Below are 144,179 nucleotides of genomic sequence, written 5' to 3' on the forward strand. Positions count from 1 at the left end.
AAGTCAACTCAAAATTTAGGAATCATAATTTCAATCAGAATATTTGAGTTCTTAGAAGAGAAGTCATTGTAGCTTTGAAGATGAAAGAGGGTCATCAGAGAGAAAAATTACCAAAGAAAAGAATAAAATTTTTTCACCATCAGGCCATCCTGTTTACCTGAAGTTTTCATCATTGTTTTCCTAATTCATTTATGCGTATTAATTTCTGATGCTGATAGAAATCTATTCCCCTCAAAGTCTAATTACAATATGTTATCAAAGAAAACATAAGACTAAAGCTCTGAGCATACGAAATGCTCTAGCTCTTTAATGGATAGAATCCTAGTTTTGAAATTGAAAAGCTAATTTAAGTAAATAAATTTATGAACTCAAATATTCTACTCTAACTTTTATATTCTGAATCACAGTCAGTAATAGAGTTCTTAATGTCAGGGAATAGTCAGTGGATATCTAATAAATAATTCACCAAAGGATCATGACAGCCAATATATCCAGCTCTTCTTTATGTGTACTAAAAAAAATGGTGTAATGGAAAAGAACTCTGAATTATACGACTAACAAAAGCAGCATCCTACTAACATAATTTTAACATAAGCAGAATTAGCAAATACAGAAAACACACAAAAATGGCAAAGGAGATAATAATAATCTTTTTAAAATCACACAACTAGATGTCTATTGATTCCATCAACCTAGAATCCCTTTCCTCCAAGTCTGCTTTCACACTGGAGGATATAAGTTAGAGACGGGCTATGAAAACCGCTATTCGGCTGGAAACTTCCTCTGGAATGAGAGGAGGTCTCATTTAGTAACCAAACTCTGCTGTGAATTCATAAAAATTGCTCCTAAGATGTGACAAAACCTGGGGCTCTGTCACCAATATTTATTTCCATCTTAATTTCTTTGTGTTTTCACCAAATAGGGGGAGAGTGTGGTGAGAATTTAAAAACTCAAATGAGAGAAGTAATGAAGGCATTATTACTGCTGGAAATGCTTCCTACTTTAGGACAATGACCTCAGAAAGGTTGTAGAGTATGTCACTTATCTTTCACTTCTCTACATAAAATATATCTGTTGACCAACTTCCTCATGGCCGTCTTTACTTCTTTATTTCTCAAGGTGTAGATAATGGGATTAAGTAAAGGGAATATCACAGTATGGAACACAGACACAACCTTATCGAGGGAAAACGAGTCAAATGGTCGAGCATAAATGTAGATAGATGGTCCAAACATGAACACCACAATCGTGATGTGGGAATAGCAGGTGGACATGGCCCGACTGGTACTCTCACCTGAGCCTGAGTGTTTCCTCAACATGGCCAGGAGGAAGGCATAGGACATTAGGAGAGCAATGAAGCATACTACAGAGATCAGACCACTGCTAAAAATCATCACTAACTCCTCGGGGAAGGTATTGGCACAGGCAATGCGGACGACCTGCGTGATATCACAGAAGTAACTGTCTAACTCATTGGGCCCGCAGAAGGGAAGTCGGACGATGAGGACCACTTGTATTATAGAATGAATGAAGCCCCCCAACCAGGAGAGAGCCACCAGGATACAGCAGAGACGTCGATTCATGATAGTAGCATAGTGGAGAGGGCGGCAGATAGCAGCATAGCGGTCAAAGGCCATTACTGTGAGCAGGAACATCTCGGAGGCCCCAACGAAGTGCAAAAAGAAGAGCTGTGCAATGCACCCACCGAAAGAAATCCTCTTTCTTTCCACAAAGAAGTCTACGAGCATTTTAGGGGCCGTGATGGAGGAGTACCAAATGTCAAGGAAGGCCAAGTTAGCCAGCAGGAAATACATGGGTGAGGTCAGGTGAGGGTCCAGCCTGATGGTGCAAATAATAAGAACATTTCCTGGGAGGATGAACAGATAGAAGGACAGAAATATAACAAATAGGACTAGTTGTACCTCTCGAGTCTGGGATAAGCCAGTGAGAACAAATTCCGTCACCCTAGTGTAATTTGCAGGTTCCATTTCTTCGCTTGTGTAAAAGAATATGGCTATAAAAAAATAAAGAAATTACAATTATTCCAAATAGCACTTATCTAGATTTATTTTACTGCTGCTGAAATCAGCAGATTGGTCTGTATTATCATTAAGACACTGTATTAGGATACCTTTGAGCGTCCCATTTGAGGTCTGATAAGCCAAGATAGGGAAAGAGTAAGTGGTGACCCGACAATTAGAAACACTGAAACCATATGCAGCGTGGCACGTGTCTGAAACCAAAATCCCGATGTATTAATGTTATTAATTTCTACTTTTTATGAAACTCAGCAGTGCGTTAATCCTGTCCCTGTATATCTACCTTAGCAAGCAATGTGTGCAGCTACTTAGGAGAGAAACCAAATTGTACACGGGGAATGGGAGGAAAAGCAGCCTGTTCTTTCTAGATTTGTTGTTGTTGTTGAGAAATCTAGCCAACTTGGAAACACGTGATTGTGGTCTAATGGCAGTATTTTCATTTTAATCTTTAAAAAAGATGCCGGGGCTTCGAATGGAGTGAGGGGACATTTCCTCCTTCACCGAAGCCTGCACAGCAGACTCCTTGGCAGCACGCAAGCCTCCACACACGAGATGCAACAGTGCAAGGCTGTACGTGAGAACTTTTCAGGCCGTGACCAAATATCATTACCCCCCTGGCCTTGCATCTTAGCCACTGTTCCAGGAAGGTGGGGACGAGATACAGTGATTTGACGAGCGGGTGTGCTTGCCGTCCAAGCTGACCCCTCCTGCCACTTCAAGGGGACAGTGGGAATAAGGTTTTTGCGAAACTTTTACTCAAGTCCTATTAATTGAACCTACCCCAGTATTAAATAGAATAAAGCCCATCCAATAAAAATAAGATAATCACCCATTTACCACATATGTTTCCTCTGTTAATAGTATAAAACCTGCCCATGAAAATAAGCAGTTCTTACAATCAACAGCCAATATTGAAGAGTTGTTTCAATTCTCCTGATGTGCTATTTTATAATACTGCCTCTCCTGAGAAGGTCAGCATAGAGAAAAACAAAGTTACCATTCTGTAAAGCCAAACAGATGGAACAGCATCCAGGCACTAAAGCTTAGATATACTATTAACTGACGAAAGGAAATCTCTTGTTTCTTCCTTGCAACCTATGACTCAATTTGTGAATAATTTTAACAAATGTAGGCTACTTCCTGATCTAATATGTTATGAATCATTCATAAAGAAGAGATGGTTCCCTACAAACAGACACACTAAGAAAAAAACGGTCCTTGCCAGCAACCTGACACAAAAGGCAAAATATAAAAACACTCAGAAAGCTCAGCATTATGGGACTATTTAGCAAAAGGGTAAATATTCCTATGTCCATGAATAGCCCAGGGTAGGTCTCAGTGATTTAATCAATCATGTTTAGTAAGATAAAGAAATTTAAAATTCTGTTTAAAATTTTAGTCAATAGTCTTTCAAAAAAAAAAAGAAAAAAAATTTTAGTCAAGAGAAAGATAATGCTGCCAGTTTTCAATCCTCAACTTTCTTAAAAGCACACTTATCCAGATTGACATATTTCCTAGAAATCCAGAAAGCAATGGTTTTACCTTATTTACCCGAAGAAGGTTCCTAATAGCCTTCATAAAACTTTACACATGACATTGAAAGCTTTATCCCAAAGTATATAGCTTCTGCATCACTTCTATAATATTCATATATTCAACAACTATTTAGGGAACAGCTACTCTGTGCTAACTGCTAAGAACACAACAATGGACAAAGAAGACAGTTTCTGCCTCACTGAACTTTCATTTTAAAAATATAGACAGACAACAAATTAGTAAACAAACAATAAACAAATGAACTGTAAATAAGCAAAATAAATAATTACCGCTATTAACAAGAGAAAGAGAGGGAAGTAAAGAGGGAATGAAGATAGGTAATACATAGTAGAGGCATGGGGGTAGTGATGAGAAGCATCTTTGAACTGATGACATGTCAATTAACTTTGAAAGCAGGAGAAAAGCATTTTAGGAACAGAGAAGAGCAAATACAAAAGTCCCGTGATAGGGAAAAGTTTCTAGGAACTATAGAAGACCTGCAATTTCCTGAAGCACAAGAACAGAGTAGAGAGAGCTGAGGACCAAGTAATGTGATCTATAAAAACAAAATTAGGTTTTAACAGCTTCTAATATATTTTGGAACATATTGTTATATGGCTTATAATATAGCTTAACAAGACTTGTGACTGAGAAATATCACTGGCCACTTTGCAAATAAATTGAAGTAGGATTACACATAAAGCAACATTTATTAAGAGAAATGTTTTCTTTAGAAAATATTTAGGAGATGCAATTGGCATCTGCTAGATTTACTGCTGAATTGTAGTCATTGCTGTAATTGTACCAAAGCCACTTGGAATTTGAGCACCATAATGGAAAACTATTTAAAAAATGTAACTTTATATCTTCCTGGTAGGTTGGTGGGGACAGGTGACTTGGGACCCTCTCTTCCCGAACAATCCCAGTCTTTTGGTACCAGTTGAGACTGGATTTGTGACCCAGTATGTGATGTATTCTGGAGAATGTTCCATGTGCACTTGAGAAGAATTTCTATTCTTTTGCTTTAGGATGGAATGTTCTGTATATACCTGTGTAGTCTCTCTGGTCTATTGTGTCATTCAAAACCTTTGTCTCCTTGTTCATCTGCTTGGATTATCTGTTCATTGTTGTGAGTATGGTGTAAAAATCCCCTACTATTATTGTATTATTAGTAATATGTTTCTTTAATTGTTTTTTTTAATTTTATTTTATTTATGATAGTCACACAGAGAGAGAGAGAGAGGCAGAGACATAGGCAGAGGGAGAAGCAGGCTCCATGCACCGGGAGCCCGACGTGGGATTCGATCCCGGGTCTCCAGGATCGCACCCTGGGCCAAAGGCAGGCACTAAACCGCTGCGCCACCCAGGGATCCCTCTTTAATTGTTATTAATTGGCTTATATAATTGGCTACTCCCATGTTAGGGGCATAAATATTTAAAATTGTTAGATCTTCTTGTTGGATAGATCCTTTAATTATGATATAGTGTCCCTCTTCATCTCTTACTACAGTCTTTGGTTCAAATCTAATTTGTCTGATAAGGATCCACAGCAGCTTTCTTTTGATGTCCATTAGTATGATAAGTGGTTTTTCACCACCTCACTTTAAATTTTCAGGTGTCTTTGGGTCTAAAATTAGTCTCTTGCAGAAGACATATTGATGGGTCTTGTTTATTATCCAACTGATACCCTGTGTTTTGGTTGGGGCATTTAGCCCATTCACATTCAGAGTAACTATTGAAAGACATGAATTACTGCCATTGTATTACCTGTAAAGCTACTTTTCCTGTATATTGCCTATGTTCCTTTCTGATCTCTGTTACTTCTGGGCTCTCTCTTTGGTAAAAGGATCCCCTTTAGTATTTCTTTCAGAGCTGGTTTAGGGATCACAAATTCTTTTAGTTTCTGGTTTGGAAGATTTTTATCTCTCCATCTATTTTTTTAGATTTTATTTATTTATTCATGAGAGACACACCGAGGCAGTCACAGGCAGAGAGAGAAGCAGGCTGCCTATGCTGAGCCTAATGTCAGACTCGACACCCGGACACTGGGATCACAATCTGAGCCAAAGGCAGATGCCCAACCACTGAAGCACCCAGGTGCCCTTCTCCTTCTATTTTGAATGACAAGCTTGCTTGATAACGTTTTCTTGGCTGCATATTTTTCTTATATTACACCCTGAATATATGATGCCAGTCCTTTGTTGTGGCCTGCCAGGTCTCTGCTGATGTTCTGCAGGCAGTCTAATGTTTCTGCCTTTGTAGGTTATGGACCTCTAGTTCCAAGCTGCTTTCAGGATTTTCTCTTTGTCTCTGTGATTTGCAAGCTTCACTATTATATGTTGAGATGTTGACATATTTATAATTGATTTTGACGGGTTATCTATGCCTCCTGGACTTGAATGGCTGTTTCCTTCCCCAGATTAGGAAAGTTCTCTGCTATAATTTGCCACAACATACCTTCCACTCCTCCCTCTCTTTTCTCTTCTTCTGAGACCCCAAATATTCTAATATCGTTTTGCTTTATGGTATCACTTAACTCTGTAATTCTCCCCTCAAAATACAGTAGTTCTGTATCTTTATTTTTCTCAATTGCTTTATCTCCATTGATTTGTCTTCTCTATCACTAATTTTTCCTTTGCCACTTTTTTTCATAAATTTATTTTTTATTGGTGTTCAATTTGCCAACATATACCGTAACACCCAGTGCTCATCCCATCAAGTGCCGCCCTCAGTGCCTGTCACCCAGTCACCCCCAACCTCCGCCCACCTCCCCTTCCACGACCCCTAGCTCGTTTCCCAGAGCTAGGAGTCTCTCATGTTCTGTCTCACTCTCTGACATTTCCCACTCATTTTTTCTCCTTTTACCTAGCAGTTAGAGCCTCCATTTTTAAAAATCATATCTTATTAAAAGCCTCCTTGATTTCAACTTTTACTTCCTTGGCAGGCATCACTGCTTCTTGTTTCCTTTTTTGAGGTGAGTTTTTCCATCCTGTAATTCTTGCAGAAAGTGGTTGCTTTTCTATTTGTAAAATTGGAGAAATTCTTTTCTTACACTCTGGTTGTGCTTGCAGGTGTTCAAAATAGTTTGATAACTATATAGCTGAAATCCTTGGACCAGAAAAACTCAGGTCTCCTACTGCTCCAACATCTCATACTCTCCCCTTGAGCCTAAGGATTTTAAACATGAAACTGTTCTTGTAGTGATTATGAGAGCATGAGAACGTTGACTCTATGTGTGGAAGTTTGTTTATTTAAATGTTGTTACTGTGATTTAAAGCTTTTAGACATATGTTACATGGGCTCTGTTTTATCTTGCTCTGGGTCGAACAAATATTAGGGGTAAATCTGTCCCTTCTTGTCAGCTCATGTGGTCCTTTGGGGGTTACTGAAATAACTGAAAGGAGACAAAGACAAGTTGGATTCATGAAATCATGGGAGGATAATTGACTTCATATTTCCAGCATATGCAGAGAATAAGATTGCACATTTATCACTTAGCTCCAAAGTACACGTTGTGAATGGGCCAATGTGGTGAGAAAATCTGACCTCCCATTACCAAAATTCTTACTTTAAGAGCCCTAGAAATGAGGAATTTTATTGGAGAGAAGTCAGCATGCCACCACAACATTGGCTTTTAATTTAAAGGAAAGATTTCCTTGGAGATGTTCCTTTAATAAATAACTCCTGGTGATTTTTTGATCTTTTAATATTCATTCACCCATTAATTCATTTTTCATCTTTTTTAAAAAATTTTTAATAAATTTATTTTTATTGATGTTGAATTTATCAACATACAGAATAACACCCAGTGCTCATCCCGTCAAGTGCCCGCCTCAGTGACCATCACCCATTCACCCCCACACCCCACCCTCCTCCCCTTACAACACCCCTAGTTCCTTTCTCAGAGTTAGGAGTCTTTATGTTCTGTCTCCCTTTCTGATATTTCCCACACATTTCTTCTCCCTTCCCTTATATTCCCCTTCACTATATTTATATTCCCCAAATGAATGAGACCACATAATGTTTGTCCTTCTAATTGACTTACTTCACTCAGCATATACCCTCCAGTTCCATCCACGTTGAAGCAAATGGTGGGTATTTGTCATTTCTAATGGCTGAGTAATATTCCATTGTATACATAAACCACATCTTCTTTTATTTTTTAATTTTTTATTGGTGTTCAATTTACTAACATACAGAATAACCCCCAGTGCCCGTCACCCATTCACTCCCACCCCCCGCCCTCCTCCCCTTCTACCACCCCTAGTTAGTTTCCCAGAGTTAGCAGTCTTTACGTTCTGTCTCCCTTTCTGATATTTCCCACACATTTCTTCTCCCTTCCCTTATATTCCCTTTCACTATTATTTATATTCCCCAAATGAATAAGAACATATAATGTTTGTCCTTCTCCGACTGACTTACTTCACTCAGCATGATACCCTCCAGTTCCATCCACGTTGAAGCAAATGGTGGGTATTTGTCATTTCTAATAGCTGAGTAATATTCCATTGTATACATAAACCACATCTTCTTTATCCATTCATCTTTTGATGGACACCGAGGCTCCTTCCACAGTTTGGCTATCGTGGCCATTGCTGCTAGACACATCGGGGTGCAGGTGTCCCGGCGTTTCATTGCATCTGTATCTTTGGGGTAAATCCCCAACAGTGCAATTGCTGGGTCGTAGGACAGGTCTATTTTTAACTCTTTGAGGAACCTCCACACAGTTTTCCAGAGTGGCTGTACCAGTTCACATTCCCACCAACAGTGTAAGAGGGTTCACTTTTCTCCCCATCCTCTCCAACATTTGTGGTTTCCTGCCTTGTTAATTTTCCCCATTCTCCCTGGTGTGAGGTGGTATCTCATTGGGTTTTGATTTGTATTTCCCTGATGGCAAGTGATGCAGAGCATTTTCTCATGTGCATGTTGGCCATGTCTAGGTCTTCCTCTGTGAGATTTCTGTTCATGTCTTTTGCCCATTTCATGATTGGGTTGTTTGTTTCTTTGGTGTTGAGTTTAAGAAGTTCTTTATAGATCTTGGAAACTAGCCCTTTATCGGATACGTCATTTGCAAATATCCTCTCCCATTCTGTAGGTTGTCTTTGAGTTTTGTTGACTGTATCCTTTGCTGTGCAAAAGCTTCTTATCTTGATGAAGTCCCAATAGTTCATTTTTGCTTTTGTTTCTTTTGCCTTCGTGCATGTATCTTGCAAAAAGTTATTGTGGCTGAATTCAAAAAGGTTTTGCCTGTGATCTCCTCTAGGATTTTGATGGAATCTTGTCTCACATTTAGATCTTTCATGCATTTTGAGTTTATATTTGTGTATGGTGAAAGAGAGTGGTCTAGTTCCATTCTTCTGCATGTGGATGTCCAATTTTCCCAGCACCATTTATTGAAGAGACTGTCTTTCTTCCAATGGATAGTCTTTCCTCCTTTATCGAATATTAGTTGACCATAAAGTTCAGGGTTCACTACTGGGTTCTCTATTCTGTTCCATTGATCTATGTGTCTGTTTTTGTGCCAGTACCACACTGTCTTGATGAACACAGCTTTGTAGTACAACCTGAAATCTGGCATTTGATGCCCCCTGATATGGTTTTCTTTTTAAAAATTCCCCTGGCTATTCGGAGTCTTTTCTGATTCCACACAAATTTTAAAATAATTTGTTGTAACTCTCTGAAGAAAGTCCATGGTATTTTGATAGGGATTGCATTAAATGTATAAATTTCCCTGGGTAACATTGACATTTTCACAATATTAATTCTGCCAATCCATGAGCATGGAATATTTTTCCAACTCTTTGTGTCTTCCTCAATTTCTTTCAGAAGTGTTCTATAGTTTTTAGGGTATAGATCTTTTACCTCTTTGGTTAGGTTTATTCCTAGGTATCTTATGCTTTTGGGTGCAATTGTAAATGGGATTGACTCCTTAATTTCTCTTTCTTCAGTCTCATTGTTAGTGTATAGAAATGCCACTGATTTCTGGGCATTGATTTTGTATCCTGCCACGCTACCAAATTGCTGTATGAGTTCTAGCAATCTTGGGGTGGAGGCTTCTGGGTTTTCTAAGTAGAGAATCATGTCATCGGCGAAGAGGGAGAGTTTGACTTCTATGCCAATTTGAATGACTTTAATGTCTTTTTGTTGTCTGATTGCTGAGGCTAGGACTTCCAGTACCATGTTGAATAGCAGTGGTGAGAGTGGACATCCCAGTCTTGTGCCTGATCTTAGGGGAAAGGCTCCCAGTGCTTCCCCATTGAGAATGATATTTGCTGTGGGCTTTTCGTATGTGGCTTTTAAGATGTTGAGTAATATTTCCTCTATCCCTACACTCTGAAGAGTTTTGATCAGGAATGGTTGCTGTATTTTGTCAAATGCTTTCTCTACATCTAATGAGAGGATCATATGGTTCTTGGTTTTTCTCTTGCTGATATGATGAATCACATTGATTGTTTTACGTGTTGAACCAGCCTTGTGTCCCGGGGATAAATCCTACTTGGTCATGATGAATAATTTTCTTAATGTACTGTTCGGTCCTATTGGCTAGTATCTTGTTGAGAATTTTTGCATCCATGTTCATCAGGGATATTGGTCTGTAATTCTCCTTTTTGGTGGGGTCTTTGTCTAGTTTTGGAATTAAGATGATGCTGACCTCATAGAATGAATTTGGAAGTACTACATCTCTTTTATCTTTCCAAACAGTTTTAGTAGAATAGGTATGATTTCTTCCTTAAACGTTTGATAGAATTCCCCAGGGAAGCCATCTGGCCCTGGACTTTTGAGTCCTGGGAGGTTTTTGATGACTGCTTCAATTTCCTCCCTGGTTATTGGCCTGTTCAGGTTTTCTATTTCTTCCTGTTCCAGTTTTGGTAATTTGTGGCTTTCCAGGAATGCGTCCATTGCTTCTAGATTGCCTAATTTATTGGCGTATAGCTGTTCATAATATGTTTTTAAAATCGTTTGTATTTCCTTGGTGTTGGTAGTGATCTCTCCTTTCTCATTCATGATTTTATGAATTTGAGTCTCCTCTCTCTTCTTTTTAATAAGGCTGGCTAATGGTTTATCTATCTTATTAATTCTTTCAAAGAACCAATTCCTGGTTCTATTGATCTGTTTCACAGTTCTTCTGGTCTCGATTTCGTTGAGTTCTGCTTGAATCTTTATGAACTCTCTTCTTCTGCTGGGTGTAGGATCTATTTTCTGTTTTTTCTCTAGCTCCTTTATGTGTAAGGTTAGCTTCTGTATTTGACTTCTTTCCAGTTTTTTTTTAATTTATTTTTTATTGGTGTTCAATTTACTAACATACAGAATAACCCCGTGCCCGTCACCCATTCACTCCCACCCCCCACCCTCCTCCCCTTCTACCACCCCTAGTTCGTTTCCCAGAGTTAGCAGTCTTTACTTTCTGTCTCCCTTTCTGATATTTCCCACACATTTCTTCTCCCTTCCCTTATATTCCCTTTCACTATTATTTATATTCCCCAAATGAATGAGAACATATAATGTTTGTCCTTCTCCGACTGACTTACTTCACTCAGCATAATACCCTCCAGTTCCATCCACGTTGAAGCAAATGGTGGGTATTTGTCATTTCTAATAGCTGAGTAATATTCCATTGTATACATAAACCACATCTTCTTTACACATTCATCTTTCGTTGGACACCGAGGCTCCTTCCACAGTTTGGCTATCGTGGCCATTGCTGCTAGAAACATCGGGGTGCAGGTGTCCCGGCGTTTCACTGCATCTGTATCTTTGGGGTAAATCCCCAACAGTGCAATTGCTGGGTCTTAGGGCAGGTCTATTTTTAACTCTTTGAGGAACCTCCACACAGTTTTCCAGAGTGGCTGCACCAGTTCACATTCCCTCCAACAGTGTAAGAGGGTTCCCTTTTCTCCGCATCCCCTCCAACATTTGTGCTTTCCTGCCTTGTTAATTTTCCCCATTCTCCCTGGTGTGAGGTGGTATCTCATTGTGGTTTTGATTTGTATTTCCCTGATGGCAAGTGATGCAGAGCATTTTCTCATGTGCATGTTGGCCATGTCTATGTCTTCCTCTGTGAGATTTCTCTTCATGTCTTCTTTCCAGTTTTTGAATGGATGCTTGTATTGTGATGTATTTCCCCCTCAGGACTGCTTTTGCTGCATCCCAAAGATTTTGAACGGTTGTATCTTCATTCTCATTAGTTTCCATGAATCTTTTTTTTTTTAATTTTTTTTATTTATTTATGATAGTCACAGAGAGAGAGAGAGAGAGAGAGAGAGAGGGGCAGAGACACAGGCAGAGGGAGAAGCAGGCTCCATGCACCGGAAGCCCGACGTGGGATTCGATCCCGGGTCTCCGGGATCGCGCCCTGGGCCAAAGGCAGGCGCCAAACCGCTGCGCCACCCAGGGATCCCTCCATGAATCTTTTTAATTCTTCCTTAATTTCCTTGTTGTCCCTTTCATCTTTTAGCAGGATGGTCCTTAACCTCCACGTGTTTGAGGTCCTTCCAAACTTCTTGTTGTGATTTAGTTCTAATTTCAAGGCATTATGGTCTGAGAATATGCAGGGGATGATCCCAATCTTTTGCTATCGGTTCAGACCCGATTTGTGACCCAGTATGTGGTCTATTTGGGAGAAAGTTTCATGTGCACTTGAGAAAAATGTGTATTCAGTTGAGTTTGGATGTAAAGTTCTGTAGATATCTGTGAAATCCATCTGGTCCAGTGTGTCATTTAAAGCTCTCGTTTCTTTAGAGATGTTATGCTTAGAAGACCTATCGAGGGTAGAAAGAGCTAGATTGAAGTCACCAAGTATATGTGTATTATTATCTAAGTATTTCTTCACTTTGGTTATTAATTGATTTAAATATTTGGCAGTTCCCACATTCGGGGCATATGTATTGAGGATTGTTAAGTCCTCTTGTTGGATAGATCCTTTAAGTATGATATAGTGTCCCTCTTCATCTCTTACTACAGTCTTCGGGGTAAATTTTAATTTATCTGATATAAGGATGGCTACTCCTGCATTCTTTTGAGGACCATTTCAATGGTAAATGGTTCTCCAACCTTTTATTTTCAGGTTGTAGGTGTCCTTCTGTCTAAAATGAGTCTCTCATAGACAGCAAATAGATAGGTCCTGCTTTTTTATCCAGTCTGAAACCCTGCGTCTTTTGATGGGGTCATTAAAACCGTTCACATTCAGAGTTACTATTGACAGATATGAGCTTAGTGTCATCATGATATCTATTCAGTCCCTGTTTTTGTAGATTGTTGCACTGAACTTCTTCTTAAAGGGGAATTTTAAGAGTCCCCCTTAAAATTTATTGCAGAGTTGGTTTGGAGGTCACATATTCTTTCAGTTCCTGCCTGTCTTGGAAGCTCTTTATCTCTCCTTCCATTTTGAATGAGAGCTTTGCTGGATAAAGTATTCTTGGTTGCATGTTCTTCTCATTTAGGACCCTGAATATATCCTGCCAGCCCTTTCTGGCCTGCCAGGTCTCTGTGGAGATGTCTGCTGTTACACTAATACTTCTCCCCATAAAAGTCAGGGATTTCTTGTCTCTTGCTGCTTTAAGGATCTTCTCTTTATCTTTGGAATTTGCAAGCTTAACTATTAAATGTCGAGGTGTTGAACGGTTTTTATTGATTTTAGCGGGGGATCTCTCTATTTCCTGGATCTGAATGCCTGTTTCCGTTCCCAGATTAGGAAAGTTTTCAGCTAGGATTTGTTCAAATCCATATTATGGCCCTCTGGCCCTTTCGGCGCCCTCGGGAACCCCAATTAAAAGTAGGTTTTTCTTCCTCAGGCTGTCGTTTATTTCCCTTAATCTATCTTCATGGTCTTTTAATTGTTTGTCTCTTTTTTCCTCAGTTTCCCTCTTTGCCATCTACTTGTCTTCTATGTCACTGTTCTTCCACCTCATTAACCCTCGTTGTTAGGACTTCTAGTTTGGTTTGCATCTCATTCAATTGATTTTTAATTTCTGCCTGATTGGATCTAAATTCTGCAGTCATGAAGTCTCTTGAATCCTTTATGCTTTTTTCTAGAGCCACTAGTAGCTGTATAATAGTGCTTCTGAATTGGTTTTCTGACATTGAATTGTAATCCAGATTTTGTACCTCTGTGGGAGAGAAAACTGTTTCTGATTCTTTCTTTTGAGGTGAGGTTTTCCTTCTAGTCATTTTGCTCAGTGCAGAGTGGCCAGAAACAAGTTGTATTGGGAAAAGGAGAAAAAGAGAGAGAGGAGAAAAAGGAAAGAAAAGAGAAAAAGAAAAAGGAAAAAAAGAAGAGAAAAAGGAAAAAAGAAAGAAAAAGAAAGGGAAAAAAGGGGTGGGGGAAGCAAACAAATCAAAAAGAAAAAAAAAAGAAAAGAAAAAGAAAGAAAAAAACCACCGGAGAGTATCTTCTGATTCTGTATACTTTAAGTCCCTTGACTTCCCCTGGAACTTGTCCCTCTAGCTGGTCTTCTGGGGGAGGGGCCTGTTGTGCTGATTTTCAGGTGTTAGCACTTGGGGGAGCTGCTCTGCCCCCTGCCTGGTGCAGGGCTCAGTGGGGGTTGTTTACCCCGTAAGGCCCCAGGAGGAACAACCCCAGTGCCCTGGATTCAGCCCCCGCAGTAACTCCGGAGCTCTCAGTCTGCAGGGCCTGGAGGCTCCGGGGCAGGGCCGCTGATCTGCTCAGCTCAGGGCAGGAGCATCCTTGCGGTCCTGGGCCCTCCCGGCCTCTACCTGTCCCGGGGGGAGGCCGGATCCCGGGCTGTGTCCTGGCGTCCTGTGCTCCGGGGCTTGCGCTGTTGGATTCGGACTCCTGGCCGCAGCCCCCTCCGCGGAGCCGCCCCCGAGCCCCTCCGAGCTGCTCCCGCCCCGCAGCCCCCTCCGCGGAGCCGCCCCCGAGCCCCTCCGAGCTGCTCCCGCCCCGCTGCCCCCTCCGCGGAGCCGCCGCCGAGCCCCTCCGAGCTGCTCCGGGTCCCGCCGTGCGCGCTGCAGCCCTAGGAAGCTCGGCGCACTCTCCCGGGGCGCAGTTCCTCTGTTACTGTCCCAGGGAGCCCGAGAGCACCCCCGCCCTCCTGGGTCCTGCTCCAACTCCCTGCGAGCCCCTTTCCGCCCGGGAAGGTTGGTGCAGCTCCTGCTTCTCCGGACGGAGCTTTCCTGTCCTGGGGACACTCGTCCCGGCCTCAGCCCGGCTCCTCGCGGGGCCCCTCCCCCTTGGATGCCTTTTGTTTCTTTATTTCTTTTTCCCCATCTTCCTACCTTGATAGAAGCGTGAACTCTTCTCACTGTAGCATTCCAGCTGTTCTCTCTTTAAATCTCAGGCCGAATTCGTAGATTTTCAGGATAATTTGAAGGTTGTCTAGGTAATTTGGTGGGGACAGATGATTTGGGGACCCTACTCTTCCGCCATCTTGCCCCTCCTCCTGTTTTTCATTTCTTATGCATTCATTAATTTAACAACCATTTGCTGAGTGCCTATTATGTGGCTGGAAATGGGGTATACCTCTTGCCATTTGGGTGTTCCACCAAGCATCAGCAGATCACCCGAATATCTAATAATAAAATCTTTCAACAAACACCAGAAGAACATGAAAAGCATTCTAAGACAATATGTGAGCTCAGATAATTGGGGAGAGTAAGGCAAAGATATGGTCAGAAGTAGCACAGAGAGTAGGTCACCTTCATCATGCTCAGCTCACCACTTATGAGCGTGCAAGCAACGTAACCTCTTGATGCTCCTTTGAGTATACGGTGAGGACAGTAACAGCACTACACAAAAAACTACACAAAACTATTTGTACAGCTCTACTTAGCATTTCTACATAAGGTGAGACTGCTTATGTTATCACTATTATTAAATATTATGTTAAAAGGGAGATAAAGAAAAAAAAAGGGAGATAAAGGCTGAAAGAAGGCTATATGATTGCTTGATCCTAGAGAAACACAGGACAGAAAGGAGAATTAGGGTTTTTGGCTGCAGGCCTCTGCCACATGACAGTAAAATACCTAGAAACTCCTCCATTCATATTGAAAGCAGCCTTGACACAAGAACTTCATGTTTAGGTGATATGTGCATTCTCAAGACACATTTTAAGTGTTTTAAGAAATGTTCTTGTTAACATCATACTTTTGAGGCTATCATAATTCATTGCCCCAGTCTTGTGCCATTGGACTGTCGGCAGCTTCCTCATATCTCTATGCCTCTGAAGATGTTTCCTTTGCTGGAATTATGGACCTTCTCCTTGCCTTCAGTACTCAGATTAAGAGTCTTACCTTCTTGAAAGTTGTCTCTGATCCTATCCTTGTAGAGTTTTATTAATTGGTCCTCATATTAATCTCATAACATAGTGTGCTTATCTTTAATGAGCACAACACTCACCATATCTACTGCAACTCTCTCTTGTTTTAGGGGTGTCCCATTATTGGATGGCCTTTGTATCTGGAGGATCTGGCACAGTGTCCAACCAAGAATAACTGCTTGAGCAATCTTTCTTTCTTTCTTTTTTTCCAAATTGTGAAGTAATTGACACATAAAAATGTGTAAGTTTAAGGTATAAAAGATGTTAATTTGGCACTTATGTATTGCACCGTGATTACCACCATAACTGGCTAACACTTCTATCATATCATGGAATTATCATTTCTTTTGTGTGTGTGTGTGTGGTGAGAACATTTAAGATCTAGTCTGTTAGCAGTTTTGAAGTAATCATTGACTAAAATCACTAGGCTATGCCTTAGGTCCTCAGAACTTATTCATCTCCTGGTTGCAGGTTTGCACCCCTTCACAACACCTCCTGAATTTCCCCACCCATATCCCCTGATAACCACCATTCTACTCTCTGTTTCTACAAGTTCAGCTTTTTTAGATTCCACATATTAATGAAATCACACATTTGTCTTTCTCTGACTAAATGTGTTTTTGAAGAAAAGAAAGAAGGAAATGAAGAAAAAAGGAACTTAGGAAAGAGGAAAGGGAGGGAGGAAGGAAGGAAAGAATAGAAAGCTAATGAAGAGAGAGAAAGAGGCATGGACAGTTTTTCATCTCAAAAAGAATTTGAGCGGAGAATTCAGGAAAAACCACACTTTCACAGTTGGCCATTCCTTGTCTAGGCAGCTCCTTTATTTTTAACCTAGAGAGGCAAGCAATAACTATTGCAAACAACAATAAAAGGCACTTCTGTGATGCAACATGATAATCCTTTTTGCCTAAATGGGATGAATCGTATTTGAGCATTTATTGTTGTTGTGTTTGTGCCACTCAAACACAGAGAACTTTAGGCATGACCTGAAAGTTCATCCTGTAATTTAGTAACAAATGTTATAATGCATCGCAAAGGCATATTCACCAATTCAAGCCCTCTTTTTTAAAAAAAATATTTTATTATTTATTTGTAAGAGACATAGAGACATAGGAGAGTGATAAGCAGGCTCCCCACAAGGAATCTGATGTGGGACTCGACCCCAGATCCTGGGATCATGCCTTGAGCTGAAGGCAGACGCTCAACCGCTGAGCCACACAGGTGTCCTCCTGTCAAGCTTCAACACCTAATTCCCTTAAAACTCGTTTGTGCCATAATAGGACTGAAGCAGGATGTTTACTGTGCCACTAAACTAAATATTTTGCTTGTATACTTGAGCTTCTGCAAATTAAAAATGAAATTTTAAAGGAAAACAGATTAATAGTTTTATAAACTTAGTATACTTGGGCTAGTGGTCCAATATAGTGATACTGAGCATCAACTACCTTCCTTTATACCAACTTTGAGTAAATAATGTAAAGCTCTAAAAATGGCCTGCATATTTTTAACTAGTAATTTACCAAGTAGCCTTCAATAAAGTTTTAAAAGGGGATACCTAGTGGGAATTATACTTGCACTTTCTTTGTTTCACAATCCTCTCCAGATCGCTACCTGGCTAGCCATTCCCTCGGGCTGGGATGATGCATACACATTGCTGACAGTTACTCTTGCATCAGGGATATAGAAATAGAGCCTTACAATCCAGATCAGAAGCCGAGGCATAGCTATAAGATCATAGAATCTGAGAGAGAGAGAGAGAGAGATTGAGAGAGAGAACAAATAATGTAGGACCCCTTCTCAGGCTCCAGGTGTAATCCTTCTGTGAAATGCGACACAGACATAAGAGAAGCATCACTATACAGATTTTGGTCTTTTAGCGTGAATATATAACTAGAGATCCCAGTTTCATCTCAGAAAGCTTTATTGATCCAGGAAGATCTCCAGTTGCCCAAATCCATGTCGTGGGACCACACTCCAGAAGATGGCCAGAGTAAGTTTCCCATCTATAATGATCAATTAACAACCAGGGAGACAGGTGAGGGCAACTTTCATTGATTCAAATCATATTCAAGGATAAAAATGGAATGTTTAAAGTCTTCATCCACATAACAACATCTGTTCTAATAATTATAAGTAATTTAAGAAATAGTTTACTGTAGTTTAAAGTGTGTATCACTATTATTTCCATTGGAATTTAGTTCTAGCTTTACACGAACAGTGCAGCCTAGGTAATTCAGTTTCCTCTGTGCACTACTTTCACCATGGTTAGGTGAGTGGAAGGAAGTCAGGTGATCACGAAGGAATTTTCATTTATATATGTGTAGGATTTTGTATAAGTTATGGCCCAGTCTAAAGAGGATTTGAGAACGTCTCTTCAAGGTATTTCTCTAAATAAATGTTTTTACGTCAGGTATTGGGTTTGATCTACCTTTTTATGTTCACAGCACGATACCAGATGCGGAGAATGTGCTCTACAAATTTTTATCAGTTGAAAGGATAAATAAATATTGGTGCTGTGTGAAATGTAGAAGATGATAGAGATGGTACCTTAAATAGTCTGTGTTGTGTTACATCTATACATGTGCAGAATTTTTCAAGACTTTACCTACTCAATGTATTATTCCTTATCTCTCAGTTCCATAAATAGCAAGTTATTTCCTCAGTTGTGGACAATCAGAGGAACAGGATAAATTGGGACTTTAAGTGTTTCTATAAGTAAAAGTTCAAAGGGTTGACAGGTAATAAAATGATGTCAAGTAACCAGAGACATGAAAACGTGTACACGTGTCATAATGTCTCTGTGAGGAATATTGACGTCAAGGATGCTATGGCACAAAGAGTTTTCTGTGGGATGGAACTTCCTGTTAGGAAAGAGATCCAGAGTATTTGCTCTCCTCTCCTTGCATGTTGCTCACAGAGGAAATTAAGACTGAATCTGTTTCCCTGAGGATTTCAGGGAGCTTCAGTCTTGCTATTTGTTTTATTTGAAATAAGGGATCCCTGGGTGGCGCAGCGGTTTGGCGCCTGCCTTTGGCCCAGGGCGCGATCCTGGAGACCCGGGATCGAATCCCACGTCGGGCTCCCGGTGCATGGAGCCTGCTTCTCCCTCTGCCTGTGTCTCTGCCTCTCTCTCTCTCTCTCTCTCTCTGTGACTATCATGAATAAATAAATAAAATCTTTGAAATAATTTAGTGGGGCTTAAGGAGTCAAATAAGGGAGCAATCTTATTTCTTTAACACCAGTATCACTAGTATATGTTCTTTGGTGTTATCCGAGAGACCGAATTTGACCTAAAGAACCTGGACAGACCTGTGGAAATGATCCATCCCATACAGGCCCTGGCCCACAGTGTTCAGACGTTTGATAGTGATGTTTCTGAAGTTCTTTCACTGAAATGATTATGACTTAGATTGACTGGTAACTTGTTGCTTTTATGTCCATTAATTAATTTGATCCTTACATGGGGGCATTATTCTTTCCCAGGGGAGGACTCTGAAGTTAACAGAAGTGAGGAAACTTGTGTTAGGATGACACAGCCTGTAAGAGTCAGAGCTGTTGAGTCAGGCTTATTGTTCTATCTTTAAGTCCTGTGCTCTTTCTCCCAGAGAAGATAGTAGAAGATCTTGGGTCTTAGACTTTGATTAATTTTAAAGGCTCCCGAGGAGACCCCAGATAAAGTTGAGATTGTTACTATTCAGGAAGAATATAGCAGCAAAGACCCAAATATCTTTGGGTATCCTTGCCGGAACCCCTAAAGTGAGCCTTTCAAAAATCTGGACTATCTTCTGGTACTACTCTAGCCCAAGAACATATTTGAGAATGTGGGTGTCAGCACTCGATACTTTTTTTAAAAAAAAATTATTGAATTTGAATTTTCCAACATATAGCAACCCAGTGCTCCTCCTGTCAAGTGCCCCCTCAGTACCCGTCACGCAGTCACCCCAACCCCCCCCACCTCCCTTTCCACTACCCCTTGTTCATTTCCCAGAGTTAGGAGTCTCTCATGGTCTGTCGCCCTCACCGATATTTTCACTCATTTTCTCACCTTTCCCCTTTATTCCCTTTAACTATTTTGTATATTCCCCCAAATGAATGAGACCATATAATGATTGTCCTTCTCTGATTGACTTACTTCACTCAGGATAATACCCTCCAGTTCCATCCACGTTGAAGCTAATGGTGGGTATTAGTCGTTTCTAATGGCTGAGGAATATTCCACTGTATACATAGACCACATCTTCTCTATCCATCATCTGTTGATGGACACCGAGGCTCCTTCCACAGTGTGGCTATTGTGGACATTGCATCGGGATGCACGTGTCCCAGCGTTTCACTGCATCTGTATCTTTGGGGTAAATCCCTAGCAGTGCAATTGCTGGGTCATAGGACAGTTCTTTTTTAACTCCTTGAGGAACCTCCACACAATTTTTGAGAGTGGCTGCACCAGTTCACATTCCCACCAATAGTGCAAAAGACTTTTTCTAAACATGAAGCACATGGAAATACATATACATGGAAATTAGGAGATGAACATAGCAAGGATTTTGGTGTCCTAGGATGACTCCTTCCCAGACTTCTCCCTTCTTCCATTCAGCATGTTCTCCAGTCATGAAGATGGGTGATGATAATGATATATTCACTTATAGTGTGACATGTGCATAGTGCTTCACAGGTGATCCTTATACCACTTAAATGGTGTGTACTATTCTTACCCACATTTAACCCTTGAGAAAAGAATGATAAAGTGTAACAGAAAATCCAATGTGAGTCAATGATGTGGTAAGATAATTAATGGTGAGAAAAACATCCATTAACTGTGTATAAGAGATGCAAAAAGCTTCCTCTACTATATTTAGCATCCCTTAAGTATTTCCATGAGACTGCTCCTGCCCACCGTGCTTACAGTGGCTTACGATATTTATTTATTCTTGCAGAGAACCAGAGCCATCCAACCAGTATCACCTGGGTCCCCATGGAAGTGGCTAACAATGTCACTGAGTTTATATTCCTAGGCCTCTCCCAGGATCCTGGAATGCAGCTGATGTTCTTTGCCTTGTTCCTCTTCTTCTACATCGTGATCATGGTGGGAAACCTGCTCATTCTACTTACGGTCTTCTCTGATCCCCGGCTCCACACACCCATGTATTTCTTCCTCAGTAACCTGTCCTTTGTGGACATTGCCTATTCCTCAGCCACAGCACCCAAGATGATTGCAGACTTTGTTTCTGAGAAAAAGACCATTTCCTACTGGGGCTGTGTAACTCAGATGTTTACCTTCCACTTTTTTGGTTGTGCTGAGATTTTTGTCTTGACTGTTATGGCTTTTGACCGTTATGCTGCCATCTGCCAGCCTCTCCGTTATACGACCATCATGAGTGCCAATGCTTGTATCATGCTGGCATCACTGTCCTGGCTGGGAGCGCTGGGTCATTCCTTTGTTCAGACCCTCCTGACCTTTCAGCTGCCTTTCTGCCATAATCAGGTCATTGACCACTACTTCTGTGATGTCCACCCAGTCCTAAAGCTTGCCTGTGCTGATACAACCCTGGTAAATATGTTGGTGATTGCCAACAGTGGTCTCATCTCTTTAGGGTGCTTCCTCATTCTTCTGGCCTCCTACACTGTCATTCTCTTTAGTCTTCGCAAGAGGTCTTCAGAGAGCCGGCGCAAGGCTCTTTCTACCTGTGGGTCTCATTTCACTGTAGTAACGTTCTTCTTTGTCCCTTGTATCTTTATTTACCTCCGTCCATCCACTACTTTCCCCCTGGATAAGGCTGTGTCTGTGTTCTATACTACCATCACCCCAATGCTGAACCCGCTCATCTACACTCTGAGGAATGAGGATGTAAAGAATGCCATGAAACGCATATGGAATAACATGGTCTCCTTGAAGGAAAAGTAAAAGGGGTAGGTCATCAGAATTGTAAAATCTGAGAATTAGCTAATAAAATAATTTGAGTCTATTTTCTTTTTCTCTTATGAGGTGGACTAAACTTAGACCTTTCCATAATGTCAAGTCTATCTTGTCTCACTTTAGGAGAGTAAACATGTCAACTCATTAACTCTTTTAGATCCCTTCAATTCAAATTATGCTTTCTTAAGCTATAATGAATGATTTAGAATGAGGTTATGAGAGAAAGATATCTCTGAGAAATCTGTCTATTTCACTTAAAAATCAGTGATAGCTGGGTAGAAGGGAATAAATAGCTGGGCAGTGTACTTCAGAAAATGCTGTGTTATTCCAAGGAAATTTTTACTTATTTACTTACTTTTTAAGATTTTTTTAAAAGTTTTATTTCACTTATTTTGGAGAGAGAGAGCAAGTGAGTGTGTGTACATGGAAAATGGGCAGAAGGAGAGAATCTGCAAGTAGGATCCCTGCTGAGCATAGAACATGATGTGCGCTTGATTGCATGACCCTACAATCATACCCAAGCTGAAACCAGGAGTTTGACAATCACTAAGCACCCCAAGGTTTTATTTTTAAGCAGTCTCTACACCCTCTGTGGGGCTCGGTCTCACAACTCTGAGATTAAGAGTTGCGTGCTCCACTGACAGCCAGCTAGGTGCCCTCAAGGAACTTTATAGATCTTGTTTCATGACTCATATCTTTCAAGAATTCTGCCCTGATTATTTTCATCCAACATTTTCTGTATGCCTTAAGCACACTTCCATACAGTTTATAAAATAGTATCACTTATTTTTTTTCTGGTTTTCGTTACCTTAGTGGATTTTATGTCATTTCTACAACTTATTAAGGATATAAATAATGCGTTTTACCTCCTTTCCACTCCCTGTATGTGGCACATAGCTGGATGCACAATGGATACTTGTGACAGTCTGCTTGTTCTTACCCCAGTGTCCATCCTTCCTTTTTTTCTTACTAGCAGAGATGTGACATTATTCATGGTGACCCCACGGAAATATTACATTTACCAGTCTCTCTTTTTCACTGGGAGTAGATACTATAATGTAGACAGTAGCTGCTGAGGGAGACTTTTGAAAACTGTTTAAAATGGTTTCTCTGCATTCAGGCCTTCTATACATGATGACTCCTGGCATGTTGTTGCATTTCCTTTTATTTTTCATACTCCCTTTCCTCTGTAAAAAAGAATCATTCTATCCTTTAAAAATACTTATCTGGAAAAAAATACGCTGACTTTATATTTCAAATTGTGGGCTAAATCGGTTTTCCCTTTTCCTCCTAAGGTCTAAATAAGACAACAACAACAAAAACAGGGAGACAAGTTTAGATTCACAGTAACAAAGACAAGAGGACAGAAGTTAGATTCTACAGACAAAGGATTCCAACAAGTATTTGGAAAAGAGAAGGCAAAGGTGTAGTCACTGATTTGTCTACTAGAAAAAGCTAATACTAGAGTAGATTCTGAAGAGAAATAGACAGATTTATCTCCCAGAATCCTTGACGTGTTTGAGATGCCAGGACACCACATAAGGAAGATGGTGGGGTTTAGAACTAGTAATAGGAAGATGAAGAGGAAGGAATTGTTCAGTCTCCCATCTTCTCTAATCTCCCATCACTCCCAGGTGCTCACACAGGCATACTCTTCACAAAGAAAATATTGACATCTTTGCATTAAGAAATTAAATTATGTTAGAGAAAAGTCTTTCATGTTCTGCCTTTGGAGATGACAAATAGAAAGGCTGCCTCTCTGCAAGAACCCTGATCAGAAGCCTACTGATTAGTAAGCCCTGGTCTATCGATCCAGATCTTTTGGGCAAGATTTTGGTGCCAAACTCTTTAATACACATAAGGCAGTTAAAATAAAAAGTGAGACTTTAGGAAGGCCAAAGGGGATTTGGTGGAATCCTAGATAAAGCAGAAAAAAATTCACTTTGAAAACCACTGATATCTCCGTATTGACCAGAGAGAATATTTGCAATCCTGAAATGAAAACATGATACTTAAAAAACCAATAAAAAGCGTTTTTGGAAACTAAATAAAAAGAGTAATAAATAAAATTAAGTCAAATCAATAGAGGGCAATCCTGAGATGAGAACATGATATTTTCAGAAAAATAAAAAAAAATATTTTGGGGAACTAAATAAAAGAAAGAATAATGAATAAAATCAAGACAAATCAATAGAGGGTTGAAAGAGTCAAAAATCTTCAGGAGGGATCCCTGGGTGGCGCAGCGGTTTGGCGCCTGCCTTTGGCCCAGGGCGCGATCCTGGAGACTCGGGATCGAATCCCACGTCGGGCTCCCGGTGCATGGAGCCTGCTTCTCCCTCTGCCTGTGTCTCTGCCTCTCTCTCTCTCTCACTGCGTGCCTATCATAAAAAAAAAAATCTTCAGGAAAGCAGAATTTTTTTTTAAATGAAGAAATTAAAAATAGAAAAAAATATGAAAAATCAAGTCAAGAGTTAAAACATTCAACTCATATTTGTTCCAGGAGAACAGAGAAGACAGATGGGAGAATTTTTTTTTCCAGAGGGGAGAATTTAAAAGAACAATGAAAGGGAAGCTCATAGGAAGGTTTAAGTCTCCAGATACAAAACGTGTACTAAGTACCCATTCTAGTGATGAGTAAACAGTAAGTAAGGCACATTATTGTGCAATTTTATTACCCTAGAGATTGAGAAGATTTTAAAGTAATTGAGAGAGACAGAAAATATAGGCCACAGAAAGTATACAAAATCCAAAAGTCATTAGAGAATTCAATAACAACACTGGACCATTCTACATGGTAGAAAGGTGCCTGAAACCAGTTTTCAGCCTAGAACACTGTACAGAACAAAACCATCAATCAGGTATGAAAGCAGAATAAGATCTTTTCAGTCATGCCAAGATTTATAAAATTTATAAGGACGCTTTCTTTGAAAGTATGGGAGAATGTGTTCCAGCAAAAACAACAAAGGGGAAAAGAGGGTGAAGAATTCAGTGTAGGTGTGGCCTAAAGCACTTTCAGATGAGAGCTAAACAGCAGGCATAGGCGCAATAGAAATGGATGAAAGCAGAGGGTAGAAGCCCTGGAAAGGGAGACTTCAGAAAACAGAGAGAAGAGGGGGAGTTTATATTATCTAAGATGAAAATGGAGCATCTTAGTTATAAGGGCATAGAATGGACAAGTTGATGGGCTTAAGGATACATTTATAGAAAATTGTATCATTTAGGATGCTAACAGAAAACTGATGACACACACAAAATACGATAATTCACAAAGGGAAATTCACAGAGGGACCCTGTAAAACTGTAGATATGGAGGAGTCACATGGGGCAGTACTATAACCAGAGGTTAGAAGCAGTAGAGCTGTTATCACCATTATGTCTGAAGGGACTGGAGGAGAGAGTAGATAGAGGAAACAAAAGGAGGATAGATTTTTCTTTTTCCTTATTTTTTTAAATTAAGACTTAATTTTCTTAAAGCAGTCTTAGATTCACAGAAAATTAAAGGAAAAGTACAAGGATTTCCTATACACTGCCTTCCCCCACACAATCATAGCTTCCCTCATCAGCGTCCCCCAGCAGAGTGATATAGCTGTTAGGACACCTCATAATCAGCCGGCATCCATAATTTACTTTATGGTTTACTCTTGGTGTTGTATATTTTGTAGGTTTGGACATATGTATGACATGTATCCATCATTATATTATTATACAGAGTAGTTTCCCTGCACCAAAAATTCTCTGTGCTCTGCCTTTTCATCCTTCCCTATCTCCACCACCTCCCTCACCCCAAGCCCTAGCAACCACTGATCTTTTCAATGCCTTTTCCTGAATGTTATATAGTTGGAATCATATAGTATGTAGCCCTTTCAGATGGGCTTCTTTTCCTTAGTGATATGCATTTAAGTTTCCTCCATTTCCCTATCTTTTTTTAATTGATATGCAATTGACACATGTTACACTTGTTTCAGGTGTACACCATAGAGATTTCATAAGTCTATACATTATGCAACTCTTACCACTAGTGCAGCTATCAGCTGTCATCTTACATGATTACAATGCCATTGACGATATTCCCTATGCTTTATCTTTTATCCCTGTGACTTATTCATTCCATAACTGGAAGCCTATGTCTCCCAATCTCTTTAATCCATCTTGTCAAACCCCCAACTTCCTCCCTTCAGGCAACAGTCACTTTTCCCCCTGTATTTATGGGTCTGTTTCTGCTTTTTATTTATTCATGTGTTTTAGATTCCACATGTGGGTAAAATCATGTGGCATTTGTCTTTCTCTGACTTATTCCGCTCAGCATAATACCCTCCAGGTCCATCCATGTTGTTGCAAAGAGCAAGATCTCATTATTTTTATGGCTGAGTAGTATTCTATTGTAGATATATACCACATCTTTTTTAATCCAGTCATCTATCAGTGGACACTTGGGTTGCTTCCATATCTTAGCTATTGGAAATAATACTGTAAAAAACTTAAGGGTGCATATATCTTTTTGAATTAGTAGTTTCATTTTCTTTGGGTAGATAGCCAGTAGCAGAATTACTGGATCATATGGTATTTCGACTTTTAATTTTCTGAGAAACCTCCATGCTGTATTACATAGTGGCTTACCAATTTACACTCCCATCAACATCCCCATCAACAGCACAAGATTTCCTTTTTCTTCATATCTTCATCAATACTTTTTATTTCTTATCTTTTTGATTCTAGACATTCGGACAGGTGTAAGGTGATATTTCATTGTCATTTTGATTTGCATTTCTCTGATGATTGGTAATTTTGAGTATCTCTTCATGCATCTGTTGGCCAGCTGTCTTCTGAATAGAAAAATATCTATTCAGATCCTTTTGCCCATTTTTATTTTTATTTATTTATTTTTTCCTTTTACTTTATTTTATTTTTTATAATAAACTTATTTTTTATTGGTTTTCAACTTGCCAACATACAGAATAACACCCAGTGCTCATCCTGTCAAGTGCCCCCCTCAGTGACCGTCACCCATTCACCCCCACCCCCCGCCCTCCTCCCCTAACACCACCCCTACTTCATTTCCCAAAGTTAGGAGTCTTTATGTTCTGTCTCCCTTTCTTATATTTCCCATACATTTCTTCTCCCTTCCCTTATATTCCCCTTCACTATATTTATATTCCCCAAATGAATGAGAACATATAATGTTTGTCCTTCTCCGATTGACTTATTTCACTCAGCATAATACCCTTTGGTTCCATCCACGTCGAGGCAAATGGTGGGTATTGGTCATTTCTAATGGCCGAGGAATATTCCATTGTATACATACACCACATCGTCTTTATCCATTCGTCTTTCGGTGGACACTGAGGCTCCTTCCACAGTTTGGCTATTGTGGACATTGCTGCTAGAAACATCGTGGTACAGGTGTCCTGGCGTTTCATTGCATCTGTATCTTTGGGGAAAATCCCCAGCAGTGCAATTGCTGGGTCATAGGGCAGGTCTATTTTTAACTGTTTGAGGAACCTCCACACAGTTTTCCAGAGTGGCTGCACCAGTTCACATTCCCACCAACAGTGTAAGAGGGTTCCCTTTTCTCCGCATCCTCTCCAACATTTGTTGTGTCCTGCCTTGTTAATTTTCCCCATTCTCACTGGTGTGAGGTGGCATCTCATTGTGGTTTTGATTTGTATTTCCCTGATGGCAAGTGATGCAGAGCATTTTCTCATATGCATGTTGGCCATGTCTATGTCTTCCTCTGTGAGATTTCTGTTCATGTCTTTTGCCCATTTCATGATTGGATTGTTTGTTTCTTTGGTGTTGAGTTTAAGAAGTTCTTTATAGATCTTGGAAACTAGCCCTTTATCTGATATGTCATTTGCAAATATCCTCTCCCATTCTGTAGGTTGTCTTTGAGTTTTGTTGACTGTATCCTTTGCTGTGCAAAAGCTTCTTATCTTGATGAAGTCCCAATAGTTCATTTTATATATAGTATAAGAAAGTGGTCCAGTTTCATTCTTTTCCAAGGAGCTGTCCAGTCTTCTGAGCACCATTTATTGAATAGGCAGTCTTTTTCCCATTGTATATTCTTGCCTCCTTTGTCATAGATTAGTTGACCATATAAGCATGTGTTTATTTCTGGGCTCTCTATCCTGTTTCATTTATTTATGTACCTGTTTTTGTGCCAGCAAATGTTTTGATTACTACCACTTTAGTATATCTTTAAATCTAGGATTGTATGATTCCTCTATCTTTATTCTTTTTTCTTAATATTGCTTTGGCTATTTTGGGTCCTTTTTTTGGTTCCATACACATTTTAGGATTTTTTTGTTCTAGTTCTGTGAAAAATGCTGTTGGCATTTTGATAGCATTGCATCTGCAGATGTCTTTTGGGTAGTATGGCCTTTTCCACATTAGTTCTTCCAACCCATGGGTATAGAATAGTTTTCCATTTGTTTTCCATTGTCATAAATTTCTTTCATCAGTATTTTATAGTTTTCAGAGTATAGTTCTTTCACCCCTTTGGTTAAGTTCATTTCTAGGTGTTTTATTCTTTTTGATGTAATTGCAAATGGGATATTTTCTTAATTTCTCTTTCTATTTGTTATTAGTGTATATAAGTGCAACCAATTTCTGTGTATTAATTTTTAAAAGATTTTATTTATTTATTCATGAAAGACAGAGAAAGAGAAAAAGAGAGAGAGAGAGAGAGAGAGGCAGAAACATAGGCAGAGAGAGTAAGCTCTCCACAGGAACCTGATGCAGGACTCCATCCCGGACCTGAGGATTGCACCCTGAACCAAAGGCAGACACTCAACCACTCACTGAGCCACACATACATCCCCTGTGTATTAATTTTGTATCTGCAACTTTACTAAAGGTAATTCTGTTATCTGCTCTTCACAGAGTGTATAATATAAAGATAACTTTAGGAGGAAAAATGTCAAAAATATGTGAAATGAAGACCAGGCTGATGAAATACCATTGAGATAGACTCTTAGGTTCTTTGTCAGAGAACATTTCTAAGTGAAAGGTATTGACAAGTATTTGTGATTCATAGATGGGACAGTTGATTTAGGAAAATAAGGATAGTTTCTCTCTTATTCATCATTATATGCCTGGTGCCTACTACAGTGTGTAGGGTGTGTGACATATAGTAGGTAATCATTAAGCACATGTAGAGGACACTGAAAAAAGTCAGAAATATTAAGGAGTTATTACTTAAGGTCTTTATTGCAAACATCAGTAGAGTTTAAGCAATTCATGTAATATTAGATTTTGATAGATCTCCATTTTTCCAAGGATGCAACATCTCTAAATGACATAGTCCTTTGAGACAGCACAATTAGAAATACTCATCATAGTCTAGAGAGCATACCATACACCATAACATTTTCTACTTCTAATCTAGGTAAATGAGCCATTTTCCTTATTTGTTATGGGAAATTCAGGTGCATTTCTTTGGGTGATGCACACATCAACTTTTAAATTATTCCCTCAGTGTTTTGATTCCTAGCTGGCTGGCCATGGACTCCAGAGAATTGGAATTCTTAGTCATAACCCATGATGCTAGTTAGCTCATTGTTACATCAAGGAAGGAACTGATATATACCAGAATTAGAAGACAAAGCTTTCTGTTGTAGATGGGGAAAGAGGCACCTCTATCCCCTCTATAGTTCCTGACTATACCAGAACTCTCACCAGCAACTGGTAGGTGGAAGAATGGCATTCTATTATTTACATAAACTATTTTTTGAGACAATGTGGTAGACGTAAAAATGGGAATAACTCTGTAAAATACTCAAAGAATAGTGTTAAGAAGTAGAGGCTTCTGGTAAGGAAAGGTGTAAGGGAAACATGATGATCATAATCATATAGAGCAGACCTTAGCCATAGTGTACAAATAGGTAAGGCATTTTTGAGCCCAAGGCTGAACAGGGCATTGAGAAGATAACTGGGTCATCTCATATTTACAGAATGAACCATTCTTAAACAGTTTCAATCAGAGAAGGTTCTTCTAATTTATGGGTCTTCAGAGAGTGCCAAATCATTAAAATAATCTTTCAAAATTTTGAATCTTGTCACTCCTTTTTTTTTTAAAGATTTTATTTATTTATTTATTTATTTATTTATTTATTTATTTATTTATTTATTTATTTATAAGAGAGACACAGAGAGAGAGAGGCAGAGGGAGAAGCAGGCTCCATGCAGGGAGCCCAATCGGGACTCCATTCTGGGTCTCCAGGGATCAGGCCCTGGGCTGAAGGTGGCACCAACTGCTGAGCCACCCGGGCCCCCCTGAATCCTGTCACTCCTGAAGTGAAGTCAGTCAGGAGTGCATATGGTTCCTCAAGATGACCACTGTGAAGAAGAAGGGGGAGATAGGACTTGTCATGTTTCATTTTGAACGGACTGGAGTTCATAGCAGCAACAGCTCTGGAAGTGAATAAGGAAAAAACTTAAAAGCAGAGACTCTTATTTGAAATTAATATAGATAAAATAGTCATCTTAAAAAGACGACTGCAGGAAACAAATCAGGAATCATGAAGCAGGCTCAGGAAACACTAAATGTAATAATAAAACAATCTTAGAAGTATTTGATAATTTTTTCCTATAATGTCATCAACTAGTTTGTTCACTTACAAATCCATCCATCCAACAAACACATATTAAAGACCATAATGTGCCAGAAGTTCTCTCAGGCACTAGATAGATATCTAAGTGAGACATGCTTCATGTCTTCACGGGGCTCAGAGTTTCAGTTATATTTTGGCTAAAAGATAAACTGAAAAGCTACAAGGCAATGCATCAAGTTTTTTTTTGTTTTGTTTTGTTTGTTTTTTTGAGTTGTGAACAGAGTATTACTATGAGAGCCCAGATTTCTCTGGTGTTTGTTAGAAATTATTCATACAAAATTTCAGACATTTTGGGAAAAAAAGGCCTTCTCAGACTAGCTGGATGATTTAACAATAGTGATTTAAAAAAATATTTGTTTATTTGTAGACAGAGACAGAGTGTTCACAGTAGGGGAAGGGGCAGCAGGAGAGAGAAAAGCAGACTCCTCGCTGAGTGGGGAGCCCAAAGCCAGGCTTGATCTCATGACCCATGAGATCATGAGCTATGAGATCATGACTTGAGCTGAACCAAGAGTTGGACTCTTAGTGGTCCAACAATAGTGATTTATCAACAGTCACATAGGATTGTAGTCTGGGAAGGCAGGAGGAGATAGTAGTACTTAGAAGTCAAATGCTCTGGTCCTCTTCTCTAAGTCATTTCTTAGATTTAGTTTTCTGGATCCAAGATGAGTAGCTGGAGATAGAGTGGGCATAAGAGAAGTCTAAACAGACATTAAAGGGAAATATTTTGGACATCATATATAAGAGTAATAGTTTCTCTATTGAGCTTGCTTCTTTGTAAAGGGAATATAAGTATCATTATCATCTTAATGACAACAGTAATAATAACTTAAGTATGAACTATGAGGTATTTTTCTGAGCTTTACATGTATTAGCTCATTAATCCCTACAATAGTACCTATGAGGTAGGTACTATGACCATCTCCACTATCCGCACTAATGGACACAGTAAGAGAGAGAAGTGGGTGAGTTTCTCGAGGTCACATAGCTAGTAACTAGTCAGCTGTGACTAGAAACAAAGCACCCACACTCCATGTCTATTTTAAGAGAAATGCACAAGCAGCAAATGATTCTCTCATATTGAAATCAGCCCTTCTCCAATCCTAATGCTTTCTTCTTGCCTAGTTTACTGTGAGCCACAAAGCATATAGGAAATCAAGATACTTGCTACATTTTGGTATTCTCTACTGCTGGTTTATTTGTGAGGCTCAAGATCCCTGGTCTGCACATATCCCTCTATATGGTGAGATGCTTTCGTAAACTACCTCATCACTATCTTATCGAATAAGAGAGGTAAGCTTGATATCTTAGGAAGAGGAAAAGTGAATTTAAGATATTTATTTTACATGTTATGTATATCCACAGTGATGATTAAGTCACCATCCCTCCACGTTGTCACTCACATTGTTCTTAATCTACCTTTCTGGGGCCTTCACTCTCAATCCACTTTCATCTTCATAGAATTCTAGAATTATACAGCTAGGTTATTCGTTAAAATTCTAGTTGAAATTCCTTATGCTGCCAGGAAGAAACTTGTAGAGGGAAGATGAATGATCTTCCTAAGGACACGTAGATTTTGGTGGCTAAGCTATCATGGGAATCTAAGTGTCTTAATTCTTGTTCAATGTTCTTTATAGCTGCCTTACAAACAGATGTATATGTCACATAAATACCCTACACTTTCTAAAATTCAATTCTTTATAAAAATATTGGAGAAATTAAAGAAATATGTGATATTACATGTGCACTCCTGTGTGCAACATATATAAAAGTCATAAATATAAAACAAAAGGTTTCAAATAACTTTGCGATTTCTTATCCTACTGCTCTAAAAATATCTTTTTTGAATGGTTTGCTCTAACATGGGTCTCTTATTGAGGTATTCTTTAAAAATAAACTCCACATATCTCTGGTTTCTAAAAATCTAGTACCTCCCTACTATGCTTGCCTCTAGGTTCCCTTCCTCACTTGATCGTAGTCTCAATTTCTTAGGGTCTCCTTTGCTCTGTCCCCTGGCTCAGGGAGGCTAAAGCTCTACCACGTACATAGCCTTTAACATAGTCCCATGATCAGCAGGTTTGAAAGGCTGAAGTACTTTTCTTTTCTGGGGAAGAATTTTCAATAAACCTTCATTTGAATCTAATTATGCATATTTTATTTATTTATCTTATAAAATTATTTTGCCTGTTCATGTAAATGAATACTTCACTGGCAGACTCATAAAGATGGGCAGTTTTCATCCTCAGAAGAAATGCAAGAGTAATAACTGCCTCTTTCTTTTACAGCTTTCTTCCCCTTATCAGCACAACATTTCCTTTTCTTCCATCTTCCCAGCCTCTCAGTTTTAGCTTGCTCCTTCTACCTCATGTTATTGAAACAGGGTCTGAAAGAAGTTCTTTCCATTGTGAGTTTTTGGTTTCCAGGAGGGGCTACGATGAATGACTTTTACTCTGGGAAACACTGGCTTCTTCATTCACATCTAAGGAAAGAGAATCAGTAGTGGTCATGGATGATAGCTAATATTTTTTAAATGCCTCTTGCATGAGGGTAACTCAGTATCTTTTGAGTCATTTAAATCTTTTACTATTTTAGAATCTGTGGTAGCCTCCCTAATTCCTCAAATTGGCAAGATAACTGTTCTCCGTGTGATTACTAAGAGCTTGGCTAGATACATGGATGAACACTGCATTGTTGGTAAGGAAGAAGTTTTGCACAGATTCTCGCTTTTCCCTAAAGCACTTGTTCCCTTGAGGTGAGTTCACAGTTCACTCACCTGTAGGGAGAGCCTTGATCCTTCTGGGTATCTCTGTAGTCATTCTCTAGATACTACATCCCTGCAGATTAAGCACAGAATGGGAATTCACTAGATGTTAAAAGAGGAACAGGCTTTTTTAGATTTCACATATACATGAGATCTTTGTCTGGCTTATTTCACACTTAGCATAACATCCTCCAGGTTCATCCATGTTGTTGCAAATGATAGGGTCCCTTTTTCTAAAGACAGAATTATATGTATATTACTATTGTTATATTATTATATCATATTTCCTTTTTCCATGGAGAAGTAGAATGCTTATTATCAGGGACAAGGGGGATATAGGAAGATGTTGATCAAAAACTACATTGCAGTTATGTAGGATGAATGAGTAAGTCTGGAGATCTAATGTACAGAATAATGACTATTATTAATTATACTGTATTGAGGACCAAAAATTTGCTAAGAGTCTAGGTTTCAGGAGTTATCACTGAAAAAAAAATGGTAATTGTGTGAAGAGATTCTGTTAATTAACTTGGTGATAGTATTCATTTCACTATGTATTTATGTATCAGATTATTGTGTTGTACACCTTAAATATACACAATTTTTATTTAAAGAGAATAAAAAGAGGAACAGGCTTGTATCAAGAGATGGGAGGTGTAGTATAGGCAGGATAAAGTAAAACCCTCCTGACCAACTAGCTGCTCTAAGAGTAAGTGCTGGCTTGGAATAGCAAATGCCTTCTAGATGGCAGCCTAGGAAGGAAATGCCCTAACTCAGCATCCATGGAGGGTTTCCCAGATTTCCCACAAACATAATTCCTTGCTCCAGATTATATTGGCACAATTCCAAACTTTTCTTAGAGCATGGACAAAACATTTCTAAATATTCAGGGCAGATTCATTCAAATTTTATTAATAGTTTGAATGTGCTGGATGAACCTCATTTTAAGGATTTTTATTTTTATTTTTATTTTTTTCTATGTCTTTCTCTGTGAGATTTCTGTTCATGTCTTTTGCCCATTTCATGATTGGATTGTTTGTTTCTTTGGTGTTGAGTTTAATAAGTTCTTTATAGATCTTGGAAACTAGCCCTTTATCTGATATGTCATTTGCAAATAATTTTACTCTTTATTTATTTTTCTTTTTTTAATAATAAAATTATTTTTTATTGGTGTTCAATTTACCAACATACAGAATAACACCCAGTGCTCATCCTGTCAAGTGCCCCCCTCAGTGCCCATCACCCATTCATCCCCACCCCCCGCCCTCCTCCCCTTACACCACCCCTAGTTCGTTTCCCAGAGTTAGCAGTCTTTATGTTCTGTCTCCCTTTCTGATATTTCCCACACACTTCTTCTCCCTTCCCTTATATTCCTTTTCACTATTATTTATATTCCCCAAATGAATGAGAACATACAAAGTTTGTCCTTCTCCGATTGACTTACTTCACTCAGCATAATACCCTCCAGTTCCATCCACGTTGAAGCAAATGGTGGGTATTTGTCATTTCTAATGGCTGAGTAATATTCCATTGTATACTCTTTATTTTTTAAAAGATTATATTTATTTATTCATGAGAGACACAGAGAGAGAGAAAGAGAGAGAGAGGAAGAGACACAGGCAGAGGGAGAAGCAGACTCCCTGTGGGGAGCCTGATGTGGGACTCAATCCCAGGATCCCAGAATCATGACTTGAGCCGAAGGCAGAGGTTCAACTGCTAAGCTAACCAGGTGTCCTGAACCTCATTTTAGATACATAAGATATAAGTTACATTTTTTAAATAGTTTTCCATTATGGTGCTCAAATTCCAAGTGGCTTTGGTACAATTACAGCAATGACTACAATTCAGCAGTAAATCTAGCAGATGCCAATTGCATCTCCTAAATATTTTCTAAAGAAAACATTTCTCTTAATAAATGTTGCTTTATGTGTAATCCTACTTCAATTTATTTGCAAAGTGGCCAGTGATATTTCTCAGTCACAAGTCTTGTTAAGCTATATTATAAGCCATATAACAATATGTTCCAAAATATATTAGAAGCTGTTAAAACCTAATTTTGTTTTTATAGATCACATTACTTGGTCCTCAGCTCTCTCTACTCTGTTCTTGTGCTTCAGGAAATTGCAGGTCTTCTATAGTTCCTAGAAACTTTTCCTTATCACGGGACTTTTGTATTTGCTCTTCTCTGTTCCTAAAATGCTTTTCTCCTGCTTTCAAAGTTAATTGACATGTCATCAGTTCAAAGATGCTTCTCATCACTACCCCCATGCCTCTACTATGTATTACCTATCTTCATTCCCTCTTTACTTCCCTCTCTTTCTCTTGTTAATAGCGGTAATTATTTATTTTGCTTATTTACAGTTCATTTGTTTATTGTTTGTTTACTAATTTGTTGTCTGTCTATATTTTTAAAATGAAAGTTCAGTGAGGCAGAAACTGTCTTCTTTGTCCATTGTTGTGTTCTTAGCAGTTAGCACAGAGTAGCTGTTCCCTAAATAGTTGTTGAATAAATGAATATTATAGAAGTGATGCAGAAGCTATATACTTTGGGATAAAGCTTTCAATGTCATGTGTAAAGTTTTATGGAGGCTATTAGGAACCTTCTTCGGGTAAATAAGGTAAAACCATTGCTTTCTGGATTTCTAGGAAATATGTCAATCTGGATAAGTGTGCTTTTAAGAAAGTTGAGGATTGAAAACTGGCAGCATTATCTTTCTCTTGACTAAAATTTTTTTTCTTTTTTTTTTTTGAAAGACTATTGACTAAAATTTTAAACAGAATTTTAAATTTCTTTATCTTACTAAACATGATTGATTAAATCACTGAGACCTACCCTGGGCTATTCATGGACATAGGAATATTTACCCTTTTGCTAAATAGTCCCATAATGCTGAGCTTTCTGAGTGTTTTTATATTTTGCCTTTTGTGTCAGGTTGCTGGCAAGGACCGTTTTTTTCTTAGTGTGTCTGTTTGTAGGGAACCATCTCTTCTTTATGAATGATTCATAACATATTAGATCAGGAAGTAGCCTACATTTGTTAAAATTATTCACAAATTGAGTCATAGGTTGCAAGGAAGAAACAAGAGATTTCCTTTCGTCAGTTAATAGTATATCTAAGCTTTAGTGCCTGGATGCTGTTCCATCTGTTTGGCTTTACAGAATGGTAACTTTGTTTTTCTCTATGCTGACCTTCTCAGGAGAGGCAGTATTATAAAATAGCACATCAGGAGAATTGAAACAACTCTTCAATATTGGCTGTTGATTGTAAGAACTGCTTATTTTCATGGGCAGGTTTTATACTATTAACAGAGGAAACATATGTGGTAAATGGGTGATTATCTTATTTTTATTGGATGGGCTTTATTCTATTTAATACTGGGGTAGGTTCAATTAATAGGACTTGAGTAAAAGTTTCGCAAAAACCTTATTCCCACTGTCCCCTTGAAGTGGCAGGAGGGGTCAGCTTGGACGGCAAGCACACCCGCTCGTCAAATCACTGTATCTCGTCCCCACCTTCCTGGAACAGTGGCTAAGATGCAAGGCCAGGGGGGTAATGATATTTGGTCACGGCCTGAAAAGTTCTCACGTACAGCCTTGCACTGTTGCATCTCGTGTGTGGAGGCTTGCGTGCTGCCAAGGAGTCTGCTGTGCAGGCTTCGGTGAAGGAGGAAATGTCCCCTCACTCCATTCGAAGCCCCGGCATCTTTTTTAAAGATTAAAATGAAAATACTGCCATTAGACCACAATCACGTGTTTCCAAGTTGGCTAGATTTCTCAACAACAACAACAAATCTAGAAAGAACAGGCTGCTTTTCCTCCCATTCCCCGTGTACAATTTGGTTTCTCTCCTAAGTAGCTGCACACATTGCTTGCTAAGGTAGATATACAGGGACAGGATTAACGCACTGCTGAGTTTCATAAAAAGTAGAAATTAATAACATTAATACATCGGGATTTTGGTTTCAGACACGTGCCACGCTGCATATGGTTTCAGTGTTTCTAATTGTCGGGTCACCACTTACTCTTTCCCTATCTTGGCTTATCAGACCTCAAATGGGACGCTCAAAGGTATCCTAATACAGTGTCTTAATGATAATACAGACCAATCTGCTGATTTCAGCAGCAGTAAAATAAATCTAGATAAGTGCTATTTGGAATAATTGTAATTTCTTTATTTTTTTATAGCCATATTCTTTTACACAAGCGAAGAAATGGAACCTGCAAATTACACTAGGGTGACGGAATTTGTTCTCACTGGCTTATCCCAGACTCGAGAGGTACAACTAGTCCTATTTGTTATATTTCTGTCCTTCTATCTGTTCATCCTCCCAGGAAATGTTCTTATTATTTGCACCATCAGGCTGGACCCTCACCTGACCTCACCCATGTATTTCCTGCTGGCTAACCTGGCCTTCCTTGACATTTGGTACTCCTCCATCACGGCCCCTAAAATGCTCGTAGACTTCTTTGTGGAAAGAAAGAGGATTTCTTTCGGTGGGTGCATTGCACAGCTCTTCTTTTTGCACTTCGTTGGGGCCTCCGAGATGTTCCTGCTCACAGTAATGGCCTTTGACCGCTATGCTGCTATCTGCCGCCCTCTCCACTATGCTACTATCATGAATCGACGTCTCTGCTGTATCCTGGTGGCTCTCTCCTGGTTGGGGGGCTTCATTCATTCTATAATACAAGTGGTCCTCATCGTCCGACTTCCCTTCTGCGGGCCCAATGAGTTAGACAGTTACTTCTGTGATATCACGCAGGTCGTCCGCATTGCCTGTGCCAATACCTTCCCCGAGGAGTTAGTGATGATTTTTAGCAGTGGTCTGATCTCTGTAGTATGCTTCATTGCTCTCCTAATGTCCTATGCCTTCCTCCTGGCCATGTTGAGGAAACACTCAGGCTCAGGTGAGAGTACCAGTCGGGCCATGTCCACCTGCTATTCCCACATCACGATTGTGGTGTTCATGTTTGGACCATCTATCTACATTTATGCTCGACCATTTGACTCGTTTTCCCTCGATAAGGTTGTGTCTGTGTTCCATACTGTGATATTCCCTTTACTTAATCCCATTATCTACACCTTGAGAAATAAAGAAGTAAAGACGGCCATGAGGAAGTTGGTCAACAGATATATTTTATGTAGAGAAGTGAAAGATAAGTGACATACTCTACAACCTTTCTGAGGTCATTGTCCTAAAGTAGGAAGCATTTCCAGCAGTAATAATGCCTTCATTACTTCTCTCATTTGAGTTTTTAAATTCTCACCACACTCTCCCCCTATTTGGTGAAAACACAAAGAAATTAAGATGGAAATAAATATTGGTGACAGACCCCAGGTTTTGTCACATCTTAGGAGCAATTTTTATGAATTCACAGCAGAGTTTGGTTACTAAATGAGACCTCCTCTCATTCCAGAGGAAGTTTCCAGCCGAATAGCGGTTTTCATAGCCCGTCTCTAACTTATATCCTCCAGTGTGAAAGCAGACTTGGAGGAAAGGGATTCTAGGTTGATGGAATCAATAGACATCTAGTTGTGTGATTTTAAAAAGATTATTATCTCCTTTGCCATTTTTGTGTGTTTTCTGTATTTGCTAATTCTGCTTATGTTAAAATTATGTTAGTAGGATGCTGCTTTTGTTAGTCGTATAATTCAGAGTTCTTTTCCATTACACCATTTTTTTTAGTACACATAAAGAAGAGCTGGATATATTGGCTGTCATGATCCTTTGGTGAATTATTTATTAGATATCCACTGACTATTCCCTGACATTAAGAACTCTATTACTGACTGTGATTCAGAATATAAAAGTTAGAGTAGAATATTTGAGTTCATAAATTTATTTACTTAAATTAGCTTTTCAATTTCAAAACTAGGATTCTATCCATTAAAGAGCTAGAGCATTTCGTATGCTCAGAGCTTTAGTCTTATGTTTTCTTTGATAACATATTGTAATTAGACTTTGAGGGGAATAGATTTCTATCAGCATCAGAAATTAATACGCATAAATGAATTAGGAAAACAATGATGAAAACTTCAGGTAAACAGGATGGCCTGATGGTGAAAAAATTTTATTCTTTTCTTTGGTAATTTTTCTCTCTGATGACCCTCTTTCATCTTCAAAGCTACAATGACTTCTCTTCTAAGAACTCAAATATTCTGATTGAAATTATGATTCCTAAATTTTGAGTTGACTTTTCATTTTCATTTGGAAATGAACAAAATGGTAGACTTCTCTAATATTTTATAAGAGAGCATGAAAATAATCATCTAACATACAAAAGGCTTATATATACACATAATAAAAATGAGTTATGTTTCTAGATTTTAAGTTTCCTTATTGTTCTTTCTCTGCATCTTAGCCAGGCAGACTTCTACTCGTTTTGTCACTTATCCTTCATTTAGCTAGGATTAATGTTTTTTTAGGGAAAAGACTACTGCCTCAGGATGCTCTCCAAGGCATTATACTGTGACTATATATTTGTTGAAAACATTGATGCTAGGAATAAGAACATGGCAGTGTAATGAAGATGTTAACAGTATCTCAATATTAACAAGATGGACTATGCTGTTACATTTGGTTAAAAAAAATCTTCATTATCCAAACAAAAATAAAGTTCTTCTGTTTTTAAATTACATAAACAATATATGTTCATTTAAAAATAAAAATATATGAATACATAAGTACAAAGACATTACTGGCAATATATTTTTCCCCAGGGATTGGAGTTGTTCGTTTTTTTTTTTTTTTTAAGATTTTATTTGTTCATGAGAGTAACAGACAGAGAGAGAGGCAGAGGCCCAGGCAGAGGGAGAAACAGCTCCCTGCAGGGAGCCCGATGTGGGACTCGACCCCGGGTCTCTAGGATCACACCATGGCCCAAAGGCAGGTGCTCAGCCACCGAGGCACCCAGGCACCCCAGGATTAGAGTTTTTGGGTAACAAAGTTGGTAAAGTCCCATCCATCCAGCTCCATTGGAAGCAGGCCAGTTTGGCTGTCTGCATCGCTGTAAAATATAATGAACGAACGATGGAGCACCTGAGGTGCAACAACAGTTCAGACAGGGAGGCCGGCAAGGTGGCAGAGGAGTAGGGTCCCCGGGCACCCGCCCCCCAACTTACCTAGATAACTGTCAAATCATCCTGAAACCTATGAAGTCGACCTGAGATCTCCAGGGAGAGCAGCGGGAGTGCCAAGGGACAAGGGTCTGCGCTTCCAGCAGGTAGGAAGGTGGAAAAATGAAACAGACCCACACGGGGAGGGGCCCAGGGGTCGGGCTGGGGGCGGGCACAGGAGAAGGCCCAGAGGGGCGGGGACTGTAGAAATCCACCGGACCCTCCCAGAGGGAAGGCCCTCCCGGGACCGCAGGACTGGGGGGGGGGGCAGCGGGGCCTCCAGAGGGGCCCGGGGAGAGCGCACCCACCGGGGAGCTCGGGAAAGGGCTGCAGCGCCCGGGGGTCTCGGGGAGCCAGGGGATCCGTGGGGACTGCGCCCTGCTCCTTGGGGAGCCGCACCCGGGGGACCCCAGAGGGATGGGAGAGGACAGGACGGTGGAGATTCTCCTGCCCCGGGGGACCCCGAGCTGTGTAGCTCAGCGCCCTGCCCCGGGAGCACCTAGGCCAGTGCGGACTGGGAGCTGTGGGTGATACTGGGGTAGTGACTTCAGGGCTGGAGAGCTGGCCGCCGCCGGTGGTGTTGTCCCTCCTGGTGTCGCCTTGTGCCTGGGACAGAGCGTGGCTGCCAGGGAGCAGGGGCCTCATGGGGTAAAGAGCTCCCACTGAGCCGTGCACGTGGCAGGAGGTGGGGCATCTCCCCAGGTGCACACACCTCAGAATCAGCACAGTAGCCCCTCCCGGAGAAGACCAGCTGGAAGGACAGGGGAAGAGCAAGTCCTTGACCCAAAAACGCTGAGAAACGCCAGGGAAAGTCGAGGGATTTACAGTATAAAGAACCAGAGGGTACCCCTCCTTTTTTTTTTTTTCCTTCCTTTTTCCAGTACAACTCGTTTTTATATCAGGCTGTAAATTTCCGATTTTTTTTCCTTTTTTCCCTCTTAGTTACAATATTTTACCACCTCTTCATTTTTAAGACTCTTCCTTTTTGACTTTCATATTTCTACAATTATAGGTCCTAGATATATTTTCCCCTTCCAGATTCCCTTCAACATACTCAACTTAATTTGGGGAGATATACAAGATATTCTTTTGTTTTGTTTTGTGTGTTTCGTTTTCTCTGCCTCATGTTGTTCTACAATGGCAAAAGTTAATACCTTCTAAATCATGACCAGTATGCACGCAGAACCAAGTGGAACACCGTGCTGGTTCATTCTGTGAGATTCCTCATGGCCATTCTGCTCCTCTCTTTTATGTCACTTATGTTTTGGTGGTCAATGGCTGGGCCCCCTACAAGTATTTCTGGTTTGTATAAATTTGGGACAGAGCATCTTCTAACATACAGAAGTTAATATACTCAGAAACAAGAGGATCACCCTCTAGAACCCCTCAGGTAGACTACATTCTCCCTCCATTACAACTTCTTCACCACCTTCTCCCAGTCCCCGTTTTTTTCTACTTCTTCTTTTTTTTCTTTTTTCTTTTTCTTTCCGTTCTAGTTTTTCTCATCTTCTTTAGGATTCCTGGCCTTTTATTTCTTACGACTTTGCTTTAAAATTTGTTTTTCACTTTAGTGGTCCTTTTGTTTTATTTTGTTCTGATCTTTGTTTCCAATTTCTGGTCTCTGACTTCATCAGAATCATCTAAGGTAAAATATACTAGGTCGCGGTTGATATTCTTGACTCAGCCTGCTCATACAGCCACTCTGCACTGAGCAAAATGACTAGAAAGAAGAACTCACTACAAAAGAAAGAATCAGAAACAGTCCTCTCTGACACAGAGTTACAGAATTGAGATTACAATTCAATGCAGAAAGCCAATTCAGAAGCACAATCATAAAGCTACTGGTGGCTCTGGAAAAAAGCATAAAAGATTTGAGAGACTTCAAACTGCAGCATTTAGACCTAATCAGACTGAAATTAAAATTCAATTAAATGAGATGCAATCCAAACTTGAGGTCCTAATGACAGGGTTAATGAGGTAGAAGAACAAGTGAGTGACATATAAGACAAGTAGATGGCAAGGAAGGAAGCTGAGGAAAAAAGAGAAAAACCATTAACAGACCATGAGGTTAGGTTAAGGGAAATAAATGACAGCTTCAGAAGGAAAAAAATCTACATTTAATTGGGTTCCAGAGGATGCGGAGATGGACAGAGGACCAGAAAGCATATTTGAAAACATAATAGCTGAGAGCTTCCCTAATTTGGGGAGGGAAACAGGCTTTCAGATCCAGGAGATTGAGAAGTCCCCCCTAAAGTCAATAAAAACCATTCATCACCTTGATATTTAATAGTGAAACTTGCAAATTCCAGAGATAAAGAGAAAATCCTTAAAGCAAGGAGAGACAAGAGAGTCTTTACTTATATAGAGAGAAATAACAGATTAAGAGCAGACCTCTCCACAGAGATCTAGCAGGCCAGAAGGGGCTGCAGGATATATTCAGGGTCCTAAATGAGAAGAACATGCAGCCAAGAATACTCTTTCCAGCAAGGCTTTCATTCAGGGTAGAAGGAGAGAGAAAGGGCTTCCAAGATAGGCAGAACCTGAAAGAATATGTGACCACCAAACCAACCCTGCAAGAAATATTAAGGGGGACCCTGTAAAAGAAAGAGGAAATCAAAACAAACAATCCACAAAAACAGGGACTGAATACGTATTATGATGACACTAAATTCATATCTTTCAATAGTAACTCTGAAAGTGAATGGGCTTCCTGATCCTATCAAAAGGCATAGGGTTTCAGACTGGATAAAAAAGCAAGACCCACCTATTTGCTGTCTACAAATGACTCATTTTAGACATAAGGACACCTACAGCATGAAAATAAAAGGTTGGAGAACCATTTACTATTCAAATGGTCCTCATAAGAAAGCAGGGGTAGCCATCCTCATATCAGATAAATTAAATTTATCCCAAAGACTGTAGTAAGAGATGAAGAGGGGCAGTATATCATACTGAAAGGATCTATCCAACAAGAGGAACTAACAGTCATGAATTTTATGCCCCTAATGTGGGAGCTGCCAGTATATTCATTAATTAATAACCAAAGAAACGTCATCCTTAGATAATACAGTAATACTGGGAGACTTCAACACGGTGCTTTCTGTAAATGACAGATCTTCTAAGCACAACATCTCTAACAAGCAAGAGCTTTAAATGATACACTGGACCAGATGGAACTTTACATCCAAACACAACCAAATACACATTCTTCTCAAGTGCACATGGAACTTTCTCCAGAATAGATCACATACTGGGTCACAAATCAGGTCTTAACTAATACCAAAAGATTGGGATTGTCCCCTGCATATCTTCAGGCCATAATGCTTTGAAACTAGAACTCAATCGCAAGAAGAAATTTGGAAGAAACTCAAACACGTGGAGGTGAAAGAGCATCCTGCTAAAAGATGGAAGGATCAACCAGGAAATTAGAGAAGAATTAAAAAGATTCATGGAAACTAATGAGAATGAAGATACAACCGTTCAAAATCTTTGGGATATGGCAAAAGCAGTACTGAGAGGGAAATACATCGTAATACAAGCATCCCTTAAAAAATTGGAGAAAGCTCAAATACACAAGCTAATCTTGCACCTAAAGGAACTGGAGAAAGAACAGCAAATAAAAACTACACCCAGCAGAAGAAGAGAGTTAATAAAGATTCTAGCAGAACTCAGTGAGATAGAGACCAGAACTGTGGACCAGATCAACACAACCAGGAGTTGGTTCTTTGAAAGAATTAAGAAGACAGATAAACCATTAGCCAGCCTTATTAAAAACAAAAGAGAAAAGACTCTAATTAATAAAATCATGAACGAAACAGGAGTGATCACAACCAATACCAAGGAAATACAAATGATTTTAAAAACATAATATGGGCAACTATACACCAATCAATTAGGCAATCTAAAGAAATGGACACATTTCTGGAAAATCACAAAATACCAAAACTGGAACAAGAAGAAATAGAAAACCTGAAGAGGCCTATAACCAGGGAGGAAATTGAAGCAGTCATCAAAAACTTCCCAAGACACAAAAGTCCAGGGCCAGATGGCTTCCCAGGGAAATTCTATCAAACGTCTAAAGAAGAAACAATAGCTATTCTACTTAAGCTGTCCTGAAGGATAGAAAGGGATGGGATACTTCCAAACTTATTCTATGAGGCCAGCATCACTTTCATTCCAAAACCAGATGAAGACCCCATTCCAAAACCAAAGACCCCACCGGAAAAGAGAATTATAAACCAATATCTCTGATAACACAGATACAAAAGTTTTCAACAAGGCACTAGCCAATAAGATCCAACAGTACATTAAGAAGACTCTTCACCATGACCAAGTGTCATTTATCCCCAGAATGCAAGGCTGCTTCAACACTTGTAAAGCAATCAATGTGAGTGATCATATCAGTAAGAGAAAAAACAAGAACCATATTCTCTCAATAGATGCAGAGAAAGCATTTGACAAAATACAGCATGTATTCCTGATCAAGACTCTTCAGACTGTTGGGATAGAGGGAACATTCCTCAGCATCCTAAAAGCCATCTATTATAAGCCCACAGCAAATATCATACAATGGGGGAATACTGAGAGCCTTTCCCCTAAGATGAGAAACAAGACAAGGATGTCCACTCTCACTACTGCTATTCAACATAGGACTAGAAGTCCTCAGCCTCAGCAATCAGACAACAAAATGAAATAAAAGGCATTCAAATTGGCAAAGAAGAAGTCAAACTCTCCCTTTTTGCAGATGACATAATACTGTATATAGAAAATCCAAAAAACTCCATGCCAAGATTGCTATAACTCATACAGCAATTTGGCAGCATGGCAGGCTACAAAATCAATGCCCAGAAATCAGTGGCATTTCTATACACTGACAATGAGACTGAATAAAGAGAAATTAAGGAGTCAATCCCATTTACTATTGCACCCCAAAGCATCAGATACCTAGAAATAAACCTTACCAAAGAGGTAAAGGATCTATACCCTAAAAACTACAGAACACTTCTGAAAGAAATTGCGGAAGACACAATGAGATGGAAAAATATTCCATGCTCATAGATTGGAAGAATTAATACTGTGAAAATGTCAATGCAACGTGGATAATTTACACATTTAATGCAATCCCTATCAAAATACCATGGACTTTCTTCAGGGAGTTGGAACAAATCATCTTAACATTTGTGTAGAATTAGAAAAGACCCTGAATAGCCTGGGGAATATTAAAAAAGAAAAGCAGAGCCGGGGCATCATAATGCCGGATTTCAGGTTGTACTACAAAGCTGTGGTCATCAAGACAGTGTGGTCCTGGCAAAAAACAGACACATAGATCAATGGAACAGAATAGAGAATCCAGAAGTGGACCCTCAACTCATGGTCAACTAATATTCAACAAAGCAGGAAAGACAATCTACTGGAAAAAAGACAGTCTCTTCAACAAATGGTATTCAGAAAATTGGTCAGCCACGTGCAGAAGAATGAAACTGAACAATTTCCTCACACCATAAACAAAAATGGGCTCAAGATGGACGAAAGACCTAAACACGAGATAGGAATCCATCCAAATCTTAAGGTAGAACACAGGCAGCAACCATTGTGACTTCGGCCACAGCAATTTCTTGCTAGACATGTCTCCAAAGGCAAGAAAAACAAAGGCAAAAATGAACCATTGCGACTTCATCACGATATAAAGCCTGCATAGCAAAGGAAACGGTGGACAAAACCCAAAAGCAACCTACATAACTGGAGAAGATATTTGCAAATGTCTTATCTGATAAAGGACTACTATCCAAAATGTGTAACTGGGTGTTGGGCATTAAGGAGGGCATATGATGTGATGAGCACTGTGTGTTATACCATATATTGGAAAATTGAATTTAAATTTTAAGAACTTATCAAACTCAACACCCACAAAAACAAAAAATCCAGCCAAGAAATAGAAGAACAAGGTAGAAGACAAGAACAGACATTTCTCAAAGGAAGGCATACAAACGGCCAACAGACACATGACCAAATGTTCCACACCATTTGGCATCAGGGAAACAGAAATGAAAACCACAATGAGATACCACCTCACACTGGTCACAATGGTTAAAATTCACAACTGAGGAAACAACAGATATTGGTGAGGCTGCAGAGAAAGGCGAACCCTCTCATACTGTTGGTGGGAAATCAAACTAGTGCAGCCACTGTGGAGAACAGTAAAGGGGTTCCTCAAAAACTTAAAAATACAGCTATCCTACAAGCCAGCAATTGTGCTATTAAGCATTTACCCCAAAGATACAAACATAGTGATCTCAAGGGACACCTGCACCCCAGTGTTTATAGCAGCAGTGTCCACAAGAGCCAAACTATGGAAAGAGCTCAGATGTCCATTGACAGATGAGTGGATAGAGAAGATATGGTATATATATATATATATGAATAATTCCATATATATAATGGAATAATGATCAAAAAAATGAAATCTTGCCTTTTGCAAGGAGATAGGTGGAAATAGAGGAAATTATACCAAGCAAAATAATCAATCAGAGAAAGGCAATTATCATATGGTCTCACTCTTAGGTGAAATTTAAGAAACAAAACAAAGGATCATAGGGGAAGGGAAAAAAAATAAAAACAAGACAAAATCAGAGATGGGGACAAACCATAAGAGACTCCTAACCATAGGAAACAAACTGAAGGCTGCTGGAGGGGAGGGGGGATAGGGGATGGGATAAATGGGTGATGAACATTGAAGAGTGCACGGGATGCAATGAGAACTGGGTCTTACATAAGCCTGATGAATCACTGACCTCTACCTCTGACATAAATAACACATTTTACGTTAATTAATTGAATTTAATTTTTTAAAAAAGAAAATAAAGTTAGATATATGAGTCAAAATTACAAGCCTAGGTAGAGTAAGATTGTTTCCCAAAATATTGTGCGTGATTGGTGTATGGACTGTCCTAACTAAAGGGCTGGAATCTATGAAAGGTGGACAATATCATTGCCCTACCCACCTTGGCTGGTTGTGTCAGACTTTTGCACCTGTTTAGAAACCAATTAATGCAAATGATGAGGAGTGTCTCTCTCTTCCCAGTTTTCTTCAGATAATTCATTTCTGACAACCACATTTTAAAAATATAGAACTATATTTTTCAGTCTCACCATAATATTTCAGTATCTGGCTCAGTGTTTTAGGTACCAATTGAGTTACGGTTCTAGTTAAGATGTGAAATTAGTGGGAAAAAAGTGAAGGCCCAAGTCACTAGCCTTCTAAATCTAAATATAAATCTAAAAATAAAAATCTAAAAATAAATCTAAAAATCTAAAATAAATCTAAAAACAAAATCTAAAAATAAAAATATCTAGAATGACTTCCAAGTTAAACTTGCTTGGGTCTTTTTGAGGAAAATAATGTAAAGTCGGGATATTCTGTATTTTCCCTTTGAAACTTGACTACATCAGAAACCGTCCATCAAATACAGGGTAGAGTGTATTTAAAAGAAAATACAAAGCATTATGTAAATGACATAAATTTTTCAGGTGGGAAAAATGTTGACTTTCTTTCAGTTTACTTTATCAACTTTTTAATGGATCAATTTTAACAACATAAATGCTTTACTTCCAAAACTGTTTACAAAGCTATGAATTGGTCTGGGAAATTATTTTTAAGATTTTATTTATTTATTCATTCATGAGAGACACACAGAGAGAGGCAGAGACACAGGCAGAGAGAGAAGACTCCCTGTGGGGAGCCAGATGGGGGACTCGATCCCAGGACCCCAGGACCACGCCCTGAACCAAAGGCAGATGCTCAACCACTGAGGCACCCAGGCCCCCAGTCTGAGAAATTTTATAAGAGATTTTTCTCTACATGCTTACTGAAGAAGTTTTGGAATACAAGTGAGGTCCGGAGCTAATGACGAAGAAAGAATTCATGGGATGCCTTTGGTGCAAAATGGTGGTTTTATTAAAGCCTGGGGACAGAACCCAAGGGCAGGCAGAGCGGCTGCCCTGGGCTTGCAAGGAGTGGCTGACTATATAGTGGCCAGTGGGGGAGGTAAGGAAAAGGGAGATTTCAGAAGGATTTTCATTAGATAAGGAGGACCTACAAGATACTGGAGACCTAGCCATTCTCCAGTTAAAGAGCACTTTTCCCTCTAGCAGGACATTAACTTTAAGACAATTGGAAACTTCCTAAAGGATGCTGCACAGATCCCACCCCGGGTGGGGGTCATTTGTGGGATATCAGCTTGTGCTTTGTCCTCAGCTAGCCCTGTTCCCTCATCACTCACTATCTCCAAATAATTATCTATTTTAAGAATTTCACTTCAGGGGAACCTGGCTAGAAGAGCTGGTAGGCCATCTTGATCTTGGGTTGTGAGATCCAGCCTCACTCTGGGGGTAGAGATTACTTAAAAGATAAAAAAATATAATAAAATCTTTAAAAAAAAAAAGAACAAAAAATCCTTAGACTCCTTTACTAGCTGTTGTATGCATGTGATGAATCATTAAATTCTACTCCTGAACCCAATATTGCACTGTATGTTAATGACCTAGAATTAAATCTAAAAAGTGAATAAATAAATAAAAGAATGAGTAAATTAATAAATAAATTCCCAGATCTCCTGAATTTCTGCAGCAGACCTGACAGCGTAGAAAGAGCAAGCTCTGGCCCTCAGGCCCCGTCCACCTCTTCCCTTGGGTCTAACCCAGCTCTGACCCCGGGGAGATGGCACAGAGGGAGCACACGGAGCTCCCTAAGGGGGGGCGGGGCGTCCTAGGGGTGACAGGTGTGAGGGCCCGTTCCTGTTGGAGCAGGTGGGGGATGACTGCTCAGGCCCCGCTGGGGGTCAGGTGAGGTCAGCGTCCCGTCTCCCACTGATGATGTGTCCTTGGGCGTCGGCTGCTGGCGCGCAAGGCCCGAGGCGGCGGCGACAAGATGGACGCCTGCCGCCATGTTGTTGGGCCTCCTGATGCCCTTCGGTCCCGCCCGCCCAGCACAATCCAAATGATTCCCAAGACACTTAATTTTGCTAAGAAAGAGGAACGTTAGAGAAAGGGATGTTGCAGCCCACGAATGTACAGAGTGGGAGCTTCCGGTCCCTGCAGGTGCCTGCTGACCCCACTGCCCTCCAGCCCCGACGCCCCCGCCTCCGGCCTGGTCCTCGGGACGCTGCTGTCGGGGAGGGCCTCGTGCAGATGCCACGGAACGAGGGGGGCGCGGCCTTGCCAGGGATGCTACTCCCCTCGCTCACCCTAGTAGGAGCCAGTCAAGCTCTTACGGGACCAGCTTTCGGGATTTTAAGAGTAAATCCTAATATTAGGTGGAGTTTCAGATACTTTTGTCCTGAGTTATTTTTCAGCTGACTACTTTAAAAGGCCTCTCCATTACAACTGATTAGAAAATAAGTGAACGTATATAAAAATGCCACTAAAATCCCATCATTATATAATTACTTACTGAACAGAATTAACACCTGCCCATAGACATAAGAAGTTGCAGAAATCCTTCTGTCAGAAATAGATAACCTTAAATACTAACATTGTGTGCATGCTTTTAGTGATCTCCTAGCTCTGGAGCTCCTCGATAGATAAAGTAGAAAATATGCAATTAGGTCATCTAATTGGGGTAAAGACTTTCTGGAAAGAAAAATATTAGCTTAATTACAAAAAAATTCCTAGCTTTCTGGCTTGATCATATTTTTTTCTGAGTGTTCTTATGAAAATCACTTCAGGAATCAGTTCGGAGTACCTGGGTGGCACAGTGGGTTGAGCAACAGATGCTTGATTTGGATTTGGGTCATGATCTTGGGTCATTGGGTTGATTCCAGTGTCGAGCTTCATGGTAGCTGGGGAGTCTGCCTGTGATGTTCTTTCTGGCTCTCCCTCTGCCCCTCTCTTTGCTTGTTCTCTCTTTCTCTCTCTCTCTCCCTCTCCCAAAAATAAATTTGTCTTAAAAAAAAAAAAACGAAATCTGAATTCATTTGTAAAAGTGAAGCTGAATAATATTACCCACTTCTTAAAGTACCGTAGAGACTTAGAGTACTCTGAGTACTTTAAACCATAGTTCATTTCTTTATCTTTTTTCTCTTATTGGTCAGACCTCTAAAATATTATGATCAGGTGAAGAGCCAGCTTATACACTTGATCCCGCTGTAACTCCCCTTCAAGCAACTCCAGGGCAAAGAGCTATCTCTTCTAGAGACGCCCCCAGAGCAGGACACTGAGGGTTTCCATCACCCAAAACTCCCAGGCTCCCTTGCCTTCACATGTAAACTTCTCTAAGAGCACTGTTCGCTTAAATGAATTGAATTCAAGTGCATTTCTAAAATTTGGCACAATATATAAAACAGTGTCTAGGTGAACATTCATCTATAGGAAGCTTAGTGCTGTTTTCAGGCTTTCTTAGAGACAGGACAAAAGGGATTCACACTGCTTCAGAGGAGACTCTGATGAACATCAGAAGGAACCTCCTGATACTAGTTGTGACACCAGAGGAGCAGACAAAAAGGAGATTGAATACCTTCTTTCATTTGAAGAGAATTTAAAAGTGAAATGACATAAGTAAATGAAGACTAGTGATAGACAAAGGGTAGAAGAGTTGATCCTTCAAGGTGTCCTCTTGAACCCGGTACTCAGTTCCTGGGACAATAAACATTCCTGACCTCCCTGCTTAATATTGAACACCCAACAGAGCCACTATGCCTCAGTAGCAATCAACAGCACACATTATAATTTTTATGCTGGCTTTTATGCCAGAGTCATCAAATTGGTTTTCATGCTCATAGCCATGTACAGGATGAGCGAAGAATGTCCCAAGAAGGTCATGCTTTCTAAATCACTTCTTCCTGTTCATCCTTTACTATGGAAGAAGGATGCTGCATACTTTTTTCTTAGCTTCTTCATGGCTGTCTTCATGTCAGCATTTCTGAGTGTGTAGATAAGAGGGTTCAACATAGGTGTGATCACTGTGTAAAAGACAGAGAAAACCTTATCCACAGAGAAGCTGCAGAAAGGTCTCAGGTAGATGAATACACATGGCACAAAGATCAGGCTGACCACTGTTAGGTGAGAGGCACAGGTAGAGAGTGCCTTGCTCCGGCCCTGGCGGAAGCGAGTTCTCAGAGTGGTCAGGATGATGGCGTAAGAGAACAGCAAGACCAAGAAACAGATGAGAGAGAGCAGACCACTGTTTGAGACCATGAGCACCTCTACTACATATGTATCCATGCACGCGAGCTTGATGACCTGAGGGACGTCACAGTAGAAGTTGTCCAGTTCATTGGGGCCACAGAAGGGCAGCTGGATCACCAGCATGACCTGTGTGATAGAGTGGATGAAACCCCCACACCAACAGGCAAAAACCAACTGAAAGCATAACTGGCGGTTCATGACTGTCAGGTAGTGCAAGGGATTACATATGGCCACATACCTATCATAGGCCATGACCGTCAACAGAAACATCTCACTGGCTCCCAGAAAGTGCAGGAAGTAGATCTGGGCCAAACATCCTGAGAAAGAGATGATCTTGCCTCGTTGTAGAAAATCTCTTAACATCTTGGGCACGGTAACACAGCCCAGGCATAGGTCAATGAAAGACAGATGACCCAAAAAATAGTACATGGGAGATTGGAGCAGGTGAGCATCAGCTCGTACTGTTACCATTATCAACAGGTTTCCCAGAACAACAGTCATGTAAAACAAGGAAAATGTTAGGAAGAGAAACAGCTGTAGCTCCCAGGAGGATGATAGGCCCAGAAGAACAAATTCTGTCACCTTAGAATCATTGCTTTTTTTCATCAAGTCAAGAAGTGACCTAAAGAAATAAAGGATCAAATTGAAAGAAGGATTCAATTCAGACAAAAAGCTCTCACTCTCTCTCCCTCTCCCCCTCATATATATATGATTTTAAGTGTATATGTTTATAGAATCATATTCCAAGATAAAAAAAACTTAAGCAAATTCTGTGAGGTAGGAAATATACATTCCCGTATAAATAGAATGAGGAACATTTTGCATACCTTCCAACTCTTCCTTTCTATAATGCTTTTAAGTTGAATTTACAACAAACTAACCAGGAAGGAGACAGGGAACTGGGCATGAGGCGATGAGAAGATGAAAATCATTCCATTTTTTAAGGGACAAAATTAAAACCTCTAGGGGCAGGAAGACTTCTGGAATGAACTATCTAGATCTAATGCCCAACTCTGTCACTCTCCAATGCAGTGACTTCAGGCAAGGTATCAAACTTGAATTTTAATCTTTGTTTATTCAATTAATATGAAGATAATGATACCTTCCAAGATTGTTTTGAGAATAAAATATAAACTCTTTAAGAACAAAATACACTTTCATAAAAAAATGACTTAAGTCCCTGAAAGTAATGAGATATTTCTTTTATTTGTTTGTTTTAAAGATTTATTTATTTATTTATTTATTTATTTATTTATTTGAAAGAGAGAGCAAGAGGGGTGGGTGGGCAAGGGAGAAAGAGCATATCAAGCAGATTCCATACTGAGCACAGAGCCCAACACAGGGCTTGATCTCAGGACCCTAAGATCTTGACCTGGGCCCATATCAAGAGTTGGATCCTTAACTAACTTGAGCCACCCAGGCACCTGAAGGCAGTATTTCTGATTCATCTTTGTACTCATGCCACAGTGATTACTATGTGATTATTTATGATGCTGAAAGGAGAATGCTTTATACTATAAATTGCTATACTGTACCACAGTTAGCAGGTATTCTGAATGTACATGTTAGGAAGCAAATCACTTAGGAATGAAAGGAACCTCATGTCCTTGTCTTTATTTATTATCCCAGGTTACAGAGGTTAGGGAGTTTGTAGAGACTAGGTAAGAGAAAATAAAATCTTTATCTTTAAAGGAATCGTCAGACTCAAGAGGAGTAGGACAGTAGCTGGAATACACTAATCACCAAAAGAAAAGACCAAGGGCCATGATCCATATCACTGAGCAGGTACAAAAGAGGTTTACCATGACCAATTTCATAGAAGAGGATGATAAAGGAAATTAGAATTCTTTTTTTTTTTTTTTTTGAAATTAGAATTCTTCTGCTTTTGGAATTTTCAACAACCATGGGTTCATTTAAAAGAAATAAAGTTTACACTACAATATTGTTTTATCCATTTTCTCCTGCTCTACATTTACATTCATTCCCAATATTGGGTGGGAGTATCCCAGATTACAAATTTTTTAAAAAGCAGTGAAAAATTAGTAGATGTTTCTCTGTCTAGATTAGTATATTTTTAATCTAGAACTAGCTCTTGGTAAAATATTAAGTCAGGCAAAATTTGTATTTTTCTGTCCTCAGTCCTAGTTACCTAGTCTATGTTGCACTTGGTTCTCTCAAATCAGTCAGGGAAAGTTATCGGATAGTTATTCAGATATTCCAAAAAGAAAAATTCCTAATACCAAGAAATTTCAGTACATATAGTATTTCAAGATAAGCAAGTGAGAGAGAGATTTGGGGCCCAAGGAAATTTTGGATGTCTTGGTCACACCACATATGTGACCATTCTCTTCACCTGCCTGGAGTCAGGTGCCCAGGTGCATCTAATGCTACAATCTGATTAATAATGGAAGGAACCACCTACCTCCCTCTCTAGCATCATTTGGAAAACAAAGCAAAAAATACAGGAAACCAATTGCTGTCATATGTCCAGCCCTACTTGAGCTCTGATACAATGGAGATTTTCCAATCTTCTTTGGATATACCAAGGATTGTGAATTTCCATATAGAAGTTGCATTCTGATGTTCTTTCCCATGATCCAAGATGTTGAATTCGACAGGTCAAATTCTCATTAAAATTCTTCATCGAGGGGTCCCTGGGTGGCTCAGCGTTTGAGGGTCTGCCTTTGGCTCAGGGTATGATCCCAGGGTCCCAGGATCGATTCCCACATTGGGATCTTTGTATGGATCCTGTTTCTCCCTCTGCCTGTGTCTCTGCCTCTCTCTCTCTCTCTCTCTCTCTCTGTCTGTCTGTCATGAATAAATAAACAAAATCTTTAAAAAAAATGTCCTGCATCTAACTTCAAGCCTCATCTTTGGAAAACTAGGAAGAGCCTGAGAAAGACCAAGCTTTTTTGTTTGTTTTTTTTGTGTTTGTTTGTTTTTTAATTAAAAAGAGGCTTCTGAAAACAAGGGGAGAGAAAACAAGTGGAAAAGTAGAATCTAAAGCATTCCTGTAATTTATGACTGAGAAACAATGTGATTATTTCCTACTGTGAAAACATAATAGGAGAAGGGTGATATCAAAATCCTTACATTTCATGAGACAAACTTAGAAAACCATATATTTGAGTTGTAATAAATTCCAGTTATTCTTAAATTTTTTTATTGACTCGGGGAATATTCTGCCTTCAGATAATGTGAAAACATAACGCCAACTATTATGGAAAGCTCACTCTCAGTGTTGATAAACTGCCACACTTGGCAAAAATACATCCAGCTTCTACATTTCTGAAGACTCTGATCACAGTAAGAAATGTGACCACAACAATGACAGAAAAAAGATTGCTACTTGAAGCTTAAATGCCATGTGAATTTGTTTTGAGGGTATCTGATGTAATTCTAATTTTTCTTGAAACTCCAAGAAATGGACACCATTCGTTGAAGGTGATACCCATGAAGGTATTTCTTACTGAGAAGGGCATCATCTTTCTGCTTTAATCTTTGTTTGAAACACTGCACCTTAAATTTCTTTTGGGAGAAGTGAAGAACTTATCAAGAAGTAACTGAAATAAAGAAATGGAAAATAGTATCTAGGAGGTCCTGAGACAATACTGCCATGAATCCAGTGCTTTCTGCTATATTACGTTGATCCTATCTTATCCATACCTTGTAATTCCCTTCCTATACCACTGGCCCCAGTTCCCTGATGCTATGAGAGTGTCATTGCTCTGTGAGTGTTTCCAAATGTATAAACCTGGAACAACAAAACTCAAATGATTTCTTAAATTTAAAGATTACGACTGTCAGAGAAGTATAAAAATGGCTTCAAAGACAGAAAGACCAGCAAGGGAGGGAAGTGGAGCTTTGAATAAAGACATCTGAGAAACTTACATGACTGCATGTCAGGAGCTATGTGAGTTCGAGGAAATACTATGTTACCCTACTGTTCATCCCACAGATTCCGTCAGAGTTTCAGTCCAACAAAATTAGAAGTTCTCAGATGACCATCATAGTTGCCCAAGTCTGTACCCTAACTGCTTCCTTATAAGTCAAGCCCTAGTTGAGAGCTGGCTGTACAAGGGGAAAGATCACTTGTCCCCAGGGCTCCGGATGTGTCTGAGGCTTTATGGTCCTCATACTACTGCTCAGCCTAATGAGCCTTGGGATTTCCCTAGACTGCTGTTGTCTGAATCTCAGGTCTTGCCGAAAAGCTGAACTCAGACCTGCAGGCTCTGGAACAGTCAGACCTATTGCATAACACAGCTCACCCCTTTTACTTACTTTGGATTGATTAATTTGGCACTTGATATGCTGACACTTTTCCATGTGTCAGTCTGTACCTGAGAAAAAGGATTGCCACTGCTTTCTGTCTCACCACGACCCTGAAGTAGGCAAGGCTGAACGATTACATACCAGTTACCACTGGAAGCTATAGAAGCAGAAACTCTCCCTTCAAGGCGTTTCAGAGCCATCATACGACACCTGAGTCTCTTGATGATGCCTCAAGCATCTTATCTAATCGGTGTCTATGTATGGATCTTATACAGAAAACACAGCTGCTGTCATTAGTAATTGAATATTTTTATAAATTGTTGCTGTCAAAGTATAATTTTTTGAATGTTATAAACAAATTTCTCAAATAGATGAAAATGTCATAAATTGTATTTAACTCTTTAATTATTTAAATTTAATTTATAATGTTATAAATATTATTTATTATAATATAAAAATTATATTTAACTCCCTAGTAATGTTCCAGGGGTGCCTGGGTGGCTCAGTCAGTTAAGCATTTGCCTTCTCTTCAGATCATTATCCCAGGGTCCTGGGGACAAGTCCTGGGATGGAGCCCCACATTGGGCTCTCTGCTCAGTGGAGAGTCTGCTTCTCCCTCTTCCCCCTTCCCCTCCCCCTGCTCACATGCTCTCTCTCTGTCTCTCAAATAAATAAATAAAATCTTTTAAAAACATAAAAGAATTCTTTTTTTAAATGTGGTTTCATATAGAATATAAAAAAAAACATTGAAATAAACTTTCTAAGTGATATGTGAACTGGTTAATGTCCTAAAGGGCAGTACAGCATTAACCTTTGGGATTACCTTTTCTACCATGGTTAAAAAAATAATAATAACACAATTTAGCCATTTTTTATTACAGCTATCTTCCCATCATTCAAAACTGTGAGAAATAAATATGTTTATATGCCACCCAATCTATGATACTTTTGTTCTATCAACCCAAAAAGAATAAGTCAGTAACTAAAGTCTATTTCCTCACCAGCCTAGAGAAAAATAAGAGTCGATACTTGACAATATCTTTGCAAACAAGCAGCTCAACAGATCAGCAATACATATATATTTTATAAATGCCTATAGTCACACACATCCCTTTTTATATTTCTTAAAGGATGAAAATAAAGATGCCTTAACATAGTCTAAAGGTAGCCAAATGCCCTATCAAACTGTTAGCTGGCAACTATTTGACGATATATAAAAAGAGGAAGCAAATTAAAATTGTGCTTCATAATCAATGTTGTTGATTGTTGTTGTTGTCCTATTTTATTAAGTGTTGTCTAGGTATCCAAAGATTTTTCATTAATTATTGCTTTAGTGTCAGTCCAAAGTCTTAAAGTTAACAAAGAATATTGCAAATTATGTATTAGATAACATTCCAGAGAAACACAATTACTATTGATAACAAAAACATTTATTAGAAATAAAATTCAATTTGGTTGAACACATAATTTTACATTTTTAAGAATGCTAGACATGTAAAAGTAATGCTAGCTCATCTGATCAGGGAAATGAGTAGATGAAGTATATTCAATTCAGATTAAGCAGTTTCTCTATGTGAAAACAAAGTGGCCTCACAAAAAACAAAATGCACATCTGTGTTATATCCTAATCTGTTATAAAATGATGAAGACAAACACAGCTCTTTTAAACCAAACTAGCCAAACCAATCTGATTTGTTCAAAGAATCATTCTGAATACCTGAACTTGGATTCTTGCATACAAATGATCCTAAGCTAGCAGTTTCTGTTAGAAGTTGTTCATTTCTTTCCTCTTCAAAGGCTATCAGATTTAAATTACTAGAAATTCCATTTCTTTCTTCCCCAGAGATTCTTTCTCTTGTTTAAAATTTATGAAAGCACTTATTATTCTTTTTAACCTACTAGAATTACAGCTCCATTAAATTGAAGAAACTTGAAAAGCTGATATATGGACTTCTTCTGGGAATAAGAAAATATTTAGTACTCATACAAGGAGGACAAAATATTTTATCATTTACAGATACACGGAGAACTTTTAGCTATAGTTAACAAATCCAGCCATAGGTGAAAAGCAAATATGGACACACTTAACATGTAAAAACTCCTAAAAAAAAAAGAATATGTATTTTCATTCAACAAGTATTCTGAGTTGCAAATATATGCTAAACATTGTGCTAATAACTGAAGTGATTATGATTCTTTTTTTTCCTTTGGCTTCTTCGCTTGAATATTTTGTTTTCTTTTTTTTAATAATAAATTTATTTTTTATTGGTGTTCAATTTGCCAACATACAGAATAGCACCCAGTGCTCATCCCGTCAAGTGCCCCCCTCAGTGCCCGTCACCCATTCACCCTCAACCCCCATCCTCCTCCCCTTCCACCACCCCTAGGTCGTTTCCCAGAGTTAGGAGTCTTCCATGTTCTGTCTCCCTTTCTGATATTTCCTACCCATTTCTTCTCCCTTCCCTTCTATTCCCTTTCACTATTATTTATATTCCGCAAATGAATGAGACCATATAATGTTTGTCCTCCGATTGACTTATTTCACTCAGCATAATACCCTCCAGTTCCATCCACGTTAGAGCAAATGGAGTGATTATGATTCTAAACAGGCTAGAAGAGACTATCCTTCACAGAGTAAGCATTCTAATATGGAAGACAAGGTACAAAATAATTGTAGATTTTGATAACTACCATAAACAAATAAAGCAATGTGATAAAGAGCAAGTAAGAGGTGCCAGATTTAGATAGCACGGTGACTGTGATACAGTGAACAAGGGAGGAGTATGAGAGGAGTTTGAACAGGTAGCCAAAAGTCAGAATCTACAGAGTCCTGTAGGTCATGGGAAGGAGTTTTGGCTTTATTCTAAAAAGAGTGGAAAAAATTTGAAAGAATTTCTTTAAAGTAACTGAAATTATTTCATAAATGTTTTTAGAATATCACTCTAGAAGGATCAGATAGGGGAAAATGGGAGACCAGGTAAATGGCTGCCTTCCAGAAAAGAACCAATAATAGTTACACTAGGATATATTGGCAATGGAAATAGGCCATAAATGGATAGATTCAGTGTTTTTAAGAGATAAGACATTTTAAAACATGGATTAATGTGAAAGCAGTAAAAGCAAAGAGAAATGGACAAATTAAGTTTTTTTAGAAGTAGAAATGACCGGAATTGCCTTAATTACTAGTAACGGAAAACTAAATTGTTTAGACTTACTTCCCACAGGATAAAGAAATTTGATAAAATGTATCGAAATATAAGAAGATAGAAAAGAACAACAGCAGTGGTTTTTGGTGATTCAGAACCCAGAGAGATAAACACTAAAACACCAAACCTTCTTCTCCTCTGAGAGTGTTCCCAATTGTGGCGAATTTTGGGATGCATTTCAGAGGTTTTGCAGAAAGAAGCTAAGACCCAGAATCTTCCCTAGATGGGGAGCCTTATAGGAAATACTCTTCATCTTAAGATGGGACACAAAGAGTTACATCTTTAGGATAAGTGGAAAACAGAACTCCTGGTTATTGACTCCCAAAAAAACAAAGACACCAATCAAAAAGATTATGCACTCTAAGTTTATTGGAGCATTATTTGCAATAGCCAAGAAATGGAAGCAACCTAAGTGTCCACTGGACTAATGGATAAGGAAGATGTGGTATGTATTCATGTATATATAATGTGTGTGTATGTGTATAATGGAATATTAATCATAAAAAGAACAAGATATTGCCATTTGCAACAACATAGATGGACCTAGAGAGCATTATGCTAAGAAAAATAAGTCAGACTGAGAAAGACACATACCATATGATTTCATTCATATGTGGAATCTCCAAGGCAAAACAAATGAATAAACAAAAAGAATCAGATATATAAATACAGAGAACAAAGTGATGGCTGAGACATAGGAGGGAAATAGGGAGATGGGCAAAATGCGTGAAGGGGAGGAGGAGACACAGGCTTCCAGTTGTGGAATGAATAAGTCAGGGGAATAGAAGGCGCAGCATAGGAAATATCTTCAATGCTCTGTGACAGCTCTGTATGGTGACAGATGGTAGCTACTCTGGTGGTGATCACAGCCTAACATGGAGACTTGTCAAACCACTCTGCATTACGCCTGAAAATAATGTCACATTGCGTGTCAACTACACCCAAATAAAGACAATTTTAAAAATAAAAATGAAACAGAACTAAGTGTGCTTCCGAACCCAATTTAAAAGACTTTTAAAGGAAGTGAGGAAGTGAGTAAGGTTGCCTTGATAATGTGTATGATGGGCCAGGGAGGAGAGAAAGATCTTTAAGAAGCTTGGACCCCAGAGAGGCCCTGACAAGGGTAGGAGCCTAGTGTGTGTGTGTATAGAGATGAAAACCCAGACCTTGCCTTTGCTTAACAATAGCCCCAACAACAGGTCCTCGGGTGCCTGGCAGACACAAACCCAAAGTCTCCGGGAAGTAAGGTGTTTTCCTCCTAGGCCTTAGAGAATCCCCACATATAACTTTTCAAGGGCAGTGAGCGGACAGAGACAAAATTAACTGTAGGACTTTTCTATTGGCAACGTAACATAACAAATTCCCACAAATTGGTAGCTTAAACAAATTTATCATGTTCTGAAGGTCAGCGTTTTGACAAGACGTCTCTGGGCTAAAAATCAAGGTGTAGGCAGGGATACATTCCCTCCTGTAGGCTCTAGGCGACGATCTCTGTCCTTCCTTCCTTAGGTTGTAAAGGGTTCCCACTTTTCCTGGCCTGCAGCTCCCTTCTTCCACCTTCCAAGGCCGCAAGGCCGAGTGAAGTCCTTCTCATACCACCACCTGTCAATTCCCGCAGGCAGGGGCCTACCTGGAGAACTGAGGACACCCCCTACTCCTTAATCCTAATCGCATCTGCAAAATCCTTCTCGCCACATGACGCAGCAGGTTGACAGGGCTGAATATGCTGTTCTGAGGGTTTCGGCCATGAACAGCTTTGGAGACCCTCATGTTGCCTACCTCAATATATAATGAAACGAGGTGCTGTACTCGAAAGCCAATGCCTCACTCAGACAGAAGAAATAGACCACTCAGGGGTCACACGCAGGGCTTAGCACACCTATCTATAGAAGAATCCCCAGAGATAGATTTTTTAAGTAATTATGCCTAAAGAAGGAAAACACAAAATTTGCCTGTTATCACAGTTAAGAAGGGCATATTTTCCATCTTCTCCACATTACTTCTATTTATCATGAGATAAATATCCTTCACAGGTATTGTTCCTGCTGCTACAATCCTAGAAGGCAGTTTCCCTCCTGTTCCCACAACATTCAAGATGTAATTCCTTGCCATCTGGTTTTCACCATAACTGCTCAGAAATCCACTTTCTGTCTAATGTTGCTTCTGGAAAGGTGATCTATTTTTCTCTTGTTCCTTTTCAGCTATTATTGATTTTTGAAGATTTATTCGTTTATTTTAGACAGAGAAAGAACATACACATACACACATACCTGTGAGCGGGGGTAGGGGGGAGGGAGACGCTGAGAGAATCTCAAGCAGACCCCCTGCTGACCATGGAGCCTGCCATGGGGCTCCCCCCCAGGACCCAGATCATGACCTGAGCTGAAGCCAGGAGTCCAACACTTAAACTGAGCCACACAGGAGCCCCTGAGCCCCTATTTTTGTCCTTAGTTTCCATTGTTTATAATTTGCATGGTGCAAAATTTTAATTTTATACTGTTAGAATGTGTTGGGCTTCCTCTTTGAGGTTACATATTTTTGTGTTTGACTAAATCCATAGGTATTATCTCTTTAAATATCACCGGACTCTTCCTTTCTTCACAATTGCCAATTAAACTATTAGACTTCCACATTTAACTTTTCTTCCATTTTTCTTTTTTTGTCTATTCAAATGCATTAATATACAAAGTCTTCTGATGTAGTTGCTAGTTAACTTATTTTCCTGTGTACTCTCCCATCTACTATTGAACCAGTCCATTGAATTTATAATTTTCATTATTACAGGTATTTATGGGTAGTTATATTTTCTCCAAAAAATCATTCCATATCCATTAAGCAGTGTGTTGCCACATCTATGTGGTACTGGTGGATGAGGTGTTACACTATAGAGAAGTTTAAATCAGTTGCTGTGATGGAAGATGCTCTCAGTACCTTCACCAGGAAAAGTTAGCAAGAAAACTGATGTCTAGTCTTTTAAAAAATAAGTTAAGATTCTTACCTCTCTCTGCTTTGTTAGGGTTCGGAGGGATGGATGTTAAAAAAAAAATGCTGACCCTAACTGTTATGGAGAAGAAATCCCTGCTGGCTGCTAACTCCAGTGGTGAAGAACAGTAGCTTCCCCCAAACGGCAAAAGAGGGAATGTGTCAGCAAAAAATGAGTCTAAATACCACAGAAAACAAATCTATATGCCAAATATTACTGTCCACTAAGGCATATTAAACTTCCAGTGAATTTCCAATTTGTGAAATAGAAGGGACGAGGTCTTTGCAAACTTGATCCTAATAAAAGCGTTCTCATCACAATAGAAAGTTCCCTGCCATGTTGTACACAAAATTTGGAATCTTTCTTCAAATTACAATGGGAACATATTTCCATTTGGGATAGTACAAAAGCCAATAGGTGGCAACCTGCGATGTGCCTACCACAGATGGCATTAAGATAGAAAGAACTGATTCTAGACAAAATTATTATTAGTGAAATGCATCTTGGCTCCTGTTCACTCTACCTTTTGTACCTCAATTCCCAATCGCCATATACGTATTGTGGTTCTGCTCTCTAAAACTGACCGTTGATGCACAGAGATCCCCACATTACGTGATAATGACCTATAAGTGCTTTATATTTCAAATATTTTTTTTGCTAAAATGCAAAATAAGAATGGGCATTTTGTTACTGTCTTACTATGCCTGCCTCCAGAAATTCCCTAAAAAGTCATTCACATTGTGAGACCTTAAACAAATATGCAGGAAACATACAAGAGAATATATTTTTGTAATGGATTATATGGGCTCCTTACACTCACCAAAAAAGAATACCTCTCTAAGAAAAATACATGCACACACTAAAGTTTAGAAGAACGCTGGAAATATTGGTAAGAATCTTAGGAGAACTCATCATGCTTGAACAGTTCAAAGCTAATACAGTTAGGGGTTCCTGGGGGGCTCAGCCGACTGAGCCTCTGCCTTTGACTCAGGTCATGATTGTAGGCCCCTGACAGGATCCTAGCTCAGTGAGGAGCCTGCTTCTCCCTCTCCCTGTGCTCTCTCTCTCTCTCAATATCTATGCTCTCCCTGCCTATGCTCGCTCTCTCTCAAATATCTTTTAAAAAAAATTTAAGCTAATTAAATTAGACCACAGATTGTGAAGAAAACCAAAAATATGCCAAAATGGATTTACTTCATGCATTAAGAACAAAGATGTTATAGTCTTTAAATTGTCTAGTTTTAATTTCTCACAGCCAGAAATTTTTTTCTACATCTCTCTGGGGACTGTATATGTGGCTGTCTTCTTTCCCGAGAGGAACTTTGGTTTACTGAATAAAGGACAATTCATAATTAGCTTTGAGTTCAGGAGACACAGCCACATAGTCGTTTCACACAACTACTTATTTGTCCTAGTTACTCCCCTGAAGGCACCAAAGCGCAGAAGGCCAAGGTAGATGCTGGCCTGAGAGACCAGCCTGCTCAAAGGACTACTGAAGTGAGGAGTGACTTTTTTTAATACACGAGGGATCGATCTCTGGAAATACATACCAAAAAAACCTGAAGAACAGAGTTCCTTCCAGCACTTCATTTCTAGTTTAAACATTTTATACAGGTGTTATTTGAAACCTTTCTTCCAAATTAAAAATTGGAAAAAAAAAAAAACCTTCTAATATCCCGCATGCATCTTCTCTGGGCATCTCCCCTAACAAGATTCTGGTGGGCCCTGGGCAGTTAATTGTACAAAAGGGGTTTTGTTTTTCAGTGAAAGTCCTGGAATCAACACTTTTGAGACTGAGTCTGAGACTGAGAAGAAAGGACAAAGCTGACCCATTCCTCCCAGGCAGAGCTCTCAGGTATGCAGAAATTACATCATATCCTCATCCTTTTTTTTTCTCTCTAGAGAAATAATCCTAATTTTAATTTTATGTTGTTGTTCTTGATGAAAGATCTGGAGGACAAAATCCAAATAGTTTCAATTCCTGGAAAAATTGTGGTGTTACTGTTGTAGGTATAGATGAATCTGTTTTCTAAAACATTAAATTTTTCTAGCTTTTTCACAACTCCAAGTAAGTAACTGTATGCTTTTTTGAAAATAAGGGTCCAGTTATGACTATGACCCCATAGAATATAAGTTACCCAGCACCCCCCTTAAAGTAAGTAAAAATAAGGAAAAAGAGAAAGGAAAGAATTCAGAAGACATGGGCAAAAAGCGAAAGAGAGAAGGAAAGGAGGAAAAAAACAACAGATACCTCAGGTTGGGAGAAGAGCATGCCATTTGGTGGAAGGGCAACTGTTCTTTGCTTATTGGGCATAGAACTCAAAGGAGCACAGGTAAACTAAGTAGATAAAGGTCAGATCATAAGGACCTTGTCTGTTCTGCTTTGTTGTTAGGATTTGGTCTCATGGTGATGCCTCCATTGCAGCGCAGCTTACAGCCTCAATGAACATGTCTAGATCAGGATCTTCTTCTGAGTCAGTAAGGGAATTCATTCTTCTGGGTTTTCCCTGCAGCAAGGAGATTCAAGTTGTTGTTCTCAATCACCTATCCTGACTCTCATGGGAAATGGAGCTATTATTGGTGCTGTGTGTTGGGACCAGCATCTCCACACCCCCATGTAGATCCTGCTGGGGAATTTTGCATTCCTGGAGATCTGGTATGTCAATCTCACTGTTGCAAACACACTGATCAACTTCCTTTCAGACTTCCTTTCTTTTCCATGGGCTCCACTGAGTGCTTCTTTCTCTCAGCAATGGCCTTTGATTGCTACTCTGCCATCTGCCATCCTCTGTATTATGCCACAATTATGTCTGGACAACGTTGTTTCAACTTAGTGATCTCTTGTTGGGCCTGTGGCTTTCTCTGCTATCTGGTACCTGTTATCCTCATCTCCCAACTGCCTTTCTGTGGTCCTAATGCAATTGATCATTTTGTATTTGACTCAGGCCCATTGCTGACCCTTTCATGTGCTCCTGTCCCTATGTCCAAGCTCATCAGCTGTACCCTAAGCTCCCTCAACATCCTCCTTAGCTTCTTTTTCATCCTCATCTCCTGTGCCCTGGTTCTACTTGCTGTGCTTCGGTTGCCCTCAGCATCCATTAGGCATAAGGCTTTTTCAGTGTGTGGGTCCCATTTGTCAATGGTGTTGCTATTCTACAGGACCATTATGGTGATGCATGAGAGCCCTGGATCCCACCACTCTGCCCTGATGCCAAAGATCATGACCTTGTTCTATGCAATGATAACTCCATTCTTCAACCTTTTGATTTACAGTCTCAGGAATAAGGAGATGAAAATGCTCTCTGGAAAGTCCTGGAAAAGTTTAAAATTTCTTTGAAAGTCTTCCACAGCAGAAGTGTGGAATAACCTAGTTTGGTGTGACATGGGTGAAATGGCCACTCTTTTTACTTTGACTCATTTGTGTAGCCATTCATTTGAAAAATAGCCATGGAAAGCCTCCTTCATTTTAGACACTTCGCTTGGTACTGGATTATGAAGATAATTATGAAGATAATTCAGACATAATCTCTTCCCTCAAGTAATCTAGTAGGGGAGGAGGGCAGGTAAGAAAATAATCATTATAAAATGCAATAAGTTTCTTATTGTACATAAAATACTTGTACATAAAATATATGTACAAGTTGTCACAAATACACAAAGAAAGACTTAATTTTGCATGAGGTTTTGTGCTGGTAGAAGTTAGCATTAGGGAAAACTAGTCAATGCAATACTAGACATATGTGTTCTGTGGTGGGGAGAGGGAAAGCCCTGTATTTCTGCTCAACTTTTAGCCAGATTTCTTTGTCAATCATATTTTGATATCTTTGTAAGGATATGAGCCTTTAATCAAAAGATCTAGATAAGGGGGCACCTGGTTGGTTCAGTTGGTTAAGCATCTGCCTTCAGCTCAGGTCATGATCCCAGGGTCCTAGGATGGAGCCCTGCCTCAGGCTCTCTGCTCAGCAAGGAGCCTGCTTCTCCTCTTCCTCTGCCTGTCACTCTGCCTACTTGTTCTCTCTCTCTCTCTCTCTCTCCAATAAATAAATGTAATCTTAAGAAGAAAATATCAGGATAGGGACTGAATTCTTCCATTAATCAACCATGTGAATTTGGCAAGTCACTTAATATCAGCTAAAATTAGGATGGTAATTCCTACCCCAGAGAGCAATTAGTGTGTGGTTTTAATGAGATAATGGATATAAAAGTTGTAAAACAATTCTTAGTACATAGAAAGCATGCAATAAATGTTAGTTGAATATGAATATTGATGAATTCTGTGCTTTCATGTTCCTATCATAATCCAAAAAAATCTCAGACTCCCCCATAAAAGTCATTCCCATTACTTTTGGCAAAGCCCTTTTACAACAGATCTCCTCAGATTTTCTGGGGACATAGAGTAGGTTACATTTATTCCATTTATGCACCTAAATACCCTGTGATTAGTTTTGCTTCGGTTTGATTTAGTTTTGTTGTATGCACAAATTCAATTTCCAGATCTTCAACTTACATATGCACATTTTCCTAAATCTCCTGTGCCTAAAAACTCATTATGTAGTAGAAGCTTCATATAGTCTTATTTACACATCTTTCACAATCAATCACTCCTCCCATTTTAAATATAAAGCTTGCTTTTCATCTATTCTGATCTTAATATTTTACATCGCTCAAATATATATGCTTTAGTTAGGGAATTAAATGAATAATTTGAAATACTAATCTCTCCGCTGGGAAAGGGAGTGAATTTAACTGTCAGATAATAAATCCTTTTATTAATCGGTGGTTTACAACTTGTTTCCAACACAATTAAAGAGGAATGACTTATATGGGGTTGTCCCAAAAGAAGAGCTGAGCCAAAGACTTGGGTGTAGGTCGTATATTGGGAAGTAGTTTCAAGGAGCAGGAATGAGGAATGAGAAGAACCTACAGGAATCAATGAGGAATTGATTCTACTAGAACATCTGAGAATTGTCTATCTGAATGGCACAAAGCTAAGGCATTTATCAACTAACCATGGTTGCATGTTAACTCCTTATGTTTCCAAAAATCCATTAGCTGGTATGTCAAGTCAGCAGCTGTGACTTCAGAAAAGGCCCTGGGAAGAAAGCAAAACAACACTTGGGCATGGTCTGAGATGGAAGGGATGCCATCAGACTGATTCTGAGTTCGCAAGGGACTTCCCACTATCTATACAGCTAAAATCAAAGGTGGATCAGGAAGCTCAAAAACATTCAGCACAGAAGCTACTTAATTTACTTGTTAGCAGATAATTAGAATTAATGTTGTAGTCAACAGACAGCATGTGGTAATGATAAGAACCAGACAGATTAAATTCAAATCCCGGCTCCATCTACCTGCATGACTTCATGTATGCCTCCATTGCCTCATATTTAAAGAGATAACAATAATAGAACTTTCTTTGTAGTGCCGGGGTAAGGATGAAGTGAATTAATCTGCTTCTCAGGGAGCCTAACAAAAAGTGAACACTCAAATATCTTCATCATTATGCTCTTTCAGGGTTTTGTCCACAGGGAACTTGTTCTCAGTACAGGCCTTAATGTAGAAGTCAATTTTCTGTCCAAAAGAAAATTCCCAATTTCTAGAATGTAGCTGAAAACACAGGCATTGGAACAGGGTTAACTAGTCAAAACAATATACACTCAGATTAGAGACTGATAGAGTATGGAGTACACCAATAATATAGACATTCCAGAATTATGAAGCAGAAATGTTAGTGTATTGAAGAAAAGCAGGCTTTCTTAGCAATACGACTGACAAAGACCATCTTAACATAAGTTATGAGCAAATGCACATGCAAATGATGAGTCACTCATACAAAAGAATGTCCTTATGGGCATGCAGAAAATCACTAGTATAGTCAGCACATTGTAAAAACATTTTTTAAAAAAATACATCCCAGAATAAAACAGATGATTTTGATATTTTAACAGGCACGTATTTCATGAGAAGGAACTAGAACTTGATATTGGATTTCTACTTTCAATAGTTTATTGTACAATACCTATAGTTTACTGAGTATATTATATCTAAGATCATACACATTTGTTATTTTAATATGTAGGTTGGCCTTTCACAGATAATATATTCTCTGTCTTCCTCAAATTCCTAATTAATCTCTCCACTTCAAGTATTGCTATTCATCACTGATTCTCAACTGGGAGTATATATCAAAATCAATAGAAACTTTTTGCAAGTTATACTTGCCCTGAACCCTGTCCCTAGAGATTCTAATTTAGAAGATGAATGATGGATCTTGGGAAGCCTGGATGGCTCAGTTTTTGAGCATCTGCCTTCAGCTCAGGGAGTGATCCTGGGGTCCTGGGATCAAATCCTGCATCAGGCCCCCCTCAGGGAGCCTGCTTCTCCCTCTGCCTGTGTCTCTGTCTCTCTCTTAGTGTCTATCATGAATAAATAAATAAAATCTTTAAAAACAAAACAAAAAAGAAGATGAATGATAGGCAAGTCAATTTTGTAAAAGAATCTCTATGGATGAGTTTTGGATTTTCTTCCTTGTAGGCATTATGGCCACACTCAGGATAGCATTTGCAAAATGCTGCATAATCACTGTTGAACTATCTTTAGCAAATAACAAATTTACATATCATCTGGTCATAGAGTCTTAAGAATGGAAAGAAACTTCTAGATCATCCCATTCAACTATACATCTAATGCTTCACCCAACAATTGATTTTCTGACATATTGAACACCATCCTCGCCCCAGGGGTGAAAAAGTTATTTGATTTCTGTCCAGGAAAAAAATTCTGGTTATTTATGTGTGGTGATGGTGATGGATGTTAACTGGACCTATTGTGGAGATCATGTTGCAACATGTATAAATATTGAATCATTATTTTGTACACGAGAATCTAACATAATGTTATATGTCAATTACATCTCAATAAAAATTTTAAAATGTCTTTAAAAGTTTCAGGGATCTGTGGACAATAAAATAGATATGCTTATAAAATATATTAACAGGTCAAGGCTAAAAATAAACTTACCTGAACATAATCTCTTCATTTACTAACAATGCACAATTATAATCAAATTTGTCTAAATGGCTATTATTTGTTTCTCTTCCTTTCATCTTAAGTCTTCTCATCAATAATATTATAGAATACCCAGACAACAATATGGGAATTTGGGAAGATTTAATCAAGGCAAAGCATATTGGAGGATGAAGAAAAGGAACTAATTGCAGTAGGTATGGGGAGAGAGCTTATTAATATTTAAACTAGTCTTCTAGCCATTTAGTGTTTTAGGAACTCAGAATAGATGCGGAATGCCAGCCCGGGGTGATAGATCCTGAAAACATTTTTTAGAGTGACATTCAGGAAGCAATTTGGAATTTGATAGGTCTCTAACCTGCCTATTTCTCTTTCATTGTCTGGTGGAATGTATTTAAAAAACAACAGCAACAAAACAAAACAAGACCCATCTATATGCTGCATACAAGAGACTCATCTCTGGCCTGAAGATGCAAAAAGACTGAAAGTGAAGTAATGAAAAATATTTGCCATCCAAACAAAAGTGGAAAAAAAAAAGCTGGGGTAGCAATACTTACATCAGATAAAATAGACTTTAAAGCAAAGACTGTAACAAGAGACAAAGAAAGATATTAAACAATGATAAAGGGATCAACCTAACAAAAAGATATAATAATCAGAAATATCTATGCACACAACAGTGGGACACTTAAATACATAAAATAAATATTAATATATATAAGGAGAGAAACTGATGGCAATACAATAATTGTAGGAGACTTTAGCACTCTACTTACATTAATGCTGAGTGAAGTAAGTCAATCAGAGAAGGACAAACATTACATGGTCTGACTCATACGGGGAATATAAGAAATAGTGAAAGGGATTATAGGGGAAAGGAGGGGAACTGAGTGGAAAAAATCAGAGAGGGAGACAAAGCATGAGAGACTCCTAACTCTGGGAAAGGAACAACGGGTAGTGGAAGGGGAGGTGGGCGGGGGGGACAGGGTGACTGGGTGACGGGCACTGAGGGGGGCACTGGACAGGATGAGCACTGGGTGTTATACTATATGTTGGCAAATCGAACTCCAATAAAAAATATACATATAAAAAATGGACAGATCATTCAGACACAAAGCAAATAAGGAAACAATGTCTTTGAATGTCAATGGAAAATGCTCCATCATCATCTTAGGTAACATAAATTCCCACTCTTGTTTCTGTTTTCTGAAGCCTCTCTTCCAGGGGCTTCTATCCTTCTGCTTTCATCCATTTCTATCTCCCCTTATGCCTACTGCACAGCTCTCAAAAGGGTTTGGGGCCACTCCTACACTGATTTCTTGAGCCTCCTTTTGCTTTCACTGGTATACAGCCACTCATATTTTCAAAGAAAGGGTACTTACAAAGTAAATTTTATAAACCCTAGTATAACTCAAAGGTTTTATTCTACTTTCACACCTGATTGATGGTTTTATTCTGTATAGAATTCTAGGTCAAGGGATGCCTGGGTGGCTTAGTGTTTGAGTGTCTACCTTTGGCTCAGGAGGATATCCTGGAGTCTTGGGGTCCAGTCCCACATTGGGCTCCCTGTGGGGAGCCTGCTTCTCCCTCTGCCTCTGTCTCTCTCTCTGTATGTCTCTCATGAATAAATAAATAAAATCTTTTTAAAAATAAAGAAAAAGAATTCTAGGCCGAAAATAATTTTTCTACTGTATAGAAGGGCCCAGTGTTGTTATTGAATACTCTAATGCATTTGGATTTTGTATACTTTCTGTGACCTGTATTTTTTTCTGTCTCCCTCAAATATTTTATAATCTTCTCAATCTCTAGGGTGATAAAATTGCATAAAAATGTGCCTTAGTTATTGTTTTCTCATCACCAGAGTGGGCACTCAGTACACCTTTTGTATCTGGAGATTTTAACCTTGCTATAGGTTTTCTTTTCATTGTGTCTTTTAAATTCTCCCCTCTGTCTTCTCTGTTCTCCTGGAACAAATATGAGTTGAATGTTTTAACTCTTGACTTGATTTTTCATACTTTTTCCTATTTTTCATTTCTTCATTTTTTAAAAAATTCTGCTTTCCTGAAGATTTTTTGACTCTTTCAACCCTCTATTGATTTGTCTTGATTTTATTCATTATTCTTTCTTTTATTTAGTTCCCCAAAATAATTATTTTATTTTTCTAAAAATATCATGTTCTCATCTCAGGATTGCCCTCTATTGATTTGACTTAATTTTACTTATTACTCTTTTTATTTAGTTTCCAAAACACTTTTTATTGGTTTTTTAAGTATCATGTTCTCATTTCAGTATTGCAAATATTCTCTCTGGTCAATACGGAGATATCAGTGGTTTTCAAAGTGAGATTTTTTTCTGCTTTATCTAGGATTCCACCAAATCCCCTTTGGCCTTCCTAAAGTCTCACTTTTTATTTTAACTGTCTTATGTGTATTAAAGAGTTCAGCTTGCTTCTCCCTCTGCCTGTGTCTCTGCCTCTCTCTCTCTCTCTGTGACTATCAAAATAAATAAAAGTTAAAAAAAAATTAAAAAAAAAAAAAGGGATCCCTGGGTGGCGCAGCGGTTTGGCGCCTGCCTTTGGCCCGGGGCACGATCCTGGAGACCCGGGATCGAATCCCACGTCGGGCTCCCAGTGCATGGAGCCTGCTTCTCCCTCTGCCTGTGTCTCTGCCTCTCTCTCTCTCTCTGTGACTATCATAAATAAATAAAAGTTAAAAAAAATTAAAAAAAAAAAAAAGAGTTCAGCACCAAAACCTTGCCCAAAAGATCTGGATCGATAGACCAGGGCTTACTAATCAGTAGGCTTCTGGTCAGGGTTCTTGCAGAGAGGCAGCCTTTCTATTTGTGATCTCCAAAGGCAGAACATGAAAGACTTTTCTCTAACATAATTTAATTTCTTAATGCAAAGATGTCAATATTTTCTTTGTGAAGAGTATGCCTGTGTGAGCACCTGGGAGTGAGGGGAGATTAGAGAAAATGGGAGACTGAACAATTCCTTCTTCTTCATCTTCCTATTACTAGTCCTAAACCCCACCATCTTCCTTATGTGGTGTCCTGGCATCTCAAAGACATCAAGGATCCTGTGAGATAAATCTGTCTATTTCTCTTCAGAATCTACTCTAGTATTAGCCTTTTCTAGTAGACAAATCAGTGATTACACCTTTGTCTTCTCTTTTCAAATACTTGTTGGAATCTTTTATCTGCAGAATCTAACTTCTGTCTTCTTGTCTTTGTTACTGTGAATCTAAACTTGTTCCCCCTTTGTTTTTATTGTCTTATTTAGACCTTAGGGGGAAGAGGGAAAACTAATGGAGCCCACAAATTTAATTACAAGTCCAGTGTACTTATTTTTTTAAATAGGTATTAATAAAAAGGATAGAATGATCCCTTTTTGCCAAAGAAAGGTAATATGAAAATAATAAGGAAATCCAACAAAATATCAGTAGAGATCATGTATGGAAGGCCTGAATGCAGAGAAACCATTTTAAACAGTTTTCAAAAGTCTCCCTCAGCAGCTACTGTCAACATTATAGTATCCACTCCCAGTGAAAAACAGAAACTGGTAAATGTAATATTTCAGTGGGGTCACCATGAATAATGTCATGTCTCTGCTACTAAGGAAAAAAGAACAATAGACATTGGGGTAAGAATGAGCAGACTCTGTTAAGAATATCTATTGTGCCTCCAGCTACGGACCATATACAAGGAGTGGAAAAGAAGATACATTATTTATATCCTTAATAAATTGTAGAAAAGACATAAAATCCACTAACAGAAAGAAAACAGAAAAAAAATAATAAGTGTTAGATACTATTTTATGAACTATATGGAGATATGATTAAGGCACACAAAAAATAAATGTCGGATGAAAATAATAAGGACAGAATTATTGAAAGATATGAGTCATACAACAAGATCTAAAATTTCCTCAAGGGGTACCTGGGTGGCTCAGTCATGTTCTTGGGGTCCTGGAATCGAGTCCCACATTAGGATCCCCACAGGGAGCCTGCCTCTCCCTCTGGCTGTGTCTCTGGCTCTTTCTCTGTGTCTCTCATGAATAATAAATGAATAAATAAATAAATAAATAAATAAAAAGTAAATAAGTAAATAAATAAATAAATAAAACATTTTCTCAAAATGATATTGCCTTTTCAGAGGTACCGAGGCTACTCAGTTATTCTCTGACCTAAGACCAAATGGAAAAGAGAATCCATTTAGTCCTTTTTAAAAATTGAAAATAAAGTTTAACCAAAAATGTATAATACAAGAACATCTCCTTGGCTTAGTTCAAATGTGAATTCATTTTAGTTTCTTTAATGAATCTATTCCGTGTGTTGCAAAAATAAATAAGGATAACTTTCAGCAAAAATAATATACTACTGGGAGAATAGAAAGTATTCCATTTTCCCAATATGTTCATTAAAAAATTGCTCCACACCAAATATATAAAATGTTCCCTTTTTCCCTATTGTACAAAAAACATTCTTTGGACAGTTTGTGAATTTACACTAACCTCTTAATTGTATATAGTGTAAATTTCTATGTAATCATTTCTGTATTTGTTATTCTGTATCTCCATTACCTCTTTATGAATCCATATGCCCTACCATATTATGTGATATTTTTGGGGAAAGACTAGGAAAGAAAAATGGGAAAAAAGAAGAAAAGAGGGAAAGGACAAGAGAGGAAGAGAAAGAAGAAAGAGAGGATGGCAGGGAGACAAGGAGGCAGTTTCTGGGGAGTTACACTTCTGTTTTTAACATAAATGGTCTGATTCCTCAGAGATATATTTCTCTTATAACCTCATTCTAAATCATTCATTATAGCTTAAGAAAGCATAATTTGAATTGAAGGGATCTAAAGCAATTAAATGAGACACTGAGTGGACGTGTTTACTCTCCTACTCTAAAAGTGAGAAAAGATTAGATCTTGACAGTATGGAAAGGTCTATGTTTAGTCCACCTCAAAAAATAAAATGAAAATAGACTCACGTTATTGCCTGTTAAGTGAAAAGTACAAGATAGCTAAATTTTAGGAACTATTTCTTAAAATCATTAATAAGTTTCAGACCACACTAAAGGTATCAGCTCACTCTATGATTTTGCAATTCTGATGAGCTATCCCTCCTACTTTTCCTTCAAGGAAACCATGTGACTCCATATCTGTTTCATGGCATTCTTTACATCCTCATTCCTCAGAGTATAGATGAGCGGGTTCAGCATTGGGGTGATGGTAGTATAGAACACAGACACAGCCTTATCCAGGGGGAAAGTGGTGGATGGTCGGAGGTAAATAAAGAAACAAGGGACAAAGAAGAACATTACTACAGTGAAATGAGACCCGCAGGTAGAAAGAGCCTTGCGCCGGCTCTCTGAAGACCTCTTGCGAAGACTAAAGAGAATGACAGTGTAGGAGGCCAGAAGAATGAGGAAGCACCCTAGAGCAATGAGACCACTGTTGACAATCACCAACATATTTACCAGGGTTGTATCAGCACAGGCAAGTTTTAGGACTGGGTGGACATCACAGAGGTAGTGGTCAATGACCTGATTATGGCAGAAAGGCAGCTGAAAGGTCAGGAGGGTCTGAACAAAGGAATGACCCAGCGCTCCCAGCCAGGACAGTGATGCCAGCATGATACAAGCATTGGCACTCATGATGGTCGTATAACGGAGAGGCTGGCAGATGGCAGCATAACGGTCAAAAGCCATAACAGTCAAGACAAAAATCTCAGCACAACCAAAAAAGTGGAAGGTAAACATCTGAGTTACACAGCCCCAGTAGGAAATGGTCTTTTTCTCAGAAACAAAGTCTGCAATCATCTTGGGTGCTGTGGCTGAGGAATAGGCAATGTCCACAAAGGACAGGTTACTGAGGAAGAAATACATGGGTGTGTGGAGCCGGGGATCAGAGAAGACCGTAAGTAGAATGAGCAGGTTTCCCACCATGATCACGATGTAGAAGAAGAGGAACAAGGCAAAGAACATCAGCTGCATTCCAGGATCCTGGGAGAGGCCTAGGAATATAAACTCAGTGACATTGTTAGCCACTTCCATGGGGACCCAGGTGATACTGGTTGGATGGCTCTGGTTCTCTGCAAGAATAAATAAATATCGTAAGCCACTGTAAGCACGGTGGGCAGGAGCAGTCTCATGGAAATACTTAAGGGATGCTAAATATAGTAGAGGAAGCTTTTTGCATCTCTTGTACACAGTTAATGGATGTTTTTCTCACCATTAATTATCTTACCACATCATTGACTCACATTGGATTTTCTGTTACACTTTAACTATCATTCTTTTCTCAAGGGTTAAATGTGGGTAAGAATAGTACACACCATTTAAGTGGTATAAGGATCACCTGTGAAGCACTATGCACATGTCACACTATAAGTGAATATATCATTATCATCACCCATCTTCATGACTGGAGAACATGCTGAATGGAAGAAGGGAGAAGTCTGGGAAGGAGTCATCCTAGGACACCAAAATCCTTGCTATGTTCATCTCCTAATTTCCATGTATATGTATTTCCATGTGCTTCATGTTTAGAAAAAGTCTTTTGCACTATTGGTGGGAATGTGAACTGGTGCAGCCACTCTCAAAAATTGTGTGGAGGTTCCTCAAGGAGTTAAAAAAGAACTGTCCTATGACCCAGCAATTGCACTGCTAGGGATTTACCCCAAAGATACAGATGCAGTGAAACGCTGGGACACGTGCATCCCGATGCAATGTCCACAATAGCCACACTGTGGAAGGAGCCTCGGTGTCCATCAACAGATGATGGATAGAGAAGATGTGGTCTATGTATACAGTGGAATATTCCTCAGCCATTAGAAACGACTAATACCCACCATTAGCTTCAACGTGGATGGAACTGGAGGGTATTATCCTGAGTGAAGTAAGTCAATCAGAGAAGGACAATCATTATATGGTCTCATTCATTTGGGGGAATATACAAAATAGTTAAAGGGAATAAAGGGGAAAGGTGAGAAAATGAGTGAAAATATCGGTGAGGGCGACAGACCATGAGAGACTCCTAACTCTGGGAAATGAACAAGGGGTAGTGGAAAGGGAGGTGGGGGGGGTTGGGGTGACTGCGTGACGGGTACTGAGGGGGCACTTGACAGGAGGAGCACTGGGTTGCTATATGTTGGAAAATTCAAATGCAATAATTTTTTTTAAAAAAAAGTATCGAGTGCTGACACCCACATTCTCAAATATGTTCTTGGGCTAGAGTAGTACCAGAAGATAGTCCAGATTTTTGAAAGGCTCACTTTAGGGGTTCCGGCAAGGATACCCAAAGATATTTGGGCAGCTGCTATATTCTTCCTGAATAGTAACAATCTCAACTTTATCTGGGGTCTCCTCGGGAGCCTTTAAAATTAATCCAAGTCTAAGACCCAAGATCTTCTACTATCTTCTCTGGGAGAAAGAGCACAGGACTTAAAGATAGAACAATAAGCCTGACTCAACAGCTCTGACTCTTACAGGCTGTGTCATCCTAACACAAGTTTCCTCACTTCTGTTAACTTCAGAGTCCTCCCCTGGGAAAGAATAATGCCCCCATGTAATGATCAAATTAATTAATGGACATAAAAGCAACAAGTTACCAGTCAATCTAAGTCATAATCATTTCAGTGAAAGAACTTCAGAAGCATCACTATCAAACGTCTGAACACTGTGGGCCAGGGCCTGTATGGGATGGATCATTTCCACAGGTCTGTCCAGGTTCTTTAGGTCAAATTCGGTCTCTCGGATAACACCAAAGAACATATACTAGTGATACTGGTGTTAAAGAAATAAGATTGCTCCCTTATTTGACTCCATAAGCCCCACTAAATTATTTCAAATAAAACAAATAGCAAGACTGAAACTCCCTGAAATCCTCAGGGAAACAGATTCAGTCTTAGTTTCCTCTGTGAACAACATGCAAGGAGAGGAGAGCAAATACTCTGGATCTCTTTCCTAACAGGAAGTTGCATCCCACGGAAAACTCTTTGTGCCATAGCATCCTTGACATCAATATTCCTCACAGAGACATTATGACACGTGTACACGTTTTCATGTCTCTGGTTATTTGACATCATTTTATTACCTGTCAATCCTTTGAACTTTTACCTATAGAAACACTTAAAGTCCCAATTTATCCTGTTCCTCTGATTGTCCACAACTGAAGAAATAACTTGCTATTTATGGAACTAAGAGATAAGGAATAATACATTGAGTAGGTAAAGTCTTGAAAAATTCTGCACATGTATAGATGTAACACAACACAGACTATTTAAGGTACCATCTCTATCATCTTCTACATTTCACACAGCACCAATATTTATTTATTCTTTCAACTGATAAATATATTTTTAAAGATTTTATTTATGTATTCATGAGAGACAGAGAGAGAGAGAGAGAGAGGCAGAGACACAGGCAGAAGGAGAAGCAGGATCCCTGCTGGGAGCCCTACGTGGGACCTGATCACGGGACCCCAGGATCACGGCCTGGGCTAAAGGTGGAATTAAACCGCTGAGCTCCCCGGGCTGCCCACAACTGTAAATATTTGTGGAGCACATTCTCTGCGTCTGGTATTGTGCTGTGAACATAAAAAGATAGATCAAACCCGATACCTGTCACAAAGCCATTTATTTAGAGAAATATCTTGAAGAGACGTTCTCAAATCCTCTTTAGACTGGGCCATAACTTATACAAAATCCTACACTTATATAAATGAAAAGCTCCTTCGTGATCACCTGACTTCCTTCCACTCACCTAACCACTGGTGAAAGTAGTGCACAGAGAAAACTGAATTACCTAGGCTGCACTGTTCGTGTAAAGCTAGAACTAAATTCCAATGGAAATAATAGTGATACACACTTTAAACTACAGTAAACTATTTCCTAAATTACTTATAATTATTAGAACAGATGTTGTTAAGTGGATGAAGACTTTAAACATTCCATTTTTATCCCTGAATATGATTTGAATCAATGAAAGTTGCCCTCACCTGTCTCCCTGGTCGTTAACTGATCATTACAGATGGGAAACTTACTCTGGCCATCTTCTGGAGTGTGGTCCCACGACATGGATTTGGGCAACTGGAGATCTTCCTGGATTAATAAAGCTTTCTGGGATGGAACTGGGATCTCTAGTTAGATATTCACACTAAAAGACCAAAATCTGTATAGTGATGCTTCTCTTATGCGTGTGTTGCATTTCACAGAAAGATTACACCTGGAGCCTGAGAAGGGGTCCTACATTACTTGTTCTCTCTCTCTGTCTCTCTCTCTCTTTATCAGGATTCTATGACCTTATAGCTATGCCTCGGCTTCTGATCTGGATTGCAAGGCTCTATTTCTATATTCCTGATGCCAAGAGAAACTGTCAGCAATGTGTATGCATCATCCCAGCCCGAGGGAATGGCTAGCTAGGTGATTAGGTAGCGATCTGGAGAGGATTGTGAAACAAAGAAAGTGCAAGTATAATTCCCACCTGGTAACCCCTTTTAAAACTTTATTGAAGGCTACTTGGTAAATTACTAGTTAAAAATATGCAGGCCATTTTTAGAGCTTTACATTATTTACTCAAAGTTGGTATAAAGGAAGGTAGTTGATGCTCAGTATCACTATATTGGACCACTAGCCCAAGAAATTAAAATTTCATTTTTAATTGCTGAAACTCAAGTACACAAGAAAATGTTTTAAATTAGTGGCACAGTAAACATACTGCCTTGTCCTATTACCTACTGAATGAATTTCTAAGGATTTAGCTTAAGAGGGCTTGAGAAGAATCAAGGATTAAACCTCTGTGACCTTTTAGTTTTGTTGACTGTTTCTTTTGCTGTGCAGAAGCTTTTTATCCTGAGTAAGTCCCAATAATTCATTTTTCCTTTCGTTTCCCTTGCCTTCATAGATGTATCTTGCAAGAAGTTGCTGTGGCCAAGTTCAAAAAGGGAGTTCCCTGTGTTCTTCTCTAGGATTTTGATAGATTCTTGTATCACATTTAGATCTTTCATCCATTTTGAATGTATCTTTGTGTCTGGTGTAAGAGAATGGTCTAGTTTCATTCTTCTGCATGTGGCTGTCCAATTTCCTGAAACCAGTTATTGAAGAGACTGTCCTTTTTCCAGTGGATACTCTTTCCCACTTTGTCAAATATTATTTGATCATAGAGTTGAGGGCCCATTTCTGGGTTCTGTATTCTTTTTTTTTTTTTTATGATAGTCACACACAGAGAGAGAGGCAGAGACACAGGCAGAGGGAGAAGCAGGCTCCATGCACCGGGAGCCCGATGTGGGATTCGATCCCGGGCCTCCAGGATCGCGCCCCGGGCCAAAGGCAGGCGCTAAACCGCTGCGCCACCCAGGGATCCCTGGGTTCTGTATTCTGTTCCATTGATCTGTGTGTCTGTTTTTGTGCTAGTACCACACTGTCTTGTTGATCACAGCTTTGTACTAAAAGACAACCTACAAAATAGGAGAAGATATTTGTAAGCAATATATCAGATAATGGGCTAGTATCCAAGATCTATAAAGAACTGATCAAACTCAACACCCAAGAAACAAACAATCCAATCATGAAATAGGCAAAAAGACATAAACAGAAATCTCACCAAAGAAGACATACACATGGCCAACAAGCACAAAAGAAAATGCTCCACATCACTTGCCATCAGGGAAATACAAATCAAAACCACAATGAGATCCCACCTCACACCAGTGAGAATGGGGAAAATTAACAAGGCAGGAAACCACAAATGTTGGAGAGGATGTGGAGGAGGAGGAACCCTCTTGCACTGTTGGTGGGAATGTGACCTGGTGCAGCCACTCTGGAAAACTGTGTGGAGGTTCCTCAAAGAGTTAAAAATAGATCTGTCCTATGACCCAGCAATTGCACTGCTGAGGCTTTACCCCAAAGATACAGATGCAGTGAAATACCGGGACCCCTGCACCCCGATGTTTATAGCAGCAATGTCCACAATAGCCACACTGTGGAAGGAGCCTCGGTGTCCATCCACTGATGACTGGATAATGAAGATGTGGTCTATGTATACAGTGGAATATTACTCAGCCATCAGAAAGGATGAATACTCACCATTTACTTTGACGTGGATGGAACTGGAGGGTAGGGTGCTAAGTTTAGTAAGTCAATTGGAGAAGGACAATCATCAGATGGTCTCACTCATACAGAGAATATAAAAAATAGTGAAAGGGATTATAGGGGAAAGGAGAGAAAATGGGTGGTAAAATTAGAGAAGGTGACAAAGCATGAGAGACTCCTACTTTGGGAAATGAACAAGGTGTAGTGGAAGGAGGGGTGGGCGGGGGGATGGGGTGACTGGGTGATGGGCACTGAGGGGGACATTTGATGGGATAAGCAATGGATGTTACACTATATGTTGGCAAATCAAACTCCAATAAAAAATATACATATATACACAAAAAATAAAAACCCTCTGTGAGTTACTATAACATTTGTTACTGAAATACATCATGAACTTTCAGGTCAGGCCTAAAGTTCTTTGTGTTTCAGTGACACAACCACAATGATAAATACAGTAACTCAAATAGCATTCATCCCATTTAGGCAAAAAGGATTATCATGTTGCATCACAGAAGTGCCTTTTATTGTTGTTCGCAATAGTTATTGTTTGACTCTCTAGGTTAAAAATAAAGGGGCTGCCTAGACAAGGAATGGCCAACTGTGAAAGTGTGGTTTTTCCTGAATTCTCCACTCAAATTCTTTTTGAGATGAAAAACTGTCAGTGCCTCTTTCTCTCTCTTCATTAGCTTTCTGTTCTTTCCTTCCTCCCTCCCTTCCTTTCCTCTTTCCTAAGTTCCTTTTTTCATTTCCTTCTTTCTTTTATTCAAAAACACATTTAGTCAGAGAAAGACAAATGTGTAATTTCATTAATATGTGGAATCTAAAGAAGCTGAACTTGTAGAAACAGAGAGTAGAATGGTGGTTATTAAGGGAGATGGGTGGGGAAACTCAGGAGGTGTTGTGAAGGGGTGCAAACCTGCAACCAGGAGATGATTAAGTTCTGAGGACCTAACGCATAGCCTAGTGATTTTAGTCAATGATTACTTCAAAACTGCTAACAGACTAGATCTTAAATGTTCTCACCACAAAAAAAGAAATGATAATTCCATGATATGATAGAAGTGTTAGCCAAAGTTATGGTGGTAATCACGGTGCAATACATAAGTGCCAATTTAACATCTTTTACACCTTGAACTTACACATTGTTATGTGTTAATTACTTCACAATTTGGAAAAGAAAAAGAAAGAAAGAAAAGAAAGAAAGAAAGAAGAAAGAAGAAAAGAAAGAAAGAAAGAAAGAAAGAAAGAAAGAAAGAAAGAAAGAAAGAAAGATTGCTAAAGCAGTTATTCTTGGCTGGGCACTGTGCCAGATCCTCCAGATACAAAGGCCATCCAATAATGGGGGAGCCCAATTAGTGAGAAGGAAATTGCAATAGATACGGTGAGTGTTGTGCTCATTAAAGATAAGCACACCATGTTATGAGAATTCATATGAGGACCAATTAATAAAACTCTACAAGGATAGGATCAGAGACAATTTCCAAGAAGGTAAGACTCTTAATCTGAGTACTGAAGGCAAGGAGAAGGTCCATAATTCCAGCAAAGGAAACAACATCTTCAGAGGCACAGGGATATGAGGAAGCTGCTAACAGTTCAAAGGCGCAAACAATGGCACAAGACTGGGGCAGTAAGTGGGCAACAGAAGCAAGCATAATCTTTAGACCTGAAGCCAAGGTTCAGAGTGCTACCACAGCACAGTGAATCATGTGGATTACCCTAGGTCTGCTATCCCCATGCACAGCCTTAACCCTCCAGATTCCCATGATAACACTTGTATCAGAGTCAGGACAAGAGAGAACTTGCAGATGAGAAGCTACATACCTGAAGAAAGAGGAAGAGACTGATAGGGACAGAAAAGAGTTCTTCACTTAAGAGAGGAAGCAGACTGCACTGTTACTGCTTACATTATAGATTTCACCATTTTCTCTAAGGAAAAGAATCTCGCAAGGTGCCTTGTTTGTTTTGGGGACAATTACAAAAAGCTTCTTGGGAACATAAAGAGCATAAGGACAATAAATCAAGAACTAGCAAGACAATAAAACATAAATAGATAACTTGGATAAACTGATTCATTAAGGAAAAACTGCTGAAATCTAATGTAATAAAATAAATCCAAATAAAACATGGAGCCTAGGTAATCATAATATATCAGCATTGGCTCACTAGTTCTGACAAATACACAGTATAATGTAAAAACTCTGTACTATCTTTGCAACTTCTCTCTAAATTTAAAACTGTTCTAATTTTTAAAATTATTTAAATTAAAAAAATAAAAATAAAATTATTTAAATTAATGATAAACATAAAAGTATGATGTTAACAAGAACATTTCTTAAAACACTTAAAATGTGTCTTGAGAATGCACATATCACCTAAACATGAAGTTCTTGTGTCAAGGCTGAATGGAGGAGTTCCTAGTGATTTTACTGTCATGTGGCAGGGGCCTGCAGCCAAAAACCCTAATTCTCCTTTCTGTCCTGTGTTTCTCTAGGATCAAGCAATCATATAGCCTTCTTTCAGCCTTTATCTCCCTTTTAACGTAATATTTAATAATAGTGATGACATAAGCAGTCTCACCTTATGTAGAAACACTTAGTAGAGCTGTACAAATATTGTTTTGTGTAGTTTTTTGTGTAGTACTGTTACTGTCCTCACTGTATACTCAAAGGAGCATCAGGAGGTTACGTTGCTTGCACGCTCATAAGTGGTGAGCTGAGCATGATGAAGGTGACCTACTCTCTCTGACCTACTTCTGACCATACTCTCTGCCCTACTCTCCTCAATTATCTGAGCTCACATATTGTCTTAGAATGCTTTTCATCTTCTTCTGGTGTTTGTTGAAAGACTTTATAATTAGATATTCAGGTGATCTGCTGTGATGCTTGGTGGAACACCCAAATGGCAAGAGGTCTACCCCATTTCCAGCCACATAATAGGCACTCAGCAAATAGTTGTTAAATTAATGAATGCATAAGGAATGGATAACGAATTAATGGGTGAATGAATATTAAAAGATCAAAAAATCACCAGGAGTTATTTATTAAAGGAACATCTCCCAGGAACCTTTCCTTTAAATTAAAAGCAAATGTGGTGGCATGCTGACTTCTCTCCAATAAAATTCCTCATTTCTAGGGCTCTTAAAGGAAGAATTTTGGTAATGGGAGGTAAGATTTCCTTACCATATTGGCCTATTCACAATGTGTACTTTGGAGCTAAGTGATAAATGTGCAATCTTATTCTCCACATATTCTGGAAATATGAAGTCAATTATCCTCCCATGATTTTATTAATCCAATTTGTCTTTGTCTCCTTTCAGTTATTTCAGTAACCCTCAAAGGACCACATGAGCTGGAAATAAGGGGCAAATTTATCCCAAATATCTGTGGGACTTAAGCAAGAATAAAATGGATTCATGTAACATAAGTCTTTGACTGACTTATTTCACTTACAATAATACCCTGTAGTTCTGTCCACATTTGCAAATGGCAAGTTTTCTTTTTGATGGCTCAGTATTATTCCATTCTCTCTCTCTCTCTCTCTCTCTCTCTCTCTCTCTCTGTGTGTGTGTGTGTGTGTGTGTGTGGTATCTTTTTATCTATCAATGGACATCGAGTTCTTTCCATATATTGGCTATTGGCTATTGTGGACTTCGCTGCTACAAAAATTGGGGTGCATGTGTTCCTTCAAATCACTCTATGTGTAACCTTTGAATAAATACCTAGTAGTGCAATTTCTGGGTCATAGAGTAGCTCTATCTTTAACGTTTTGAGGAGCCTCCATATTGTAGAATAAATACCCAGACAACAATTTGGGAGGAAGAATCTATGAATTTGGGCAGATTTGATCAAGGCAAAGCATATTAGAGGATGAAAAAATGGAACTAATTACAGTAGGTGTGGGTAGAGAGCTTATTAATATTTAAACTAGTCTTCTAGCTATTTAGTGTTTTAGGAACATCAGAATGGATGTCTGAATAGATGCCAAGCCTGGGAGGATGGATCCTGAAAACATTATTTAGAGTGACATTAGGGAAGCAATTTGTTAATTTGATGGGTCTCTAACCTGCCTATTTTTCTTTTCTTCTCTAGCAGAATGTATTAAAAACTAACAAACAAACAAACAAACATCTATATGCTGCTTACATGAGACTCATCTCAAGCCTAAAGATGCAAATAGACTGAAAGTGAAGTAATGATAAAATATTCACCAGACAAATTAAAGCAGAAAACAAAAAAAGAAGCTGGGGTAGCAATACTTCTATCAGATAAAATAGACTTTAAGACAAGGACTATAACAAGAGACAAAGAAAGGTATCACATAATGATAAAGGGATCAACCCAACAAGAGAATATACTAATCGGAAATATCTATACACACAAAAGTGGAACACTTAAATACATGAAACAAATATTAACAGATACAAAGAGAAACATTGATGGCAATACAATAATAGTAGGAGACTTTAACATGCTACTTACATTAATGAACAGATCATTCAGACACAAAATAAATAAGGAAACAATGTCTTTGAATGACACATGGACCAAAAGGAAAGAACAGATATATAGAGAACAGTCCATCCAAAAAGAATAGAATATATATTATTTTGTGCACATGAAACAGTCTCCAAACTAGATCACATTAGGATATAAAACAAGCCTTTACAAATTTAAGAAGGTTGAAATCATACCATGCATCTTTTATGATCATAATGGTTTGAAATTAAAAATAAATCATAAGAAAAAAGCTGGGAAAAACCCAAAAGTGTAGACTAAATGATATTAAACAACCAAAGGACCAATTAAATAATCAAAGAAGAAATTAAAAAATACATGGAGACAAGTGAAAGTGAAAACACTGTGATCCAAAATCATTGAGACACAGAAAAAAACAATTCTAAGAGGGAATATATAGCAATATAGGCCTATGTCAAGAAATAAGAAAACATTTAAACAATTTAACCTTGTACCTAAAGGAACTAGAAAAAAGAAGAACAAATCCCAATGTGAGCAGGAGAGGGGAAATAATAAAAAGCAGAGCAGAAATAAATGAGGTATCAATTAAAAAAATAGAAAAAAAAATCAATGAAACCAAGATCTGGTTTTTTGAAAAGATAAACAAACCTGAAAAACCCTTAGTGAGACCCCATCAAAAAAAGAGAGGACCCGAACAAATGAAATCAGAAATAAGAGAGAAGTAACAACTAATACCACAGAAATACAAAAGGCTGTAAGAGAATACTATGAAAAATTATGTCCCCAAAAACTGGACCATCTAGAAGAAATGGACAAATTCCTAGAAACATGACCTCCCATAACTGAACTAGAAAGAAAGAAAATCTGAACAGACCGATTACAAGTAATAAAATTGGATCGGTAATCATAAAACTACCAAAAAATAAAAGTCCAAGACCAGACGCATTCACAAGTGAATTCAAACAGACATTTAAAGAAGAATTAATACCTATTCTCCTTAAACTATTTGAAAATAATATAAGAAAAAGGAAACCTTCTAAATACATTCTACAAGGCCACCGTTGGCCTGATACCAAAACCAAAGACATTAGAGAAAACAGAAAACTATAGGCTAGTATCTCTGATGAACAAAGATGCAAAAATCATAAAAAAAATATTAACAAACTACATACAACAATAGATTAAAAACATCTTCCCCACAATCAGGGGAGTTTTATTCCTAGATGGAAGGATGGTTCAATATTCACAAATCAATCATCATACAGCACATTAACAAAATGAATGTTAAAAATCATATGATGATCTCAATAGATGCAGACCAAGCATTTGACAAGATTCAACATCCATTCATGATAAAAAAAACTCTCAACAAAACAGAGTAGAGGTAACATATGCAACATAATAAAAGCCATATATGAAAAACCCACAGCTAACATCATACTCAGTGGAAAAAAACAGAGCTTTCCCTCTAAGATCAGGAACAAGACAAGGATGTCCACTTTACTCCTTTTATTCAACAAAGTACTGGAAGGCCTAGCCACAACAATGACATGAAAGAAAGAGAGAAAAATAGAGAGAAAAGGAAGGGAAGGAGAGAAGGAAGGAGGGAGGGAGGAAGAAACGGAGAAAGGAAGGAAGAGAGAAAGGGTATCCATACTGAAAAAGAAGTTAAACTGTCACTATTTGCAGATGACAATACTATACATAGAAAATCCTAAAGACTCCACCAAAAAAACTAGAAATAATAAACAAATTCAATAAAGTAGCAGGATATAAAATTTATATTCAGAAATTGTTAGCATTTCTACACAGTAACAATGCAGTCACAGAAAGGGAAACTTTAAAAATCACACCATTTATAACTGCACCAAAAAGAATAAAATACCTCAGAATAAACTTAACCAAAGAAGTGAAAGATCTGTACTCTGAAAACTACAAAACATTGATCAAAGAAATTCTAGACAACACAGACAAATGGAAAGATATTCCATGCTTATGGATTAGAAGAATTATCAAAATGGCCAATCTACACTTGATGGGATGAGCACTGGGTGTTATACTATTAGTTGGCAAATCGAACTTCAATAAAAAAAAATGCAAAAAAACACCCACAAACAAACATTAAAAAATGGCCAATCTACAGATTCAATACAATCCCTATCAGAATGCTGAAAGAAGACCCTAAATAGCCAAAGCAATCTTGAGAAAGAACAAAGCTGGAGATAATCACAATTCCAGATTTTAAGATATACTAGAAAGTGGTACTAATCAAAACAACATAATATTGGCACAAAAATAGACACATAGATCAATAGAACAGTATAGAGAACCCAGAAATAAACTCACATTTACATTGTCAATTCATCTGTGACAAGGGAGGGAAGAATATACAATAAGGAAAAGGAAAAGGCAGTCTCCCTGATAAATGGTGTTGGGAAAACTGGGGAAACTGGACAGCTACATGCAAAAGAGTGGAACTGGAATACTTTCTTACACCATACAGAAAAATAAACCCAAAATGAATTAAAGACTTATATGTGAATCCTGAAACTATGAAACCCCTAGAAGAGAATACAGGCAGTAATTTCTCGGAGATTAGCTAGGTCAGACTTAGGTCTCCTAAGCCAAGGGAAACAAAAGCAAAAATAAGCTATTGGGACTGTATCAAAATAAAAATCTTCTGCACAGTGAAGAAAACCATCAGCAAAACAAAAAGACAACCTATTGAATGGAAGAGGATATTTGCAAATGATATATCAAATAAGGTGTTGATTTCCGATATATACAAAAATCATATATAACACATAAAAAATTAATCCAATTAACAAATAAGCAGAGGATCTGAATAGACATATTTCCAGAGAAGACATACAGATGGCCCACAGACATGAAAAGATGCTCAACATCAGTAATTACCAGGACATGCAAATCAAAACCACAATGATGTGTGTGTGTGTAAACAACATCTTTATCCATTCATCAGTTGATGGATATTTGTTTTTTTTTAATTTATATTTTTATTTGTGTTCAATTTGCCAACATATAGCATAACACCCTGTGCTCATCCCATCAAGTGCCCCCCTCATTGCCGGTCACCCAGTCACCCCCACCTCCCTGCCCACCTCCCCTTCCACCCCCCCAGTTCGTTTCCTAGAGTGAGGAGTCTCTCATATTCTGGCTCCCTTTCTCATATTTCCCACTCATTTTTTCTCCTTTCCCCTTTATTCCCTTTCACTATTTTTTATGTTCCCCAAATGAATGAGACCATATAATGTTTGTCCTTCTCCAATTGACTTATTTCACTCAGCGTCATACCCTCCAGGTCCATCCACGTCAAAGCAAATGGTGGGTATTTGTCATTTCTAATGGATGAGGAATATTCCATTGTATATAGACCACAGCTTCTTTATCCATTCATCTGTTGATGGACACCGAGGCTCCTTCTAGTTGATGGATATTTGGACTCTCCCCATAGTTTGGCTCTCCTTGATGATGCTGCTATAAACCTTGCAGTACACGTACCCTTCAAATCTGTATTTTTGTATTCTTTAGGTAAATACCCAGTGGTACAATTGCTGAGTCATAGGGGAGCTCTATTTTTAACTTTGTGAGGACCCTCCACACTGTTCTTCAGACTGGCTGCACCAGCTTGCATTCCCGCCAGCAGTGTATTAGGGTTTCCCCTTTCTCTGAATCCTTACCAACACCTCTGATGTCTGTACATATAATGGAAGATACAGAAGGGAACTACAGTGAGCCTAAATGAATACAGAACACTGTCAGATATTGACAATAAAAATTTGTGGAAGTCAGAAGTACATTTTAGAAGGCCAGCATGGCATAATTCTTCAGATATGAGAGAAAGAACAAGAAGTGTCAGTATTTAGGTCAATTGAGTTAAATACTACAGAGGAACACGTGGCTCCCCAATTAATATGACACAAGTGTTTGGTTTCACTGATTCATGTCCCATTTTTACTTTAATTTATGTAGTATGACTAAAACACCTAAGTGAGACTGAGTGCTCATACCACATAGTGTGAAATGATCGAGAACATCAAGACTGTGCCACAGGAACACAGGTCTTTGGAGCACAGACTGCTTGAGGAATATGAGAAAGGGAGACAGAATATGAGAGACTCCTCACTCTAGGAAACGAACTAGGGGGGGTGGAAGGGGAGGTGGGCAGGGGGGTGGGGGTGACTGGGTGACCGGCAATGAGGGGGGCACTTGATGGGATGAGCACAGGGTGTTATGCTATATGTTGGCAAACTGAACGCAAATAAAAATAAATTTATAAAAAAAAAACAAATATCCATCAACTGATGAATGGATAAAGATGTTTACACACACACACACACACACACACACACACACACATTAGAAGACTCCTTGGCCACCAAAAGGAATGAATCTTGCCATTTGAAATGACATGGTTGGAGCTAAAGGTATATTATGTGTATTGTGCTAAATGAAATAGAGAAAGATAAGTATCACATGATCCCACTTATATGTGGAATTTAAGAAACAACATAGATTAACATACAGGAAGGGGGCCTGCCCCCCAACTTACCTAGATAACTGTCAAATCATCCTGAAACCTACAAAGTCGACCTGAGATCTCCAGGGAGAGCAGTGGGAGTGCCAAGGGACAAGGGTCTGCGCTTCCAGCAGGTAGGAAGGTGGAAAAATGAAACAGACCCCCTCGGGGAGGGGTCCAGGGGCAGGGCTGGGGGCGGGCACAGGAGAGCGCCCGAAGGGGCGGGGATGTAGAAATCCGCCCGGACCCTCCCAGAGGGAAGGTGCTCCAGGACCCGCAGGAGCTGGGGGTGGGCAGCGGGGCCTCCAGGGTCGCGGGGTCACGGACCCAGAGGGGCCCGGGGAGAGCGCACCCACCCAGGGAGCTCAGGAAAGGGCTGCAGGGCCCGGGGGTCTTGGGGAACTGGGGGGCTCCGGGGGGGCTGCGCCCTGCTCCTTGGGGAGCTGCACCCGGGGGACCCCAGGGGGAGGGGGTTGGACAGGACCGTGGAGATGCTCCTGCCCCAGGGGATCCTAGAGGGAGGGGGGAGTACAGGATTATAGGGATGCTGCTGCCCTGGGGGACCCCAGGGGAAGGGGGAGAACACAGGACGGTGGGGAGACTCTTGCCCCCAGTGATCCCGAGCTGTGCAGGTCAGCACCCCGCCCTGGGAGCACCTAGGCCAGTGCGGACTGGGAGCTGCTGGTGATACTGGGGGAGTGACTCTAGGGCTGGAGAGCTGGTCGCCACCAGTGATGTTGTCCCTCCTGGTGTCACCTTGTGCCTGGGACAGAGCGAGGCTGCCAGGGAGCAAGGCCTCAGGGGGGAAAGAGCTCCACTGAGCCGTGCACCTGGCAGGGGAGGAGGCATCTCCAGAATCAGCACAGCAGCCCCTCACCCAGAAGACCAGTTGGAAGGACAGAGGAAGAGCAAGTCCTTGACCCAACAGCACTGAAAAGTGCCAGGGGAAGTTGAGGGATTTACAGTATAAAGAACCAGAGGGTACCCCTCCTTGTTTTTCTTTGTTTATTTGTGTTTCTTATTTTTTCTTCCTTTTTCCAGTACAACTCATTTTTAGCCACTCTGCACTGAGCAAAATGACTAGAAAGAAGAACTCACCAAAAAATAAAGAACCAGAAATCGTACTCTGTGCCAGAGTTACAGAATTGGGATTACAATTTGATGTCAGAAAGCCAGTTCAGAAGCAAAATCATAAAGCTACTGGTGGCTCTGGAAAAAATCATAAAGGATTCAAGAGACTTCATGCTGCAACATTTAGACCTAATCAGGCTGAAATTAAAATTCAATTAAATGAGGTGCAATCCAAACTGGAGCCCCTAACGACAAGGGTTAATGAGATAGAAGAACAAGTGAGTGACATAGAAGACAAGTCGATGGCAAGGAAGGAAGCTGAGGAAAAAAGAGAGAAACCATTAAAAGAACATGAGGAAAGGATAAGGGAAATAAATGACAGCCTCAGAAGGAAAAATCTACATTTAATTGGGGTTCCAGAGGGCGCTGAGATGGACAGAGGACCAGAAAGTGTATTTGAACAAATCATAGCTGAGGATTTCCCTAATTTGGGGAGAGAAACAGGCATTCAGATCCAGGAGATAGAGAGATCTCCCCTAAAATCAATAAAAACCGCTCAACACCTCGACATTTAATAGTGAAACTTGCAAACTCCAAAGATAAAGGGAAAATCCTTAAAGCAGGGAGAGACAAGAGATCCCTAACTTATATGGGGAGAAATATTAGATGAAGAGCAGACCTCTCCACAGAGACCTGGCAGGCCAGAAGGGGCTGCAGGATATATTCAGGGGACTAAATGAGAAGAACATGCAGCGAAGCATACTCTATCCAGCAAGGCTCTCATTCAGAGTAGAAAGAGAGATAAAGGGCTTTCAAGATAGGCAAAAACTGAAAGCATATGTCACCACCAAACCAACTCTGCAAGAAATATTAAGGGGGACTCTGTAAAAGAAAGAGGAAGCCCAAAGAAATAATCTACAAACATAGGGACTGAATAGGTATTACGATGACATTAAATTCATATCTTTCAATAGTAACTCTGAATGTGAATAGGTTTAATGATTTCATCAAAAGATGCAGGGTTTCAGACTGGATAAAAAAGCAAGACCCATCTATTTGCTGTCTACAAGCACTCATTTTAGACCTAAAGACACCTACAGCCTGAAAATAAAAGGTTGGAGAACCATTTACCATTCAAATGGTCCTCAAAAGAAAGCAGGGGTAGCCATCCTCATATCAAATAAATTAAAGTTTATCCCAAAGACTGTAGCAAGAGATGAAGAGGGACACTATATCATACTTAAAGGGTCTATGCAACAAGAGGACCTAACAATCATGAATATTTATGCCCCTAATGTGGGAGCTGCCAAGTATATCAATCAATTAATAACCAAAGTAAAGACATATTTAGAGAATAATACATTAATATTGGGATACTTCAACATGACAATTTCTGTCAATGACAGATCTAAGCACAACATCTCCAAAGAAACAGGAGCTTTAAATGATACCCTGGACCAGATGGATTTCGCAGATATTTACAGAACTTTACATCCAAATGCAACTGAATACACATTCTTCTCAAGTGCACATGGAACTTTCTCCAGAATAGACCACATACTGGTTCACAAATCAGGTCTCAACTCATAGCAAAAGATTGGGATTGTCCCCTGCATATTTTCAGACCATAATCCTTTGAAAACTAGAACTCAATCACAAGAAGACATTTGGAAGAAACTCAAACACGTGGAGGTTAAAGAGCATCCTGCTAAAAGATGAAAGGGTCAACCAGGAAATTAGAGAAGAATGAAAAGATTCATGGAAACTAATGAAAATGAAGATACAACCGTTCAAAATCTTTAGGATACAGCAAAAGCAGTCCTGAGAGGGAAATACATTGAAATTCAAGCATCCCTCAAAAAACTGGAAAGAATCAAATACACAAGCTAACCTTGCACCTAAAGGAACTGGAGAAAGACCAGAAAATAAGACCTACACTCAGCAGAAGAAGAGAGTTAATAAAGATTTGAGCAGAACTCAGTGAGATAGAGACCAGAAGAACTGTAGAACAGATCAACAAAACCAGGAGTTGGTTCTTTGAAAGAATTAATAAGATAAATAAACCAAAGCCAGCCTTTAGAAACAAAAGGGAAAAGACTCAAATTAATAAAATCACAACTGAAAAAGGAGAGATCACAACCAATACCAAGGAAATACAAATGATTTTAAAAACATATTATGAGCAGCAACATGCCAATAAATTAGGCAATCTAGAAGAAATGGATGCATTTCTTCAAGACACAAACTACTAAAACTGCAACAGGAAGAATTAGAAAACCTGAACAGACCAACAACCAGGGAGGAAATTGAAGCAGTCATCAAAAACCTCCCAAGACACAAAAGTCCAGGGCCAGATGGCTTCCCAGGGGAATTCTATCAAACGTTTAAAGAAGAAGCAATACCTGTTCTACTAAAGCTGTTTGGAAAGATAGAAAGAGATGGAGCTCTTCCAAACTCATTCTATGAGGCCAGCATCACCTTACTTCCAAAACCAGACAAAGACCCCGCCAAAAAGGAGAATTATGCACCAATATCCTTGATAAACATGGATGCAATAATTCTCAACAAGATACTAGCCAATAGGATCCAACAATACATTAAGAAGATTATTCACCATGACCAAGTGGCTTTTATCCCTGGGATGCAAGGCTGGGTCAACACTCGTAAAGCAATGAATACGATGGATATATCAACAAGAGAAAAAACAAGAACCATAGGATCCTCTCAATATATGCAGAGAAAGCATTTGACAAAATACAGCCTCCATTCCTGATCAAAACTCTTCACAGTGTAGGGATAAAGGGAACATTCCTCAGCATCTTAAAAGCCATCTATGTAAAGCCCACAGCAAATATCATTCTCAATGGGGAAGCACTGGGCACTGTTCCCCTAAGATCAGGAATATGACAGGGATGTCCACTCTCACCACTGCTATTGAACATAATACTAGAAGGCCTAGCCTCAGCAATCAGACAACAAAACTAAATAAAAGGCATTTGATTTGGCAAAGAAGTCAAACTCTCCCTCCTTGCAGATGACATGATACTGTACATAAAAAACCCAAAAGACTCCACCCCAAGGTTGCTAGAACTCATACAGCAATTCGGCAGTGTGGCAAGATACAAACTCAATGCCCAGAAATCAGTGGCATTTCTATACATTAACAATAAAACTGAAGCAAGAGAAATTAAGGAGTCAATCCCATTTATAATTGCACCCATAAGCATAAGATAAGATACCAAGGAATAAACCTAAGCAAAGATTTAAAAGATCTATACCCTAAAAACTACAGAACAGTTCTGAAAGAAATTAGGAAGACACAATGAGATGGAAAAATAATCCATTCTCGGGGATTGAAATAATTAATATGTGAAAATCAATGCTACCTAGGGCAATTTACACGTTTAATGCAATCCCTATCAAAATACCATGGACTTTCTTCAGAGAGTTGGAATAAATTATATTAAGATTTCTGTGGAATCAGAAAAGACCCCGAATAGCCAGGAGAATATTGAAAAAGAAAACCAGAGCCAGGGGCTTCACAATGCCAGATTTCAGGTTGTACTACAAAGCTGTGGTCATCAAGACAGTGTGGTTCTGGCACAAAAACAGACACAGAGATCAATGGAACAGAATAGAGAATCCAGAAGTGGACCCTCAACTCATGGTCAACTAATATTCGACAAAGCAGGAAAGACTATCCACTGGAAAAAGAACCGTCTCTTCAAAAAATGGTGCTGGGAACATTGGACAGCCACATGCAGAAGAATGAAACTAGACCATTCTCTTACACCAGACACCAAGGTAAACTCAAAATGGATGAAAGATCTAAATGTGAGACAAGAATCCATCAAAATCCTAGAGGAGAACACAGGGAACTCCTTTTTTGAACTTGGCCACAGGAACTTCTTGCAAGATACATCCATGAAGGCAAGGGAAACAAAAGAAAAATGAACTATTGGGACTTTCTCAGGATAAAAAGCTTCTGCACAGCAAAAGAGATAGTCAATAAAACTAAGAGACAGGGATCCCTGGGTGGCGCAGCAGTTTAGCTCCTGCCTTTGGCTCAGGGCACGATCCTGGAGACCTGGGATCGAATCCCACATCGGGCTCCCGGTGCATGGAGCCTGCTTCTCCCTCTGCCTCTCTCTCTCTCTCTCTCTCTCTCTGTGTGTGTGTGTGTGACTATCGTAAATAAATAAAAATTAAAAAAAAAATAAAGGCAAAAGGAAAAAACAATTATCTTCCCTGGTGCAAAAGACATACTTTAAAAAAAAAAAAAAACTAAGAGACAACCTACAGATGGGAGAAGAGATTTGTAAATGATGTATCAGATAAAGGGCTAGTATCCAAGATCTATAAAGAACTTATTAAACTCAACAGCAAAGAAACAAACAATCCAATCATGAAATGGGCAAAAGACATGAACAGAAATCTTACCGAGGAAGACATAGACATGAACAACAAGCACATGAGAAAATGCTCCACATCACTGGCCATCAGGGAAATACAAATCAAAACCATCATGAGATCCCACCTCACACCAGTGAGAATGGGGAAAATGAACAAGACAGGAAACCACAAATGTTGGGGAGGATGTGGAGAAAGGGGAACCCTCCTGCACTGTTGAATGTGACCTGGTGCGGCCACTCTGGAAAATTGTGTGGAGGTCCCCCTCAAAGAGTTAAAAATAGATCTGCCCTATGACCCAGCAATTGCACTGCTGAGGATTTACCCCAAAGAGACGCTGGGACACCTGCACCCCGATGTTCACAGCAGCAATGTCCACAACAGCCAACCTGTGGAAGGAGCCTCGGTGTCCACAGACAGATGATGGATAGAGAAGCTGTGGTCTGTGTATACACTGGGATATTCCTCAGCCATTAGAAACTACAAATACCCACCATTTGCTTCGACGTGGACAGAACTGGAGGGTATTATGCTGAGTGAAATAAGTCAGTCGGAGAAGGACAAACATTATGTGGTCTCATTAATTCAGGGAATATAAAAAATAGTGACAGGGAATAAAGGGGAAAGGAGAAAAAATGAGTGGGAAATATCAGAAAGGGAGACAGACCATGGGAGACTCCTAACTCTGGGAAATGAACTAGGGGTGGTAGAAAGGGAGGTGGGCGGGGGGTGGGGGTGACTGGGTGATGGGGGTGCACTTGATGGGATGAGCACTGGGTGTTATGCTATATGTTGGCAAATCGAACTCCAATAAAAATATATATACAAAAATAAATAAATAAAATTAAATAAGTTAAAAAAATTAAAAAACTGAGGGTTGATGGAGGAAGGTAGGTAGGGAATGAGCTAGATGGGTGATGGTATTAAGGAGGGCACCTAATAGTTATGATGAGCACTGAGTGTTGTGTGTAAGTGATGAACCACTGAATTCTACTCCAGAAACCAGTATTGTAGTATATGTTAACTACCTATAAATTTAATTTTAAAATTAAAAATAGAAGTGTTCCTGAACTCCATATCAAGAGTGACACATTGTGATTTTTGTTCCTCAAATTGTGACCTCTGGAAGCTTTTCGGAATCCATATCCCAGGCAAGCAAATTTTTAAAACATTGATGAAGTTGTCACCCTGTACTAATTCCTCAGAGAACATGCAACCATCAACTTTTTAAAGATCCATTGGCTTGGAGGAGAACTTTTCTAATGCTATAGAGGCAAAGTCCCAGGAGAACATTTGGTAAAGAAGATGCATTCTTAATTATTGTGAAGCAATAATACTCTTTATCCAGCTGGGCAGAGAAATATATGGTTCATGAAATGGAGATTTGGTAGACATCAAAACGATGATACCTTTACCTATGAGCGCTGCAGAAGGTCATAATGTCTCTGTGTCAATGCCTTTCATTCCAGAATTTCTTTTTTGTTTGTTTGTTTTTGTTTTTTCTTTTCTTTTGTTTTGTTTTGATTCCAGAATTTCTTAATGCTGACTTATTAATGCTCCTGGCTTGGGACATTTAAAAAATAGGACATACTACTAAAAGAAGCACAAAGACAATTTCCACCAAATCAGTCTTAAAGACTCTTCCAAGCACTGGGGTAAACAATAGGTTGGAAGTAAAATTGCTTTTGAAAATTTTGTGTTTGTGCCCCAAATGTAAGCCCTTACAATTTTCAGAATTCACATCCCTGCATCTTGTCCCAAAATGGCAAAAATATTCAGGGAACTCAGATCCCTGGCACCTTTTCCATGAGAATGTGGGATGAAGTACATTTACTTATAACACTAAAAAAAAGTATTTGACTTCTGTCTTCTGCTGCAATTTTTTTAATTTTTAAAATATTTCATTTATTTATTCATGAGAGACATAGAGAGAGGCAGAGACACAGGCAGGGGGAGAAGCAGGCTCCATGCAGGGAGCCTGATGTGGGACTAGATCCTGTGACTCCAGGATCACGCCCTGGGCTGAAGGCAGGCGCTAAACCACTGAGCCACCCAGGGATCCCATTGCAAATTTTTAATTTAAAACAATATATAATTTAAACAAGCATATAAAAAAATCATTGCCAAATTTTATGGGGGAAAATAGCTTCAAAAAATAAAAGTCCCATACCTAGCTATTACTTTGCAAACTTTTACAGGTGAAAGATTAGGTGGAAACTTAGTCACTGCTTCCAACAGAAGACACTGCAACACTGAAATATTAAAAGTCAGCACTGGTAAGTAACATTATGGTATCATATTTTTATGATGCTTAAGCTAACAGCAACAGGAATAGAAATGAGAGATATTGGCTTAAAATTACTGCCAACTTGCTCTAAAATATTGTCCATTTATTTTTCATACATAACTGATATGTTAAGCAATATATTTAACTGATATATAAGAGTAGAATTAAAGCCTTCTTTTCTGTATCTATTGCCCTACAATGGGTTTAGAATAAGAAACTAATACATGTACTAAGTGTTAACTTTGTGTTATGTGCTATCCATAAACTATCATACCTCATCCCTGCTCAAAAATAACAAACTTTACAAAATGAGTTTAACGTGGGGCACCTGGGCGCCTCGGGCAGTTCAGCATCTGACTTGATTTCAGCCTAGGTCATGATCGCAGGGCTGTCAGATCGAGCCCTGCCTCAGGTTGTGTGCTGGGTGTGGAGTCTGCTTGAGATTCTCTCTCTTCCTCTCCCTCTGCCCTCCCCCACACCATTCCTCCCCCACATTCCTCTAGAGAGAGAGAGAGAGTTTAACTCCCCTAGTTCTGTCATGGGAGCATTAATGAAGAAGAGATTCAGAAGCAGGCCCGCTACTACTCTGCCCAAAACTCAGAGCACATAACCAAGAACAAGTAGACTTGTTCTCTTCCTAACCCATGATTCTTTTGAAAACTGATGCCATGCTCATTGTCTTCTCTTCTTTCTGAAAAAGGAGCACATTTGAAACTAGTCCTGATAACAGTATGTCTCTTGCCCTTGCAGATGACTGACCCAGTGAATGTCTCTGAGCCATATTCCAGCTTCGCTTCTGTAAGAGAATTTATACTCCTAGGTTTCTCTTGTGAGTGGAAGATTCAGATCCTCCTCTTCTCACTCTTCACTACAACGTATACTTTGACGGTAACAGGGAATGGGGCCATTGTTTGTGCTATTTGGTGTGAAGGGAGACTCCATAGCCCCATGTACATGTTCCTGGGGAATTTCTCCTTTCTAGAGATCTGGTATGTCTCTTCTACAGTCCCCAATATGTTGGCCAATTTCCTCTCAGAAAAAAAGACCATCTCCTTTACTGGATGTTTCATCCAATTTTATTTCTTTTTCTCTTTGGGAACTTCTGAATGTTTGCTCTTGGCCATCATGGCCTTTGATCGGTACCTTGCTATCTGCCGTCCCTTGCACTACCCTAATATCATGACTAGGTATTTATCTACCAAACTGGTCATTATCTGCTGGGTTTGTGGTTTTCTGTTGTTCCTGATCCCCATTGCATTCATCTCTCAGATGCCCTTCTGTGGTCCAAACATTATTGACCATGTTGTGTGTGACCCAGGGCCACTGTTTGCATTGGCATGTGCATCTGCCCCAACAATCCAACAGCTTTGCTATAGTCTAAGCTCATTAGTTATCTTTGGTAACTTCCTTTTCATCCTTGGGTCCTATACACTTGTCCTGTTAGCCGTGTTGCACATGCCTTCAACCCTCGGGAGACATAAGGCCTTCTCTACCTGTGGTTCTCATTTGGCTGTGGTATCACTATTCTATGGCTCTCTGATGATCATGTATGTGAGCCCAGGACTTGGGCATTCTGCAGGTATACAGAAAGTTGCAACTTTGTTCTATGCTATGGTAACTCCACTCTTCAACCCGCTCATCTATAGCCTCCGGAATAAGGAGATAAAGGCAGCCCTGAGGAAAGTTCTGGGGCGTTGCTACATGACCCAAGATGTACTATGTGATTGCTCCAGGTCAGTATAGTCTCACAGAAAGCAATCAGGATTATACAGTTATACAAATCTTCCAATATAAGTCTAGTGATATTAACTATCAGTTTATGAAGTTAAACATCTATGGGGCCACTATAATCGTAAAGTGGCCAGATTATATAACTAAATGGAAGTACTGGGTTCTTGTTTGACACTCAGAGTGTACATGAACTAAGAATGTACACATCTGGGTGTTTTCTGGATAGTTTATACGATTCTTCTGTGATAAAAATTTTTGTGTTCTACATGATAATTTAACAGTTCTGGGATCAGTTAAATCATGTCATTTTGTTGTTTAGTTGTTTCATTGTAAATAAATGAAAAAAAAATTTTCTGTTTGTGGTTCTTTTTTTATATATGTATATTTTTATTGGAGTTCGATTTGCCAACATATAACACCCAGTGCTCATCCCGTCAAGTGCCCCCCTCAGTGCCCATCACCCAGTCACCCCATCCCCCTGCCCACCTCCCCTTCCACCACCCCTTGTTCATTTCCCAGAGTTAGGAGCCTTCCATGTTCTGTCGCCCTCTCTGATTTTTCCCACTTGTTTTCTCTCCTTTCCCCTATAATCCCTTTTACTATTTTTTATATTCATGAGTGAAACCATGTAATGATTGTCCTTCTCCAATTGACTGACTTCACTCAGCATCATACCCTCCGGGTCCATCCATGTCGAAGCAAATGGTGGGTATTTGTCATTTCTAATGGCTGAGGAATATTCCATTGTATACATAGACCACAGCTTCTCTATCCATCATCTTTTGATGGACACAGAGGCTCCTTCCACGGTGTGGCTATTGTGGACATTGCTGCTGTGAACATTGGGGTGCAGGTGTCCCGGCATTTCACTGCATCTGTATCTTTGGGGTCAATCCCCAGCAGTGCAATTGCTGGGTCATAGGGCAGATCTATTTTTAACTCTTTGAGGAACCTCCACACAGTTTTCCAGAGTGGCTACACCATTTCACATTCCCACCAACAGTGCAAGAGGGTCCCCCTTTCTCCACATCCTCTCCAACATTTGCTGTTTCCTGTCTTGTTAATTTTCCTCATTCTCACTGGTGTGAGGTGGGATCTCATTTTGGTTTTGATTTGTATTTCCCTGATGGCCAGTGATGCAGAGCATTTTCTCATGTGCTTGTTGGCCATGTTTAAGTCTTCTTTCCTTATTTGACCGTATTATTTTGGTGATCTGGTCACCTCAGATAAATAAACCCTTAAAGTGATTATCCAAAATTTCTATGGGACTATAATGTTATGCTGGCCTAATGACATTCAGACATATGTTGTTTGTTTTCCTTAAGGGGCAGATTCTAATTCTAACAACAATCAATCAAAATATTCAGAAATACGGTATTCTGGGTGTTAATATTTTTACAAAGGATCACCAAAACTTTAATTGGTCAATTAATTGGGTTTTAGATAATAGAATGTTTCCTTCTAAAAATGGAGGGACATGATCTACTTCGAAATAAATTACTTAAGTTCAAAAAAAATAAGTGGCAATCAATTGTTATTTGTTGCTGCAACAGTATTAAAATAACAGTAAGGAAAATTTTTAAGGAAGAAAAGCATCCATAATTCAATCACTTTACAGTGATACAATCAATACACTTTACATTTTCATTTACATGTGTGTTTTATTTAATATAACATCAAACTTGTTCCTGTATTATACCAAGTTTTTATAATTATTGCTTTTTGGGAACTTTAATATTCCATTCAACTAAATGTATGGATTGTACATTTTTATGTGGTGAGATCAATATTTTCCTAAAAGGAGGACTGTCCTTCCACATAGCTTGAAACTGATTTTTGCAGGATGTAGGAAAGGAAATTTCCACAAGGGGAATTGGGAGAAAAATGAATGCCACCACTACACGATAATGACCACTTAGAATTATTATTCAGGGATTCAGATCCTCCTTCCATACATCACCAATCCTTTTGTTATATAGTACAGTTATTTCCATTCTTTTGTTGTAAAAATTCATATCTCAGTTAAATCTTCATAAAGATTTGTCATGATGATGTTTTGCAAACTGTATTAGGACTCATCATCTAATCTAAAACTGCCCCTGGAAAATCCAGGATATAAGACTACTATATGCATGTATCAATTTTTCCCTCTGGGGTTTTTATCTTAGAACAGTTTTCTGGGAGAGAAATGGATTACTCAGTTCAAAAGATAAGATTGCATTTGTGATTTTTGAAATGGACTCATTCTAATTCATATCATGCTTGACTTGAATGAAATGCTTTTTTAATTTTTTTGCCCATTTTTTTTGCCCATTTTTGGACTAGCAATTGCATAAATTTGATTATGAAGATACTAAAATGTTTTTTTCATCATACCAATCATGCATTTTTCTTACGTATTTTCTTAATCCTTGCTTGCTTTTTAAATCTATAAACCAGAGCTAATGATAATGCTTTCCTTACAGAATGGCTGTGATGAATAAATGAGGTTAATCAGAATAGAATCTTATACATAATATGTACGCAATTGATGTCAGTTAATACTAATACTTTTTACTTGGAAAGTTCTTTATCATTTACAAAACACTTTGACATACTCTCTCAATTCATCCTCACAAATTCTGTGACAGAGTTAGGGTAGACATTCTCATACTTTTTGCAGAGATGAGATTCAAAGAAACCAAGCATGTTGTTTAAGGCTACATGCGTAAGTGAAGGAACTAGTTCCTCTGACTTCGGTATCAGTAAGAATTTTGCTGTGCCAGCACCTTCTCTCCTAGAAACTATGGCCATGTTCTATGTAGCTACCTTACGAACTGCATGGCATTGCAGGTCAAAAGCCTGGATTTATCTAATAAATGAATGCTGTAGAGGAGGCATGCATTTGGGGAGATATACTTATAGGAAATTCTTTATGATTAAGACAATAACTAAGTAAATTACATACGATTTATGTAACAAATATTTGGATAACTATTTGAAACTCAAGGTCTATCCAGGAACCCAGAATTGTAAATATTAGACTTGGATTCAGCTGTGTAGAAGAGTCCCAAGTAACAGCAACTTATACAAAGTGTTTGGGGTTTTTTTTTTCCCTCACACATACACTTCTAGAGATAGTTCAATGGCTGTCCAGAGGAAGGCAGTTCCAAGATGGCATCAAGGACTCAAGCTCTCATGGCTTTTGGTAAGTCCTTTTTAGTATATATTTTCATCCTCAAAGCCACCTTGTTATCCTAAGACAGCAGCTGGAGCTGCAGACAGCAGGAAGGAGGCCACTCTATTACACCTGCAATTTTGATTGAACAGAAGTGTCCTACACAATGACCCCTGTGTAAAGGAGGCTACAACATTTGATTTTTCAAACTGGGTACCTTGCCTCCAGAATAGAACTGAGATTGTATTAGGCAGGAAGATAAGAAAAGTGGATAATAAGTATGCATGTAACACACTCTGCCACACATGTATTGGGAATAAAATAAGAAAATACAGTGATGGAAATTAAGAACTAGACCCTCTTCTCAAGGATGCCATTTTAGGAGGTTGATATTCAAGCAAATATTTATATCCAAATAAATAGCAAGATAGACTGATTTGGTGGCTAGAAAATTCTTGAAAGACGAAAACACCAAAGAAACAAACAATCCAATCATGAAATGGGCAAAAGACATGAACAGAAATCTCACAGAGGAAGACATAGACATGGCCAACATGCATATGAGAAAATGCTCTGCATCACTTGCCATCAGGGAAATACAAATCAAAACCACAATGAGATACCACCTCACACCAGTGAGAATGGGGCAAATTAACAAGGCAGGAAACAACAAATGTTGGAGAGGATGCGGAGAAAAGGGAACCCTCTTACACTGTTGGTGGGAATGTGAACTGGTGCAGCCACTCTGGAAAACTGTGTGGAGGTTCCTCAAACAGTTAAAAATAGACCTGCCCTACGACCCAGCAATTGCACTGTTGGGGATTTACCCCAAAGATACAAATGCAATGAAACGCCGGGACACCTGCACCCCGATCTTTATAGCAGCAATGGCCACGATAGCCAAACTGTGGAAGGAGCCTCGGTGTCCAACGAAAGATGAATGGATAAAGAAGATGTGGTTTATGTATACAATGGAATATTACTCAGCTATTAGAAATGACAAATACCCACCATTTGCTTCAACGTGGATGGAACTGGAGGGTATTATGCTGAATGAAGTAAGTCAGTCGGAGAAGGACAAACATTATATGTTCTCATTCATTTGGGGAATATAAATAATAGTGAAAGGGAATATAAGGGAAGGGAGAAGAAATGTGTGGGAAATATCAGAAAGGGAGACAGAACGTAAAGACTGCTAACTCTGGGAAATGAACTAGGGGTGGTAGAAGGGGAGGAGGGCGGGGGGTGGGAGTGAATGGGTAACGGGCACTGGGGGTTATTCTGTATGTTAGTAAATTGAACACCAATAAAAAATAAATTAAAAAAAAGACAAAAACAAAGAGGAAAAATAAAAAACATGAGACATTACAAAGCCTAAGATTTTAGTCAAAACTCATGAATGTGTATGGAAAAATTAAATATAAATTTGTTTCCCAAACTTCAACAAAGCACCTCACATGCGTGGTACTTAAGAAAAATGAATGATCAGTATGATGAAAAAACATTTTAATATCTTCATAATCAAACTTATGTAATTAGTATTCTAAAAACAGGCAAAAAATTTTCAAAAAGAGTTTCAATCAAGCCAAGCATGATATGAATCAGAGAGTGGGGAACATTTCTATCTTTGGAATACTAAATTACCCAAACTCAATTCTGGCTCTGAAAAAAAAATTCTGGCTCTGATTTCATGACTTCCTTCCCAGAAGTTTGTTAAATGCTCATATCCTCTGGAAAAGAAGATGTTACCATTCAGATAGAAATCTATCACTCTCTTCTTTCTTCTCCTCTCTACCCCCAATCTCAGTTTGTAGGTTCAAGTTTCCTCTGATAAGATTATGGGCTCTTTTTCAATCTTCCTGCTACAAAAGTGCTTGATATTGGGAAAATGGAGAGGAAGGACAGAAATGGTGGAGCTTGTGGGTGGCTCTTATTGCAAGGAAAATAGAAAATTCTCCTAGAAAATGGAGAAGGGTCTTGTTTTTTTTCAACTTTCAAAGGATATGATACAAAAGTAGTGAGAACTGACTCCCCAAACTGGACTAGAAAAGAGGAAATCATGAAGTAGAAAAAGTTGATAAGAGGGAAAAGAAAGGAAACATCATGCATACTTGGGAGAAGTCACAAAGTTAACGAAGCACTCTCCTCTGTGCCCTAGCTCTTCCCACCTATAACTTAATAGGGTGCCACACCCATGTGTGAGAGAGAGCAAAGGCCATCGTGGAGGAAAGAATCACAGAAAAAAGGCTTTTATATCCTTGTTGCAGGAGATGCAAAAAAGCCCTTTCTGAGAAATTTCAGCTCTGTCTCCACTGAGCTTCACTTCCTCTGCTCAAAAGTACCCTAACTGCTACCCCAGTACCAGGTAGAAGAACAAGGAGTGGAAACTGTAAGGAAGAAAGCAAAAACGGAGCATCTCCCCTACACAGAGAGGCTGGCCCTCGCTAGGGGAAGCCAGAAGCCTCAAGCTAGGCAGGGGCTAGGCGGAGATTAAGGGAAACACCTGGGTTGAAGCTTGCCACAAGTTAACTGGCCAAATGAGAAACTGTCATTTGTGGACAATTGGAGCGATGGCTCAGGTAATGCCATCAAAACAAATTCCTAAGGACAAAGGATACGCACTCCACAGTCCAGAATTGTGCTGTATCCCTAGGATCTCTGCCCCAGTGGCATTGTATCTCCTTGGTTTGAGATCTAGTCCAGGCTCTGACAGCTCCTGGATACCACAATAGAGAAGGAATATCAAGTATAGCAGGGCGTTCTGTTTGACACAGTCAGAGACTGCAGTGTGCGCTCAACACACAGCCTTCCTAAAATGCAAGGGGGTTGCCGAGGGGCTCATGGAAGATGGCCACAGCAGTTGTGGTGACTGAGCAGAGCCCAGTGACAGGATGCTTCCCACATCTGCTATGTTCAATGCATATCTGAAGGGATTCCCCCTAAAGATGAGGATCGTTCTGTCTCTGATCAGTGTTGGCACTCGCAGGCCTGCATATCCCCACCAGTGAAACAGTTTGCTGACTACATTTTAAAAACCCACTGGTGCCAGGAAAGACTCCGTACACTCTCTATACTGGGTACTTGGCACCAGAGAGAGTCATAACAGTCTCAAGACTGGCCGGTGATCTCATATGGTGAGAGGAGTCTCTGACAAGAATCTGAATTATCCAGAACAGAAAGTCATGACTGCTGAGCAGGTCAAAGCTGGTCTGATCCGTGGGCGTCAAGTTGTACGGGAGACACGGCCAGCTCAGCCCAGGGGCAGAAGCAGTTTGATGTGAACATTCTCGTCTCAAGACGCACACAAATGTGAAGCATTCGAGCAGGAAAATAAATCTTACGTGAACCCAGGGTCTACCACTGAAGCATAGTAACCCCTCGGCAACAAATATTATTCCTTCATTTGTGTTGTTGATATCCAGGCCTCTGCAGTTGGCACATATGTGTATGAGCTAATTGGAGACGATATAAAAGTAAAAGGAATTGAATACCAAAAGATCCTAAAGCCAGGCCTGCCTTGCTGCTTTTTATCATTCTTCTACTCACATTAAGTAATCAAACATTTATAAGCCACAAGATTGTAGCCCTTTTATGATATTTTGCAATAAAATATGTTATCTTCTGTTAATACAATGTCCTAAGCTTCTTGTAAACTTTAAGAATATATTCTTCTGTATATGATTTCTATGAAAAAATGTCCACTATATGGTAAATGGTCAGGTGCTAAGAAAAATTTATCCTTGTAAATGCCCTCAAAGTTGATATTTGGAACTTCACAACAAAGAGTAGTGCATGAGGAAAAGGAATCTAGACTTTTTTGCATAAATTTTCCTTTTGGAGGGATCCCTGGGTGGCTCAGCAGTTTGGCGCCTGCCTTCAGCCCAGGTCATGACCCCGGGGTCCTGGGATCGAGGCCCAAGTCGGGCTCCCTGCATGGAGCCTGCTTCTCCCTCTGCCTGTATCTCTGCCTCTCTCTGTGTCTCTCATGAATAAATAAATAAAATCTTTAAAGAAAAAAAATTTCCCTTTGGTAATAAAGTTACCTTTCATTTGTAAAAATAAATAAAATATAAAATGTAAGGAGACAATGGAAATCCAATGACTCCGCATCAAGTGTGTTGAGTGACATTCACAAGGAGGTTGATGGTTTTGCAAGGTTAAGTCATCTTGACAATGAATCCCGGGGCCTTTCTCCTCAGGCCTCTCCTGAACTTCTCACTGAACTCTGAAGCACAGACAAATCTGGAGGTCAAGGAAAGGGAGCTTCAGGGCCTCCAGAGCCAGCTGTAGGTGATTACCAGGGCACGTTATCCTCATGGTGAACTCAAGTGGAAGATAGAAAAGTCTGTATATTTTCACACCAAATCCTCCTTTGCCCAAAGGCATGAGTTACTGACTAAACCCCAACTCTGTCAGGAGGATGATGCCCTTCACTGTGCTTAGCTAAAGTGTCTCTCTGCCAGAGAACCAGTCTGGTCTTCTGCCTCTTTCTCTCTTTTCTGGGATCTAGAAGGGGCATATATGGTGGTTCCTCATCTCATAATGAGGAGCTGCAGGCTTTACCATGGGAGACGGTCAAGAAAGCAATGGGAAAGGGTCAATGGGACCCCTACCTCCATCACTATGTTCTGAACACAAAAGTATCAAGACTTGATTTTTTGTTCTAGTGTTTTTTCCTCTGTTTCATTCTCCAGCTCACGTTTTCCACTTCCTTTATATTTTACCCGAACTTCTGAGGCTGTCTTCAGAAGTTTGACATAAACCCAACAGTAAAATTTCACTTGAAATGTTTCCTTAGTCCTACCTGACGACTTCTGTTAATAGAAAGACCACCGCACTTGGAGGCAGGAAACCTGGGCTGTAGTTTCGACTCTGCCACTTTTACTTGTGACATCCAGCAAGTCACCCAATTTTTTTGACATTCCATTGACTCATGAGTAAAATAAGGATAATAATATATTATACCACAGAGATCACATAGATCACATGGCTAAGGATCAATGTAGGCTTTTCTTGCTGGTTTGTTTCTGTCTCCACTGGCTTTTTGTCTGTAGGGAGGCATATTTGACACTCCTTCTTTCCCCTTTTCCTAAAGCAATATCAAGGATAGAAAAACCTGTGTTCTCCTTCATTCTCTTCTATTACTAGTGGCCTTTATGAGCCCCTGATGGATGAGCTGGGCATGGACTACCCGATTGCAGCATAATAGACAGTTCCCTGTTGCCTAACATCTCCTACTATATTCCATTCTCTTCCTTGGCCCCAGGAATGGATCTTTTTGCATCATGTTCCAATGTTAAAGACCAGGTTCAGACCCTAACAGAAGTGCCACTAGGGCACACTTCCTATCCTGCTGAATGATGCCTTTGTACACTTCCCCACAACACAGCTGAGGTTACAGCTGGAAGGCCTTAAGATTGCATCTATGACATTTGAAGGATTGGACCAACTGCAGCTCAACATTTCCTTTGAGCATCATGCTCCCTATTACTGGAGTCTGTTCCTCCCTCCAGATGCCCTGGAACTCCTCAACACCCTTTCCTTCCATGGCCACCACCTAAATTCTAGCCATAGACTCCATTTGCCCATCAGCTTTAGTCATCTAACCCTGAAGCATAGCTGTCTGATGGAACAGAAACTATAAGGGTTCTTCCCAAACCTTGTCTTTGGTTTCTCTCCTACCACCAGCCACAGTCATGGATCACCCTTCCTAGAAGTGCTGGATCTGTCTGCCAACCTGAAGTTGAGCTGGGTGCACAACAGAGCTCTGCATGGCCTCCAATTCCACTGCCTGAGATGAGATGGCATCCCGCTAAATGCATTAGAACTAGACTCAGGACTATTCCACTTGGATTCCCTCTCCCTTGTAGAGACAGATGGAGAAAAACTGCCTGAGAATGTGGCAGGCTATTTTGAGCTTCATGCACTCAACCTTGGGAGAAACCAAATCCAAAACACAAAGGAAATGTATTTCCCAAGCTGTGACTTCCTAGAACTCCTTAGCTTTCATGCCAGTGGCCTGCAGTTACCTCCCTCCAGGTTCCTAAGTGCCCTTACCTAGCTGCAGAGGCTTAATCTGTCAATGAATAAACTGGGCCCAACCTTGGTGCTCCCAAGAGGGTTGGTCAGCTCAAATCTAAAACTGCTTTATCTGTCCCACAATGAACTCTCTGTTCTGCCATATAGGGCCTTCTCCCCAGTTCTTCTATTCCAATGGCTCTGGCTAAGTGTTAACTATTATCTCCAGCTTAACTAGAGAGCCTGGAGGGACTTAAGTAGCTGAAGACCTGAGACCTGAGTTGGAACCAAATTAAGTTGCTAAAGCTAGGCTGGCTCTCCTCTCTTCCAGCCACTACAGCTCACTGACCCCCTGGGCAGCCATTCAGAGCATCAGAACCACCCTCTATGTGCTCAGCTGCCAGGACCTTAGAAGTCCCTGGTGCAATCTGAAGTTAAGGCTCACCACCTACCACTTGGTGGCCAAGCCTGGGACTTGCTTACTTCCTATTGCTGTTTCTGGAATCTTTTCTCATTAGCTGCAGCTACAGAGCTACTATCACCTTGCCTGGAGGCTGCAGGAGAAAACAAATATTTTTGTCCCAAGGGAGATCAAATAGGATGACTTCTGTGAGCAACTCTAGAAAAGACTAAGGAAAAGTGGACAAAAGAGAGAGGATTAGGGACTATGGAAGAGAGAGTCAACCATGTAGAGAGAACTCCCAGCAGGGGTCTGGATGCCATCACATCACTGGAAGCCAGGTTCAGAAAGGCAGTCTGCAGACAGTGCTTAGTACTTAGTGCTTAGTTCAATTTCATTTTTCACACTAAAAATGGTACTTGAAGAAAACAAATCCCAATGGGATGACATAATAGAAAGTACTTGGAAACAAACAGAGAAGTGCATGGCCAAACATATTAAAAATATATACACACATGTGATCTATTCCCAATATTTTTTTCTAAATGAAGGAAACAGATTACCAGAAAATTTGCATTAAATTTTAAGTTCCCTAGCCAAAGCAATCTTGAAAAAGAACAAAGGTAGAGGCATTGCAATTCCAGATTTCAAAATATACTATAAGGAGTTAGTAATCAAAACAATTTCATACTGCCACAAAAACAGGCACAAAGATCAATGGAACAAAACAGAGAGCCCAAAAATAAATTCACGATTATATGGTCAATTAATCTATGAGGCAAGAATATACAATAGGGAAAAGACAGAGTCCTCAATAAATGATGCCAAGAAAACCATATGACCACATGGAAAAGAATGAAACTGAACACTTTCATATACCATACACAAAAATAAACTCGAAGCAGGTTAAAAACCTAAATGGGAGGTCTAAAACCATAAAAATCCCAGAAGAAAATACAGACAGCAGTTTCTTTGATGTTGGCTTTAGCCACATTTTTCGAGATAGGTCTTCTTAGGCAAGTGAAACAAAAGCAAAAATAAACTATTGGGACTACATCAAAATAAAAAGATTATACACAGAAAATCATCCACAAAACAAAAGCCACCTACTGAATGGGAGAAGATATTTGCAAATGATATAACCCATAAGACGTTAATACTCAAAATATATAAAGAACTTCTATAATTCAATACCAAAAAACCCCCAAACAATCTGATTTAAAAATGGGCAGAAGACCTGAATAGACATTTTTCCAAAGAAGACACATATAGATGATCAACAGACACATGAAAAGATGCTCAACATCACTCATCATCAGGAAAATGCAAATCAAAACCACAACGAGATGTCACCTTACACCTGTTAGATTGGCTAGCATCAAAAAAACAAGAAATGACAAGCATTGGTGAGAATATGAGGAAAAATTAACACTTGTGCACTGTTGGTGGGAATGTAAATTGGTGCATCCATTGTGGAAAACACTGTAGAGGTCCCTCAAAAAATTAAAGATACAATTACCATATGAGCCAGAAGTTCTACTATTGGATATTTAGCCAAAGAAAACAAAAACTTGAATCAAAAAGATATATGCACCCTTATGTTTATTGAAGCATTATTCATAATAGCCAAGATATGGAAGGAACCCAAGTGTCCTTCATTTATGAATGGATAAAGAAGATGTGGTGTGCATGTGTGTGTGCATATACATGTCTATGTACATGGATACATATGAACACATGTACACATGTCTGTGTATATGTATACATGTACACACACAATGGAATATTAGTCATAAAAGAGAATGAGATCTTGCCATTTGAGACAACATGGATGGACCTAGGGGGTATTATGCTAAGTGAAATAAGCTGGAGAAATACAAATACATTTGATTTCACATATATGTGAACTCTAAAATCAAAGCAAATGAATAAACAAACAAAAAGCAGAAACAGATCCATAAATACAGAGAACAAACTGATGATTGCCAGGTAGAGGTGCGAGATAGGCAAAATGGGTAAAGGGGAGTGGGAGATACAGATTTCCAACAATAGAATGAACAAGTCATGAGGATAAAAGGTACAGCATAGGAAACATAGTCAATAGTACTGCAAAAGCATTATACGGTGACAGGTGCTGGTGATGAGCACAGCGTGACATATAATCTTGTCAAATCACTATGCTAGACACCTGAAACAATACAGCACTGTGTGTCAACTATAATTCAATTAAAATTTTAAGTGCCTCCAAACCAAAAGGATAGCTAAGATACATTGATAAAAATATCATGCACACATCAAGAATCATGCTTCAAGGGGCTTCAGGTGGCTCAGTCGGTTAAGTGTCTAACTCCCGATTTCAGCTCAGGTCATGATCTCAGGGTTGTGAGATAGAGTCCTGCATTGGGCTCTATGCTGGGCATGGAACTGCTTAAGATTCTCTCTCTCCTCTCTCCGTCTCCCTTTGCTCCCCGCCCCCTGCCCACATGCTCTTTCTCTCTCTCACTCTTAAAAACTAAAATCTTAATTCAAAGAATATTTAGTGCTATGGGAAGACTCATGATATTAAACAAAAATAATGACAAACTACATGTACAATGATTTCAATTTTGAAAAAGTTGTCTAAATATGAATTATGTATATTAGAAATGTGAACTAGTAATGGTCCTAGAAATGGGAATGTGAGTGATTTAAACTTATATTTCATTGTGTTATTCTTTTTTTTCTAAAATAAGCATGTGTTACTTTCAAAATAATAAAAGTAAAATAAATTATCTTTTGATACTAAACCCCTTTAACGTGGACCAGTTTAAGTAATTCTCTACTTTATGGTGGCACAGTGGGAGTATTAGAAAAAGCATGAATGCTGAAATCTGAATAAACACAGAAAATAAAGTAAAAGGGCATTACAATCTATTTCCAAGCACAACTGTTATATAAATGATCCAAAGATGGCTTCTCTCTATGGGCGCCTACGTCGTTTACTTCTTCACAGCAGGCTGGATCCTGGTAGCCCCAAAAGCCCACAGCTGCTAAAATTTTTACATACCTAATTATTTTATAGATAACCCAAATAAATAGACTTTTAACCATCTAGAGCCTGCTTAATTTGCATATCCCAGGAAACTGTGCTCAATATCTGCTAGCCATGGATGAGATAAATTCTGTTACCCATAGATAGATAAAGACCCCCAAGTTATTGCTGCCTTTTGGAACTTTCTGACATAAAGTTCTCCCCATCTCCAGGCTAATAACACCTACTCAAGTAAGATTACTCTCTAATCCCCATCTTTCTCCTGGGGATTAGCTAGCTCTTAGTCCTTCTCCCCTTCTGGGTAGTGGCCTACATGCCTATAGCTTCTGAAAGTTCTCATGAAAAGTAAAGGATTTCCCCAGCAAGCAAATCGTTCAAAGCGGTATCCCCAAATAAAAGTTGTGCGTGCTACTGCCACCTCATGGTCATATCTTTTTCCTTGTTCATCCTCAAAACCCCCCATAAGCTCCCTACACAGTTCTTGCAGAACTACCCAACTAAAGAGCAATTCAAATTTCAGCTCAGAGAGTGAGAGAGTCCTACACACATTTTTCCAGAAAAAAAATACCAATTTCCTCAATTAATAGAATTGGACTATTTGTAGTCTTACTGGGATCTTACCGACCACAGCGTGGTGCAGAACTCTCTTCTTTTCCTCCTTTGTCTACTGTCAACTTATGGCCCTTAGAAAATACTATTCATATTAATGTTAGTGAAAATCTCAAGTTTTCACTAACCTTAGTATTTCCCATTACACTTTTTTTATGTCATTGAAGTTACCTGGGTAAGGGTATTTTTTGTTTTTGTTTTGTTTTTTGACATATCTTAATGCATATCATGGAATTTCAGGTTTGAAAAAAATTTACTTGTGATGCTTAAATCACTTCTACCACTTTTTTAGCCTACATTTGACAAAACCCATGATAGCCAATAGTCTTCTAAAGTAGCTTGTTCCATCACTGAACGGGTTTGTTTGTTAGAAAGCTATTCTCTGGGGCAACTGGGTAGCTCAGTGGTTGAGGGTCTACCTTTGGCTCAGACCGTGATCCTGGGGTCCTGGATCGAGTCCCACATTGGGAGTCTGCTTCTCCCTCTCTGTCTCTCATGAATAAATAAATATATATAACCCTCAAAAAAAAAAGAAAGAAAAGAAAGTTATACTCCATATTAATTATAATGTATCTCCCTATAACTTTTAACTATTATTCTTAATTCTATGCTTTGGAGACAAATAGGTCAAACTGAATTGTTCTGTTAAATGATCACCTTCCCTTTTTCCTGATAGAGTCCCTTGTCTTCCAATTTAAATATCCAAATTCCTTCTGCTGTTACTCATTTTTCATACTTCTAAGACCCTCTAAGTTACTGTCCTTCAAAATCACTGTCATTTACCCAAGTGCTTAAATCATGAGACCTGGGATTTATGAAGGGCTCTTTATCTGATCTCTGTAGAATCAAACAGGACTAGACCATTACCTCCATTATACATTTTAAAGTCACAATATTAGTTGCAGCAATTATAATGTTGATGTAAATGTTTAATTTACTTTACCCAGGCTGAAGTGAGACTAAAAGGACAAATTCACAAAACAAGTAGGGCAACAGTTCACAGTCAAGTAATAATGGAAGAATTGTTAACTATCTAAAAATCCCAGCATTACCACAGCAGGCTTAGGGCTGGTATATGTATTCAATTGTAGAAAGAAAGAAGCAAATGGAACAAGTCTTTGAAGGGTTTTGTAAATTCTTTATAATAACTAAACTCTATCTTTATATCCTTTGGCTTTGTAGAAACCTTTGCTCTTACATTTTCATTCCTAAATACAGTGTTATCTCTTATGGGAAAACACACCTGCATTACTATAAAAAATATATGCAGATGCTTCTGGTTATATTTGACATCCTGATCCAAGGCTTAAGACCAACTTATTCTTTAGTTTAGATCCGGGCCTCACCATCTTTCCCTTTTCCCCTAGAGGTTGGACCAATTTAGGCCTCGGTTAAAGAAATACTTTCTGAGACCTAGCCAAAACTTCCTCATTGTTATTCCTAGATAAGGCCACTGGGAAAAGTCAGATAATCCAGGAGGGTCAGAAGCAAACCTTGGCACATTTATTAAAAAGTAGACAAGGCCCTGGAGCTCAGCAGTAAGGCCTGAGTGCACACACAGAGTGCTCTGGACCATCACACCTCCAAGATGGACCGTCGAGAACAGAATAATCACACTTCAGAATGTGTTTGCTACATACACTCCTTTAGAGACAGGGGTATCATCAGTCATTCCCAAATCACAAGAGACCATAGCGTCCTTTATGACTTCATGTAACGAGCTTGAAAAGGTCAATATAATCATTGTGTGGGCTTCAGATCATTGCTACCTTGATAATATTACCTAACAACACTCACCCTCTTTCAGAAAGCTGCTAAGAAACGTGGATTGGAGCAGCACTGCGTTTTGCTTGGCTACATACGTTCTCCCACTGAGATAAGAGAACAAGGAGACCGAGGCTGGCTCCAGGAGAGAGAAATCTACATTTGGATGTCTGCCCTCTCTTGGATTCTGTAATCCTCACATTACAGCTCTAGGTAAGGTACAGCTCAGATCTTTTTGGTGATGTCTTCTTCACTTTCCTCTAACTCTTTTTTGTATTTTTTCCATATGAAAATATAACTTAAAATAGCTTCCTCCTCATGGAAATTGGTTATACTACCACCTGGGTAGCATGGCTTCCAACATCAGAACTGTTCTGAATAAATGTTAGGTCATATGTGTTTTATTACAAATATATTAATAAGTATATTTAATAAAAATAACAGTATTTTACTTAAGTTGAGATGTTAGCTGAGCTGCAAAACCACATGGGCCAAGAACAAATTGTGGAATGATGACTTCATTCTAAACCTTATTACTTATTCAAATCACATATACCAGAGTTCCTGACCCTGAATATGGGGCAGAAGAAAATATCAGGTAGTAAGCGTAGAACATTTTTCTATTAAAGGACATTAACTAACTTCATAGAGAAAAAAATGTCAGTTATGAACTATAAATACATTTTCTTCAAGTGGGAATAACCTAAAACAGTTCACCTACCTATTTAAAAATGAGATGGGACAATTATATAAGCCATTTAACAAAAATAAAGATATGGACAATTAGAAGACAGCACGAAACAGTGTACACACAACACACACACCCTTGGAGCAGAATATAACTTAGCAACAATAAGAAATCTCATGTCACAAAGCCACATGGATGAAAGAGACATAAAGAAAGATGAGATGATTCAAATGGGGTTGTCTTGAGTGAGCTCCTGTCCTGCATATCCTCCTGTTTCCTTGATGGTGACTGATGGTGTAACCCCATAACAAACAAAATCTTTGTTGCTTTGCTTTTGTTTTTAGCAAAATGGAGTTTCCAGTCTTTTTTTTTTAACTTTCTTCCTCTGGCTACAAGCAATGATTTCCCTGATTGGTTACTATTAGGGCATGTTCATTGACTGAGACAACAAGTATTTAATAAGCACCTAAAATATACCACATAGTGTCCTAGATTCTAGGAATACGTTGGTGAGCAAAATAATGTCTTCCTCTTATATTCAGGTGGTTGAGACAGAAAATGCACATGAGGTATATAATCCAATGCCAGATAGTGATGGGCACCTTGAAGAAAACTAAAGCAGGATTGGGAAACAGAGTAGCAAAGATTGGCTAAATTAGGGAAAGCCTCTGTGAGTTTCTGATTCTTACCAGAATTCTGAATCAAGTAACAGATAAACGCATGTGAATACTGGCCAGGTGGAGAGAGGGACAGACAGAGGGATGTTCCAGGGCTGGATATAGGCCACCCCTGGCAGTCAGTCAAGGACCAGCACAGCTGGAGTAACCAGTAGGGGGAATAATGGTAGGAAATGAGGACATGGAGGAAGGCCTCACTGGCCTTCTTAGCTGTGGTAAGGAATTGAGCATTTTTAAGTGTATTTAAAAGATTGACAGCAAGTAGTTGACATGGTCAGATTTCCTAAAAACTGTCATCTAGTTACAGTCTCTAGGCATATAAAAATGAAAACAGGCAATTTAAGAGGCTTCTGTAGTGGTCAAAATGAGAATTTTGGTAGCATGAAAGAGTGAGAGGTGATAGGAATGCTAAAAATTGTTCAAATTCTATTTTGAACATGAGGCCTAGAGTACTTGATGTAGAGTATTGAGAGGAGCAGCAAAGATGTGGCCAAAGGTATAGCCTGAGCAACTGCATGAATGGTGGTGCCATTTACTGATATGGCAGAGAAAGAAGGATCAGCCAGTTTGAGGGGAGAAGAATCAAAAAAGTTTAGTTGTGGGCATGTTCCATTAGATAGCAAATGGAGATGTTGAGAAAGAAATTGAGTAGATAAATCCAGGCTGTAGAAGAAACTTCATAGCTGAGAGAGAAAATCTGGCTTCATCTTACAGAGAGTTGTTTTTTACAATAGGAGCTAACAGGCAAGTCACTTACAGAGAGTGTAGTTAAAGACAAATATCAAGGATTAGGTTCTGGAAAAAAAATTAAAAAGACAGGTCAAGTTAACCAGGAGGAACTCTGACATAAAAGCCTAAGATAATATATATAGAGAAAAGAGAATGACTATGCACAGATCTCTAATTAATATATTTCAAATCTCAGAATGCTCTCAGTGACATAACACCATAGTTATTTTTACTCTACATGGCAAAATATAGAGAGTACCATCATGACGTACTTTCCCTGCATGTGATCAATTTCAAAAGAGGACTGAAGCCTGTGTACTCTGATTAGGGTAACTCTTAGCTAAAAGAGAACCAATAGTCTTTGATCTAAACCTCATCCATTCATACCAATTTCATTTAAAATGGTTATTCAAGATGACAAAACAAGAAGCTTCCTCCTCTTCAGCACCAAAGGGAACCAAGTTAAAAATAAAGAATACTTTGAAGAATTGCACCTATGTCACTAAACACTGAAAGTAATATTGTAAATTGTGTGGTTTCAGAAAGATCTTTAAAAATAAGAGGACACACAAATGTCACAACTGGCCTTGCTGTAAGCAATCGTTGACTAAAAGTTGATGTTTCTGAACTTGGTTGAAAGCCTCTGAATGACAAGAGAGCATCTACCTTAACTTTATGTAGCTGAGGACATAAAACAAAGCCAGGGGTTTAATGGCCCATGATGGGCCTGGTAATCATGATGATAAAGCTGTAACAAGCATTTGCACTCCCAAGTTCCTTAGTTCCTACCAATATCACTGGGGCAAAGAGTGTTGAAAATCTTTACATAATCTAAAATGGTGCTGCCCATTGAATTGTAAAGAAACTTAGAGAATATCTTAATGAGAAAACTTCTGTAGAGTCATTTATAACGTGGTTAATGTCTTATTATTGCAGTTTGAAGAGGGGAAAAAAATGAAAAACCCAGTCGAAAATAACCACTCTGACTCTGTGAGTGAATTCATTCTTCTTGGATTCCCTTGTCCCTGGGAGATTCAGATCCTCCTCTTCTCATTCTTCTTTGTGATCTATGTCCTGACACTAACTGGAAATCTGTGTATTATCTCTGCAGTGTGGTGGGATGAGTATCTCCACACCCCCATGTATATCCTGCTGGCCAATTTTTCCTTCCTGGAGATCTGGTATGTCACTTCTACTGTCCCAAATATGCTAGCCAACTTGCTATCTGAGACCAGTACCATCTCCTTCTATGGCTGCTTCCTCCAGTTCTACTTCTTCTTCTCCATGGGCACCACTGAGACCTTCTTCTTGTCTGCCATGGCCTTTGACAGGTATCTTGCTATCTGCAGGCCCCTGCATTACTCCACTGTCATGACTGTTCAGCGTTGCATCAGAATAGGAGCCGGGTGCTGGGTGTGTGGCTTCTCCTGTTTTCTCCTCCCAGTTTACCTTATCTCTCAACTTCCTTTTTGTGGTCCTAATACAATTGATCATTTTTTATGTGATCCAGGGCCCCTTATGAAGCTGTCCTGTGTGCCAGCTACTGCTACTGAGGTCATCTGTGCCGTCTTTAACTCAGTCCTCATTTTCTCCACCTTCCTTTTCATTACCAGCTCCTATACTCTGGTTATCAGAGCTGTGCTGAGGGTCCCCTCAGCAGAAGGCCGGCATAAGGCCTTCTCCACATGTGGCTCCCATCTTGCTGTTGTGTCTCTGTTCTATGGCTCTATCATGGTGATGTATGTGAGCCCAACAGCAGGCAATCCAGCAGGGATTCAGAAAATTGTGACTTTATTTTATTCTGTGATGACTCCACTTTTTAATCCCTTGATCTACAGCCTCCGGAATAAGGAGATGAAGATGGCCCTGAGAAAATTGTTTAGGATTATGAGATTTGGTCAAAAACAGCCTTTCAAGAACTAGAATTCATATGTGTGTAGGACATATAGTGATATAAAACTATAGGAGGTAAATATCTTAAGTAAATTCAAGAGGCAAATATGTCTCCCATATTCCCTAGAATATTTTTAGACATGCATCTCAATGAAGCAAATAGCAAATAAGATCTTATAAAAACTTGCATAAATCATTTGTACTAGGCTTTATTGTATTAATATTCCCATGTGTCATGCATGGAAACAGGAAAATGGGAGACATTCATGGGACTCTTTGCAGAAAAATCATATATAACCCAGAGGTCAACTGGCCAGCTTCTATCTTTTGCAGATATAAGTAAATTTGTCTCTCATCCCAGTTTCACAGTGATCAGAGGTCGAAAGTACCCACCACTATCTCCCTACATACATACCATACAAAAATGTTCAAATGTGCTTCTTTCCTCCCACTCCTGAATCTATCACCTGTCTTATTTTGATCACATCAATCTGGAAGTGAGACTCATCCCTTCAACATTTTATACAAAAACAGTCATTCCAGTTTTGTGAGGGTTTACTAACCTAACTACAGGTTGTCGTTAGGAAGAGTCAAGGGAAGGCCACTGTGCTGAATACCCAGTCCTTCATATTGTACCTGGTCTGCTTCTTTCTCTTCTTTCCTTATCCTTTTCTGATCACCCACTAGAACAACCAGAACATCTTTACCTTTCTTATTCAGAATAATTATTCTCTATATGTAGACTCTGCAATTTCAGAATGTTCCTTAACTGAGCTCATCAAAAAATGTCTTCTCAGAAAATCTGATTCTTAAATAGGATTCTGTGAAAATAATTTTTTCCCAACAACTGACTTTTTGGGTTGTTTTAGGTTTTTATAACTTATCTCACTACCACCTGGTACCACTCAATACAAAAGGATAAATGTACTGAAACAGAGATGAGACCTGGAAATAAGATTACTTGAAAAAAAAGTAATGAGACAATAATAATTGATATCTTAAGTGCTTTATGATTTTAAAGGGTTTTTCTCCCTATGTGTATTAGAATGAAAACCATGCAGATAGGATACTGTGTATAAGTCTGAGGACAGAAATAGTATAAAAAAAGAAATAAAATAGCATAGCAACTCTTCAATAAATAGTTCTTGGAAAACTGGACAGCTACATGCAAAGGAATGACACTGGATCACTTTCTTACACAATACACAAAAATAAACTCAAGATGGATTAAAGACCTAAATGTGAGACCTGAAACCATAAAACTCCTAGAAGAAAATACAGGTAGTAATTTCTTTAACACCAGACTTAGCAACATTTTTTCTAAATAGGTCCCCACAGACAAGGAAAACAAAAGCAAAAATAAATCATGGGGCCTCTACCAAAATAAAAAATGTTTGCACAGCAAAGAAAACCAACAGCAAAGCAAAAAGGCATCGTAGTGAATGGGAGAAAATATTTGTGAATGATATGTCCAATAAGGGGTTAATATCCAAAATATATAAAGAACCCATAGAACTCAACAAACACACATACCCACACACAACCAATCTGATTAAAAATGGGCATAGACCATGAATATTTTTCCAAAGAAGGCATATGGATGGCCAAAAGATACATGAAAAGATACTCAACACACTCATCATCAGGGAAATACAAACCAAAACCACAATGAGATATTGTATTTGTCAGAATGGTTAGCATCAAAGATACAAGAAATAACAAGCATTGGCAAAGATGAGGGGGAAAGAACCTTTGTGCACCATTGGTGGGGATGTAATTGGTATAGTCACTATGGAAAACAATAGTTTTTGATAGTTCCTCAAAAAATTAAATCAAAAATAGAAATACCAAAGATCCAGTAATTCTATGAGCCAAAGGAAAAAAGCAGTACAGAGACATGCAAAACGGGTGAAGGCAAGTGTGAGATACAGGTTCACAATTATGGAATGAATAAGTCACAGGGATATAAGTTGCAGTATAGGGAATACAGCCAATAGTAATGCAATAGCATTGTATGGTAACTGATGGTAACTACACCTGTGGTGAGCATAGCATAATGTATCTCTATACATTAGATAAAGATAGTTGAATCACTACGTTGTACACATGAAAATAATGTAACATTGTGCATCAGCTATACTTCAATAAAATAAAAACTAATTTTAAAAAATTTTATAAAGACATGCAAAAAATGGCTACAGTATGATTAGAAATAAATTGGGAATGGTAAAAATAAGAAAAGGTAACAAAGTATGATTTTTATGTGACCCATAAAAGGACTAGTAGTGTCATTAATAATTTTTTAAATTTTTTTTCTGTTTTTTTCTTTTTTTTAAAGGATTTTATTTATTTATTCATGAGAGACAGAGAGAGAAAGAGAGAGAGAGAGAGAGGCAGAGACATGGGCAGAGGGAGAAGCAGGCTCCCTGCAAGGAGCCTGATGTGGGACTCGATCCTGAGGCCTGGGATCACACCCAGAGCCAAAAGCAGACACTCAACCTCTGAGCCACCCAGGCACCCCTGTATGTTTTCATATTTGCTTAGATTTCTTAGATTTTCTAAAATAGTTATTTTAATTGTATATAATTTTCTTAGATTTTCTAAAATAGTTATTTTAATTATATATAATTTTCGAACAGTATACATGCTTAGTAATGAGTCAAAGAGCAAATGTCCTAGAGTGGTATGCAACTTAAAATGATTTTTTTTAAAACTTTATATAAGTGTAAAATCCAATAAAGTTGTTATTTCTGGGATGAGAGTGCATTAAAAGAGATTTTGGGAATGATTTAGGCAGGCGAGTCTCAGGCCTTCAAAGTTGTCACCCTAAAACAATTTTCTTCCCAGGTGTTCTAACTATCAGCCCTGTGTGTAGAAAAATGACCCGATCTGTGTATTTTAACAAGCTTAATTTCTTCAATGGCTGTGTCTTTAATTTTCTCCATATCCTTCCAGGCCTCCCTATCAATATATCCTGAATTTTTCCTCAATTGCCTTTTGAATTTCATCCCCCAACACAATGTGCCTTAGACTGCCTTTATGATCTTAGGCTCAAATGAATGTATTGTTGATCCTGAAACCACATCCCACCCTGAAAACCAAATTCTGTTCATATTATTCTCATAGAAACTCCAAAAGCCATGGGCTTACTAGTGACAAAATGTATGCTATTTCCCCATCCCAAATACACTCAAAGGTGCTAAAACTAAATTGTCAGTGTCTATTATTCAGATACTGTACTATGATGTATTTTCTCTTTCTCACCATTTTCTTTCTCTCCTTTGAAGCATTCATTCACTCTTTTATTTATTTTTTAATATATTCTTCTCCCAAAGATTTACTGAGTATATTCTATGTGTTAAGTATTGAGTCCAGGTATGGGGAAATAAAGTGTAAAATACTCACAGACCTTAGAGACTTAGAGCTTTTAAGAGAATAAATTGTAAGAGCTGGTATCTCAAGAAGAAATTTCTCTCTTTTAATTGTATCTATGTGAGATGATAGTTTACCTAAACCTATTGTGGTAATTGTTCCACCAAACATGTAAATCAAACCATCATGCTGTACATCCTAAACATAAACAGTGATGTATGTCAATTCTTTTTCAATGAAACTGGAGGGAAAAAATATTGAGAGGACTCCAGGTGAATAGAGAGGAACCAGAAGGCTAAAGGATCTAGAAACTCTGGGGACTTAGGATATCAAGGTAGCCTTGGAAGTAACTTAGACCTGCCCACTTCTCTGATTTTACTGCTTCGTTTAGTAAAGGGATCCCCAAATAGAATAAAGGGGGAGGTGGTGAGAAATTGACTTCAAACTGCCAAGTTTGGAATAAGGTCAACAAACCACTCCACAAACTTCACAAACATTCTTAAAATTGGCTCAGATTGACAGAGGTGGGGCAAGATTGCAGAAGAGTAGGGTCCCCAAGTCACCTGTCCCCACCAGCTTACCTAGATAACTTTCAAATCATCCTGAAAACCTACGAATTCGGTCTGAGATTTAAAGAGAGAACAGCTGGAATGCTACGGTGAGAAGAGTTTGCACTTCTATCAAGTACAACTTGTTTTTGGCCACTCTGCACTGAGCAAAATGACTAGAAGGAAAAAACTCACCACAAAAGAAAGAATCAGAAAAGTCTTCTCTCCCTCAGAGTTACAAAATTTGGATTACAATTCAATGTCAGAAAGCCAATTCAAAACCACAATTATAAAGCTACTGGTGGCTCTGGAAAAAAGCATAAAGGATTCAAGAGACTTCATGACTGCAGCATTTAGATCTAAACAGGCTGAAATTAAAAATCAATTGAATGTGATGTAATCCAAACTGGAGGTCCTAACGACGAGGGTTAACGAGGTAGAAGAACGAGTGAGTGACATAGAATACAAGTTGATGGCAAGGAAGGAAACAGAGGAAAAAAGAGAAAAATCAAATAAAGGATCATGAGGATAGGTTAAGGGAAATAAATGACAGCCTCAGAAGGAAAAATCTATGTTTAATTGGGGTTCCTGAGGGGACTGAAAGGGACAGAGGTCCAGAAACTGTATTTGAACAAATTATAGCTGAGAACTTGCCTAACTTGGGAAGGGAAACAGGCATTCAGATCCAGGATATAAAGAGATACCCCCCTAAAATCAATAAAAACCATTCAACCTTGACATTGAATAGTGAAACATGCAAATTCCAAAGATAGAATATCCTTAAAGCAGCAATACACAAGAAATCCATAACCTTTATGAGGAGAAGCATTAGAATAACAGCAGACCTCTCCACAGAGACCTGGCAGGCCAGAAAGGACTGGCAGGATATATTCAGGGTTCTAAATGAGAAGAACATGCAGTGAAGCATACTCTATCCAGCAAGGCTCTCATTCAGAATAGAAGGAGAGATAAAGAGCTTCCAAGAGAGGCAGAAACTGAAAGAGTATGTGTCCACCAAACTGACTCTACAAGAAATATTAAGGGGGGCCCTGTAAAAGAAAGAGGAAGTCCAAGGAAACAATCCACAAAAACAGGGACTGAATAGGTATCATGATGACACTAAATTCATATCTTTCAATAGTAACTCTGAACGTGAATGTGCTAAATGACCCCATCAAAAGGCGCAGGGTTTCAGACTAGATAAAAAAGCAGGACCCATCTATTTGCTGTTTACAAGAGACCCATTTTAGACATAAGGACACCTACAGCATGAAAATAAAAGGTTGGAGAACCATTTACCATTGAAATGGTCCTCAAAAGAAAGCAGGGGGAGCCATTCTCATATCAGATAAATTAAAGTTTATCCAAAGACAGTTGTAACAGATGTAGAGCAACACTATATCATACTTAAAGGATCTATCCAACAAGAGGACCTAACAATCATGAATACTTATGCCCCTAGTGGGAGCTGCAAAGTATGTCAATCAATTAATAACAAAAGTAAAGACATACTTAGATGATAATACACTAATACTGGGAGACTTCAACACGGTGCTTTCTGCAAATAAAAGATCTTCTAAGCACAACATCTCTAAAAAAAACAAGAGCTTTAAATGATACACTGGACCAGATGGATTTCACAGATATTTACAGAACTTTACATCCAAACGCAACTGAATACACATTCTTCTCAAGTGTACATGGAACTTTCTCCAGAATAGACCACATACTGAGTCACAAATAGGGTCTCAACCAACCCCAAAAGATTGGGATTGTCCCCTGCATATTTTCAGACCATAATGCTTTGAACCTTGAACTCAATCACAAGAAGAAATTTGGAAGAAACTCAAACACATGGAGGTGAAAGAGCATCCTGCTAAAAGATGAAAGGGTCAACCAGGGAATTAGGGAGGAATTAAAAAGATTCATGGAAACTAATGAAAATGAAGATGCGACCGTTCAAAATCTTTGGGATACAGCAAAAGCAGTCCTGAGGGGGAAATACACTGCAACATAAGCATCCATCCAAAAACTGGAAAGAACTCAAATACACAAGCTAACCATCAAAGAAATACAAATCAAAACTAAAATGAGATCCCACCTCACCCCAGTGAGAATGGGGAAAATTAACAAGGCAGGAAATCACAAATGTTGGAGAGGATGTGGAGAAAAGGGAACCCTCCTGCACTGTTGGTGGGAATGTGACCTGGTGCAGCCACTCTGGAAAACTGTGTGGAGGGTCCTCAAAGAGGTGAAAATAGATCTGCCCTACACCCAGCAATTGCACTGTTGGGGATTTACCCCAAATATACAGATGCAATGAAATGCCGGGACACCTGCACCCCGATGTTTCTAGCAGCAATGTCCAGAATAGCCAAACTGTGGAAGGAGCCTCGGTGTCCATTGACAAATGAATGGATAGAGAAGCTGTGGTCTGTGTCTACAGTGGGATATTCCTCAGCCATTAGAAATGACAAATACCCACCATTTGCTTCGACGTGGATGGACCTGGAGGGTATGATGCTGAGTGAAATAAGTCAGTTGGAGAAGGACAAACATTATATGGTCTCATTCATTTGGGGAATATAAAAAATAGTGAAAGGGAATAAAGGGGAAAGGAGAGAAAATGAGTGGGAAATATCAGAAAGGGAGGCAGACCATGAGAGACACCTCACTCTGGGAAACGAACAGGGGTGGTGGAAGGGGAGGTGAGTGGTGCGTTGGGGTGACTGGGTGACGGGGCAGTGAAGGGGGCACTTGGTGGGATGAGCACTGGGTGTTATGCTGTATGTTGGCAAATTGAACTCCAATAAAAAAAATTAAATCAAAAATTTTTAAAAAGCAATAAAAAAAGAATTTAAAAAATTGGCTCAGATTTCCATGTTAAAATTTCCCTCACAATCCCTGTCCTTCTATAATATAATAATGACAAACAGTGGACGAGGGGGTCAGCTAAAAAAAAAAAAAAAGGAAATTATATATATATATATATTTGGCAAGTCTTCTATACAGAAAAATATAAAACTTGGTAGAAAGAAATTCAAGAAGACAAAAGTTAATAGGAAGATATGCCAAGTCCATGGATTGTGATAGTAATTATTGTGTAGATGACAATAAATGTCTCCATTTGAAGCAATCCCAATCATAATTCGGCAATAATTTCTGTGCAAATTAATGAGAGGATTCCAAATTTATGTGGAAAGGCATTGGGCAAAGATTATGAACACAGGTTTGAAGAAAAATTGGGAGGATTTACCTCACTAGATATTAAAGTTTATTCTAAAGCTATGGTAATTAACAGAATGTGCTACTGGTACATTAGGTACAAAGAGACAGATGAAATTAAATAGAGAATCAGAAAACCGACCTATGCATATATGGACACTTAATTCATGATAAAAATAGGACTACACAGCAGGTGTAGACTACAGGTTTAACAAAAAAATGTCTAAGTCACATGGATGTTCATGTGGAAAAATGAAATTTGCCTATATGTCACACCATACACAGAAATTATGACCAGGATAACTGCAGAGTTTTAAATTCAAAAGTAAGATATTAATGCTTCAAAAAAATAAAATATTTTCATAACTTTGAAATAAGCAAAAATAATTAGGCATAAATAAATATGATTGATAAATTAGAAACATTAAAATTAAGAGTTTATGTTTATTAACAAGCCAGTCAGAAAAAGACAAATACCATATAATTTCACTCATATATAGAATTTAAAAAAACAAGCAAAGGCAGAAAAAAATAGAGACAATCCAAAGCACAAACTTTTTTTGTGTGTGTGTGTGTGTGTGTGTGTGTGTGTGTTCCAATTTTTTTATTTATTTTTTTATTTTTTTATTGGTGTTCAATTTACTAACATACAGAATAACACCCAGTGCCCGTCACCCATTCACTCCCACCCCCCGCCCTCCTCCCCTTCTACCACCCCTAGTTCGTTTCCCAGAGTTAGCAGTCTTTACGTTCTGTCTCCCTTTCTGATATTTCCCACACATTTCTTCTCCCTTCCCTTCTTTTCCCTTTCACTATTATTTATATTCCCCAAATGAATGAGAACATATAATGTTTGTCCTTCTCCGACTGACTTACTTCACTCAGCATAATACCCTCCAGTTCCATCCACGTTGAAGCAAATGGTGGGTATTTGTCATTTCTAATAGCTGAGTAATATTCCATTGTATACATAAACCACATCTTCTTTATCCATTCATCTTTCGTTGGACACCGAGGCTCCTTCCACAGTTTGGCTATCGTGGCCATTGCTGCTAGAAACATCGGGGTGCAGGTGTCCCGGCGTTTCATTGCATTTGTATCTTTGGGGTAAATCCCCAACAGCAAAGCACAAACTCTTAACCAGAGAGAAAAACAGATGGTTATCAGAGGGGGGACGACAAATGGGGGATGGGTGAAGTAGGTGATGGAGATTAAGGAGTGCACTTCTCTTGATGAGCGCTAAGTAATACGTGAAATCGTTTAATCACTATATTGTATTACCGAAATATACAACTATATGTTAACTACACTGAAATTCAAATTAAACTTTTCATTAAAGAGAAATTATGAGACTGGAAAAATAAGCCAATTAAATAGGAGAAAATATTTGGAATATATATAACTTATTAAAAGCTTGTTTTCAGAATGTATATATATATTTTAAAGATTATTTATTTTGAGAGAGAGAACAAGCACTAGGGGAGGAGGGGCAGAAGGAGAGGGAGAGATGAGAACCTCTAGCAGACTGTGCTGAGCAGAGCCCAATGTGAGACTCCATCTCACGACCTTGAGATCATGACCTGAGCCAAAATCAAGAGTCCGACACTTAACTGACTGAGCCACTCAAGTGCCCCCAGAATATATTTTTAAAACCTTTAAAGTAGGGAAACTGGGTGGCTCAGTGATTGAGCATCTGCCTTTGGCTCAGGGCATGATCCTGGGGTCCTGGGATCGAGTCCCCCATTGGCCTCCCTGCAGGGAGCCTGCTTCTCCTCTGCCTATGTCTCTGCCTGTCTCTCACAGAGTCTCTCTGTGTGTCCTTAATAAAATCATAAAAAAACAACCTTAAAGTAATAAGAAATTCTCAATAATTTAAAACTCTTGAAAAGTCATTATTTAAAAAAGAATATATCCAAATGTAGCACAGGATGTGTTTTCCTAAATATTTTTTTAAAAAAACTGACACAACCAAGGACAAATATAAAACAAAATGAAAACACAGAATAATGAGTATTATACTACTCATGAGAATAAACATTTGGGCAACCACTTTGCAAGACTCTTTGACAGTATCTGTTATAATTGGATATATACATTCCCTGGAATTCAGGAATTTTATATACATACAATATAAATTCTTGTAAGCACACACCAAGATATATGTAGGTTACTACTTATTGCAGCATTACTCATAATACCTCCAAACTGGAAACAACTCGAATGTCCCAACAGTAAGGTGGAGATGTGGTACTCACACAAAGGAATAATATATAGCAATAAAAATAAATGCACTACAGTTATATGAAAGATCACAGATTAATTTAATTATGAGTAAGAGATTCCTGATACAAAATAGATGCTGTATGATTTCATTTATCTACATTTAAAAAACAGGCAAATCGAAAACTTGGTGTTGGTGCATGAAATTTTGAAAATTACCTCTTCTCTTTTGAGAAATTTTGAGAAATTTGAAAATTATCTCTTTTGAACGAATATTGTCAAATCATCAAGAGGGAAAGTCCCAAATCCCCAAAACAGGCACATTGATGGTATTTAAAGTAAAGATAGAGGTTACTCTAGAGAAAGAAGTAGTGCCAGGAAAGGTGACAATGAGGTTTCTGAGATGGGAGGTAATGTTCTTTCACTCGGGTGATAGTTAAGTGCGTGTATGCAATTTTAATAATTCAGTGAACTATGTAATGACAATGTGCATACATTTAGGTACCATGTTTTAAAATTTTAAAAATACCTTCAAGCCAGATCATTCTATTATTTGCTTAAATATCTCCACTGATCTTTTCTAAACAGTGAAAACTAAACTTTTTACAATAGCCTGTAAGTCCCTAAAGGATCTGTCTTCACCTGTTATCTCTCTACCATCTTGTCCTACTACTTTCCTTACTGCCACACTGGCCTCTGCTCTTTCTCCAACATATTACACTTTCTTCCACCTCTGCTTCCTTTGATTAACTATTCTTTTTGCCTAAAATGCAATTCCCCCAGAGATCCATAAAAATTGTTCTTTCACTTTAAGACATTGTTTAAATGTTACCTTCCCTATGAGGATTTCCTTACTACCCTAGTTAAAGTCATGAAATTCCCCCACTCTAACATTATCACTCCACTCCATAATGTATTTTCTATCCACAACATTTTCTAATACTACAATATAATTATCTTATTTATGTTATTTTCTTCTCCCTCCAAAAGAATTGATGTACTATGAAGACAGGAGTCGTAGGGTTGTTTCATATAATATCCCTGGGATCTTAAATATTGATTGGCACATGGTAAGTATTCAATAAATATTTGTGAAATAACAGAATGACAATTAAATTAATTTCTTGAGTTTCCAATGCTTTCCAGCCTTACTGAGATATAACTGACACATAACATTGTGTAAGTCTACGGTGTATAACATTATAACAGGATGATTTAATATATCTGTATATTGTGAAATGATGACCACAATAAGGTTAGTTAACACCTGCATCACCTCACATAATTACCATTTTTTTTTTGGTGGTAAGAAGATTCAAAATCTACTTTCTTAGTGACTTTGAAATATATAATACATAGTTGTTAACTATACTCACCTTACTGTACATTAGAACTTATTCATCTTATAGCTAGAAGTTTGTACCCTTTGACCAACATCTCCCCATTTCCTTCATCCCCCAGGCCCTAACAATTACCATTCTACCCTTTGTTTCTTTAAGTCTGAGCTGCCAATTCTTTCTGCTCTACACAAAATGCACCTCAGATATCTCTAACAAACTACTACAAGTACAGATTTGATGATCAATGAATGATTTCTTCTTCAAAATAGAATCCAACAATAGAGTTTCCTATTGTAGCTGTTATGACAATCCCTATTATGACTTGCTTAGTCCCCCAAAATCTTCAACAGTACATGGCTACAAGAGGAGAAAGAAAAGAAGGAATCAAGTTCTATATTTGATCATTTCTTGTAGAATACTAAAATTTGGTGTTTTATTATATGTAAGCGAAAATTCAAAAAATATCACCTCTTTTGAACAAATACTTCAAACTATCAAGAGGATAAATCCCAGATTCTGAAAGGTCATGGTACAAGGAAATAGACATATATAATACCATCATCTGGGCTTTCATTTTGACCATAAACATGTGCTTTGAAACCAGAGAAGAAATATCTTGTAGGGTTCCTCATTGCAATCCATGGATCATCCAATTTCTTGGAAGTCTTTCACATGCCTGTTGCTCCATGGGCAGTGAAATGCCCATGCTCCATTGCTCCAGTAATATTTTATGTCTTGACTCTGACCCTCTTCTCAGCATTCATCCAAGGAGTAAGTGGAAACTGTATAACATGTGAACCACATGTGCTCAAATATTTTGCAAAAATAATTTTATAGAAAATGTCTCTGTATCTTGGAAAAAACTGCAAATATTTCATTGGAATGAGATGCTGACAAATAAATGAAGCCTAAAAATATCAATTCCCTTGTTTCCCTGAGTCCTGGAGGATATTTCTCACTGTTTGTATATCACTCTAAAAGATCAATAAGAGATATACAAAGAGTCTTAGGATTTCAAGTGAAGATGTATATTAACTAACACATTTCTAGATAAGGATTTATTTTGATAATTTTTGTTGCTTGGTGAGTACATATGGCAAATCTCTCTTCTGGAGATCGCTTCTTTCCCAAGCCCAAATATTACTTTTCAATTCCATTATGGTAATGAGCCCTGGTTTAAGGTGGATTCTCAGGGATCCCTGGGTGGCTCTGTGGTTTAGCGCCTGCCTTTGGCCCAGGGTGTGATCCTGGAGTCCCAGGATCGAGTCCCGCATCGGGTTCCCAGCATGGAGTCTGCTTCTCCCTCCTCCTGTGTCTCTGCTTCTTTCTATGTCTATCATGAATAAGTAAATAAACCTTTAAAAAAAATAAATCTAATGTGGATTCTTTTTGAAGTAACAAAACTTTTCAGCCATGTTGTGTTTTTACTGTTGTTTTTGTTGTATATACAGGATATATCCTAAACTCTGGCATTGGACAATTACTATCTCCAGGAAATATTTTAAAACAAGAAGGGTAAGTATCAATAATGATTTGAAACAAATCCTTTGTCAATGACCTTTCTCTAAATAAAATAATTGAATTGATATGGCTGACACTAGAGTTCTGAGTAAATAGGGCCACAAGAATGTTTAAAGGACAGAAGGACAAGCCATTGGAATATAGAAAAGACAGCATAGGAAATATTGCCAATAATATTGTAAAAATGTGTTTGGTAACAAATGAAAGCTACACTTATGGTGGTGAGCATTGCAATATGTATAAAACTGTCCAAATCACTATGTAGCATGCCTGAAACTAATATAACATTGTATGTCAACCATAGTTCAATAATAATTTAAAAAAACTTTCAGAAAGGTTTTAGTGGACATGATTCCTCAAAAGCCCTGTGTGAATGAGTGAATTATTTCTTTAAAAATATTAATAATCTGTTTTTAGAAAACTCATAGACGGGCACCGAGGGGGGCACTTGATGGGATGAGCACTGGGTGTTATTCTGTATGTTGGCAAATTGAACACCAATAAAAAATAAATCTATTATTAAAAAAAAGAAAACTCATAGAGTCAAGGATTTCACTGATCTGACTTACTATAAGCATATATACAATCTCAGGGCAATAAGAGCCTGTAAATAGTAATCTTTCCGACCTAGATGCCATTACAATGAGCAAATAAAAGAGTCACCCATCTATGAGGTCTGATCTTTACACAAATAGATCCAGGACTTCCTTGACTGAAACTCTTGGAGTTACCCCTTTAAAAGGTTTCTTTGATTTATCAAATATTCCTTATAAAATACAAAAATATTTCCAGGAAAGGAAAAAATATATTGTTTATTGATAATCTCTTGATTAAAATTAAAAGTACAGGTGCTGTCATATCCACAGCTGTTCCTCCAGCACTTAAAAGACCAGTTAACATGATGAAGAAGTTTAATAAATATTTTTGAATAAATTACTTTGCTTAATGTAAAAGACCAAAGTAAGATACCAAAGAAATAGGAGAATTGAGTTTTGACTTAATAACAATTATCTCAGATGGAGAAGCCAGAGAAAGAGAACAGTGAGAAGTTGCTTGTTTCAATTTTCCCAGATAGGAAAGGCCTAGATGCGCTTAGTGAGATGTAAAGAGATACCAATGGTCTGCCTAAAATAGAGAAAAAGGAACATATGGGAAAAGGCTGTTAAAAAAATAAAGGACTATGAAAATCCTCTATTTTCATAGAAGATAAAAACAAAACTATTTTTCCATTTTTCTTGCAGCCAACTTGACTAGGAAGGAGCACACACTGAACTTGGTCACAGTCACTCAGACCAGCTACTCTCCCTCCGGTCAATTGCCATAATTGGCATATCTAGTTCACATATACACAGGAAGTACATCGAAATATTTAGCCAGAGAAATTCAGAGGCCAGGGTATAGGACTCTTTCTCACAGTGTATAGTGCATTCAGTTGCCTAAAAAGGAAAGGAAGCCTTTTTTTATACTAAACATTGGTGTGAATACATCTAGTAACATAAATCCTGGAATGATAGAGGTATATTTTACTGTCACTTTAAAACACCATGAGTACCCTGGAGGAACTGAAAATGAAAATGAATATTAGTTTATGTCCAGTTGCGGCACTACATTTAAACAGATTCTTAATGTGTCTTGGTTTGATTTTTTTATTATTATGTCAGTTAGAAATCATAAAGAGTCAAATACTCGGGGCAGCCCAGGTGGCTCAGCGGTTTAGCACCGCCTTCAGATCCTTCAGACCCAGGATCGAGTCCCATGTCAGGCTCCCTACATGGAGCCTGCTTCTCCCTTGGCCTATGTCTCTGCCTCTGTGTGTGTGTGTGTCTCTCATGAATAAATAATAAAATCTTTTTAAAAAGGTTTAAAAAAAAGAATCAAATACTCATAGACTGTTGAAAGAACTTCACATACACATAAATGTAGTATTAAAAGTGCCAGCAAACAGGTGAAAGACTAGATTAATATAAGTAATTATTCACAATCATAAAATTTGGCTTTCCTAATATCTAGACTAGCATTCTTAGGAAGGAAAAAATTGTTACCAAGTCATCTCCATGTCTTCCAGACCAATGAATGCGTCCAGCACAGAAACCACCAACCCCGTTAGCAACTTCATCCTCCTGGGCTTTCCCTCAAGCCCAGAAATGCAGCTGCTCTACTTTGGGCTCTTCTCAGTAGTCTACACCCTGACTCTGATGGGGAACGCAGCCATTGTCTGTGCTGTGCAGTGGGATCGGCGTCTTCACACTCCCATGTACATCTTCTTGGGGAATTTCTCTCTTCTGGAAATATGTTATGTCACCACGACTGTTCCTAACATGTTGGCCAATTTCCTCTCTACAAGTAAGTCCATTTCCTTTGTGAGCTGCTTCACACAGTTCTATTTCTTCTTCTCTTTTGGATATGATGAAGGCTTCTTCCTTTGCATCATGGCCTTTGACAGGTACCTTGCCATTTGTCATCCTCTCCATTACCCACGCATCATGACTAAGCAGCTATACACTGGCCTTGTCATCTTCGGGTGGTCGAGTGGGTTCTTCCTCTTCCTAACCCCAGTTGTTCTCATTTCACAGTTGCCCTACTGTGGCCCAAATACCATCAACCATTTTTTATGTGACCCCGTCCCACTGATGATGCTGTCCTGTTCTGAAGATGCCATCACTCAGCTCATTTACTCTACTTTCAATGCTATTTTCATTATTGGCACCTTTCTCTTTATCCTTTGCTCCTATGCTCTGGTGATTCTGACTGTGCTGTGGATGCCCTCACAGGCTGGCAAACGCAAGGCTTTCTCCACTTGTGCTTCTCATTTGGCAGTTGTCACCCTGTTTTATGGCTCTATTATGGTGATGTATGTTAGTCCTGGATCAGGACACCCAGTGAAAATTCAAAAATTCATTACTTTATTTTATTCAGTGATAACACCCCTCTGCAATCCTCTAATCTATAGCCTTAGGAACAAGGAAATGAAGAATGCTCTGAGGAAAATCTTTGGGACTGAACATGGTGTTCATAAAGTGTAAATGAGAGCCAAATTCCATCTCTCAAATGCAACTTACCTTAATAAAACATGAGTGATATATTTGTGTACAAACTCATTAAGTTTCATTAAGAAACTATTACCATCTTAAATACCACTCACCACAAGATACATATTTAAGAAGATGTATTACCAAGTGGCTTCAATTTTGTTTTGAAGTTAATATCAAGTAAATGAAATTTTAGGAATCTAAGCCCATTAGTATTTCTCTATATAATTCAATTTCTAAAAAGACAGTAGTCAATTTTGCATTACTGAGTGCAACTCAGTAATAGAGATCATAGATTGCTTTGGGCATTAACACTTTAAGCCAGTAATTCTCCACTGAGACATACTGACCAGTAAAGAAGATTCAAACTTGAGGAAAGTAGACCTTTTCAGAGTGCAGCATGTGTCTTTAAAGACACAGAGTAATAGCCCTAGCTGGGTGTTAGTGACTTTTCAGAGTGTACAAGACAAGGATTAGGAATTTCAAGTGTCTTAGCTATCTAGAACATAGTAAAGATAGGAGTTAAACATAAAGTCTAGGACATGACTCAAGATGTAATTCACCTTAGGGTAAATCCAGTTTACACAGTAACTTCCGGTACCATGTGAGGTTAGTATTAGTACTGTGCGATTTATTTTAATAAGCATCCTTAAAACTATTTCCATAAACTTCACACTTGTCAGAATGGCTAAAATAAAAAACACAAGAAATAAGTGTTGGCAAGGATGTAGAGAAAAAGGAACCCTTGTGTACTGTTGGTGGGAATGCGAAATAGTATAGCCACCATAGAAAACAGTATGGAGGTTCCTCAAAAAATTAAAGAATTACCATATAGTCTGGTAATTCCACTACTGGATTTACCTAAAGAAAATAAAAATGCTAACTGGAAAAGAAATATGCACCCTTAGATTCATCGTAGCATTATTCACAAGAGCTAAGAAATAGAAGCAATCCAAGTGTCCATCCATAGGTGAATAAAGAAGATATGATATATATATATATATCATATATAATGATATATATATAATGGAATATTACTCAGCCATAAAAAAGAATGAAATCCTGCTGTTTGCAATGACATTGATGGATCTAAAGAGTATAATGCAAAGTAAAATAAGTCAGTCAGAGTAAAACAAATACATGTCATCTCACTCATAGGTGGAATTTAAAAAACAAAGCAAAGAAACAAAGAAAAAAAAGAGACCAAAAAACCTCAGATTCTTAAATATAGAGAACTGGTGGTTGCCAAAGGAGAGGTAGGTGAGGGGATGGGTAACACAGGTGAAGGGGATTAAGAGTGCACTTATCACGATGAGCACTGAGTAATATATAGAGTTGTTGAATCACTATATTGCACACCTGAAATGAATATAATACTGTATATTAATTATACTGGAATTGCTTTTTTCAATATATATAACTAATAACCTTTCTCAGTAAGTTTTTATGGAATAATACAAAAATAAAGCAATATTATATTGATCCACCAATATTTTCCTACATTTAGCCTTTTGAATTTATGTAAATACCTCTATGTACACTTTTAAAGTGCAATTTTCTTTTTTTATGTTCTGTACCTTTATTCAGTTTTACTTTTTAAGTTTTATTTTAATTTCAAGATAGTTAGCATACTGTGTTATATTAGTTTCATATGCAATATAGTGATTCAATGATTCTATACATTGCTCGGTGCACATCATAATACTGGATCTTAAGTGAATAAATAAAAATTAAAAATAATTATTTCCATAAAAATATTTAATTAACATCATTGCTTTAATTTGACTTTTATTTTGTTCTTTTGCCATTTTTAAAGTGTGACTCTCCAAAATGCAATTAAAGGAAATCATAATATAAAATGTAAATTACAGAATTTTAATTTGTATACTTCAAGAAGTCATTTGCTCCACAAAATGATGTGAAACAGCAACTGGATTTTATTTCATAAAGAACCTGGATTGAGAATATTTGTTGAGCTTGAAAGGCAGGATTTCTGAGTTCTGGAAAAGAAGTGGCTATCTTTATCCTACTTCACATAGGCAATAAATTAAATAACTGAACAATTGCCTAAAAACTACTTTATATTGGAAGAAAATATAAATCATTTGGAACTTTATCCAAACCAATTTCAATGGTAGGCTTGAAGTGCTAATAATTTTAACTGATTTTCATATGTGGAGCTTAAAGAATGCTCATGCCAGATCCATTCACCTTTCTTAATTATATAAGAAAAAGTCACAAAAATTAGTGATTCTTAATAAAATATTGAGTTGAGTTTTATGAAGATATACAGTGCCTGTATTTTTAGTTGCTTTCAAGTTGGTTATTAGCCAAATCTTCCTTACCCATATTATTTTACCTCATATTAAGTTTGCTGCCACTAGATAGAATTGCAAATTATTTGGTACATTAAGAGCATATCCTTAAGGCATAGACCTACTTTTATTGCACCAACATTTCTTCCTTAGTTCATACCTATGATTTTATGGTGGAAGTGAGTTTCATAAACCAGCTAACAAAAAAGGAAAAGAGCCTCAGGCTTGGTTCACAAATAGATTACCTGAAAAATGCTACTGCAAGAAAGAAATGCATTACCATTGCATTATAGCCCCTGTCACAGGTGGCTAGTGTAGGGGTAGAGGAAATTCTCATAAAGCAAAATGCTGAGAGAAATACACTTATTTGTCTACTTTTATATGGTGGGCGAAATAGCCTGCTACACAAGATGAGGATATACATGCCTAATGACTAAAAGTTTTACTGCTTGGTCAAGGATCTTGAAGGAACCAGATAGGGAACCCAGAGTCAAGGAAGTTTGAAGAGGCAGCATATGAATGGACCTATGAGATTGAGCACAAAGTATGCAAATCTTTGTGCCTCAAATCGATGCTCATCAAGAAAGGATCCTCCACAATGGAGACATTCAACAAACCAGATATAAAGAACAAGTCATCCAGGAAATGTCAAGCGGCTCGGACATCCTTCACCTTAGTGCTTACACAAAGTGCCCATAAAGTGAGTGGTATGGATGGAGGCTGTATGTAAGCCACAAAATATGGACCATCTCTTACCAAGGCTGGTAAAGCCACTGAGCTGCTGAGGATGCAGCCTCAGTCATAGACCAATGCTAAACTCTCAATATGGCACCATCCTTTAAGAAAACTAAGCAGTAGCAGGTAACAAATTTATTACATTCAAATTACTTTTATTATTTGTCCTTTCTTTGATTGACTTTTTTTTCTTATATGTGGGTTAGACTTCCTTTCTTGAAGAGCCTCTGCCTGTACCACTCACTCTCCTTGTGCTTTGGAATATCTGATTTACTAATATGGGTCCCTGCATAACACTACCATCCCCACAAAGTAAAACAACAGGCACATGATCATGAGATCACAAGATTCACTGGCCCTACCATATACTGTATCATATGGAACCCATCTACTTGGTTGAATATAGGAATGCAATATTAAAGGATAACCAGGGTTCCTCAACCTAAGTTCTATTGACATTTGGGATAAACAATTCTTTGTTGTGGGGAGCTGTCCTTTGTAATGCAAAAATGTTTAGCAAACATCCCTGACTTCCAGCCACCATTCACCTACTGGTATGACAGGTGTGACAACCAACAATGTCTTCAGACAGTGTCAAATATCCCCTGGTATGTGGGGAGAACAGTCTTCAGTTGAGAACCACTAGGGTAAATAAAGATATCAGTTTGGGGCTATCCTGCAAATTTGGGACTCCCCTCCAGAAAGTATTACACATATTTAATCAATGGCCAATAAGAAGAGCTTCACCCTCAACAGCTAAAATTACAACAGTCTAAATAAATAAATAAATAAATAAATAAATAAATAAATTATAAAATTACAACAGTCTGAGAACAAAAAAAAGTGAAAGCTTGACTCCCCATTATTTCCAGTGATTTTCTTGCAAATTTGTTCTTGCTGCTTCTACAAACTTAAGTTCTGCCAGATAGACCATTGGTTACCAGGATGGGAGGAGAAGCAGCTTCTAGAAAGAGCCCAAGAATGGGTTCCATTAAGCCTGAAGCAATGATTGCTTCTACTTGTAACTGTCTTGTTGGTGGACTGATAGAGAAAGGATTTGCTATACTGGTCAATGTAATCTATTATAATTATCCATTCTTGCAGCTAAAAAATAGAGATCGAGGAATATGTTGGGAATTGAGAGAATTCACTGGGGCTTCTTTTGGTGCTTTCAGCCTCAGTTATATCACTGAACAAGAAAATGTAGCATATGCAGCTTGGCAAGGGCAAAACAAGACTTCTACAGATCTTTTTATCTTCTGTCTTGGAGCCTTCTCTAAAGTCCCTGGGACTTAGTCAGGTAGAGAGAAAATGCAACCAGAATATAAAGAAAGTGTTGCCCTTAGAGACAACTGTCAAACTAAAAGGTGGAGAGGCCAAAGGATACGTGACCCAGCTTCTTAAAAACGCTGGCAGAGTCAAGACCCAAATGCCTACACTCGAGACCTCGAACCATACAAACTAGTATTAGCTCTCTCTGCTTCCAAGTTCACTCTCCCTGCCCTCTATTCCTCTTTCCTAGGTAGCCCCGAATAAACTGGCAACTAAATCTGTATCTGAGGTTCTGATTTGAGGAACCTAAACCAAAACAAATATTAACTCTGATATTTCCCAATTAGCACACATACACTCCTACTGCCACATCTATACTACTTTCATTCTTAGACCCTCCTTCTTAGAAAATTAGGCATTTCTCATCCTTTTCATAGGCAACCTCTCCACTATTTCCTTGAACCATCCTCTCATACATCTCTGAAGACTTAATATTTACCTTACCTTTTTTCAGAATCATGAACATTAAACTTTTATCTTTCCAAAGCCTCCTTCTCCAAACAGGAGAGACAGGGAAGGAGGGGGGTTGAGAGAGAGGTTGAGAAAAGAAACTGTCTTCTGGAATGCACTCACCTTCAGGTGCTCACATTTACCCTCTATATCTATATGACATGAAAAAACAGTGTATAGTCTACCTCTACTTCATCTCTCATGTACCTCTTTGTCCCCTGTGATCTGGCTTCCCACTTACTCTGCTCTGCTTTCCTTCATTTCCTTTTTTTAAAAAGATTTTATTTATTTATTCATGAGAGACACAGAGAGAGAGAGAGGCAGAGACACAGGCAGAGGGAGAAGCAGGCTCCATGCAGGGAGCCCGGTGTGGGACTCGATCCCAGGACCCCAGGATCACTCCCTGAGCCAAGCCACCCAGGCGTTCCTGCTTTCCTTCATTTCTGTAGAGGAGTAACATTAATAACCATGTAGATATTTTCTTGTAGGTATAAAAAAAGTCTAGTAACTCAAAAGATTTCCAGATCTGCCATCACTTTCATTAGCCAGCATAGACATGAACCTTATATTCTTGTGATTCCTCATTCATTGGGTTTGACAACTTCTGATACAGCCTGAAAACAAATTTTCTTAGGATCAATTGCAACCCTTTATGAAAAAGGGTAAAGGTAAAAAAAAAAAAAAAAAAGATTTAAAAATGTGTTACCGGGGCAGCCCTGGTGGCTCAGTGGGTTTAGCGCCACCTCCAGCCCAGGGCATGATCCTGGAGATCCGGATCGAGTCCCACATCAGGCTCCCTGCATGGAGCCTGCTTCTCCCTCGGCCTGTGTCTCTGCCTCTCTCTCTCTCTCTCTCTCTGTGTGCCTCTATGAATAAATAAATAAAATATTTTAAAAAATTAAAATGTGTTACCTTGTAATTACAACTCAAAATCTAGTTAATTTTTAATTTTTTATGTTTGGACATGGAATTAACAGGAGTCTAAGCTAGTATTTCTTAAAATTTAATATAGTAGCATTATTAACAATAGCCTAATTATGGAAAGAGCCCAAATATCCATGGACTGATGAATGCATAAAGATATGGTATATATATTTATATATTGGTATATATATATGTATATATATATAACTATTATAACAGAATATTACTCAGCCATAAAAAAGAATGAAATCTTGCCATTTGCTATGACATTGATAGAGCTAGAATATACTGTGCGAAGCAAAATAAGTCAGTCAGAGAAAGACAAATACCTCATAATTTCACTCATATATGGAATTTAAGAAACAAAACAGAGGAACATAGGAGGAAATAAAAGAAGAATGCAATCATAAAACAGACTCAACTATAGAGAACAAACTGAGGTTTGATGGAGGGAGGTGGGTGGAGGATGGGCTAGTTGGGTGATGGGTATTGAGAAGGGCACTTGTGATGAGCACTGTATGTTGTATTCAAGTGATGAATCACTAAATTCTACTTCTGAAACCAACATTAGACTGTATATTAACTAACTGGAATTTATTTTTTAAGACTTTATTTATTTATTCATGAGAGACACAGAGAGAGAGAGGCAGAGAGACAGGCAGAGGGAGAAGCAGGCCCCGCGCAGGTAGCTTGACATGGGACTTGATCCCGGGTCTCCAGGATCAGGCCCTTGGCTGAAGGCGGTGCTAAACCGCTGAGCCACCCAGGGATCCCACTAACTGGAATTTAAATAAAAACTTGAAACTACAAAAAATGCATATCAATCGCCTCTGTGTCTTTTTTAAATGCAATTTCTGCTCAGTAGGTAGAGAGTGGCACAGAATATTAACATTTCTGAGAAGTTCTCAGGTGATATCGCTATTGTTGGTTCATAGACATTCAGGTAGCAACAACCTAATCATGGCCTATCTCATATGTCAGAAAACACAAGTTCCTGAATATGAATGCTTTAGTAATATTTCCAATTGACCCACATTGTTAGGAAAAGTTAGAATTTGGGAAATTAATTAAGGTGATAAAGAGGCTTCCCAATTTGCATTTATAATATTTTTGTTTCAAATATAGAGTATTAGTGAAAATATGTTCATTTTTTCACTAATTCATTTTTTTCAATGTGTACTTTGTTCAGGACAAGCTACGTACAGCGATCTAGTGCTATGCATTAGATGTGCCAGGGTGAGCTAACTGGACCTGAAACACTCTTGCAGAGTTTAATACTATATTAAGTATTAATTAATTAATTAACTAGTTAATACTAAGTATAATTTAAATAGCCAGATAAATAAGCATCAAATTGAAGATTTTCAGTCTAAGTCCACTCAGATGTCCGTATTCCAAGTTTCGGCATCCCAATCTGTTTTAATTATCAGTGACTGCATAATTACACCAAAACATTTATGCTTCACCACAGCATTTATTTTTTTAAACATTGTTTTCACTTATTTGAAAGAGAGAGCATGAGTGTGGGTAGGGCCAGAGAGACAAATAGACTCCCCACTGAGCAGGAGGACCATCACAGGGCTCAGTCTCAACACCCTGAGATCACGACTTGAGCCAAAGGCAGATGCTTAACTGCCAGAGCCACCCAGGTGCCCTTCACCACAGTGTTTAAACAAAGGCCATGTCCTTCTCACAGCCAGTCTGCAGCTAAACATGGGGGTGAGGGTGCCAGGCCTGACCCAATGAAGGGAATCTTTGAGCCAGAGCTTCCCTTTAGGATAGCTAAGACTTTCTCAGGGTTGCTTCACAGTCTGAGGCTCCTCTTCACCAGTCCTCTTCCTTTCTTGGGTGTCAGTCCAGCATCTCGTTTAAAAGCCTTCTCTGATGGTGCCCGCTGCTGCTCTGCTTTATTTTTCACAGATTTTCCCTCAATAAATCTCTTATACCTCTAACTCTGTTAGAGGCGTCTACTTCTCAAAGGACCCAAATGACACTACAACTAAATGCATTGAAAAATTCTGAACTAGTTTATTTTGCAAACATACATTCACACAAATACACACACACACACATACACAAAACACACGCACAAAATTGACAAAACTATAAGGTTCTGAAGATTAAATGGTAGTGATGTATCCATATAATTTCTAAATTTGATAGCTATGTTGGGTTACATAGGGGAACACTCCTGTTCCTTTTCTTTTTTTTTCCCCACTCTTGTTTCTTAGAAAGGCACAGTAAAGTATTTGGGGATGATTGGTTTAAGGAAAACAACTTTTTTTCTATATTTTTTTATTGGAGTTCGATTTGCCAACATACAGCATAACACCCAGTACTCATCTCATCAAGTACCCCCCTCAGTGCCTGTCACCCAGTCACCCCCACCCCCCACTCACCTCCCTTTCCACCACCCCTTGTTCGTTTCCCAGAGTTAGGAGATTCTCATGTTCTGCCTCCCTCTCTGATATTTCTCACTCATTTTCTCTCCTTTTCCCTTTATTCCCTTTCACTATTTTTTATATTCCCAGAATGAATGAGACCATATAATGTTTGTCCTTCTCTGATTGACTTATTTCACTCAGCATCATACCCTCCAGTTCCATCCATGTCGAAGAAAATGGTGGGTATTTGTCATTTCTAATGGCTGAGGAATATCCCACTGTATACAGAGACCACACCTTCTCTATCCATCATCTGTCGATGGACACCGAGGCTCCTTCCACAGTGTGGCTATTGTGGACATTGCTGCTAGAAACATCAGGGTGCAGGGGTCCCGGCGTGTCACTGCATCTGTATCTTTGGGGTCAATCCCCAGCAGTGCAATTGCTGGGTCGTAGGGCAGGTCTATTTTTAACTCTTTGAGGAACCTCCACACAGTTTTCCAGAGTGGCTGCACCAGTGCACATTCCCACCAACAGTGCAAGAGGGTTCCCCTTTCTCCACTCCTCTCCAACATTTGTGATTTCCTGCCTTGTTAATTTTCCCCATTCTCACTGGTGTGAGGTGGTATCTCATTGTGGTTTTGATTTGTATTTCCCTGATGGCCAGTGATCCGGAGCATCTCCTCATGTGCTTGTTGGCCATGTCTACGTCTTCCTCTGTGAGATTTCTCTTCATGTCTTTTGCCCATTTCATGATTGGATTGTTTGTCTCTTTGCTGTTGACTTTAATAAGTTCTTTATAGACCTTGGATACTAGCCCTTTATCTGATACATCATTTGCAAATATCTTCTCCCATTCTGTAGGTTGTCTTTGAGTTTTGTTGACTGTTTCTTTTGCTGTGCAGAAGCTTTTTATCTTGATTAAGTCCCAGTAGTTCATTTTGGCTTTTGTTTCTTTTGCCTCCATGGATGTATCTTGCAAGAAGTTGGTGTGGCCAAATTCAAAAAGGGTGTTGCCTGTGTTCTCCTCTAGGATTTTGATGGAATCTTGTCTCACATTTAGATCTTTCTTCCATTTTGAGTTTGTCTTTGTGTCTGGTGTAAGAGAGTGGTCTAGTTTCATTCTTCTGCATGTGGATGTCCAATGTTCCCAGCACCATTTATTGAAGAGACTGTCTTTCTTCCAGTGGAAAGTCTTTCCTGCTTTGTCGAATATTAGTTGACCATAAAGTTGAGGGTCCACTTATGGATTCTCTATTCTGTTCCATTGATCTCTGTGTCTGTTTCTGTGCCAGGACCACACTGTTCTGATGACCACAGCTTTGTAGGACAACCTGAAATCTGGCATTGTGATGCCCCCGGCTCTGGTTTTCTTTTTCAATATTCCCCTGATTATTCATTGTCTTTTCTGATTCCAGGCAAATCTTAAGATGAGTCGTTCCAACTCTCAGAAGAAAGATGATGGTACTTTGATAGGGATTGCATTGAATGTGTATGTTGCCCTGCGGAGCATGGACATTTTCACAATATTCATTCTTCCAATCCATGAGCATGGAATATTTTTCCATCTCATTGTGTCTTCCTCAATTTCTTTCAGAAGTGTTCTGTAGTTTTTAGGGTATAGATCCTTTCCCTCTTTGGTTAGGTTTATTCCTAGGTATCTTATGCTTTTGGGTGCAATTGTAAATGGGATTAACTCCTTAATTTCTCTTTCTTCAGTCTCATTGTCAGTGTGTAGAAATGCCACTGACTTCTGGCCATTGATTTTGTATCCCCCCACACTGCTGAATTGCTGTATGGGTTCTAGCAATCTTGGGGTGGAGGCTTTTGGGTTTTCTACGCAGAGTATCATGTCATCTGCAAAGAGGGAGAGTTTGACTTCTTCTTTGCCAATTTGAATGCCTTTTATTTCATTTTCTTGCCTGATTGCTGAGGCTAGGAAGTCTAGTACTATGTTGAATAGCAGTGATGAGCGTGGACATCCTGTCGTGGTCCTGATCTTAGGGGAAAGGCTCCCAGTGTTTCCCCATGGAGAATGATATTTACTGTGGTCTTTTTGTAGATGGCTTTTAAGATGCTGAGGAATGTTCCCTCTATCCCTACACCCTCAAGAGTTTTGATCAGGAATGGATGGATGGATGGATGGATGGATGGATGGATGTTGTATTTGTCAAATGCTTTCTCTGCATCTATTGAGAGGATCATATGGTTCTTGTTTTTTCTCTTGTTGATGTGATCTACCATGTTGATTGCTTTACAAGTGTTGAACCAGCCTTGCATCCCGGGGATAAATGCCAGTTGGTATGGTGAATAATATTCTTAATGTACTGTTGGATCCTATTGGCTAGTATCTTGTTGATATTTTTTGCATCTGTGTTCATCAGGGATATTGGTCTATATTCTCCTTTTGGTGGGGTCTTTGTCTAGTTTTGGAATTAAGGTGATGCTGGCCTCATAAAACGAGTCTGGAAATATTCCATCCCTCTCTATACTTTGGAACATCTTTAGTAGAATAGGTATTGCTTCTTCTTTAAACCTTTGATAGAATTCCCCTGGGAAGCCATCTGGCCCTGGACTTTTCTGTCTTGGGAGGTGTTTCATGACTGCGTCAATTTCCTCCCTGGTTATTGGCCTCTTCAGGTTTTCTATTTCTTTCTGGTTCAGTTTTGGTAGCTTGTGTTTCTCTAGAAATGTGTCCATTTCTTCTAGATTGCCTAATTTATTGGCATTTGGCTGCACATAATAGGTTTTTAAGATCGTTTGTATTTCCTTGGTATTGGTTGTGGTCTCTTCTTTTTCATTAATGATTTTACTCGTTAGAGTCTTTTTTGTTTTTAATAAGGCTGGCTAATGGTTTATCTATCTTATTAATTCTTTCAAAGAACCAACTCCTGGTTTTGTTGATCTGTTCCACAGTTCTTCTGGTCTCTATTTCATTGAGTTCTGCTCAAATCTTTATTAACTCTCTTTTTCTGCTGGATGTAGGTCTTATTTGCTGGTCTTTCTCCAGTTCCTTTAGGTGCAAGGTTAACTTGTGTATTTGAGTTCTTTCCAGGTTTTTGAGGGATGCTTGTATTGTGATTCATTTCCCTCTCAGGACTGCTTTTGCTGTATCCCAAAGATTTTGAATGGTTGTATCTTCATTCTCATTAGTTTCCATGAATCTTTTTAATTCTTCTCTAATTTCCTGGTTGACCCTTTCATCTTTTAGCAGAATGCTCTTTCACCTCCACATGTTTCAGTTTCTTCCAAATGTCTTCTTGTGATTGAGTTCTAGTTTTCATAGGATTATGGC

General features: G+C 38.8%; 7 protein-coding genes and 2 pseudogenes across 7 annotated transcripts; 6 read left to right on the plus strand and 3 right to left on the minus strand.

Annotated features, from left to right (window-relative positions):
• Nucleotides 1–683: 683 nt before the first annotated feature.
• Nucleotides 684–3,419, minus strand: LOC140602147 (olfactory receptor 4M1). The gene has a single exon (XM_072771547.1). It carries the CDS (start codon nucleotides 1,986–1,988, stop codon nucleotides 1,038–1,040), a length of 951 nt encoding a protein of 316 aa, XP_072627648.1. The 5' UTR covers nucleotides 1,989–3,419; the 3' UTR covers nucleotides 684–1,037.
• A 17,403-nt stretch (nucleotides 3,420–20,822) lies between these two features.
• On the plus strand, nucleotides 20,823–21,761 carry LOC140602148 (olfactory receptor 4S2-like; annotated as a pseudogene).
• A 7,548-nt stretch (nucleotides 21,762–29,309) lies between these two features.
• On the plus strand, nucleotides 29,310–65,450 carry LOC140602707 (olfactory receptor 11H12-like; annotated as a pseudogene).
• Nucleotides 37,347–39,553, plus strand: LOC140603237 (olfactory receptor 4M1). The gene has a single exon (XM_072773867.1). The coding sequence runs from the start codon at nucleotides 37,347–37,349 to the stop codon at nucleotides 38,295–38,297; it is 951 nt and encodes a 316-aa protein (XP_072629968.1). The 3' UTR covers nucleotides 38,298–39,553.
• LOC140602149 (olfactory receptor 4Q3-like) lies at nucleotides 51,089–52,042 on the minus strand. Its single transcript, XM_072771549.1, has one exon. It carries the CDS (start codon nucleotides 52,034–52,036, stop codon nucleotides 51,089–51,091), a length of 948 nt encoding a protein of 315 aa, XP_072627650.1. The 5' UTR covers nucleotides 52,037–52,042.
• Nucleotides 65,451–74,040: 8,590 nt separating the features above from the next.
• On the minus strand, nucleotides 74,041–74,970 carry LOC140603238 (olfactory receptor 4S2-like). Its single transcript, XM_072773869.1, has one exon. The coding sequence runs from the start codon at nucleotides 74,968–74,970 to the stop codon at nucleotides 74,041–74,043; it is 930 nt and encodes a 309-aa protein (XP_072629970.1).
• A 22,270-nt stretch (nucleotides 74,971–97,240) lies between these two features.
• Nucleotides 97,241–98,737, plus strand: LOC140602150 (olfactory receptor 11H1-like). Its single transcript, XM_072771550.1, has one exon. The coding sequence runs from the start codon at nucleotides 97,456–97,458 to the stop codon at nucleotides 98,533–98,535; it is 1,080 nt and encodes a 359-aa protein (XP_072627651.1). The 5' UTR covers nucleotides 97,241–97,455; the 3' UTR covers nucleotides 98,536–98,737.
• Nucleotides 98,738–104,250: 5,513 nt separating this feature from the next.
• Nucleotides 104,251–117,519, plus strand: LOC140603239 (olfactory receptor 11H6-like). The gene is made up of 2 exons (XM_072773870.1): nucleotides 104,251–104,259; nucleotides 116,533–117,519. Exons 1-2 carry the CDS (start codon nucleotides 104,251–104,253, stop codon nucleotides 117,517–117,519), a joined length of 996 nt encoding a protein of 331 aa, XP_072629971.1.
• A 14,265-nt stretch (nucleotides 117,520–131,784) lies between these two features.
• LOC140603240 (olfactory receptor 11G2-like) lies at nucleotides 131,785–132,738 on the plus strand. Its single transcript, XM_072773871.1, has one exon. The coding sequence runs from the start codon at nucleotides 131,785–131,787 to the stop codon at nucleotides 132,736–132,738; it is 954 nt and encodes a 317-aa protein (XP_072629972.1).
• Nucleotides 132,739–144,179: the final 11,441 nt, after the last annotated feature.

Source organism: Canis lupus, chromosome 13, assembly GCF_048164855.1.
Source record: "Canis lupus baileyi chromosome 13, mCanLup2.hap1, whole genome shotgun sequence".
In the NCBI taxonomy this organism is placed as follows: Eukaryota; Metazoa; Chordata; class Mammalia; order Carnivora; family Canidae; genus Canis; species Canis lupus.

Bases quoted from the DNA above. Each gene is read 5' to 3' on its own strand.
- LOC140603238 (XM_072773869.1), bottom strand. From the start codon at position 74,970: ATGGAAGTGGCTAACAATGTCACTGAGTTTATATTCCTAGGCCTCTCC.
- LOC140602150 (XM_072771550.1), top strand. From the start codon at position 97,456: ATGCCATGCTCATTGTCTTCTCTTCTTTCTGAAAAAGGAGCACATTTG.
- LOC140602147 (XM_072771547.1), bottom strand. From the start codon at position 1,988: ATGGAACCTGCAAATTACACTAGGGTGACGGAATTTGTTCTCACTGGC.
- LOC140603237 (XM_072773867.1), top strand. From the start codon at position 37,347: ATGGAACCTGCAAATTACACTAGGGTGACGGAATTTGTTCTCACTGGC.
- LOC140603240 (XM_072773871.1), top strand. From the start codon at position 131,785: ATGAATGCGTCCAGCACAGAAACCACCAACCCCGTTAGCAACTTCATC.
- LOC140602149 (XM_072771549.1), bottom strand. From the start codon at position 52,036: ATGAAAAAAAGCAATGATTCTAAGGTGACAGAATTTGTTCTTCTGGGC.